At 40.7% G+C, this 144,179-nt stretch overlaps 3 protein-coding genes across 3 annotated transcripts; all 3 read right to left on the reverse strand.

The window, feature by feature from the left end:
- Positions 1-4,332: 4,332 nt before the first annotated feature.
- Positions 4,333-6,797, reverse strand: LOC135106214 (uncharacterized). The gene is made up of 5 exons (XM_064014986.1): positions 6,454-6,797; positions 5,802-6,246; positions 5,534-5,715; positions 4,780-5,398; positions 4,333-4,557 (listed from the first exon to the last, which is right to left on the reverse strand). The coding sequence occupies exons 1-5, from the start codon at positions 6,795-6,797 to the stop codon at positions 4,333-4,335; spliced, it is 1,815 nt and encodes a 604-aa protein (XP_063871056.1).
- Positions 6,798-6,890: 93 nt separating this feature from the next.
- Positions 6,891-8,253, reverse strand: LOC135106215 (uncharacterized). Its single transcript, XM_064014987.1, has 3 exons — positions 8,097-8,253; positions 7,494-7,735; positions 6,891-7,337 (listed from the first exon to the last, which is right to left on the reverse strand). The coding sequence occupies exons 1-3, from the start codon at positions 8,251-8,253 to the stop codon at positions 6,891-6,893; spliced, it is 846 nt and encodes a 281-aa protein (XP_063871057.1).
- A 54,423-nt stretch (positions 8,254-62,676) lies between these two features.
- Positions 62,677-112,899, reverse strand: LOC135106448 (zinc finger protein OZF-like). The gene is made up of 2 exons (XM_064015457.1): positions 112,756-112,899; positions 62,677-65,718 (listed from the first exon to the last, which is right to left on the reverse strand). Exon 2 carries the CDS (start codon positions 65,656-65,658, stop codon positions 64,480-64,482), a length of 1,179 nt encoding a protein of 392 aa, XP_063871527.1. The 5' UTR covers positions 65,659-65,718; positions 112,756-112,899; the 3' UTR covers positions 62,677-64,479.
- Positions 112,900-144,179: the final 31,280 nt, after the last annotated feature.

Genomic DNA, 144,179 nt, shown 5'->3' on the forward strand with positions numbered 1-144,179 from the left:
GCCCACAACGAGGAGCTTTTTAGGAAAAAGACGTGGGCCAGCAAAACAGCTCAGGGCATCAGATCCATCCAGGCCAAGGGTTCCTTTCTATCTAGAACCCCAGGTGTCCCGAAAATCATAAACGCTGAACTCAGTATCACTTTCAACGATATATATATATATATATATATATATATATATATATATATATATATATATATATATATATATATATATATATATATATATATATATATATATATATATATATATATATATATATATATATATATATATATATATATATATATATACGTACACTTAGGAAAAAAGCTGCACATCAACGGTACTCCAGTATTATCATTGTACGTACACTGTCCTCACGTGGCCAGTGACCTTTTCTCCCTATCGTCCTCTCATGGAGATACCATTCCTTCCCTACGTTCCTGCCAGTCCTTAGGGAAAACACCTGCATTATCTTTCTGTCTCCTTCCTGGCCATTAATAACCTCTACCATTGGTCCTTTCACCCCATTTAGAGACAGTTCATTGGTCATTTCTTCATCTCAGATACTGAATTCTGATCCACTTCTTTCACATAAAATAGAGCTAGATAGTCCATCAGAGAGTTCAGAGAGAGAGATCAGAGACAGTTCAGATCAAAGAGAGTCCCTGTCATATCAGAGACAGTCTTCAGAAAGAATCAAGCATCGTCACGTCCGTCTTAATCTGTGTCTCAGTATCACGCGTGTACATCACTGTCCATCATTAAATCAAGAAGAAATTTTATCAATCTTTGTGTTGCATTTACTCGCAATAATCAACCATAATCTAAATCACTACCCATGATCTTCACGCTACCAAGAATTCATCAGAGAAGTAGTCAGCCACCACCATCTATACTGCCACTGTCATCTCCAGCAATATCCAGTAAGTCAAGCAACCAGTGATCTCTAATACAAGTGGTAAGCAGCCTCAATCAGAACAGTGGTGAATCAGTCAACTAGTGGTGTCACGCGCGCCTCCTTAATCAACGACTGGCCTCCAGGCCATGAAGTCATAGGGCCCAATTTTTTAAACGCGGTGTTAGTAGTTACTTTTACCAATGTAGCTGATACTTAGTACGTCTCGTTTTTTTTTTAACTGCGGTGTTAGTGTCAGCTTGTTGGAGACACCACAGGTTCATATAATAATCGTTGGTATGTCCTACCCCTCCCCAACAAGAAACAACAATGATATTCAAGATTCATATCATATAACGCGGTGTTAGTAGTTACTATTACCAATGTAGCTTACCAATGTACCAATGTAGTCTCGTTTCTTAAACCGTGGTGTTAGTGTCAACTTGTTGGAAACACCATAGGTTCATATAATAATTGTTGGTGTGTCCTGCCCCTCCCCAACAAGAAACACCAATGATATTCAAGATTCATATGCAATTGAAAGTTATGTTGAAAATAATATCAATATATTTCTGTGCTAAAGGAAAATAGTATCCATCATCGCAAGGAAAAGATCAAAGTGTTTATAAACGCGTGCGTTCGGGCGCCTTTCCCCATGTGAGATATGGGTTAGTTTACATGTGGGTATCCCGCCAAACTGAAAGAGCTACTCAGTGTCACTGCTCACCTGCATCGCCTGCATGTCTCCTGACCTTTACAGTGTCCCTGGTGTAGAAAAACACAGGAAACGATAGAACACTTCCTGTTGCTGTGCTTACGCTTCCACTCACACTGCATGCCTTGCTACACAGCCAGCTGAGCTCAGCCTTGGGGTCGCCCGCTTTTACCTGCCTTGGCTGCACACCCTGCTGCCACGCGTTCCTGTAATCGCATCATAGGATGTCACCAGCTCATAGATTATCATCTTATGGCCCAGAACAAAGAAGGAGAGGGAAGAGCTCCTATTTCTGGCGGTCGCCAGCTTTGACATGCTCACACTGTTGCCAAGCTTGTGATCACATCATAGGATGTCACCAGGGGTCAGATCATTTTAAGGCCCTGAACAAAGGAGAAAGAGCTGTCGACTTCCATCATTACAGCATTTTCACATTTTTAATGGATAAAAACACTAAGTTTTAGGGTTAAGCTAGCTATCATGTCCGTGTTACATACAAACACGAAACTCACATGTCATGGAGAAGGGTTCGGTGACCTTGCCGTAAACATAAAAATATTGGGGGCATGTGTCTAGTATGGCTGTAATAGCACTCGAGAGTGGAGAAATTCGATATTTTTAAAGTCCAGTGAGCTCTGCACCAGTCAAGAGTAAACACTGAAAAGGTTTTCTTTTGTTTATAACTTGGATTTGTGGGTAGCGGCATATTAGGTTTTCATGGTATCTATACAGCTGATCCCTCCAATCACGCGCTACCACTCGTGAGGCTATTCCTGTGGCCGCCAATTACAACTTTCCACGTAGGTTCAGTTACACTTTTCATTTGTTTTAGAAATGTGTTAGACATTCTTATAGAGGCTCACTGTCAATTGTTAATATTGTTATAAAGTTAAGGGAGGTGAAGTGAATAGTGCCAGTGTTCAACAAGAAAAAAAGTCACTGTGTGAAGTATTTAGCAATACCAATGGTTAAGATGCGACACACAAACGTAAAGAAGAGGTTCCATATGTTTATTAACACCTTCCTTACCGCAAATCTGTTTTGTGGTACATGCGTACCACACGCGGAAGCGACCTCGTGGTACTGCGCATTATGGCCGTGGTACGTGCGTACCACACCAATACATTGATGTGTATCACCAAACTCCGAGTGTGGATTTTGCTTTATTCAGGTCCCACGTGGTGGCAACATCCTGACCAAACATAAACAAACTGCTTGAGGCGTTATTTTTAGCCACCCATACGTGACAAGACCACCCCCCTTTGGCCAATCACTATAGGGGTTTCATATTTCATGTAGACAATAAAGCCAATCATATTCTTTTGTTTGAAAATACACATAAATTACTCCCACAGTCCACCCGAGAACATCAGTTTTGTCTGCCTTGGAGAGAGATATTGCTCCTAGCTAGAGATCATGGCGTCTGCTTCATCGTCTATCAGTGATGATGATTATCATAATTATGAGATAGATAGTGATGACATAGTGGAATACTCTCCAGATGAGTATGATTCAGATTATGATCCTGAAAAAGACATAGAAGACAGTGAAACTGATAGCATTAGTAGTGCAGAAACACTCAGCAAGCGAGGGAGAGCAGCAGTCTGGTGATGATTCTGCCTCAGGGCTCAGGCTTAGTGGGCTCGAAAGTATTGTCCTGTTTGCAAGGAACAGCCTGGATTATGTTCAAATGAACACTTCCAGGCTTACCACTGCTAATAGCATAGTGCATCATGATTCATAGGGTAAGTAAAACTGGCATTATTCTGCTTATACTATAATTTTCAAGTACACAGTATCGTTAGTAGTCTTAGATATTTCAGTATATCTGTATGCAAAGCACACATTATGATGATTATTACATTTTCTTCCATTACTATAGTAACGTGTTTTTTTTTTCTCTCTCTCTCTTGCTATAAAAATATATTTCAAATTAAGTGAATATCATTGAGTTAGAAATAAACTTTAGGTAAAACAACGGGCGTGAGGTGCGCGGATGTACAGGCAAGGGCGTTACGGTGTGAGGGGGGGGGAACGTTTTGTTTACATCGGCGGGTGGGTGCGGAAGCCGCCAAACTGTACTCACCTCCATCGTCATGAGAATCTCCACACCACACTGGTAAGGCATAACGGTATAATTTTTGAGGTCCCTCGTTAGGTTATGCTAGTGTTACGTGCCCCCCCCCCCCCCTCGTCAGGTATGCCTTCAGAAACACACCTCCAGGCTTCGTCTCTTGAGGCGAAGATACAGGTGTCGGGGCGGGGCGACAGTACTTACGAGTATTACAGGGGTTCGGGCTGGAATGAGGACTTCCGTTTACTACAGCCAGTGTCTCTCAGCACAGATGTACACAGGGATCACACCAGCAGAGCACAAAAGCGAAAGCAGAAGGCGAAGCAAGGTGCCTGAGGCAGCTAGACGTCACGGAGTTCCCTCTGTCTTTGCTTCTACACAACTCACCGTTCCCTGACATGCCCGCCCAACCCGCAAGATATAAACAGCGAAAACAAAGATTTCCTTGCCCTCGTAACAGTACCTCTCCCTGCAAAAAGGGTTGGACGTCATCCCATGACACAGTATAAATAAATACAAAAGTAACAAAAATTGAACTCTTTACATGGTACAAAAGCAAATGACTAAACAAAATGTTTTCTTCTCATTACAACTCTTCCTTAGAGGACATCACATAGTCCTCAAACCTCTGAGACCTCTTAACTCTCCCTCTTGGGCGTGACATTAGGATGGGGAGCGACAGTACAGATTGCTCCTCTGCCCCAGCTGCGTCTGTCTCCTCATCTCGTCTTTCTCATCATCGCCTCCAGTACCAGCTGCAGCATCCTCTTCATCTTCCTGCAGTTCTTCATGACTAGACTCCTCTTCGTCTTCGTCGTCACCATCACCAGAGCCCCACATATACTGTTCTGGTCCGTAGTATCTCCACAGAAGGTCGATGTGCACAATCTTGGGTTGACAACGACTTTCTCTGGTAATTCTGTAAGTCACCTCGGAGATTGGCGCCACCACTGTATAAGGACCTTCCCAGGGGCTTTAGCTTGGGTGAGAGAGTCCTCTTTCTCCGGGATTGTGTAGCCACACCAAGTCACCCTCAGCGAAGCCTACGGACTTGGTGCCTTTTCATAGACTCCCGGCAAACTTCAGGTTGTGCCTCATTTAGTGATGTACCTCGGCCAGACGCTCCTGCAGAGCAGCATAGTCTGTGCTCACTGTAGGTAGCTCCTCATCTGGCAGGCGACCTGTGATCAGATCTACCAGCAGGCGAATCTCTTGGAACAGCATCAGATTGGCTGGCTTGTACCCTGTGGCTTCATGCTCAGCAGAACGGTAGGCCATGAGCAACTTCTGGTCCCACTCGGTCTGTCCTTCACCACAGTACTTGGCCAGCTCCTGTGTCGGCATCCAGTTGAACTTCTCTACCATGTATTCTGATTGGGGCTGCAAGTTTGTTGTCCTCATCTTCCTTAACCCCAGCAGTTGACAGCACTCCTGGAACACAGCTGACTCAAACTCACGTCCTTGATCAGAGTAAAGATCACCCGGCACACCAAACTGTGTGAAAAACTTCTCCACCAGGACTCCAGCAACATTTGTGGCTTCATAATTAGGCAGCACGTAGGCTTCAGGCCACTTTGTAAAGTAACCCATGGCCACACAGATGTAACGGTTCCCTGCTGTAGTGGCAGTGGTCCAGCTATGTCCACTGCAATATGCTCCATGGGCGCCCCAACCTGGTACAGCTGCATGGTGGGAGGCCCATGTCTTGCATCTGGGGCCTTTCTTGGTGCTGCAGGTATCACAAGCCAAGCACCACTCTTCTACATCACGTGGCAGTCCCACCCAGTAGAAACACTGCTGTTATTGACTCAGCGTTTTCTTCAATCTCAAGTGGCCACTCGTGACTCCTTCATGTGCTTCCCACAACACTCTTGCCCTTAACTTCTTAGAAACCACCGTCAGCCAGAAGAGTATACAGCCATCGGCTGTCATCCACTTCTTCAGAAGCACTTCTCCACCATGCCGCGGACTCTCCCACTGAGCCCAGTAGTGCTTGGTAGCTGGACTTAACGCTGTAACCTCCTCCCAGGCTGGCTTGTTGGTGTCCTGCCCATTAACTTGAAGATGGGGCCAATGTCTGGGTCTTCGCTCTGAGCCTCCTCCAGATACTAATAGCTGCCTGTCGCATCTACCTGCACCACAGTCAGGTGACACTTCTCTACACGTTCTTCCTTAGGGCTACAGTGCTGACAGTCAGGCTTACAGGGTCGATGGCTAAGACTGTCTGCATTGCTGTGCACCCTGCCAGGTCGGTGCTCCATTCTGTAGTTGTGTTGCTTCAGCTTTCCACTCCATCTTGCTAGCTGCCCTTCAGGATTTTTCAATATCTTGAGCCAGCTCAACGCTGCATGGTCAGTTCTCACCGTGAACTGAGCGCCATACAGGTACGGGTGGAAGTTGTCTAGACTCTTCACCACAGCTAACAACTTCCTGGTGACGCAGTAGTTTCTCTCTGGTGGATTGAACTGGCTGTAATATGCCACCACATGCTCTCCCATCCTTCTCATGGCAGAGCATTGCTCCAATTCCCTCAGCTCTTGTATTACAATCCAGGATGTATGGCAACCTGGAGTCTGGCTAGGGCAACATGGGTGCATCTACTAGAGCTCTTTTTAGCTGCTCTTTATCCCACCGGAACAGCATGCCTTTCCTAGTCAGCCAATTCAGAGGTGCTACAACAGTGGCAAAGTCCTTCACAAATCTCCTGTAGTAGGAGCAGAATCCCAAGAAACTCTGCACCTCCTTCGCATTTGTCGGAACAGGCCACTCCTTCACTGCAGCCACCTTCTGAGGTTCAGCTCCACTCCATCTTGACCTACGATGTGTCCGAGGAATGGTACCTCCCTCTGGAACAGAAGGCACTTCTTAGGACTGAGCTTGAGGTTTGCTGCCCCAAACCGGCGAAAGACTTCCTCCAGCCTTCCTATCTCTTGCTCAAAGGTATGGCCGAAGACCACACCATCATTGAGGTAGACGAGTGCAGTCTCCCTACGCAGTCCTTCCAGCACTCGTTCCATGAAATGCTCAAATGTGGCAAGCGCATTGCAGAGGCCAAAACTCATAACACGGAACTGCCAGAGGCCTCTACCAAACGTAAAGGCTGTTTTCTCCTTGTCCTGTTCAGCCATCTCGACTTGGTGGTAACCAGGCTTCAGGTCCAGCGTGGAAAATTACTTCACTTCTGCAAGTGCATCCAGGTTGTCATCGACACGAAGTAAAGGTTATGAGTCCTTCACCATCACCTCATTCAGGGCCCTGTAGTTCACAGAGCACCTTGTCATGCCATCCTTCTTCTTTACTAGGACTACTGCTGACAACCAAGGGCTGCTTGACTTTTCCACCAGTCGCTGGTTGATAAGCTCACCCACTGCCTTTTCCATTTCCTGACGTCGAACAGGGGCAACTCTCCTGGGTGGTTGCCAATGTTGATGTGATGCCTGACCAGATTCGTGCGCCCAGAAGACATCAGTGTACTTCTGCAGCAACTTTCCCACTTGAACTGCCTGCTCCTTGTCTAAGCACACTATACTCCTGTTCCACAGGTCCTCCAGGTGTGCTGACAAGCCATGGATAACTGCTATCTCCTTAAGGCCTGAACCTTGCGCCTTATGTGCCAGCTCCACAGTCTCGCAACTCTCCACTCCAGCTCTAGCTGGTATCTGCCACTCCTCATCGTCCAGATTAGTGACCGGCACACGTACTTACTCATCATCAGGCTGCACCAGTGTCTTCCTGACCAGCAGTCCACTCTGCAATTGGGAGAGGGGTGAGGACTCCACCAAACAGATTTAATTTTCTATATCATGACTCAATCTGTAACTCACCCAAGTCTCCATCCTCGGTGGCACACTGGTAGTCTTGGCAGCTACCACCTGGGCGCTGGCGTTCGCCTTCAGCAGCAGCACCTCCTTCCCCTGGACCTCCATGTGCATCTTTCCAAAGTCCAGACAGGCACAGTTCTCCAGAAGGTAGTCCAGACCCAGCAGGCACAGGTCATCAGTATTTGCCACATACACAGACAGCTCTTGCTCCACTGGACCAACCTGTAAACTGGCCTCCACTGATCCTCATAGTGTCATGCAGTGTCCAGTAACATGACACAGTTGCTACGCCGCCACAGGAAGGCTCCTCGTCGATGTCACGTCTGGCCTCACAAACGTTCTCTCTTATGCTGTATCCACAGTGAGCCGGTACGCCTTCCTGTTGACCGCACCCTCCACCTGCATGCTGTGGGCGGCAGCCTGATGACATCTTAATTACCAGGAGACAGGCCTGCATGGCATCAGCTGGTTGCAGCCCCCCTTTCCCTGGCCAGCTACTGTTTCCCGCATCCACTGTCACTTTATCCCCCCTGCACTTTATCAGGACAAGAATGGGAGAAGTGGCCTAGCTTGCCACATTCCCAGTAACAGAGCTGGTGCACATACTGCCCTCCTTGCTCTCCAGGTTGGGACTGTGGGGAGGTGGGCGTCTCTGGGCAGTCTTGCTGCTTGTGACCCGTTTCGGTGCACGACCAGCACTGTCTGCAGAACTGCCTTGCACAGGTCTTCTTGGGTCTGCTTTTAATTTGACTGCGCCTAGCATGCAGCCCCAGCTTTATGTCCCCCCCCCCGGCCTGTCAGAGCTAGTCTTGATGAATAACTCAAACTCCAGGACGCGTGCCAAGGCCTCCTGCAGGTCACCCACGTAGATCTTCAGCTGCATGGGGGTTCTCCAGTGCGTCCACGAACTGATCCCTCAGCAGCACTACCGTCAGCTCCTTGGAAGCCCCTGGATACACCTTACTCACCAGATGCTCAAATTCCTGAGCTAGCTGCTGCAGAGTCTCTCCCCAAGCTCTGACTCTGGCCCAGAACCGAGCCCGGAACACTTCAGCTTGGTGGTGGTGGCCGTACCGCCTCTTCAGCACGCTCAGCAAGCTGGGGTAGAAGATTCGCTGAGCGGTGTCCAGCTGACTCAGCACCTCTATGGCTGGTCCCTTCAGGCTTGAAGCCAGCTGCACGGCCTTCTTCTGCTCGTCCCAACCCTGAGCTTGGGCCAGCATCTCGAAGTGGGCGAGGTAAGCCTCCAGCGACACTCGTCTAGCAACTCCTGAGGCTTACTGTGCTGCTCCTGTAGCCATGAGAAGAGGAAGGATGAGTGTACGGTGAAGACACGGGAAACACAGAAGATGAGGTGGGTTGAGGAGGGGGCCATGGCAGTGAGGGATGGCAGCATGACGGCCCGCCTGGCTGGCCCACCTGCCCCGCCGTCGCAAGCTCAGCTCCCAGCCCCGTAGTGATACTCCTACCATCCCATTCACTCCCTTCTGCTTCTTCCTCGCCTCCATAGTCGGCCTTGACGTTAACCAGGTCCCTCAGGGCTTGCGTGGCCATCACTGAGCTCCACAGCACTCACTCGGTCCTCCAAGCGTTTCACAGTCTCATTGAGCCCAGCCACCACAATGACACTGTGGCGCCACTTGCAATGCCCCCATGCCACTCGAAAGCCGGGTTATTATTATTTTTTTTTCTAACTAGTTGGTAAGGAAATGTCTTCACTCGTTGATTTATGGTCTTTATATTTTTCTTCACTTGTGGTAGCGTTAATATTGATTCACACGTCATTCATATTACATCAGGTAGCATAAAGTATCCTTTTAGTAGTGCTGAAGATTTCATTACAGTAGTGTAAATACTGGCCGAAATAATCACACATTCACCAATAACAATAATGGGCATTAGTGTTTGGGTATTACATGAGTATAGTCTCATTCACCTGGCGAGGGTGGTATTATTCACGCACGTGACTCGAAAAATAATTCACTGGTGTTTAAATAAGAATAAACAATCTCCTTACTACATTTTCCTATAACCCTGGTATAACACAGCCTAATCAGCATTTTGAGGACCGAACCAGGTGATTACGTCCCCGTATGATAGAGAAATATTGCACAACCTTAATAATCCGTGAATTAAATACCCCGTTCTCACACTATTAAGTATACCTAACCAAACACACACATGAGGGACGCACAGACAGACTTTTCCTTTACCTCTATTGGCTTCCCTGTAGTGTAAGCAAGCCAAAACCTCTCTGTAGTGTAAGCAAGCCAAGACCTCTGAGCGGGAGTCAGGCCGGCGTCTTCCGACGCCACGAACCATCCCCCCTCCGTAGTTTTCAGATTCTTCCTCAAGGTAATTCGCAAATGATTGGTTTCAACCGTATAATAAACGTTTACATTACTTTATTCATATCATGACCTGGTGGATTTGTTCCTCTGAGTAACAAGGTGAAAAATTCTAGCCACAAGCTAATACCTTGTATGAAAATAATGTTTTTATTCATAAAGAAAATCGATCACCCATTTCCCGCGGGCGCCAACATGTCTGTCTGTCTGTATGTCTCGGGAATGTATGCATGATGTAACAACGACTAAATCTTACCAATAATTCTTATGCTAACTTAATTCTACTTATATTAACCTAATATTACTTACATTAGGTTAATATTACGTCCCGGCACTACACACTCGCCTCCAGAGCAATCAGTCTGTCACCCAGCTGACCCACTACGCCACTCAAAGTGCGTGCAACAACCTCTCTGTGCTGCAGTTCTGCCTTCACCTGGTTTATTTCACTCTGTATTTCAGTTTTCACTTCAGCGCGCTTAGTGTCTCTCGCTGCATTGCCTTAGTATAATGAACAGAGAGAAATACAGTAGTTATAACAAACTTATTAGAGTAACCGCCAGAGTATTCGCGGTGTTCAGAGAAAAATCCTTCAAAGCCATATTTACCAATCCATCTGCTGAGATGATAAATCTCGCTGAAACATCATGGGTTAAGGAAGTGCAGAGGGATATTCCCTCTTACTGGAATACCAGATACCAAAGATTAGGTCCTAGCATAAATAATGAAGGTATTATTGTAGTTGGGGAGAGAATATCGAACTGGAACTGTAATAGCTTTACCCTTCTTACTTGTAAGCATCCATTTTCCAAGTTATATATCAAGCATTTATATAACATTGATCATGCTGGAATTGATGTGACTTAGGCCAAACTGCATAGTAATGTTACGAAAGCACAAACCTCAGCACTCCCGTAGACGCCCACAATTCCCCGACAGTCAGGACAGCACTCGGGAACACCAGCAGGCTAGACAAGAGATGCTAAGGGTACCACGTCCCACGTGATTCACGCACAGCCAGACAGAGCGGGTAGACAAACAGTGGGCAACACTTTCTTCCTTTACTAGTTCCGTTAGTTACAGGCAGTTACAGACACAGGCAGGGACAGTCAAACTCTTCAGGCTCACGCAACAGGCACTCGGCACGGAGGACACGCAAAGACAAGTTATCCAGAGCGGGGCCAACAACACACTGCCCAGTCACTGCAGTCACGCGACTTCTCTCTCGCCATCCATGCACCACTCAGTGTTGCCAGATTGGGCTACTAATCGCAAATTGGGCTACTTTCTGATGTGCTGCGCTACTAAATTTTGACGTCTGCGACTTGCGACTTTTTGGGCTACTTTGGAATGTGGTTGGGTTAATATATATGCTTTCGTCATAAAGTAGGTACACGTATTTTCTCTCAAAGATATCACTTAGATATTTTTGTCATCTAATTAAAGAATAAGTTTCCGATCTTTGTATATACCTCTGGGCAAAGTCATCGAAATTAACGAATATTTATAATGCCTATAAACTCTTTAGTCTTTTGATCCACATACATTAGCATTACTGATTAAAAAAATGAGTAATGAATGGTTGGCAACTTGGCTGCCGCAGTCCGCCAGGCGCGAGGTATTATACGTGTCTAGTACTGTCTACTTCACGTCTCCACGACAGTATACGGTAGCTTCCTTCGAATTCCGCTGCGAACACATCACACTCACTCCTTTGTATACCACACGTGTCTTTATTCTTTCTTCTACACCCATACCAAGATTGTGTGTTTGTGTCTTGTCTTCAGTTAAAAAAAGTTCTCGCTAGCTACTGCAGAAAAAGGAGGAGGAAGAGATAGTGTCTGTGTGTGAATAACTGAGGGATAGCAAGTGGGAGAATAAGAACAGTGAAGAATAAAAAGACACGTAAACCAGCACAACACAGAGGACAAACAAATGAGGAAGAGGTAGTGAGTCTGTGTGTGAATGAATAACTGGGGCATACCAAGTGAAGAAGACGAAGGAGGAGGAGGAGCAAGAAAAATAATTAAAGAGTTTGTGTGTGTGGGTAACTGTGACATAAGATGTGAACAAGAACTGTGCATAAGGCAAACCAGTGGAACATAACAAAACTAAAGACTCATAAGAAGACGATGAAGTAGAAGGAGTTTGAGTGTGTGTGGGTAACAGTGACATAAGACGTGAACAAGAACAGTAAATGAGGCAAACCATTGGAACATTACAAAACTAAAGACTCATAAGAAGTAGGAGGAGAAAGGAAAATTAATTATTGAGTGTGTGTGGATAACTGTGGCATTAATAAAATAATAAGAACATTAAAATATAACAATAGTGAAATAATACAACAAACAAACAAAAGACAAAAAATAACAATAAGAAACAGAAAGAAAAAGAAGAAGGTAGTGAGAATCTGTGTGAATAACCGTACACAGAAGAAGAAAGAAAACGAAGAAAGAAAGAAAAGAGAAAACAACAGAAAGAAAAACGAAGAAAACAAGATAAAAAAGAAAAAAAAAGATAAAGGAGAAGAAAGTACAACAAGATAAAGAAAGAACAAAAATAAAACGAAGGAGAAGGAAGGACGGAAGGAAGGACAAAAAGACGAAGGAAAGAAGAAAGGACACAAACCAATTCTCAACACCCACCACCACCACTAAAATTTCCGCACCCTCAGTCACTGACCAACAGTTGTGAGACGTACTGCTCATAGTTGCTGTCCATTATTAGCGTGGTACATAGACTGTGGCCGCTGAGACTTGCAGAAATGGGGAAGTGGGCCAGATATTCTAAGTGGTTCCAGTGTAGTTGGTTGAAAGAACCACAGTTTGAAAAGTGGCTTGTAGAAGTGAAACATGATGATAAAAAAGCTTACTGTAAAGTGTGCAAAGCCGAACTCAGGGCACATAAAAGTGATCTGAAAAAACACAGTGAAACTGAGAAGCACATTCAAAACATGAAGAAAATTCCTAGTGCTAAGCAAATGAGTGTGAAAAGTCTCTTTCAGAAAGTTGACACAAATAAGAAATCTGAGATTAAATTGTCAGTTTACGTTGCTTGCCACTCTTCCATTCAGTCAGTTGACCATTTAAGTGAGTTATGGAATGATCTGCCGTGTACTTCAAGTACTGAAAAGTTGCGGTTGCACAGAACAAAATGTAGTGCACTTATCAAAAAAGTAATTTCACCAGCTTTACTTGCAGAGCAAGTTAGTGATCTGAAAAATTCTCCATTTTCACTTATATTGGATGAGTCTACTGATATCGCATGCGCAAAACATTTGTGCGTATGTGTCAGGTACTACAATGTAAGGCTTAACAAAGTTGTGTCGCAATTCCTAGGGCTTATACCAGTCACAAGTGCAACAGCTGAAGCAATATATCAGCATGTGAAAGACTACTTTAATGAAATTGGAGTCAATTTAAATCACTGCTTTGCCATAGGAACTGATGGAGCTTCCAGCTTGTGTGGACAACACCACTCATTCTACACACTTTTGAAAAAGGATATTCCAGATTTAGTGTTAGTGAAGTGTGTCTGCCATTCTCTGCATCTGGTATGCAGCCATGCTTCAGAGAAAATGCCATCAAATATAGATTATATGCTAAGAGAAACATACAACTGGTTTCATAGATCAGCAATCAGACGTGAAGCATACCTTGACATATACAAACTGCTTAATGATGGTAATGAGCCCCTACAGTTAGTACCTCTTTCTGGGACTAGATGGCTAGCCAGAAGCAACAGTGTGAAAAGAGTTCTGGATCAGTGGGATGTTTTGAAGACACATTTTGAAATAGCTTCTTCATCTTGTGATAAATATCTAGCAAGGGAACTTCATTCAATGTATGCTGATCATTCAAATGAGTTGTATTTCACTTTCTTGAAACCTGTTCTAAGTCAGTTTGAAAAGATCAACCTTCTCTTTCAAAAAGAAGCAGCAGACCTTTGCAGTCTCTTGAATGAATTGGAAAATCTAACATTTTCAGTGCTCAGAAGAATAATTTATCCAACGAGTGTAAAACTTGATGTGGATATGAATTTTAAGTCCATTTTTCTTCCACTTGAAAAAGTAGACTTTGGGTACGAGTTTACTGTGCTTTTGGAAAACAAGAGGAAGATGAACTTGATTTCAGAGGAAAACAAGCATGCCATACAAGCTAGATGTCACGCGTTTCTCGTAAAAGCATCTGAAGAACTTCTTGCTCGTGTCCCACGTAACATTGCAACCTTGAAACAGATAAAAAATCTATCACCAGCAATATGTTTGAGCCACACAAGACCTCCATTTTCTGAGCTTCCATTATCTCTGGCTGAACAAGCAAAACTCCCTGAGATTGAAAACCAGTGGCGAACAGCCTTACATACTGATTGGCATCAAATATTTGAAGGTGACATACCTCAGGATGGTTCAGTGTTCTGGTCCAAATCTGCTACATTAAAAAATGCAGGTGGAGAACTCATTATGAAAGACCTGGCAGAATTTGCTCTGAAAGTGTATAGCCTTCCTATTAGTAATGCCTTAGTAGAGCGCGTATTTTCAAAAGTAACTGCAGTTAAAACTAAAGTGAGAAATCGTATGGGTTTAGGACTCTTAACTTCCATTCTACGAATCAAAACCTCCCTGAAAGAAAAAGGCATGTGCTGCAATACATTTGAGCCTCCAGTGTCCATGCTGCATTATGATTCATCTATATATAAGGATGAAAAAATAGAGGAGGACGAGGAAAACCTGCTACAATCATTGCAGCTGATCTAAGAAAATCTCTGGCCTCCTGCTTTTGGTAAGTATAATAATTTATACTTGAAATCTTAAAATCATTAATCTGTAACCTTTGAGCTAGCGGGCCGTGTGTGTGTGTGTGTGTGTGTGTGTGTGTGTGTGTGTGTGTGAACAGGATTTGGGCTACTTTGTCTGTGAATTTGCTACTTTTAGGGAACCTTTCTGCTACTTTTGATGAGTCTCATCTGGCAACACTGGCACCACTGCCAGACACCAGGCACAGCTGACACACACACACGCACGTCACACACTCAATCCCACAGAAAGAAATAAAGGCAACTTAGACTAAACAACAATAATACCCGGGCGTTACATCACCCCCTCCTTTACAAAAAGGTCGACCCGACCTTGCCTCTCCTTATATCTCTCCCTCAGAGTCAATCAACACAAAATCATCATAACGCCGTGGGCGGCGTCTGTCCCTGCGCGGCCGAGTGGGCTGAGGTTCCTCTGCTGGCTCTGAGTCGCGGCCGTCGCCCACCCCTGACTCCTCAGCCTCGGCACGCTGCACCTCCACGCACTCGCCCACCGCTGTTCCGGCGGGTATGTTGCGAGCCTCGTCGGAGAAGTTAGCCAGTAAGACAGTGACTACCTTCTCCCCCGCTTGCACGAGGCTCCTTCCGACTGCCACTCCGTCAGCCAGTCGACAGTCGCTGGCTGGTTCCACTAGGCCCTCCGTGCTCTGCATCGGCCGTGCGAGTCGACACTGTACTCGACACTCAGAGCGCGGGGCCAACTGCATCCGCCGTGTCGTCACTACCTCCGACCGGCCGACCTCCGGAAGGAAAGGCACATCGTATCCACATACCTTTATCACCTTCCGTCCAAAGTCTACGCAGGCCCTGGTCTTCTTCAGGTAGTCGTAACCCAGCAGACACTCTTCCTCCAGCTCGGCAACATACACGGGCAGGTTCACCTCCGCGCTGCCGACACTTATTCGAACGTCTACTGGGCCTTGCAACGGCATGCAGTCCCCCGTTACTCCACACAGCCTGTCCACGGTGCACGGGAGCCACTCAGCACTTACCAGCCTCCGCTGCACGATGGTGCGCTCAGCCCCGCTGTCAATGGTCATGCAGCAAGGCCTTCCATCAACCGCACCTCGTACCTGCACTGCGCTGACGGTGAGGTGGCACTTTACACAGCACGGGGCATTGGCACCTTGGCAGGCTGTGAGGTCGCCCCCTCCTCCAGCCCGCTGCTGTTTCCCGCCTCAGCAACCTCCTTGGGCTTGGGGGAGGCGCTGGAGCGGTGGCCCGATTTGCCGCATGCGGCGCAGCACGTCTGGAAGGCTTTGGAGTTAGGCCGATCGAGGGAGCGCGTCCTTCGTCCCCTCGGACATTGGCTGCGTCTATGGCCTCTCTCACTGCAGCCCCAACAGCGGCCGGCGAACTCGGACGGGCTCGCCTCCCGTGACGCCGCCTTGTGCTCCACCTTCGCCTTCCGGCCCCGTACCTCACCGCGAGGCTGGGCAAGAGAAGAGAGGCTGGTCGTCGTCTGTAGGAAGGCCTCAAACTCCATAGCCCGTGCCAACGCCACCTGCACGTCAGCTGGGTGTGCCTGCTTCACATAGATTTGGAGCTGGTGGTCCTGGAGGGCGTCTACGAACGCGTCGCGCGCCAGAACAACGACCATGTCCTCGGCCGCGCTTGGATACGCCCTCCTCACCAGCCCTTCTACGTCCTGCGCCAGCTGGGAAAGGGTTTCGTCCTTCTCTCGCGTCCTCTTCTTAAGCTGGGCGCGGTATACCTCCGCCTGATGACGGTGTCCGAAACGTCGCCGCAAAGTTTCGGACACTGCTGCGTATGAGGTGCGCTGGCTGGCAGGGAGATGACCCAGCACTTCCAACGCCGGGCCTCGCAGCGCTGTCGCTAGTTGCAGGGCCTTCTCTGCCTCCCCCCAGCCCTGGGCCAAGGCCAGCATATCGAACTGGGCGACGTAAGACTCCCAGCTGACCTTACCATCGTACTCCGCTGGCTTGCGTCTCACGTGACGAGGTGACGAGCGGGCTGCCTTAGGGCTCGGGGGCGGGGAGGCGGCACGGGGAGGTGAGCCCGGCGGTGTAGGGGGCAGGCTAAGCCCTCCCCTCCTGTCCCGGGTGGGCGGCCAGCCCCCAACGGCCATCTCGGGTGCTTCCCAAGGACCTGCTTCCCCCACAGGGCCCCATCCAAGGCCCCCAACAGCAGGTGGGGCTGAGGCCACACTCCCTTCAGGTCCTGGGCTAGTCACGGGAGGCCAGGCGGGGGTTGCGGGCAGCTGTACACCTCCCGCCAAGACGCCACGTGGCGGCCACGCGCCCTGCCGCCAAACACTCGCGCCCTCACGCAGGTCTGCCACCTCTTCCCGCAAGGCTTGGAGTTCACTTTTTACCTCCTGTTTCACTGCCTCACACGAGCGATCAGTATACGCCTGCGTTTCAGCCCTCAGAGAACCTAGGCTGCTTTGCAGGGCTTCCATCAGTCGTTCAGTTTGGGCAGCTTGTGTTGCCACGGTTTGCTCGTGCCTTTCCTCCTGCTTCTGAGCCATACTCGCCAGTTGGGACATGAGGAGGTCCATCTGGGTGGGCTTCTCGTCACCAGCATCACTAGAGTCGTGACTAGACCCACTCAGTCCCTCACACTGGTCAGCAGCACCACTCTCGCCCGCCATTTTGTCTACCACCTTGTCTGCCATGGTTTCTCCACTCGAGTCACGTAGGTCTGTACGAGCACACACTTAGCATCCCACTCCTGACGCCATTGTTACGAAAGCACAAACCTCAGCACTCCCGTAGACGCCCACAATTCCCCGACAGTCAGGACAGCACTCGGGAACACCAGCAGGCTAGACAAGAGATGCTAAGGGTACCACGTCCCACGTGATTCACGCACAGCCAGACAGAGCGGGTAGACAAACAGTGGGCAACACTTTCTTCCTTTACTAGTTCCGTTAGTTACAGGCAGTTACAGACACAGGCAGGGACAGTCAAACTCTTCAGGCTCACGCAACAGGCACTCGGCACGGAGGACACGCAAAGACAAGTTATCCAGAGCGGGGCCAACAACACACTGCCCAGTCACTGCAGTCACGCGACTTCTCTCTCGCCATCCATGCACCACTGCCAGACACCAGGCACAGCTGACACACACACACGCACGTCACACACTCAATCCCACAGAAAGAAATAAAGGCAACTTAGACTAAACAACAATAATACCCGGGCGTTACAGTAAATACTGGATTCCTGGTTTTCGTAGAGAAATAAAATCTATCAAGAATAAATGTGTAAAGTGCAGAAAGTGGAACAAGATTTGTGAAGCTCAGAAAATGGGTCAATTGATACCAGAAAGACTGAAGCCTTCTCCATTTTACCGCACATCCCTTGATCTGTTTGTTCCCTTTTATGTTAGACACGTCAAGCGTAGAACAAAGCACAAAGTATATAGAGTAATATTCAACTGTCTTGTGTGCCAAGCAAGTTCACGTTGACTTGACTGAAGGTTACAGTACAGAGGATTTTCTAACCACTTTCAAAAGATTTGTAGCTCTGAGGGGATTTCCCAAAATGATATATTCTGATGGAGGAGGTCAACTGGTTGCAGCTAATAAGGAACTTAGACAAATGATAAGCACTTGGAATATATCAGATATTTTGCAGTTTGGATCAAATCAAGGTATGACTTGGTCCTTTAATAACAAAGCTGCTAATGCCCCTTGGCAAAATGGATGTAGCGAGGCTCTAATAAAGGTGATAAAAAGATCCATCACGATGGCGGTTAGGAGAACTACAGACTGCGTTGTTTGAAGTAGCTAACCTTACCAATGAGAGACCAATTGGTATTAAGCCCGGAACTGACTTGGACCTTGGAAGTTATTTGTGTCCCAATGATCTTATTCTTGGAAGGACAAGCATTAAAGTTCCCAGTGGAACGTGGACTAATACTATTGACCCAAAACTTAGATTAGAGTTTATTCAGAATATTGTGTCAAACTTTTGGAGGAGGTGGCAACGTGATTACTTTCCTACTCTTGTAGTCAGACATAAATGTCATGTATCTAAAAGAAATGTTGTACCTGGAGATATTGTTCTGTTACAAGATAGTAATGCAGTGGTGGGAAAATGGAAACTGTCTCATATAGCAGAGGCAACTCCGAGTCAGGATGGTAAAGTAAGGAACGTGACTGTAAGATACAAAAATCCTAAACCTGGCATGAAATATGAAGGTGAACCTGATATGAAGGTAAAGAGGTCCGTTCATAAATTAGTAGTTCTACTCCCTGTTGAGGAACAGTGTACATAGGCATTTTCTTTGCTTGTGGGGTGGAGTGTATCATCAGTCTGATGATAATTGGAATATCAATTATATTTTATTTATTTGTTTATTTGTAAATTAGTTCGTGTATCAGTGTATTTATGTAGACGAGGATTAAGCTCTGTACACGGTGCGCAAGCCGTACGTCTGTGTGACGTGGCAGTGGGGAGGTGAGGTGAGGTGAGGTGAGGTGGCAGCAGGGTGATGAGGTGGCTACGAACGGTCAGCCAGGGTTAGTTGCTGTCCGCCCTAACCTGAAGTGTGTTGTGATGGATCAAAGGATGTAATATTTATTCAAGACTTGGGATTATTCTATTATGCTGGTATGTATGGCTATGTTTGGTTATAATAGTACTGTGTGGTGGTTTATCAGCTAGTGTTCACGTAAAACATTTGTGATGTTCATCAACAAAATGTTTGTGTATTAGTGATGATCTTTTATGATTACAGTGTTAATGTGATTGTGCAGCCGGCTATTAAGATTGATAGTTACTCAGGGTATATTTCATGTATTACAGTTTGAATCCAACTACTGGTTCGGAAAGTTTATGGAGGCAATCATCCATAGGTGGCTGGAGCTACCGTTGTGAGTTATAATTCTAATTATTATTATAAATGAAAATCAATGTGGTTGATTGGTTATATGATTGATTTTTAATTGTACTTAGCATATGGTGAATTCTACATATATCCATTCTCAATTTTCATATTGATCTACTTGTTAATGTTTGAGTACTTAAGATGATACAAAAAAACAAAAAAAAATTTTGGTATATGTGTTTATTGTAATGATTTTGACAGGTCCAAACGCTTGTAATAAAGAAGTTATGGCAGTGTTCAAGCTGTGTTAACGGATGCCTCCATACATGTAGTATCCCAGTTAATATCTCATTACACAAAAAAGCTAACAAAATATGGGAAACTATTTGTCTCGTAGATCAAACCATCTACCAAATCTTTACAAATGATAACACCCCGGGTCACTACTGATTTTCACGATTCACAAAGATAATAGACACTCCTCAGCCTAACCCACTGTTCTAATGAATGTACTATATACCTGGATAAATTGTCGCTCATACTTGCACTGCTCCACACGGTGGGGATCGATATCGAGCTCCTGTCCGCCGCTTACCCGTGCCCTGAGTCGCCGGGGGCTGAGGAGAACAAATAACTCACTAGTGAGTTGATTCCTAACCTTACCTTATGCACTCCCTGACGTTGGGTATTTGCCCTTGGTAGGGACTGCATGTCCTCCAGCTGCGGAGGCGGCGGATGGCTTTACCAACCCCCTGAGTCGCAGCACCGGATCTCTTCGTAGAAGAGTAATCCTGAAGTGTCTGCGACGGGAAAGGGAGGTCGAGCACATGCGTAACTCGACCCATGGTGTGGCAAAGAGATTGTCGTCCATACCCGTGTCATTGCATGGAGCATAACTCACCACAATACACTACACTATACAAGAAGTACTGTTATATGCATTACTTTATTATATATTTGAACTGTGTGTTTCTTTTTATTCTTCCTTCCCACCACTCTTCTTTCTTAACCATAATAAAAAAAAAGGGGGGGGAAGGTCTCGTTCTTGTATTCCTTGCACCTAAAGCAAATTACTTAGCACTCACTGACTGAAACATTTAGTATGACTTACCTTATAATATATCTGTGTACTCACTTTCTGCTCTTCTTCTCTTCGCATCACTTTTCTTCCCTTTGTCTCAATCTGAAAAGAAAAAAAAAAATTCGTGCTCCTACGATGTTGTTTATTGTTGTTTACCTTATTATTATACTTACCAGGGTGTAGAATTACCCTGAAGATACCAGTATACTTACCTTGTGCGTTGTCCTTTTTGTCTTTGTTTTTACTAAGGTAATAAAACACAATAAAGAGTAATACTTCATTAAAATCATGAAAAATAAAATCATCGCCTGACACCTCCAATACCAGCTGAGTGACTCCAACCTGAAAAGAAGATAATAAAACATTAAAAAAATATAAGACATCTAGCTGGTGTGCTCGGCGGACACCTGAAAAAAAAAAAAAAACAGTTGAATTAAATTAATCTAGTAGTGTGGTAAAGCCCACACACTTTCTATTTATTGCTGTCTTTCATCCCATTCTTTTCACTCCATTTTTTCCTCTCTCTATATTGTTCTTCACTTCCCCCACTCTTTTCTTTCCATTCCGTTCCGACTCGCATTCCCCACTCCCTTTAGACACACGCACGAGACAACACCTCAGCCGCACAACCCCTGCCTGTGCACTTGGTCCCTGTACTGGGGTGTTTAAGGAATTAGTCTCGGCTGAAATTGTCAGTTCAGTTAATTTAGTGGACTCTGTTTCTGGCAGCCACTTTGTGGACTCTGGCTCTGGGGCATAGTAAGACGGTCCTCTGGACTTATCTCGTCAGTTGTTACTTTCACCCACTCTGTGGACTTGACTAATTATGGACGTTTCCAGGATTATTTTTTTCTGCCTGATTAGCAAGACTCTGAGTCGGTACGAAACCGAACCACATAAGGACTGGACTGTCTTTTAGGACAGCTCCCTGAGGGGAACCCGTAGTGGATTGGTTATAGGAAGACCTGAATCTGGCCCGTAGGGACGCTGATAGACAGGATGAAGGCCCGCAAGGGGCAGCTGGCTGATGCTCAGGTTTTCTTCCAGCTAGCTGTAGGTACTATCATTGAAACACCATGGCAAGAATAAAAATAAAATGCAGGCAAAATGGAAAGGACCATAAGTTAAAATTCATTGAAATTCTGAGTAGGAAGGACATAGAAGTATGCATGATAATAACTAATGATGGCTTTGTTATACTTAAATGAATGAGCACTTTGCTGACTGTATTTTCAAGGTAGAGACGAAACAAGAACTATCCTCTCATGATTTTACGCCTGTCATGCCACCAGAATTAAGAGCTAAAAAGAGTGTCATAATACCAAGAGCTGATGATATTGTCTATGGAAAGAACATAGTTGATATTGGAGGTGAGATTATTAAGCAAAACTGTTGGATTGTAGAGGAAGATATAGAAAGTGTGTACAAGTTCTCCATTTCCCTTACCATAAAGCTCACTTTCACTTAAACTATTCTAGCAAAGAAATGTATTGAAAAAAGACTTAAGGCATTTAACATGAGTATACCATCACATGAAATAAAATTAGAGACATATATACCAGTTGAATGTTGTATGAGGTGCTACATTCTTGAAGACCATTTTACTAATAATGCCTTGAAAACAGAATACAAAGTGTAGCACGGAGGGCCACGTATGGCATCAATGCAGAGAAAATTATAAGAAATACCTGAACTGTAATGAGAACCATAGCACACTTGCAATGAAGTGTATCAAAAGGAAAGAGATTCAGAAAGAAAAAAAAAAACAGCACAAGAAAACGAAAGACAAAAGATGACATACGCCAATATCACACAATCAACCACACCACCTACAATGCCCACATATTTTATGCCACAAATTACAAAAGAAGAACTGCTTAAAATTAACGTTTGTGTGGCACATGCTCAGACTAAAAACCAAGAGAAACCTTGGTCTTATGCTGCAGAACTTAACAAAATACTAAAAGCCAATAATTTATCAAACATCACAATACCTAATGAGACTGAAGAAAGTACAAAACAATTTGAGGATTGTGCCATCAGTTTAGGTTCAAACCATGAACAAACAACACCAGCGCAAAACCAAAGCCTTAGCCAACAGAGTAGTATGGGAGAGCTCAGTACCAGTAGGGAGACTGCATCTGCACAGACACTCGATTCTAGTGACCTAGATTTACAATTTTTCACAAAAGCAAGAGGTTCGCCCAAATTTTTTTTAATTGAAGAACTAATAAAAGGAATTAGAAATAATAAAGTAAAATGGAGATACACAAATAATAAATATAGTGAAGAACAAATTCTAAGAAAAACTCATAGTAATGAGTTTGCTGGTTCTCTGGGCGAGTTGCTGGTTCTCTGTGGATTCTGACGAATTTCGAAAGATCAGACTTGTTCAGGAACATTCTCCACTGGAAGCTAGAGATCCTCGCGTGAGAAAGACCTCTAGAAATTAATAGCAACTTTAAAATCATTCAACACAACATCCTGAACTGGAAAACAAATAAAGTATCATTGCTTCCATACTACTTTACTAATGACCCTAATATCATCTTATTAAATAGTCATGGATTAAAGAATAATGAAGAATTAAAAATCCCAGGCAATAGAACTTGTAAAATAAATTATATTGAAAACATATCAGATGGTTCTGCTATTGCAATAAAATATTACATTAACCATAAACTATTTGACGATTTCGACACTGATTTTCTAGCAGTTGAGATAGAGACTAACTTAGGATCGATATTAATTGCTACAACGTATCTACCTCCCACACGTCCCTTTCTACCATAAACTGATATGCATAGATTATTAAGTAATAACATTCCTACTTATATTTTGGGCGACTTTAATGGAAGACACACTGCATTTGGTAACAGAGACAACAACACTGTGGGAAAGTCTCATAAATCTTATAAATCAGGGTAAATTAATGTACCTCGGCTCTTACTTTTCAACATACTTTAGTCACAATTCATCTACAAATCCAGATCATTTTTTATAAGTAAACATCATTACTTAAACTGCATTTGTGAGTCAGGAGACATAACAAAATTTGATAATTTACCAGCAATTTTTAAGCTTTCCACAATACCATTCCTAATAGAGAAACCAAAAGTATATAAAACACACAAGGCTGATTGGGATCTATTTCAATTTAAACTAGATTCACAGATAAATATAATGAACTATGATGGAAGTAATGCAGAGCTACTTGAGAATGCAAAAATAAACTGGATAAAAGGAGTTAAAAGTGTAATGGATACAGCCATACCTAAGTCTACCACAATACACAGTACAAATATCAATACCATAATACACATATCAACTAAAAACAACACCGAAGATAAGAGACTTGGAGAAAGTTTATAAATTTAAAACAGTACGCTACACTCAATGGTTGGGATCTACAGACATACAGAGATTATCAAAGAATAAAAACCGAAGAGAAAGATGCAAAGAAGCTTACAATAAACACTGGGAGGACAGAATGAATTATATTTCAGAAAATAGCAAAAACAGCAAGCAATTCTGGAGTAAAATCAAAGTTTTAAAAGGAAAGAAGGCATCTTACACTAATGACATGAAAGATACTGATGGGAATAAGTATTTCTCAGACAAGGAAAATGTAACCTAATGGAGAAAACGTGGAAAAAATGTTTTTAAGATCACAGAGGAGGAAGAAAACAACTTCGATAAACCTCACTCTGACCATATTGATGAATACATTAATGTAAATAATGATAGAGTTAAGACATTTCCAACAGTTGACTTGAATAGACTAAATACTGAAAATTACCACACTTGGGAGATTACTTTAGAAGAAATAAAAATTAACATTAGGAGATAAAAAAAAAAAAAGAAAGGTCCTGGCTTACTTAAATAAACATACACATATAAGAAAATGCACATTTAAAACGCTAGAATACTTAAAAGGTATCTTTAATGCATGTCATAAGAAGAACATAAGAAATAAGGGAAGCTGCATGAAGCGGCCAGGCTTACACGTGGTAGTCCCTGTATGAAACACACCTACCTATTTCCATCTGCTATCCCCGTCCATAAACTTGTCTAATCTTCTCTTAAAGCTCTCTAGTGTCCTAGCACTAACTACATGATTACTGAGTCCGTTCCACTCATCTACTACTCTATTTGAGAACCAATTTTTTCCTATCTCCTTCCTAAACCTAAATTTTTCAAGCTTGAACCCGTTATTTCTTGTTCTACCCTGGTTGCTGATCCTAAGAATTTTGCTTACATCTCCCTTGTTATAACCCTTATACCACTTAAAGACTTCTATCAGGTCCCCTCTTAACCTACGTGTCTCTAAAGAATGTAAATTTAACAGCTTCAACCTCGCCTCGTAATAAGGAACACTCCTCATCCCCTGTATCCTTTTAGTCATTCTCCTCTGTACTGATTCTAATAGACCTATATCTTTCCTGTAATGTGGGGACCAGAACTGCACGGCGTAGTCTAGATGAGGTTTGACCAGCGCCAAGTATAACTTTAATATTACTCCCGGCCTTCTACTTTTAACACTCCTAAAAATGAATCCTAGTACCCTATTTGCTTTGTTTCTGGCTTCTATGCATTGTTTCCCTAGACGGAGTTCAGAGCTAACTATAACTCCTAAATCTTTCTCGTACCCTGTACCTACCAGAGTTTGGTTGTCTAATGTGTACCTATTGTGTGGGTTTCCTCTACCTACGCTAAGCACTTTGCATTTATTGATATTAAATTGCATTTGCCATCTATCCGTCCATTCATTCATTCTATCTAAGTCTGCCTGCAAGGCGATGGCATCCGATTCTGACCTAATTAATCTACCTACCTTTGTGTCATCCGCAAATTTACTAACATCACTACTAATTCCACTGTCTGTCTATTAGATACTTTCCAAGTGTTTTTAAAGAGCCTATTATAAAATTTATACCGAAAAAAGAAAAAAGTCCTATAAACCCTATTAATTACCGCCCTATCTCACTACTTGAAGTACCGGGAAAATTTGAAAGACAACATAGCTTTAGAATTTACAAGGGAACACGTACTGCAATAACAACAACTTACGAAACAATTGCCAATACTTTAGCAAACAAAAAACAAGTATACATTGTTTTAAGAGACGTTGCCAAGGCCTTCGACAAGGTATGGCATAATGGACTTAAATATAATATTCTGAGATTAGGATTACCAGACATTTTAGAAAAAAAAAATATGTAACTTTCTAGACAATAGGAAAGCAAAAATTAACATCGGTAATGAATACAGTAACTATATAACATTATTAAGTGGTGTCCCACAGGGAATTATTATTTACTAATGATTTACCTTCACCTGAATTCGGATGCTTAGAGACGCTGTATGCTGATGATATTACCCATATTACCCAGGTTATAACTTTTCCCAGTAAATCAAAGCTAATGATGAAAATTAAAGTTGAGCGAGAAATTTAAAGAATAAATAAATTTGAAATTAAATGTATGATCAAAACCAGCGAAGAAAAGTTTAAAATTATTTCAATGTCACAACTTATATCAAAGAAAATAACTGTTAACGGCAAAGAAATCGAAACCAGTAGTGTTGGTAAACATCTTGGGCTTAATATTTCTTCGAAAGGGTTTGTTAATCATATCACTAAAACAATAAATAAGGGTAATGTTGTATTAACGCAACTAAGACGATTTAGGAATTTAACCTAAAATAAAAATAATATTAGTAAAAACTTTATTAATTCCAATCATACCATACCAATATGTATGGCTTCACTAATTCAGAAAAGAAAAATGCAGTCCGTACTGAACAAAGCATTAAGATTTATACACTGTAATGAAGAAGAACAATTGAACACAGAAGAATTACATAAGAAATATAACATTGCACCTTTCGATATATCCAACTATTAAAAAGCGAACAAAACTTGGGAAATAATAAAAATTACGGAAAGTGAACAGTATGAACAGTTAATAACTCCATGTAACAACATACATAAGTGGTTCCCAAAAAGCAGTAGGATAATTAATATGGAACCACCGTCAGCAATTTTCACCAGGCAGTCATAATTTGTTTTCTAGTTTTTCAGACTCAAACAGGAAGTTGCACGAAGGATGACAATGATGACAGACTTCTTGATCAGCGAAGACGACGTCGCATCACATCCTTACACCCTTACATTCTACTCCTTACATCCTTCTCCTTTACTTTACTTAACTATACCTAAAGACCTAGTCCTTTACCTACTTGACCTTACCCATCCTTCCCTTTCCTACTTATCCTACTTACCTTGACTTACCTTACCCAGCACCTCAACTCTAGTATTTCTTGATTTTCAACCTACATGATTCAATACATTTTGAATGTATGACGACAAAATTAAAGTCTAAATCAGCTACCCTATTGTATTTACATATAATGCAATTTAATGGACTCGGTACACCCTGTACATACCATTTTTGGGGGGTCACAGCACCTAACAGTCAAATTTTTGTTAGGGGAATAGTTGTGTCTATTTTGGGAAAGGCTGACTTACTAAAGACAAAAAGCACATCGGAGAATAAAGCACAAACTCTCTCTCTCTCTCTCTCTCTCTCTCTCTCTCTCTCTCTCTCTCTCTCTCTCTCTCTCTCTCTCTCTCTCTCTCTCTCTCTCTCTCTCTCTCTCTAGTAAGTCAGATGAACCTTAACCAAGAGTCTGTGTTTTAGGAACAGCTATGGTCCTGCAAGAGCAGTTGAGACCTCCGAATGAGTATGTTTATGAGTGTTGTTGCTAAAAAATATATAAAAAAAAAATAATAATAATAATAAGTAATGTGGTCAAGCCCAAAACTTACCTCTTCTCTAACTTTCTTTCACCCGTTCCCTTTTCACCCACTTTCTCTTTAGCTAACTACCTATCTTTTCACCTAACTTAAAAAAAAAAAAAAACTTGCGCCAGTAGCTGCAGAGACATCATCGAGGGGGTAGTCTGTGACAGTTGGCCTAGTAGTTACCTCGACATGAAAATTTGATGAATAATCTAAAATAAATACATCTGTAATATACATTGATTCCGTCTACCAAACTGCAAATAAATATTCCGTTTAAGATCTGTCTTTCATGAAAACTTAAGAAAGTACCTTGTGTCACTTGAAGCAATAAATCGTCAGCATTATTGCCCAGAAATTCACTTTTCATTTAAAATAAACCTCTTATTTGCACAATGGCAGCCAAGCGGACCAAATATGCACTAATATGGAGCTACATGCAACAAACAAACGAGGATGTGGTTCTCTGTTTGACTAGTAAAGATAAATTAACGTACTGTGAAAGTACGACTTCCAATCTCATCAAACACCTCCGCACCAGACATCCCCTTGAATATGCCGAGCTGAAGGAGGAAAATGATACAGGACACGATTTGCCAAAATAGCCTGAGATGAGTGTACACCCATCTTTGATTGACACTGTTACCAAAGCAACACCATACAGAAGTGACTCGAATAAGAGGAAAGAATTAGATAAAATCTAGGTGTTAGAATGATTGTGGGAGATTTGCAGCCAGTCAGTCGTAGAAGACAAAGGTTTCAGACGTCTTATCCATGGCCTTATAATTCTTGATAGCCACACTTGTAGTAATATATATTTCGTCCTCTAGCAACATGAATAACGTGCATTGCATACTCTAAAACGAAGTGTACCTAGAATATCACCAACTATAGAACTTTTTTTTTTTTATGTAGGAAGGACACTGGCCAAGGGCAACAAAAAACCATTAAAAAAAATGCCCACTGAAATGCCAGTCCCATAAAAGGGTTAAAGCAGTAGTCAAAAATTGATAAGTGTCTTGAAACATTCCTCTTGAAGGAATTCAAGTCATAGGAAGGTGGAAATACAGAAGCAGGCAGGGAGTTCCAGAGTTTACCAGAGAAAGGGATGAATGATTGGGAATACTGGTTAACTCTTGCGTTAGAGAGGTGGACAGAATAGGGGTGAAAGAAGGAAGAAAGTCTTGTGCAGCTAGGCCGCGGGAGGAGGGGACGCATGCAGTTAGCAAGATCAGAAGAGCAGTTAGCATGAAAATAGCGGTAGAAGACAGCTAGAGATGCAACATTGCGGCGATGAGAGAGAGGCTGAAGACAGTCAGTTAGAGGAGAGGAGTTGATGAGACGAAAAGCTTTTGATTCCACCCTGTCTAGAAGACCAGTGTGAGTGAAACCCCCCCAGACATGTGAAGCATATTCCATACATGGACGGATAAGGCCCTTGTACAGAGCAGCTGGGGTGGTGAGAAAAACTGGCAGAGACGTCTCAGAACACCTATCTTCATAGAAGCTGTTTTAGCTAGAGATGAGATGTGAAGTTTCCAGTTAAGATTATAAGTAAAGGACAGACCGAGGATGTTCAGTGTAGAAGAAGGGGACAGTTGAGTGTCATTGAAGAAGAGGGGATAGTTGTCTGGAAGGTTGTGTTGAGTTGACAGATGGAGGAATTGAGATTTTGAGGTATTGAACAATACCAAGTTTGCTCTGCCCCAATCAGAAATTTTAGAAAGATCAGAGGTCAAGCGTTCTTTCGCTTCCCTGCATGAACTGTTTACCTCCTGAAGGGTTGGACGTCTATGAAAAGACGTGGAAAAGTCCAAGGTGGTATCATCAGGGTAGGAGTGAATAGGACAAGAAGTTTGGTTTAGAAGATCATTAATGAATAATAAGAAGAGAGTGGGTGACAGGACAGAACCCTGAGGAAAACCACTGTTAATAGATTTAGGAGAAGAACAGGGACCGTCTACCACAGCAGCAATAGAACGGTCAGAAAGGAAACTTGAGATGAAGTTACAGAGAGAAGGATGGAAGCTGTAGGAGGGTAGTTTGGAAATCAAAGCTTTGTGCCAGACTTTATCAAAAGCTTTTGATATGTCCAAGGCAACAGCAAAAGTTTCACCAAAATCTCTAAAAGAGGATGACCAAGACTCAGTAAGGAAAGCCAGAAGATCACCAGTAGAGCGGCCTTGACGGAACCCATACTGGCGATCAGATAGAAGGTTGTGAAGTGATAGATGTTTAAGAATCTTCCTGTTGAGGATAGATTCAAGAACTTTAGATAAGCAGGAAATTAAAGCAATAGGACGGTAGTTTGAGGGATTAGAGCGGTCACCCTTTTTAGGAACAGGTTGAATGTAGGCAAACTTCCAGCAAGAAGGAAAAGTAGATGTTGACAGACAGAGCTGAAAGAGTTTGACTAGGCAAGGTGCAAGCACGGAGGCACAGTTTCGGAGAACAATAGGAGGGACCCCATCAGGTCCATAAGCCTTCCGAGGGTTTAGGCCAGCGAGGGCATGGAAAACATCATTGCGAAGAATTTTAATAGGTGGCATGAAGTAGTCAGAGGGTGGAGGAGAGGGAGGAACAAGCCCAGAATCGTCCAAGGTAGCGTTTTTAGCAAAGGTTTGAGCAAAGAGTTCAGCTTTAGAACTAGATGTGATAGCAGTGGTGCCATCTGGTTGAAGTAGAGGAGGGAAAGAAGAAGAAGCAAAGTTATTGGAGAAATTTTTGGCTAGATGCCAGAAATCACGAGGGGAGTTAGATCTTGAAAGGTTTTGACATTTTCTGTTAATGAAGGAGTTTTTGGCTAGTTGGAGAACAGACTTGGCATGGTTCCGGGCAGAAATATAAAGTGCATGAGATTCTGGTGATGGAAGGCTTAAGTACCTTTTGTGGGCCACCTCTCTATCATGTATAGCACGAGAACAAGCTGTGTTAAACCAAGGTTTAGAAGGTTTAGGACGAGAAAAAGAGTGAGGAATGTACGCCTCCATGCCAGACACTATCACCTCTGTTATGCGCTCAGCACACAAAGACGGGTCTCTGACACGGAAGCAGTAGTCATTCCAAGGAAAATCAGCGAAATACCTCCTCAGGTCCCCCCAACTAGCACTGGCAAAACGCCAGAGGCACCTTCGCTTAGGGGGATCCTGAGGAGGGATTGGAGTGATAGGACAAGATAAAGATATGAGATTGTGATCGGAGGAGCCCAACGGAGAAGAAAGGGTGACAGCATAAGCAGAAGGATTAGAGGTCAGGAAAAGGTCAAGAATGTTGGGCGTATCTCCAAGACGGTCAGGAATACGAGTAGGGTGTTGCACCAATTGCTCTAGGTTATGGAGGATAGCAAAGTTGTAGGCTAGTTCACCAGGATGCTCAGTGAAGGGAGAGAAAAGCCAAAGCTGGTGGTGAACATTGAAGTCTCTAAGAATGGAGATCTCTGCAAAAGGGAAGAGGGTCAGAATGTGCTCCACTTTGGAAGTTAAGTAGTCAAAGAATTTCTTATAGTCAGAGGAGTTAGGAGAGAGGTATACAGCACAGATAAATTTAGTATGAGAATGACTCTGTAGTCGTAGCCAGATGGTGGAAAACTCGGAAGATTCAAGAGCGTGGGCACGAGAGCAGGTTAAGTCATTGCGCACATAAACGCAGCATCCAGCTTTGGATCGAAAATGAGGATAGAGAAAGTAGGAGGGAACAGAAAAGGGGCTACTGTCAGTTGCCTCAGACACCTGAGTTTCAGTGAGGAAAAGAAGATGAAGTTTAGAAGAGGAGAGGTGGTGTTCTACAGATTGAAAATTAGATCTTAGACCGCGAATGTTGCAGAAGTTAATGAAGAAAAAGTTGAGGGGGGTGTCAAGACACTTAGGGTCGTCGACAGAAAGGCAGTCCGACCTGGGGACATTTATGGTCCCCTCCCCAGATGGGGACTCCGAGGCTGGTGTAGGAGTCGCCATGATTTTTAAATTTTTGAGTGAAGGGTGTGTGTGTTAATAGGTGCTTGTAGTTTTGTGTGGAGGAAGAGAGTTGTCTTTAGAGGGCAGGCTGTGACTGCCCCCTTGTATTGTGAGACACAAAGGGAAACGTTCAGTGAGGTCACAGCTGGGTTTAATGATAAGTTCACAGCACCCCCTGAACAGTGCTTTAGACCTCACTGGGAGTAATTATCGTTTCGGCAGGTGTCTACTGCCTCCTCCTGTTGGACAGTCAAAACATGCCTCGTAAAATGATTGGCATAAACCTGTGTCTGGCTGTGAGACGCACCAAATATTTCATGAAACTAGTTAAAAGAGTGAGTTTCGAAAATCTGTTCCAATTTTTTTTATGGTTTGGCCTACCTGCTTAGAGAGAAAAAAAAAACAGCATTAATAAAAGTAAATTTAAATATCTTAAAAGTGAAATCAATTCCTGATAAGTGGCTTGTTTTCACGACAAAACATGAGGAAGTATGATGACAATTTAGTGCTTTTCTGCTTCTGTATGCGCATACTATAGGCTGTTTCTTCTATGAAATTGTCCCAATCGTTACCCGCTGCATTGGTGAATTTAACAATTCTCGCCTTGAAGGTTTTGTCGGTCCTCTCTGTAAGGCCATTGTTCTACAGGTGGTATGCAGAGGTCATGCTCCTCTTGATGCAATATGTTCTGCATAATTCGGTGTTGATCATTATAAACAGAAATTAAGTCATTACTAATAGTTATTGCTTCTAGTCACATAAATAGAAAAAAAAAATCTTTACCTTAGTCATTTCAAGGAAAACACAACGTGAAAATGCTCAAGAAGGAAAAGTGAGCAAGAAAATGGGAAATACTCCAAAGCACTAACGTAACAACACGCTGCAAAATATACCAAGTTACAGAATTCATGTCCTTAGTCAGTTAGTATCGTAATCGGTACATCCCATCTGTGAAAACATTAACTAGCAATTAACTAACTAGCAATTTAACTAGCAATTTTGTGCAAGAATACTCGAGACATATATTTCAACGAAATATATCACAACTTATTATAATGCTCTTCACATTACCTATGGATAAATGACTTTGTACGCTTAGCAATCTCACATGCATTCTTAGTTCTGAGTGGGGGAAAAAAAAGTTAACGAATTTTGTGAAGAAGTCCACAAAGGTGCATATATACTTGTGGGGATCTGGGTGAAAATTTAAGATGAGAAAAACTATTTATTAGTAAGGCTGCAACTATCATGAAATACAAGCATGACAGCCGTTCGCACTGAATGTGAGAACATGCGTACCTTATATGAGCACCATAACCATTCCCGCTGAATGTAACATGTCATTTACAAGCACCATAACTATTCCTACCGAATGCAATACATGCCATTTACAAGCACCATAAACAATAATCATTCCTATTGAATATAGTACGTACCATCTACATGCACCATAGCCTTTCACCGAATGCAATACATGCCATTTACAAATACCATAGCCATTCCCACCGAATACAATACATGCCATTTACAAGCACCGTAGCCATTCCCATAGCCATTAAACACAAGTCAGTGCATGTAAGCTTATAGATCATGGTGGCCTATTTTCTTGATATGAAATAAGAGGACATTGGCAAGCAGAGAGAAAACGAGAGGAAGGAAAGGGAAGACGCAAATGCCCTGCCCTCATACAGGACACTTGTGCTCGCAAGAGAGCCAGGTTAGGTACTTAGTGTGTTTTGTGCCTTTGATAGAAAGTGTAAGTTGAGGGGTGTGCTTGCCAGAGGCAGAGATAAGGAAGGTAGCAGATAGACTGTACACGTGCTGGGATAATGACGAGACCTAGCTCATTGTATTCTAAGCAGGGAAAGAAATGGCAGAGATACCTTGTATGTTTGTATGCACTTATTACGCCAAGGTGCGGTTATTACTGATTGTTTTAGTTCCATTCTTTCACAGACACATTTGAAGAGTGTTTGGGAGTTGCAGGGGAGGTGGCATTTCCTCCCCCCTACTGTTTCGTTTTACAACTATTCAAATGTGTCTGCGAAAGAATGGAACAATAACAACCAATAATAATGGTTGAAATGGACTCTAGAATATTACCATCATTTTTTCCAGATTGATTTTTATACTTTTGTCAATTATATATATATATATATATATATATATATATATATATATATATATATATATATATATATATATATATATATATATATATATATATATATATATATATATATATATATATATATATATATATATATATATATATATATATATATATATATATATATATATATATATATATATATATATATATATATATATATATATATATATATATATATATATATATATATATATATATATATATATATATATATATATATATATATATATATATATATATATATATATATATATATATATATATATATATATATATATATATATATATATATATATATATATATATATATATATATATATATATATATATATATATATATATATATATATATATATATATATATATATATATATATATATATATATATATATATATATATATATATATATATATATATATATATATATATATATATATATATATATATATATATATATATATATATATATATATATATATATATATATATATATATATATATATATATATATATATATATATATATATATATATATATATATATATATATATATATATATATATACATAATGCGAATGCACTGTTCAGTGTTGAGACCGTTTAGCCAGGAAAACTAAAGCATTGATCAGCTGATCGCTTTGGCGGGCACATGAGACACTTCAGAGCTGCCAGCCTGTGCTTAGTGTTGGTGTTGGGTTCTCTTAATACCACGTCGTGTCTCCTTCTCGAAGTTTGAAAAACGCATTTGCAAAGTTAGAAAAAGGAGATACGACGTGGGGCTTGGTGTTGGGATTTACTAACACCAGCGTTTAAAACATCAAGCCCTTGTCCTGTTGGATTGTGTCATAACTTTATTATTTATTTTTTGAGGCCGAGTTAGTCTAATTTTTTTTTTTTTTTTTACTGTTATTTTACCATTTTATCTTTTTGTACGCGCGCATGTGTGTGTGTGCCTTTGCAAATATTATAAGTTCATTTTGCATAGCAATCCAGTATTTGCTTAATTTTTGTCATATTTTGCCAGCAGTTGCTTAGATTTTCTTGTCACTCGCTTACATTTCACTATTGGGCACATTATTGTTCCGCTTATCACATTATAGCTATATAATCGTATGTTTCATTATAGCTGACATATTCCATTTATATTTTGTGTCTTTGTGTTTACTTTTTCTGTACTTTTTTTTTATTTATTTATTTTTTCTTTTTTTTTCTAATTTTGGCCGGGGGTGGGGTAAATGTGTTATGCCTCTAGACATTAATCACTGGAGTTGGCTTAGGGGTAGTCGGCACACAAAAACAGACATTAAAATTCCCCTAGATTTAATGTAAAAAAGCAAAGTGGTATAAGTAATAATATGGCACGATCTTATGACACTAGGTTCAAACACAAAACAATGTAAATAACATCCTAAAACAACATATGAACTGATGGTGCAATACGAGAACAATACTTAGGGTAAACTTCTGTCCACAGGAATCCAGCCCTTACCACTTACAGACCACAACTGCCTTTGTAGTGCAGTGACATGGCAGAGGTCAATTCTCATTCAGTGGTCGACTCTCATTTTGACACAGTGGTCAACACATATACTGAAACAGGAATCAACACTCATTCAGAAATCATAATTATGGTTATAGCCCCCTTAATATTCTAAACAACAGAACAACTTCTTAACACCTAATAATAATAAACACTTGTTGTTATAAAACCCGAAACGAACGAAATATTGACAGGGTACAGGGATAACTGAGGTGACAAATATTTTTAAGAAGTGGCAATTCTACAATGTCTAATAATCCTAGCACTGCTTCTACTCTACCTACTGCTGCTGCTGCTGTGACTATGGCTCCTCCTCCTCCCTCCACTATTAAACTCATGCACTAGGGCCCTATCACTAAAAGATTTGGGAGTGAGGACCCCAACAGCTCTGCATTGTCGTTTCACAGCAATGTGTGGACTTGACTAACCTCTGGGGCAGACAAGATGTCTTTTGTCTAATCACAACTAATCCCAGGCTCACTTGCCTTTATCATGTCGGTCTTGTATGCTTCAAGATGATTATGCTAAGTTTCATAGTAATTTCTTGCGTGCCTTTAGAGCTTCATGAATTCTTTTCTTTGGGCTTTCTGCTATGTTGAGTCGCTTACTATACAGCTTAGAAATGTAGGTCACATGGTCGGTCAAGTTCATGCTACTGAGAATGCACATGATAGCATTGAATTTTTGAAGTCTGGAAACTGGGTACAAAATGGTCAGATGAGTATAGATAAACTATAACTTCTTAGGGCTCACAGGTTATGTTAATTACCTTAGTCCTCGGGAACGACGTGTTGCCTCCACCATTGAGATTAAACTCACTGTCTCCCTTTTTCATTTTGCCATGAAAAACAGTAACAAACTGCAGGAATCGCCTCATTCTCATAACCTGTCACCTGCTGTTAGTGAAGCGTCTCCTCCACCTTCACTTCCATCTCAGATGTCTTCCATTGAGCGTGTTTCCTCTCAAGTGTTGCCTTCATCCCAGCATCCAGCTTTCTCACACACTTATTGTCACAAAGATGGTCACACCTACTCATATTGCTTCCTTCTTAAAAAATTTTGTCTGCTCACTCATCGCCTCCACTCATGCATGACACAACTTCTAGGAATGTGCCTTCTGGGCAGTTTTCAGGTCACTCTCATTCTAAACCTTCATCACCTGGTCATTGTGTCCATTTTCATTTCTCTTCCTACACAATATATGCGCTTACCGTCTCCAGCCCCAAGACCTCACATGCCTCTTGAGCATCCCGTCCGCTTTCACTCCTCTGCTCAGACATGGTATACTCGCTCACTGTCTCTATCCCCAAGACCTCGCATCTCTTAAGCATTCATCTAAATTCTGCCTTGTTCATGGTCCAAGTAACCACATAAAAGAGGAATGTTTCAGAATTCTAAAATGGCAGCAAGAGCAATTTGTAAAATTTTCAGAGCCATCAAACTCAGAGCTGGAAAGATTAGTCTGGAGCACTCTCTCGCTCTTCCCAATGTCATTGCTGCCTTTCAAGGTATGCAAGTTTACCTGTGCTTTTCTTATGACACTCTTGTTTCCTTGGGAGTTGACACTAGTGTTTTTTGTAATATTTTGAGTGTCCAGGCTATTTCCAAATTTAAGTACTTACTTAACCTTCCTTTTCAGCCTGCTGATAATAATCTTTTCAGTGTACAAAGTTCTTCCTTATATGTCCTTGGTACAGTTATTCTCCCCTTGTCTCTTGCCAATAATTCCCCACCTTTTGAAGCAAAAATTTTTTTGTAACTTCTGATTTTGTCTTCGACAGTGATGGTCTATTAGGATTTAACTCATTTGTGACTCATGGTAGTGATGTTTTTTCTCAACATCATGCTGTTTCATATCAGGATATTGTTGTCTCTGCAATGGACATTACAGCACCACTCTTAGCCTCTAAATTTCCTGTTCACACTTCAAAGCATTCGTGCACCACAGATCATGTTTTGGCATTGCCTGATTTTACGGAATCAAAATGTTCAGTCTCTGCTGTGGATGTCTGTTCTGCCATTGTGATTGGAGATTAGTGAATGGGCCCTATGAGTGCTGTTCACCTTCCCTTTCACGTCGCAAATGTGCCTGTTGACTCCTGCTTTTTATCTTTGCCAGAGTCTGTCCACATTCATAGACTGGCTCTTGAAAGTACTCTTTCCTACGTCCGAGAAGATCATGTAACTGATGCCTTGGTGAGTAACCTAACCAGTGCCCTGATTTCTCTCAAGAGCGGTGTACTTCTTAGTTCTTTTGAAATCTGTGACAGTAGGTCCTTTTATGACCTTCCCCGCACCTTATTGCTTCTGTTTCTTCTAAAACAAATATTTCTCATGATACTGTTGATCTCATTTCTCAGCTTTCAGCTCATGCTAAGGTGTTGGATTTCCCAACAGCAAAGTCTCGTCAACTTGACTTGCTAGTCAAACACAAACCAGTTGTTGCTTTGCCTAATGAGCCACTTAGTGTCACAGACCATATTGCGCATCACATTCAGTTAAAACCTTATACACGTCCTTCTTTTGTGCCTCCCTATTGTTTGTCTCACACTCAGCTTGCTGTTGTTCAGAATTTCATTGATGGAATGCTTAAGTGATCTTTTGCAGTCCATCGGGAAAGATAACACTGTATTCACTATTCTTGACCTCAAATCAGGTTTTCGGCAAAATCCTTTGAATTCTAATAGCTGTGAGATTATTTCCTTTTCTATGCCATCAGGTCATTATGAGTGGCTTTGTGCCCCACTGGGTTTACATAACTCGCACGTGACTTGCCAATGACTTGTTAATAGTCTTTTTCAAGGTCTTATTTGTGGTGGTTTGTTTGTATACCTAGATGACTTGATCTTAGTGTCTCATGATTTTGAGTCTCACTTTGAGAAACTTGAACTTGTTTTGCAAAAAAATCAAGAAGCAGGTCTTAAACTTAACCTGCCTAGGCGTAAATTCCTTTGCCCACACATTAAGTTTTTATGTCATGTAGTAGACAAGGATGGCATTCACACTACTGATGCCAAAGTTTGAGCAGTTAAAGATATTTCTATCCTGAAGTCAGTAAATCACGTCTTGTGGGTTATTACCATGCATTCATCAGAGACTTTGCATCCATTGTGTTGCCTCTCACACGTCTTCTCAAAAAGGATGTCTTTTTTGTTTGGCATGACGCCCAGCAAACTAGCTTTGACTGACTCAAACATGCACTCACTCATGCTCCAGTCCTTGCCTTTCCAGGTTATGGTCTGCCTTTTACACTCTTCACCGATGCAAGTGCTTTAGGAGTAGGTGTTGTTCTAATGCAGCAGACTGAGGGTTCACATCCTCAGGTCATTGCACGTGCCAGCTGTACCCTGAATGGTACTGAGTCTCCCTACTCAGTTACTCATCTAGAGGCTCTGGTACTAGTATGGGCTTTATGTCATTTTCATGACATCATCTATGGCTACCAACTGAATGTTTATAATGATTATGCTGCCTTCCTTCACCTCTTCAAGGATAAAAATTTATCAGGTCGTCTCGCTGGATGGTTTGTCATAGTTGATGAATTTAACCTGGTGATCAAGTATTTGCCCAATAAAGCAAATGTGACTGCAGACTTTCTCTCTTGAAATGTTGCTGTTGCTTTTGTATCAGTAATTACTAATTTCTAATGAGAGAAACTTTTTGCTGCCTAGCGTCAAGACCCTTTATGGTTTCCTGTGGTATATGATTTGGAATCGGGAGGTGAGTCTGTTTTACCCAAGTTGCATGTTCCTTTGTCTCAATTTTCCCTTGTTGATGGTATATTATGTCGTATTGTATCAGTTCATGAGCAAACGGTGACGTAGCTTGTCATCCCCACGTCTTTAGTTCTTTCTGTGCTTCAGCTCATTCATGACGATCCCCAATCCAGTCATCCAGGATGTGACAGATCTTTAACAATGGCTCGTATGCATTACTGTCCTACAATGAGCCTTGACATCACAAATCATGTAGTGCAATGTCTTTCTTGTGTACAAGCTAAAGGTATCACTCACAAAGCTCCTATGCTTGAATATCTGACTCCTGCTGGTCCTTTTGATACTGTTGCTATGGACCTTCTGCAATTACCTCGCAATCACCAGGATCTTCTTATGTTCTAGTCTGTTGATCATTTCAGTTACTCTTGCACATTTGCCTAACAAATCTCCTACAGTTGTGGCCCATGCTTTAGTGTCCCACTTCCTTTGTTCATTCACTACACCTTCAATTTTGCTTTCTGATAATGGGTCAGATTTTAAGAAAGAGGTACTTAATACCATTTGCTAGCAGTACAAAATTTTCCAATGCTTTATTACCGCTCATCATCCAGATTTTAATGTATCGATATGGTAATGCAGATACATTATTAATTGAAGAAGGTAAATCATCCAAGATTACAACTTTCTCAGAGTAAGGCAAGGCTTCTCCAAGTAGCACACCTGTTTTAAGCTTGACAGGCGTACATGTGACATTTTTCAGCCTGATTTTACAGAAACCATTCTCATCGATTGTGGTAAGAACAGATTCTAACTCAACACCTTTGCATGGAGAATGTTGTGCATAACAGAGGAAATCAGTGCCTGATACAGCATACTTAACCTCAGTGTTTACAACATATAAAGCACATTCAAATAGCGTTACCAATCTGCTAGCAGGAGTTACACCATGGTCTGACTGGGAAGATGACAGAGAATGAGGCTGTGAGACAGGCAAATTAGATGATGTAACACAAGAATCCCGTGTAGATAACATCTGAACGCTAGGAGAAGGAAGATTTACAACAGATGTTACTACACCAGCAAGAGAGGAAGCATCAGAGGAAACAGTAGCAATATAAGTATCCCCTCGAGTGATTTCATTGATGGCAGGGAAAAGACTAACGTCATATTTACACATGGTGTTGAAGCCTATGAGAAGTTCAGCATTGAAAGATACATTTGATACAATAAAGAAATAATCACCTATGTCTTTTTCCTGGGGTGATAAAGACAGTGATAAGAGTACTTTCTCTTGAGGTAAGATAATTTTCCCAGATATACCATTGAGATTAATATCAGGAGTTAAAGCAGTGATGTGATTGTGAGATGAAGAGAATCTCCTAAATACATCCATCTTGATAAAGTTAACCGCAGCACTTGTGTCATAGAAAGTTTTGTATGATGCAGAGTGACACATAACATTGATTAACCCAGTATATCTAATGTTAGTTGAAGGAAGTGCTGAGTTAGGAGGATGAGTGAAGCATACTTTGTGTTTTGTTCGATGTTTAGGTACATAAGAAGGTGAAGATTTGAGGATGGATGATGATGTTATGATGGACTGTCCAGAGAAGGGCATGAAGAGTTTCCTGACGATGTTTGTTGAGCCTGAGACTGTGCATGATAATGCCTACAGTCTTGCAAGAAATTACCAACCCTTTTGTGGAAGGAAGAGAATGCTTCAGGATTGAATGAGAGTCATCCTGAGCTATCGAGAACAACCCTACACTGCATGAGAACATGACCAGGCAGCTGGCAACGGTTGCAGGAGACATTTCTTGATCTCGATTTCGATCGAATGTACTGATTTAGAGGTGAAGGGGATGTGTGTCTAATGTAACGTCCACAAGAAGGAGAGGAAGAACGGGAAGGTGGGTGATGAGGAGAAGTGAAAGAGTCAGGTGAAGAGGCACCAAGGACCTGGACAGGGTCAGAGTTGGGAAGAGGATGCTTATCAGATATGACTTTGCAGACATCATATATGTACTCTGATTTGTGGAATTCGATGTCACATGCGACCTGGAAATTGGGAGCATCAAGGAAGGTGGTGAATAAGAGATAAGCTATGAACCTTTTTAACTCATCCTTTGACAGTGAGTCACCAGTAAACCCCTTTGAGTCTTGGAGCGAGCGATCACTTCTAAGCTCAGAGAGGAAGCAATGTTTTCTGCCTGGTAAGGATTAGTGTGTGAGTGGACGTGCTATGAAATAGATTTGGAGAGTTTGAAAAGAGAATGATTGGCTCCAAACTTTGAATGACTCTGGAAATTATCTCTGAGGTGAGTGGTGAAGTCATCAAAGGAAGTGGGAGAAGCAAATTTGTCTGATTTCACCAAAAGGCCAGCGAGACTCGAAGGCTCGTGACAGATACTTGATTTTTAAAATGGATATTTTTCCATATCAGATGTGGCTGGATGGCAAGTGCATTCCTCCGCAATTCTCTGAATAAACTGATGAACAGTCTCTCTGCCAACACAAGAAATATTAGGGAGTTAATGTGATTTGTGTACGAAGGTGATGTGCGGATGGTTTCAGTAGACACTGTGGCAGGTAGTGAAGTAGATAGTGCAGATTGTGACCATGTTTGCATAACCGATGTGAATCGCACAGATAATCAAGCAATAAAATGCACAGAAATATAAAACACACAGAATAGCACACAATATGAGAACACAGACAACAACAAATAATAATGAAAGAGAGAAGGGAATAATATAAACATTGATAGACAGATAGACAGACAGACAGACAGCAGGAGATGGATAGGCAGACAGACAGAGAGATAAATAGACAGATAGGCACCACTTAATAGCAGAAGAAGGAAGATTGGAAAGACAAGAATAATCTGAATCAGATTGGATACTTAAATTGTGGTGATGAAGGGACAGCAGATGACTGGAGGAACATGGTTGGTTGCAGACATGGGGAGATGACCTTGGACGAGTCCGGGCAGGGATAAGGTGGTGATGGTTGGCGAGTGTAGCGCCCCAAGAGGATTACCGATGAGGCTTGGCTATGAGCATTGGGGTGTAGAAGGTGGTGGGTGGGGGTGGCTCGGGGAAGGAGCCAAGGGACACCTACACCTCATGAAGAAGCAGGAATGGTGACCAGCGAAGAGGAGCAGCGGAGGAGCAGAAGCAGGCGGCGGTAGACAGGTGTGGCCACGAAGATGAGTCAGGTACAGCGGAGATGAGTAGGGCGCAGCCAGGGGAGAGAGAGCACGTGGGGTGTATGGTGACCAGACATGGGCATGATTATAAAAAGAAATTATGATTTGATTTTGATTATGGTCTGGAATCCTTTTTAGATTGTGATTAAATTATGATTACTTTAGTTTTGCTATTTTTTTATTGATTTTTTTTTTTTTTTTGTGCTTGATTAGGATTAAATTATGATTATGATCACTTATCGCTGTGGTTATCTATAAAAAAAAAGATTAATTAGGAATGATTAAATACAATGCCTAAATAGGTAGCAAACTACATCTGTTAGGTGCACAGTAATATAACCGTTTAAATCCCTTACTGATGGTATTAAAAACATACATTGTGAGTAAGGTTTTATTTGTTTTTGTTTTACAGTACATAATACATTACTTCTATTAATTTATTTCAAGACATGATTACAGACTTTCACAGCAATAATGAAAGTAAAGTATTTTTTCCGAAAATATAGAACTTGTTATACACATATTTTCTTAAAGGCTAGATTATTTTTCATGTAATGTCTAATTTACTGTGTTGGTTACACTTCAAAAACATCAACTCCTCAAAGCGAACATCGGTCATTCTGCATCATTTAAGAGGAAAGACTTTCCCAGTAACAGAGAAAAGTCTCTCAACTGGAGCTGATGGTGCTGAGATACACAGATATTGGAGAGCCAGTATATTTAGTTGAAGTAATGTTGAACGATTCTGTTCCCAGAAGAGAAGGTTATCACTGTCATTCTCTGTTCTTGGCTGACTCAGGTAGGATTCTACTTGTGATAAAGTTGATTTTAATGTACAGAGGGAAGAGCTCGTTCATGTTGATGGTGTCATGAATCTGAACAGCTTGCACTTCTTTGTAGGGGCCTCCTTATTTTCCTGAAGGGAACTCTTCTTCAGTGGTAGTAGGCATAATTTCATCTACTTTAGACTTCATTAGGGATTTCATGAACACGACTTCGTCTGGTGAGCACCAGTCCATCTTAAAGTGTGGATCTAGGAGTGAAGCCAGCTGAAACATCTCCATGTCTTCATAGATCTTTAGTCTTTTCTCAATTGAGCTTTTGAGAGTAGTAATAATTTTTTAATTGTATGTCTGTGACAATTGTTCAAGCTCAGCTTTCAGTCCACGAATGCATGGAATTATTTTGCTTGATGTTACAACATTCTCTTGCTGACACTAGAGTTGCTACTTCAAATGGTGTCAAGATGTCTGCTATTTCCCTGATGAAATTAAGTTCATATTTGGTTAGTTGTACTGGACAGTTTAACTGATCAAGCATGGCTGGATTAATATTCAGAAGGAAGCAAGGCATCTTGTTACTGCTGTTCCATCGAGTTGCATTTTTGGCCTGAGGTCTGCATTCACCTTCGAGAATGTGAGATGCCAGTGCAGAATGACGAATGTGTGATACTGGACGCGAGGCTTTTCCAATGAATCCTGATACAGGCCCTACTTCTTCGAGCCCATCTTTCACAGTAATTTGTAAAGTATGAACAAAACATCTGACATGCTCAGGCGATAGCTCCAAGAACCTCTCATTTTTATCATTTATGTCAAAGGTGTCATCCTCCTCTTTGCCTTCACTGTCTTGATTAGTATCCGCATCGTCCAGACCGGGAAGTGTCACAAATGCTTTAAGCATATTGCTGGCACTGTCGGTTACAATTATCAAAATCTTTGTTTCTAGATTAAAGATAGTGATGATTTCTATTAATGTGGCATGAATCTTTTCTGCAGTGTGGGGCCCTTTGAATTTTCTGCATGCCAACATTGTTTATTGGAGCTGGAAGTTATCAATGAAATGACATGTGATCCCAATATACGACCACATCGGTTTGTTTGTCCAAAGGTCAACTGTAACATAGACATAATAAACAGAACGAAATTTCTTAGTGAGATGTTCCTATAGTTGTTGAGTTTGCGAAGGAAGAAGCTTGCTGCTGAGCTCTTTGTGGCTTGGGATGCTGTATCTAGACTGGGCCTTGTTAAGAGGAGCTTGAAAGTTAGGATTTTCAACCCTTGAAAGAGGTTGGAGAGAGCTGGCAATGAAGCAAAGGAGTAACTTGTCCATTTCTTTTTGGCGGGGATCACAGTTGCTCCATTTTTCTTGGTAACAGATGTCCCAAAGTCAGTTAATGGAACAAGGGCTCCACCAGCTACTGCTGTTGCTGATTCCACGTTGCTATCCACCTTGACATTGGATGATGTCTCTGAAAGTAGAAAGAACAAAATACATAGCAGCAAATATTATATATATATATATATATATATATATATATATATATATATATATATATATATATATATATATATATATATATATATATATATATATATATATATACTCGTATATATATATATATATATATATATATATATATATATATATATATATATATATATATATATATATATATATATATTAAGGGTGTATATGGGCAGGAGTCTTTCTCTAATACATATCTCATTCTCTCCGACACCCTCAACACGGATAGACCTTCGCTACTGAAGAAGGGTCAAGGACCCGAAATCGCGATCTAGCGAAAATGACTAGCTTCGGCGAAGTCATACAGCCAATTAAAAAAGAATATAAGACAATCATAAGATATAAGGAAAATATCTTAAGAAAATAATAAATGCTCAACTAGCTATCATATATATATATATATATATATATATATATATATATATATATATATATATATATATATATATATATATATATATATATATATATATATATATATATATATATATATATATATATATATATATATATATATATATATATATATATATATATATATATATTAACAACGCCCACCCCTCACTCCGAGCGGGCATGTTATCCACACAGGCACGAGTCGAGAAACTAGAGCAGCCGGGCCTCAAACAAGTCACACTCTGAACGCTGGGACAAGGCACACATATAGGAGGCTGGGGCACAAGGGAAAACTCAGGCACTATTTCTTAGGTTTATTGACAAATCCTCCGCAAGTACACTGCTTTACAAGTTCACAGGGGCACCACAAGTCTCCCAGGGCACGACAGGCACCCAACAGGCAGGGAAACACTTCCAAAGCAGGCAGGCACACGATGGTTTCCTCTCGGGCCACTGGTCTCCGCTCTCTGTCTCTGCCTTCCTGCCTCTCCCAGTGCTGCCACCCCAACAGTGCTGCCATCCGCACCCATACCCCAGGATATTATATATATATAATATATATATATATATATATATATATATATATATATATATATATATATATATATATATATATATATATATATATATATATATATATATATATATATATATATATATATATATATATATATATATATATATATATATATATATATATATACCACCTTGACATTGGATGTCAAGGTGGTATATTGGATATACCACCTTGTCAAGATTGGATTGTGGTCAAGATTGGATGTGGATATATATATATATATATATATATATATATATATATATATATATATATATATATATATATATATATATATATATATATGGAGTGAGTTTTTATTGCTATTTTTTTTTGTGTGTGTGTGTGTGTATTATACACATATATATGGCATCGCATTAAGAAAGGAAAACACTTTTCATTATGAACCAACGGTCTGGTTAACAAATTAATGCTGGCGGCACACTAGGGCAATCTCAATAACTGTTGATCGTTTTTGCTACTCATTTTCTGTTTTACTATTCAATCAGTTGCAAGTTGTGGGATTTTGGTTGTTGAGGAGTACGGATAACAGTTTGCTCTAGCATGTTGCTGCTCACATGAGGATTCAAATATATTTTCTATTTGTATGTTTTACTATACAGATAAATTAAGATGCAGCATGATTTATTTGTAATTTTGTTCCTATTACATATTAAAATGCATTATTTGTAAATATTCGTAATTATGTCATTTCAGTAAATATTCCGACTATCTTGGTTTTTTTTTTTTTTTACGTCCCGTGCGTCTTTAGCTGCCAGTTAGCCGTTATATATGCAATGTAATGAGCGAAACATCTCTGTCTCTCTCACAGTCTCTCAAGACAGCGCAAATTTTTATTTCTGCCTTGTTAAGACTCTCTCTCTCTCTCTCTCTCTCTCTCTCTCTCTCTCTCTCTCTGGTATAGCTCCTAAACTAACCATGTAATATTTTCGAAAATGTTCTCTCTCATTGTGATTCCCACACAAAGTTTCTGTGATAATTTGGATAAAATCTAATCTAGTCCAACCTATAACTTAACCTAATCTAACATAACTAAACCTAACCTGGGAGGATCATCTGCATCAAATCAGCTGATTAACGAGGCATAAATCAAGGTTTGCTCTCTCTCTCTCTCTCTCTCTCTCTCTCTCTCTCTCTCACGGAGAGAGCTCCCGCTCCCCTGGTAACATTGTATATGTAGCAAATAACTGAGAGCTCAAGACATGCAACGGCGGAATGTAAACCACCATAGATAGCTAACATTTCTACCAGTCAGTCATGCCAGTTTGGTGGAAGACTGAAATTAGCAAAGCCTTGAATGAACAACATTCATAATATTACTACTACCAATATATTTACTGTTATAGTCATAAAAAAAACAAATTATATGGACAGATGTTGGGCATCTTGCTGTGTGAAGGTAAAACCAGTTTGTTTTCAAAACATCTCAAAATGAGTAGCAAAAACCAGCATCAGTTAGGGGAATTTTTCCCCATGTGCCGCCAAATCAACAAATCAAAATTAGAAAATTCTTATTTTTTTCCCAAAACCTGTGTCCTCCCCATGGGAATTGCTGTCACCTCCCTAGGGAGGAGCGCCCCCCCCACCCCCGACGTTATGAACCACTGGTTTAAATGGTCTAAACTTCACCAAAATTCTTCTGCCTAAATCTATGAAGCCAGTTATGCGAGTTGACTGCCATAGTTTTTTGACACCTTGCCTCACGAGTAATGACTAAATCTTAGTTATGAAAAGATTCAAGGAAATAATGTTTAAAAAAAAAATTAATTATATTTTCAGTAACTTTCCTTGAGTTTCTGTTTTAGAAGGTCTGAGTTTCTTTATGAATTTCTTTATCAGATGGTCGATGTATTTTATTTTGTTATTCTTAATGTACAGTGGTGCTTTAGCAATATGCTTAAGTCCTATGTAAACATTATAAACAAACAGTTGATAAAATGAATTTGGTAGTTTATTTATGAAGCTGACGATATGATACAATTACATGTTACCTTACCTTCATATGAGCATGGAAATTTGAACTCCGTCGAATGTTTTTTTTTTTTTTTCTTGTCACGGTGCTTACATTTCAGTTTCACTTGAGTAGTAGGATCTCTCTTGGAGCTGCCATGAAAACGGTCCAGTATTGGTTTCCCCATAATGATCTAGAGATTTACTTGTTGAGGAGGAGTGGAGTGGAGTGATGAGTCTACCAGCTGTCTGCCCCTAAATAAGCAGCAGTGTGTGCATGTACAAACAGGTTGTTTGCCTTACATAGCCAACAACATATGCATGTACAAACGTGTTGGGTGATATGTATATCTCCTGCCTCCTGCTCGGCCCTGCAGCCGAGCAGGAGCCGAGAGGACCTCTGTGTCACCACACGACCCCCCACACACCTGCTTGCTTTTTGAGTGTTACTTTTATCTTATAAGTTTAGGACCAATATAAGGGGGAGATTAATAACAATAAAGCCACAAGACAAGTGACAACATAGATGGCAGTGATGACCTGTGGCTGTCGCCTCCCTGTTTCCTTCCTTACATTGTACATACACACATCACTCATGTTTCTCATGTGCACTCATTACTGCTCACTCAATGTTTTCTACCTACATAACGTTAAAATACCTCAAAGCAGAGCAAAAACTGATGATATAAGACAGCCCCTAGCCACTCACACTGAGCTATTGATCAAAGTCCTTTACACGGTCTTCTGCCTTTGTTTTGATTATTGTTATATATGTCCAGAGATCATCATAAATTAGTATTCACCTTCAGGACTCACCCATTTTAGCAACTAAGGGATGAAATATTCTCCGCACTCCTTCATCCTTAGTTTGTGATGTTACCAGCGTCAGAAAGTAGTCATAATTTACCAGGCAAGTTACCAGTTTGTAAGTACTTTCTGAACAGCAACTTACAAAGTTAGCAGATTTATGAGAAGTTTTGTCTGGTAAATGCTCTGATGAATCTGGAAGCAGATCAAATAACAATAGACTATTACCTGATTCAGTTTACATTTCTTCACAACCTCTGTGGGCAGTGGCTATCATTTTCCTCACCACTTCCATTAGCTGAGGCTTCAAATTCTTCATCACTTCTAAGTACAGTGACATCAACTTCTTTACCAACTTTATTGTATACATCCACATCTTCACCTGGCACTACTTCTGTTCTGCTGTCCAAACTGTTTCGCTTCCACCTTCAACACCGCTTACGGAAAATCTTTATAACACATCCATATCACTTAAAACAGTGAAACTTACATAATCATGTAGGACAAACTAAGACCATGTTGTAGAGGTAAAAAAATTTTGAGGGGACATGGTTAATATGGGTATTGCATCTCTTAAAATTTATTTTTAAGACCAGCGATTTTTATTGTGTCTATACAGCCTTTACCAATCACGTGCCACGACTTCTAAACATCACCAATCACGAATTTCCATGGCTGAGTAACTTATAATCTTCATCTGTTTCGAGACACTAAGAGGGTAGACATAGAGATTCACTGCCATTGTTAACATGGCGAGCATGGAAAGAGAACGTGGTGATGATCTGATTAGATTAGGTTTGGTTCGCTTCGGTCTGGTTAGAAGTGTTCCAGGGGGAATGCAGGTCCCCTTCCCCTGGTTAGGATAGTGTTTTATAGAGTCTGCAGGTTAGGTTAGAATTGTGACCTTGGGAGAAGGGTCCAGGGGGCACAGTGTCTTTGCGAGGAGGCAGTCCAGGTTAGGTTTGACTAGTGTCCTTTGGGGTTAGATTAGAATAGGTTAGTAAGTGGTACTTCCTAAACCTAAGGATTTTTCAGAAAAAAATCAATATCTAGAGATATTTTCTTGTCTCTAGGGAAATATCCCTAGATTTTTGGGAATTTTCTTAATTTCTAAGAACATTTTCCAAGATTTTTCGAAGCCCATATATCACTCATACACAGGGTGTCCCACAAGTTAAGGTACATACCTCATGATATGGTAATTCAAGTAATTTTAAGACGAAAATACTCAATACACGTATGCTGTATTTTGCATTATTCTGTGAGAAATTAACATATAAGTTGTGTGCTGCTTGAGCCGCTTGCCTTGGACCAGTTTGCTGATAGGTTACTAGGTCGTGGAGCTCCACAGGATTTTTTTTATTTTTTTATGTAGGATGGACACTGGCCAAGGGCAACAAAAATCCAATAAAAAAATGCCCACTGAAATGCCAGTCCCATAAAAGGTAGTCAAAAATTGATTAGTAAGTGTCTTGAAACCTCCCTCTTGAAGAAATTCAAGTCATAGGAAGGTGGAAATACAGAAGCAGGCAGGGAGTTCCAGAGTTTACCACAGAAAGCGATGAATGATTGAGAATACTGGTTAACTCTTGCGTTAGAGAGGTGGACAGAATACGGGTGAGAGAAAGAAGAAAGTCTTGTGCAGCGAGGCTGCGGGAGGAGGGGAGGCATGTAGTTAGCAAGATTAGAAGAGCTGTTAGCATGAAAATAGCGGTAGAAGACAGCTAAAGATGCAACATTGCGGCAGTGAGAGAAAGGCTGAAGACAGTCAGTTTTTTTTTTTTTTTTATGTAGGAAGGGCACTGGCCAAGGGCAACAAAAATCTAATAAAAAAAGATGCCCACTGAAATGCCAGTCCCATAAAAGGGTCAAAGCAGTGGTCAAAAATTGATGAATAAGTGTCTTGAAACCTCCCTCTTGAAGGAATTCAAGTCATAGGAAGGTGGCAATACAGAAGCAGGCAGGGAGTTCCAGAGTTTACCAGAGAAAGCGATGAGTGATTGAGAATACTGGTTAACTCTTGCGTTAGAGAGGTGGACAGAATAGGGGTGAGAGAAAGAAGAAAGTCTTGTGCAGCGAGGCCGTGGAAGGAAGGGAGGCATGCAGTTAGCAAGATCAGAAGAGCAGTTAGCATGAAAATAGCGGTAGAAGACAGCTAGATATGCAGCATTGCGGCGGTGGGAGAGAGGCTGAAGACAGTCAGTTAGAGGAGAGGAGTTGATGAGACGAAAAGCTTTTGATTCCACCCTATCTAGGAGAGCAGTATGAGTGGAACCCCACCAGACATGTGAAGCATACTCCATACATGGACGGATAAGGCCCATGTACAGAATTAGCAGCTACGGGGGTGAGAAAAGCTGGCGGAGACGTCTCAGAACACCTAACTTCATAGATGCTGTTTTAGCTAGAGATGAGATGTGAAGTTTCCAGTTCAGATTATAAGTAAAAGGTAAACCGAGGATGTTCAGTGTAGAAGAGGGGGAGAGTTGAGTGTCATTGAAGAAGAGGGGATGGTTGTCTGGAAGGTTGTGTCGAGTTGATAGATGGAGGAATTGAGTTTTTGAGGTATTGAACAATACCAAGTTTGCTCTGCCCCAATCAGAAATTTTAGAAAGATCAGAAGTCAGGCGTTCTGTGGCTTCCCTGCATGATATGTTTACCTCCTGAAGGGTTGGATGTCTGTGAAAAGACGTGGAAAAGTGCAGGGTGGTATCATCAGCGTAGGAGTGGATAGGACAAGAAGTTTGGTTTAGAAGATCATTAATGAATAATAAGAAGAGAGTGGGTGACAGGACAGAACCCTGAGGAACACCACTGTTAATAGATTTAGGAGAAGAACAGTGACCGTCTACCACAGCAGCAATAGAACGGTCAAAAAAGGAAACTTGAGATGAAGTTACAGAGAGAAGGATAGAAACCGTAGGAGGGTAGTTTGGAAATCAAAGCTTTGTGCCAGACTCTATCAAAAGCTTTTCATATGTCCAAGGCAACAGCAAAAGTTTCACCAAAATCTCTAAAAGAGGATGACCAAGACTCAGTAAGGAAAGCCAGAAGATCACCAGTAGAGCAGCCTTGACAGAACCCATACTGGCGATCAGATAGAAGGTTGTGAAGTGATAGATGTTTAAGAATCTTCCTGTTGAGGATAGATTCAAAAACTTTAGATAGGCAGGAAATTAAAGCAATAGGACGGTAGTTTGAGGGATTAGAACGGTCACCCTTTTTAGGAACAGGTTGAATGTAGGCAAACTTCCAGCAAGAAGGAAAGGTAGATGTTGACAGACAGAGCTGAAAGAGTTTGACTAGGCAAGGTGCAAGCACAGAGGCAGAGTTTCAGAGAACAATAGGAGGGACCCCATCAGGTCCATAAGCCTTCCGAGGGTTTAGGCTAGTGAGGGCATGGAAAACATCATTGCGAAGAATTTTAATACGTGGCATGAAGTAGTCAGAGGGTGGAGGAGAGGGAGGAACAACCCCAGAATTGTCCAAGGTAGAGTGTTTAGCAAAGGTCTGAGCAAAGAGTTCAGCTTTAGAAATAGATGTGATAGCAGTGGTGCCATCTGGTTGAAATAGAGGAGGGAAAGAAGAAGCAAAGTTATTGGAGATGTTTTTGGCTAGATGCCAGAAATCACGAGGGGAGTTAGATCTTGAAAGGTTTTGACATTTTCTGTTAATGAAGGAGTTTTTGGCTAGTTGGAGAACAGACTTGGCATGGTTCCAGGCAGAAATATAAAGTGCATGAGATTCTGGTGATGGAAGGCTTAAGTACCTTTTGTGGGCCACCTCTCTATCATGTATAGCCCGAGAACAAGCTGTGTTAAACCAAGGTTTAAAAGGTTTAGGACGAGAGAAAGAGTGAGGAATGTATGCCTCCATGCCGGACACTATCACCTCTGTTATGTGCTCAGCACACAAAGACAGTTCTCTGACACAGAAGCAGTAGTCATTCCAAGGAAAATCAGCAAAATACCTCCTCAGGTCCCCCCAACTAGCAGAGGCAAAACACCAGAGGCACCTTCGCTTAGGGGGATCCTGAGGAGGGATTGGAGTGATAGGACAAGATAAAGATATGAGATTGTGATCGGAGGAGCCCAACGGAGAAGAAAGGGTGACAGCATAAGCAGAAGGATTAGAGGTCAGGAAAAGGTCAAGAATGTTGGGCGTATCTCCAAGACGGTCAGGAATACGAGTAGGGTGTTGCACCAATTGCTCTAGGTCATGGAGGATAGCAAAGTTGTAGGCTAGTTCACCAGGATGGTCAGTGAAGGGAGAGGAAAGCCAAACCTGGTGGTGAACATTGAAGTCTCCAAGAATGGAGATCTCTGCAAAAGGGAAGAGGGTCAGTTAGAGGAGAGGAGTTGATGAGACGAAAAGCTTTTGATTCCACCCTGTCTAGAAGAGCAGTATGAGTGGAACCTCCCGAGACACGTGAAGCATACTCCATACATGGACGGATAAAGCCCTTGTACAGAGTTAGCAGCTGGGGTGGTGAGAAAAACTGGCGGAGACGTCTCAGAACACCTAACTTCATAGAAGCTGTTTTAGCTAGAGATGAGATGTGAAGTTTCCAGTTCAGATTAAAAATAAAAGACAGACCGAGGATGTTCGGTGTAGAAGAGGGGGACAGTTGAGTGTCATTGAAGACATATTTCAATATTTCATATTGAGTTCCACCCAATATTTAATCTAATAGGTCCCCTTGCTTATAAAGTGATCAGTATGTAGCCAGCCCCTATAATATGTTCACAATAATTTTTAGAAAACACCAGTTTCTGTAGCCTACCGCTCACAGTGAGTCTGTGGTGGGGAGGTGTGTGTCTGTGTGTGTGTGTGTGTGTGTGTGTGTGTGTGTGTGTGTGTGTGTGTGTGTGTGTGTGTGTGTGTGTGTGTGTGTGTGTGTGTGTGTCACACCACCCTACCCCTTCCCCTGTAACCCCCTCTTCCTTTTTATGTGACTTCCCTCCACCCTGTGAGAAGCACATAGCTGGAGTGGCATCCCTTAGTCATTGTCTGATTTCCGGGAGGTGAGGATGTGCATATTGAGGCGGGGAGAAGTTTGGAGAATTAGTGTACTTTATCTTTTTGGAGGGCAATTAGGTTCATATGATATTATTTGCCTAGTATAGCAGTAAGCCCTTGTTGATGTTAGGTGAGATAAGAGTCTCCCAGAATTTGCCTGTGATTGTAGTGCCTCATAAGTAAAGAGATATCTCCCACAGTGACTCCGCGGCTGTACTGTACCTTCAAAAATTTGGTGTTTCTGTGAGCGGTCATTAGAGCCTCATCTGTTAATGTGGGCAGCTTGTTTGTGTATTTGTTGTTGCATTAAATGCTATGTGATCCAAGGTTCTTTTAAAGGATCTGGATGCAGAGGATTATACTCGTAGATACTTTGCTGTATAGTGAAACTTTACTCCCTCCTCAGGCCCTGTTGATGCCTACTGTCCAGGAGGATGCAAACAACACTAATCCGCAGGAGGATATAATACTTTGTTGGACAGTGGGTGATCCATTATTGAGGGTGGTTTGTCCAACAAGGTATTAAACCTCAACTTTTAAGTGTGTGTCCTTTATCGTAATTGTCCCTTCCAAGAACATAGCTATCAATTCTTTCCCAGCTGTTGGAGTGATTTGGCAGTTGTGGTGCTTCCTTGCCTGTGGAAGGAAAAACAGGCTGGCAACTTCCATTGTGTAACTCACTGCAGGAGACCAGAAAGCCCCTGTAAATACTTGTTTAAGCCTTGCACTGAACTACATAGGAGGTAGCTCAATGAAGCTAGCTGAAATAAAGGCAGCTGTGAGAGGGGCAGAACCTGGTGTTGTTGTTTCCTGATGTTGTTGTTTCCTGTTAAGATTCTTGCCACTCCGTTGCCAGTACTGTCTTGGTTAGATTGTTTGCCACCACTGTAACAGATGAGATTCTTGGTATGGTGGTGATTACTCTGGAGGACCTGGTAGTAAATGGATATTGCTGGTAGTGTGGAGGTCGTGGGTAGTGGGTTGGATTATAGTAGATTGTGCGAGTAAAAGACACAAGTTCTTAATTTAATTAAGTTCTTAATTTAATGATGGACAGGATGTACACACAGGATACCAAGACACAATTGGTGACAGGTGTGACAGTACTTGATTCTCTCTCTGATGACTGATATGAACTCTCAACTGATACAAGAGAATCAGTCTCTGAACAGACTGATTCTCTAGCTGTGTACAGCTCTATTTATGTGAGATGAAGTGGATCAGACTTCAGAATCTGAGATGAAGAAATGAGCAATGAGGTGCTTGGAAATGGGGTGAAGGGACCAATGGTAGAGGTCATTATTTTGATCTATGATCAGGGAGGATGACAGGAAGGCGATGCAGGTGTTTTCCCTAAGGACTGACATGAATATAGGGAAGGTAGGTGTGATATTCCTTTGAGAGCATCATAGGGAGGAGACAGGTTTTAATAGACTAAGGCTGGCCATGTGGGCACGTGGTTTGAAATACATGAATGATGAATGTGTATAATAATAATTGTTATGACTGGTGCGACTGATACATTGTGACTGTCTGTGTATAGGATGCAAGAATCTAGAAGGAACTTGTAACCCACAGCTGAGCCCTACACCAAATTGCATAGTTGGTGACTCGGGGAAGTGAGCCATGATAAAGGCTGCGGTGAGAAGGGCAGGATTTGTGGTCACACACACACACACACATATATATATATATATATATATATATATATATATATATATATACGAACCTCGGTTCTCGAACTTACTTCATTCCTGAATGCTGTTTGAAATTCAAAATGTTCGAAAACCGAAACTATTTTTCCCATAGGAATCAATGTAAAATGGATTAATCCGTTCTCAGACGCCAGTCTACACTTTCTTAGGGGCTTATGAGATGCTCCCACAGACAAATTAGCTGCTTCACAACATCTCCAGTTCACAAATTATTTATCCAAAAAGGATGTATTGAATGGTCCTATTGACACAGTACTCATCAGAAGATACTGTTTAGACCGATCCTGTGAGGGAAGCCTTACAGAGGGACACAGAGAGGAGCAAAACACACTGCCAAAATGAAGGTGATCATAACACTTAGACATCTTGCTGCTGGAAAAAAAAAAAAAACACAGGAAAATGCAGTTGTGTAGTAGTGATGGAATTGGGGGTCATCAAGAGAGCCATAGGTGGCTTGGGATTACTCCTGAGTGTCAAAATCTGTTTGTTTATATCGAAGTTTTTCAGTGGGATCACATTTATCTGACTCTGCAGATGAAAGTTGAGAGCTCTTCCATGAATCCAGCAGTGGCGAGTTCTTGGGATTTGAGGATGAATGTTTTTTTTTTTTTTTTTTACTTTCATATTTTTTTTTACTTTTAATTTTTTTTTTTTTTTTAATAAAACCACTCTTGGACAATATTATGTTTACTAATCACCAACTAATGTCACCACCATACGAACAAAATCGAAGAAGTGATTAATGTAAACGATAAGCACCACCAGTATGTGGGGGACGCACTGCTTCACAGTACTTTTTTATTTACATAGTTGTAAAGTTGTAAATTTGTATTGATTGCTCCAGCAAATTTGTGATGAGTGCTGAGACAATAGATAGTTTTGTGAAAAGGTGAGATAAATTCATGGATAATGATGATAGATGGTCAAATGTAAGTTTACAGGAGCTGCCTTGTGTAGATCAACCAGCCTCTTGCAGACTCCTTGCTTCTTGTGTTTTTATATTCAGTGGTTGAGTATATGGTGAATGTGTTCTTGTATGAGAATGACTAAAAAAAAAAAAATAAATTCTTTCCAATATTAGGTGTATCTTCCAAAATGCAGCATCCTGTAAGCCATAAAATACGGTGTGTATATATATATATATATATATATATATATATATATATATATATATATATATATATATATATATATATATATATATATATATATATATATATATATATATATATATATATATTACCGCCCTCGTGCCTGCCTCACCAACCACTAATCTCTCCAACTAGCCATCGGTTTCGAATACCATCTCAACACTGTGGCGGTATCATAGAGACGAAGCTTTAGAAGCAAATCTTGACTCGTGTCTCAATCAAGTTGACCAAGCTGACGAATGACTTCCACTTCCAAACCTCGTCAGTCTCACTCGCTTCTCACAGTTGGAACCATCCTCCCTCCTGCTGCCTGGATTTGGTTGCATCGTCACGAGTTGGAAGAAGTCGTGATTAACAACACAAACATAAACACCCACACACGTACCCTCACACTCTTCATTACGTACAGGCCTGAGCTATGTATATTTGTGTTGTACAGTAAAATCCCTCTCATCCGGCATTCGAGTATCTGGCAGCTTCAAGTATCCGGCACATTTTTCCCCGAGCCTTAAAATCAATAAAAAATCAATGTGTACTCATAAAATCGATTAAAATTCTCGCGCGAGGCATACTTTGTCCCCTCGCCACCAGAGCGCACTGTTTCGCGCCACCCACGGCCCACTGCACTGGGTGGTTACTCAGTGACTCAGTCCCACGTGTGCACTGTTTATCGCCTGACACCTTCATCATGCCTAAAGTTGTAGAAAAGAGGAAGCGTGTTGTGCTTACACTTAAGCAGCTGATCAGATCAGCTGCTGATTAAGATCAGTTGATCTTTGTTATGGTAAGATGCGTGAGTGTAGGGTGGTGATTGTGGACATAATTTCACTTCTATTCAAGTATCCGGCAATATTCAAATATCCAGCATGTCGGCGGTCCCGTTGATGCCGGACAAGAGGGATTTTACTGTATTTTGGCTATATATTTATTTTCCTTTATCGCTTATTATTTGGTACATGTTACATTCACTTTGTTGCTTATTAACTTGTATATGTTTTCTCACCTTTGGTTTTTTTTTATTGCTTATTAGCTTATATATGTTATGTTAACTGTACATACTGACTTGAACCCAAGTGGGATCACTGTGTCCTATATAAGTTGCATGCGCTATATCCGCTTCAAGTAGTGGATATTTAGTTTAATAATGATTAAGTTTTATTTCATATTTGTTTCACTACCTTATGCTACAAGAAAGAGTACAGCACACCCCTAGTCAACCAACTTTTACCCATGCTTGTAACATATATTGGTGGCCTGTCTGGGATTGTATCTTATGAACTGGTATGTCATTTGTATGTTATCGTAACTGCTAGTTAGATAATTACTGTTTCTGACTTAAGCTTTATTTTCAGGCTTACATACATACATGACCACATTATTCACACTCATTTTCGTCACTTCTTCGTTTATCTCACAAGTATCTGCTGGTGGGTGCACGGTCACCTTACCTTTAAATATTTCACGATAGGTGTGCTGAAATAGGTAAAGGGCGTATTCACATAGGTAGTTGTATCGGTTTCAGGTAGGGATTATTCCGTGGAATATAGTTCCACTTCCTCACATACTGCTCTGAGACTCACTCATTTGGGGTCATTGAAGCTCGAAATCATTTCTTAATTTCCTCACAAGTATCTAGACCAGCCTAAACTCAAAAGAGTACTTTAGGCCAGCTCCTGTTTGTTGGAAGTGAGATACATCATTCACTGACCTATGGCTAGTTAAATCTGTGAAGGAAAGGCTGATCAGGGGTCGCACCTCTCTCTCTTAAAGGTTAACTCATGTCCAAGGGTGCAAATCCCGTCTTTGCTGTTAATGGCCCTCTTGAATCTTATGTCAAGGCTTTAACTCAAGTGAAACTTAGGAGATAACATGGTAGAGTTTTGACATCGTCTTTCCACTTTTCTACTCGAGTAAATCAAAATGGCAAAATTCCTATTTCATAGAAAATTTAAGAAATCCTTATGTAGAACTTAAAGCCTCTAAAGTAACCAAGGATCAACTAAAATATATTGCTAGTGGTTTTGAGATTCCATTCCAACATGACATTCAAAAAGATGACCTTATGACACCCATTTTAACTCGTCTTGGAGAAGAACCTAGCCCTAGTAAAGGACTTGAGATATAGAGTCAGACTAAAGATCCTAATATCCTTTTTAAAAATAGAGAAAGTTAAAATGAAAGCCTTGCAAATGCAGATAGAATATGCGGAGGAGGAGAAGGAGAGACAGAAAACATGAGAAACAAACAAAGAAGGAAAGAGCTCACCAGTTACTCCTGTTGCAAAAACAACCTCCAACAAGGCTAAGATCACTAAATATTTGTCCCTCTTACCACAATTCTCAGATCAAGATCCTGAAAGTTTCGTCAGGGAGTTCGAATCCTCTGCTGAACACTTTGAATTGCCTCATGAGGATTGGACATTGCTCCCAAAGCCCAAGCTCACTGAGAAAATTTTAACTATCTTGGGAGGTCTAGAAAATAACACTGATTATGCCTTGGTTAAGAAAGGTATTCTAGCAGCATATTCCATTGCAACAGAGGATTACAGAAAAAAATTTAGGAATCTTAAACTCCAACTTCAGACATACTTGGAGTTCACATCAGAAGTACAGAGCACTGTAAAAGTGGCTTAAGTCAGCTTTAGTCACCACATATGACCAGCTAGTAAACTTGATCGCCTTAGAGGAATTTTAAACGCAAGGTGCCTCATTTAGTTGTAATGCACATCACCAGCAGAGACAAGACAGACTTACTTAAAGTTGATGAAATTGCAGACATGTTTTCACTGATTCACCGTCCAGGTCCCATGGGAGAGAGGAAGGCTGAGTCAATTGTAAAGTCCAGTGCAGGTGCTGTAAACAATGGCAAGTCAGTTGTTAGTAATTTTCTCCAGTGTGTTCACTTTGCAAAAAAGCCTGGCCACCTCATAAGTGCAAAGTAGCCAAAAGATGCTTTTACCAAACCATTGGCCTCATTTAATACCATGAAAACAGTTCACTCTAACAAGTTATTTACCCTATTAATGTCAAAAGGATCAGTCTCCTTTAGTGATAACTTAAAATACTCAGTAAATATCATAAGGGATACTGCTGGAGACCAGTCACTTGTACTAAAATCAGCAGTCCCTGGGATTGAAAAAAGTTACACTGGTGAAAAGGTGTATTTAAAGGATATTCACGGTCCATTTCCACTCCTTTTAGCCTGAGTACACCTTGACAGTCCTATAGTGAAGGAAGAAGTGATTGTTGGGGTCAGTAATGATCAATCTTTCCCCATACCTAATGCTGAGTTTTTACTGGCTAATAACTTAGCTTGTGGTGCAGTCTTTCCATCCCTTGTTACTAAAGACTCACCACTCCCATATAATCCTACAGGGGAACTTGAGTGAGAACAACCTAATTTGTTTCTGGTTTGTGCTGTGAACCAAGCACAAGCCGCCCAGAACAATCCTGTTGCTGCTCAGTCTTTGCCCAAACTTCCAAATCCTCCAGCTCAAGTGAACCTAAATCAACTGTTCACTACTGAAGTTCTCTCAGTGGCCCAAAAAGAGGATGAATCATTAACCAAATTTCATTCACAAGTCATTCCTAAGGATCAGATCATTCACTACCCATCATTTTACTACCAGGGCGACATCCTTATGAGCGTGTATAAACAACTTAAACTTAATGACGATTCAGCATGGGCTGAGGTCCATCAGATAGTCTTGCCAGGAGTCTTGAGAATACTGTGATAGAGATCACTCATGAAAACAATGCTGGACACTTAGGTATCATGAAAACCTGTGATAAAACATAGAGTCATTTTTATGTCAAGTTGCAGACAAACCTAACCAAACCATCCCATTACTAATTTATAGTTTCCACGAATATTTCCTTAATTTCTATATATTTGGAGGGCTCAGTTACTGCCATTTATTACTAATTTATAGTTTCTACAAATATTTCCTTCATTTTTATATATTTGGAGGAGAGACACAGAGGGTAAGACAGTAGTTCAATCTTTGAAATAAGTTAAATGTGATCTCATTTAAGAACCTTAATGTAAACAAACATGGTTTGGCTTTCAGGAGTAATCCTGAGCCTCCTATTCATAGAAACTAATTTATAGTTTGTGAATATTTCCTTCGTTTTTATATATTTAGAGGAGAGACACCATTACTGCCATTTATTACTAATTTATAGTTTCTATAAATATTTCCTTCATTTTTATATATTTGGAGGAGAGACACAGAGGGTAAAACAATAGTTCAATCCTTGAAATAAGTTAATTGTGATCCCATTGAAGAATCTTGACGTAAACAAACAAGGTTTGGCATTCAGGAGTAATCCCAAGGCTCCTGTGGCTCTTTCTATGACCCACAATGCCATCACTACTGCACAACTGCATTTTCCCAGTAGCTTTTCTCAGCAGCAAGATGTCTAAGTGTTATGATCACCTTTATCTTGACAGTGAGTGGGTTGCTCCTCTCTGTGTCACTCTGTAAGGTTTCCCTCACTTGATCAGCGACAAAGAGAATGCCTGCATGGCATAAACAATATCTTTTGATGGGTTGTGTCACTAAATTAATTCAATAAATTCTTTCTGGATAAAAATTTTTGAAGCTGGACATCTTGTGGAGCAGCCATCTTAGCAGTGGGAGCATCAGTCATGGTGGACATGGTGGAAGGGTGCCTGAGAATGGATTAATCTATTTTACATTGATTCCTATGGGGAAAACAGTTTCAGTTTTTTTAACATTTCGGATTTTGAATGGCATTCAGGAACGAATTAAATTAAAAAACCAAGGTTCCACTGTGTATATATATATATATATATATATATATATATATATATATATATATATATATATATATATATATATATATATATATATATATATTTATTTATTTATTTACTTATTTATATATATACTAAAAAAGACAAATAAAAAAATTATATCTAATTTATACCACATTGCATCAACATAAACACAATTGATTACTGCTTGGTGCTGGTAAGTGGACCACATCACATGGAAGATAAAGCAAAGGATGGCTCTTGATGCTGCCCCAACAACTTTAAGCTAGTCAGTCCCTACAGGACACAAATGTCCTTTTTACAACTAAGAGATGATGGACAAACTGGGTGGGATACTTAAAATAGCCTTAAACTCCTGGCACATCAGGTGCCTTAACTGTCATATGTTGCTACAAGTTGTGGGGCAGGTAAGGTGTTGCAACTCTGCCTGAACTTTGAAAACACATTTTTTTTTCAGCACTGGGTCCTTGGCAGCTTATCATATAACTCTGGTTAATCATAATTCATAAATCCTGATCAGATGAACTATTTAGTAAACACAGGTGTCATGTGCCTTACATCCCTCACAAATTTCTAAAAGCTTACACATGAAAAAATAAAAATTAAAGGGTAATCTGAATACTTTGAAAATCACTCCTAACTGAATTCTGTAGCTGTTATAATGATGTCAACAGTACTTACAGTTGACATCCTCATTTCCATATTTAGCTCTTTTCTTCATAAAAGACACTACTGGAAATAACAGGATATTATATAGCAGAATTCTGACAAAGCACTGAAAGTAGTAGATCCTGACTGTCATGGACCAAACTTCACAATGCAAAGGCATCTTCACTCTGCCTTGACTTGCAGCACCACAACTTGCACCAAAATGACTACTCCCATGTTTTGTGTGTGGGCAGCATACACTACCATAAGCACACACAGCACCATAAGATGCAGCATCACATTTTGGTTGGAATACAGCTACCAGACATTCAAAACAATAAGTGGCAACATAGATTCTAGGTGCAGTCCTACAGAATGTTGTACATCAGTGTTTGACATTAGTTTGTTTCATTTGGCCTGTGAGCCTCTGAGCACCTTTCTGAAACTTGCCATCATTACAGTGAAATCAGGCAGGCTTGAGAAAGACTTGCCAAATTTAAAGCCCACTGCTCTATAGAACAAGAAGAAGAAGATGATGAAAAGTCTGTGTTAAAACAAGCACCCATTACAAAAAACCTAGCAGTTACCTTTATCACTATGTATGAACTTTAGTGTCAGAATGAGGGTAATAAATGTAAGAGTATCAGTATCAATAAACCCTTTAACTGGCAACGGAAGTATATATATAGTAGCTCCAGAATTTAGCAAAAAAAATGTGACTATATATAGACGATCCTTCAGAAATCATTCCTTGTATTTCACAGGAGAGACCAAACACATAGGTGGTTGTATTCGAGTCCTGCAGAGCCTATAAAACTCTCTTACTGGCAATTTTTGAATGGCTGTGGCTATGTTCATTTACTCTGCTCCCACGTTTCAGTAAAGTAGGCTCAATAATCTAACTTTCTTTTGATATCTGGATATTGTAGACATAACCAGGTTCCCTGGTAGAATTGGAATTAGATTATATTCTAAACCACAACTCAGATTATGAATTCATGGATGATATTGTATCAGATGATACATCAGATGATGATGATAATGGTGATGTTGGAAGTGATGATGATATATAGCTTGTTATTGTCGAGAAACCAGATGAATGTCTGCCTGATACATAAGGGGATATCAATGATAACAATGCTCCAGTTGGCTGGATGAGTCATTCCACTGTTAGTAGAGAACAATTTCCATTTACTGGAGAGACAGGGGGTCAAAGTAGTTTTAGAATCAAGACCTAATGGAAATATTTATCTTTCGTAGAGAGGAATATGATTGAACATATAGTGAGAGAAACAAATAAATATGCTGCCTAAGTCTATGCAGAAAAGATAAATGGAAAAATGATGAGGAAGAGTAGAGATCTCATGTGGAAAGAAACTAATATTGTAAAGATGTATATCTTTATAGGTTTGGTCATTTTACAAGACATAGTAAGGAATACTACTATCTACTCATACCACTCTGCTAACCAGATTATTATACCACCATTTTTTTGGGGAAAATACATAAGCAGGGACAGGTTTGCCCTTCTTAAGTATTTGCATCTTACTGACAATGAAAATAATGCAGACCCATCTTACAAATTTAAGGAAATATCTGATAAATTTAGGAATAAATACAAGTCTAATTACATCCAAAGGAAAATATTAGCATTTATTGAGTCCCTCTTACTCTGGAAAGAAAGACTGAAATGGAAAAGGTATATCCTAAACAAGGCAAGGTTCGGCATGGACATGTATATCCTAGCAGAGACTGAAACAGGCTATGCATGGGATGTTTTGACATATACAGGGAAGGGCACTGAATATAAGTGCTAAAATACCAGGGTTGTCAGATCAAACTATAAGCTGTCCAACCCAACTGAGATTGTTCTTGCCTTCATAAAACCCTTACTGAATAAAGGATATGTGCTTGGAATGGATAACTTCTATGCATCATTCAAGCTCTATGACATTCTCTTAGCTTGTGGAACTAAAGCTATATAAGCACTGAGATTTAACAGGGAGGCATTTTCTAAGGATATAAAAGATATGAAACTGAATATATATATATATATATATATATATATATATATATATATATATATATATATATATATATATATATATATATATATATATATATATATATATATATATATATATATATATATATATATATATATATATATATATATATATATCATATAAAATAATGATGCAAATGTAAGGCAAATACTTAGTTAGGGAGGGAAATCACATCCAGGTCACAAGTCCTGGACACAGCTTTGGCTGTGGGCATGAATGACTCTATTCACCATACTTATACAAATAATAAATAATGGTCACTTAATTAAGTTTTGTGCAATGAACATATAGCAGCTGTTCCATATTGAAGTAATCTAAATATAGATCATGTTAAAACCCTGCATAATGGAACAACTGCTATATGTTCATTGCACAAAACTTAATTAAGTGACCATTATTTATTATTTGTATAAGTATGGCTATAATTATGCTACAGGCTTGTGGTCTGCATTAACTATAAACAGACATTTTTTTTTTATTTGGGGCTTCACAGCAATTCCTGTTACTGGCTAAGAGTTACTGGTACATTTTATTGTTTCCAACATTTAATGGTCCAGTTTGTTTTCTCAACACCTGAAGACACAGTTTGTTCTTTCTTAATAATCAAAAGCACTTTCCTTTCTCAACAAATAGGATTATGTTCTTTTCAACAAAGTTAATAAGAAGGATGGTTTGTTCTTTCTCAGAAGAATTAAAGGTCCAATTAGTTCTTAACAGTTTAAGGTACAGTTTGTTCTTTTTCAACAGATCTTAAAATAGTCTGCTTTTTTCCAAAAGATTCAAAGGTGTGGTGTATATATTTTGCTTTTAAAATTAAGGGTGCATTTATTCTTTCTCTATCTCATAAAAAAATTACCAAGTTTGTATTTTGTTTGTGTCCAAACAAAAAACACCAAAAACAAAGTGGATTACAGTGTGAAATATATCATAAGACAAAAACATTCACTCCCAGCTTTATTTTCCAGAAAAAAAGTGTCACACCTATACTGTCAACAATATAATTCCCAAATCCATTACTCCTTCATGTAACACAATGGCATGGCTGCCAGCAGACTGCTTAATACCATGATCATTTACACCATCTATTCTCACAGTCACTAGTACAACCACAAAAACCACCTCAAACATGGGTGCGTTTGTGTTGGTTAACATCACCCTTGGTCTTGAAACACCTCCCACAAATCTCACACCTGCACTCCCTTGAGGCATTGTGTCTAAGGATGTGTTTACTGAGACAAGAACTGGAAAGAAATCTTTTACCACACTCTTGACACCCATAATTTCTAATGCCAGTGTGTGTCAAATTATGTTTGGTGAGGGTAGATTTTTGGGCAAATTTTTTTCCACACTGTTGACATTCATAATTTTTAACACCACTGTGCGTCAAGGCATGTCCAGTGAGAGTAGACTTTTGAGCAAATCTCTTCCCACACAGATTACATTCATAATTTCTTACTCCTGTGTGTAACAAGGTGTGCTGGGTGAGGTTTGACTTATCAGCAAATTTTTTCCCACATTCCTGGCACTTGTAGTTTTTAACTCCAGTGTGTGTCAGACTGTGTTGGGTAAGCTTATACTTCTGGGTAAATCTTTTCCCACACTCTTGGCATTCATGGTTTCTTACACCAGTGTGTGTCAGGGTGTGTCTGGTGAGGTGGGTCTTGTGAATAAATCTCTTCCCACATTCTTGGCATTCATGATTTCTTACACCACTGTGTGCCATAACGTGTTGAGTGAGGTTACCTTTATGAGTAAATTTTTTCCCACACACTTCACATTCATAATCTTTAACATCACTGTGTATTGGGGTATGCTGGTTGAGGTCAGATTCTCGAGCAAATCTTTTCCCACACTCTACACATTCATACTTCCTATCATCAGAGTGCATGATCAGGGTGTGTCGAGTGAGGTAATACTTTTGAATAAATCTTTTTCCACACTCCTGACATTCATAATTTTTAACACCACTGTGTCTTAGGGTGTGTTTCTTAAGATCACTCTTAAATTTAAATGTTTTAAAACACTCTTGACACTCAAATTTGCTTTCTTCCTTGTGTAAAGAGCTGTCTGCTGCAGAAAAATACACACTGTCACTCCTGCTGCTCTCCACATCTGAGGCAGATTGATCCTCCTCCTTCAGTCTCTCTTCTCTTTGAACAGAGGTGCCTGCCTCCTGGTAATTCTTATCATCACATCTATTATCCACATCTGAAGCAGACTGATCCTCCTGCTCCCAGCTGCTCATGTTGCTGGCCAGCCTCACAGCTTCTATAGCAGCACTGCTCTTGACAGCAAACATGACAGCCAATCCAGCAAGAATGCTCAGGGAAGTCAGACTGAAACTGTTAAGTGCCAGCACCTGCAATAATGGCAACAGTCAGAACACATAGCAATGCACTGCCTTACCAATATGCTCCTGCCTGTAGAGAAAATACTTTACCATCCTATCTCACTCATACCACATTTTTATGTATGTGCAAAGAAGAACAAAAAGTAAAATAAAATAAACTCAATTAAAAGCTTCCAAAGAATGGCCAATTTATTTCTGGAGATACATTGGCATTCCTCTCTTGCAATGATTCAAATCATCGGAAGGAAAAATACAGAAAGAGTTTGACAGTGAAAGGCTGAATTAATAAAGATATTGGTTAACATTTGCATTAATGAGATGGACAGAATAAGGGTCAGAGGAAGTACAAAAACTTGCCCAGTTAAGTCAAAGGGCATGTGGAGGCATGCTAAGAAATTGCACAATAACCTAAAAGCCCCTTCAACACAAATTCTAAAGAGAGATCAGTGGAATCAGACAATGTAATTAAAATATGAACCCAGTACATCAATTCTCCTGGAGCCAACTCCATGAATCACAAAATCAGCTCTTAATCAAAACTATCCTTGATGATCAGGCAATTACTCAACGTAATGTGCTGAATAAGAGCAAAGATTCAACAGAAATAATACATACTTAAAAGGTCCAACTCCAATCTATCATTGTCCATACCAGGCAAAATGGTTGTTTGAAAAACTAATAAATAACATGTTAGAGAATTCTGTAACTAAACCCTTAATACCAGTTCAGTTAAGTCTGATAATACTATTAGTCAAACAGATAGTGCAAAGTATATCTAACACTAAGAACAAACACCTAGATACTAATATACACTAATTTTACCATACTCATGGTTTTGCTATTAGTGAATTCACACATTAGAAGATTTTCCTCCAGTGGTGTAAAGGTGCTCACAAAGGAGTTTTCAGGGAGTTTTCAGCATACATATGCAGCCACCTGTGGACCACCATGCTTTCAGGTTACCAAAAATACTTACTTGGTACAGATTATGTGTAGAATTTCTCTCTCTCTCTCTCTCTCTCTCTCTCTCTCTCTCTCTCTCTCTCTCTCTCTCTCAACACATGCAATGGTTCACACTACAATCAATGGAACACACACACACACACACACACACACACACACACACACACACACACACACACACACACACACACACACACACACACACACACACACAGTCAGTTACAAGAAAATACTTAAGATGATGGAAGAACTTGATGTAAATAAAGCAACTGGTCCAGATGGAGTATCAAATTGGATAATGAAAGAATGTAGAGAACAACTGGCTGATAAAATTCACAGTCTAGTGGTGATATCACTATCACAGGGAAGAGTACCAAAAGATTGGAAGGGAGCAAATATTACACCAATATTCAAAGGAGGAAATAAGGAAAACCCAGTAAATTATAGACCAGTGTCCTTGACTAGTATTGTAGGAAAACTATGCGAAAAAACAATAAAGGAAAGATGGATAGAACACATGGAAAGAGAGAAAGTTTTGGTAAATTGTCAATTTGGTTTTAGGAGGGGAAGATTATGCTCCATGAACTTATTGTTCTTTTATTCAAGGGTTATCGACGTTGTGCAGGAGAGAGATGGATGGGTAGATGATGTCTATTTAGACCTAAAGAAACCATTTTGACAAAGTACCACACTGAAGATTGCTATGGAAGATAAAAAATTATGGAAAAATTGAAGGAAGACTGCTGGAGTGGATGGAGGATTATCTGGATGATGGAGAGCTGAGAACAGTAATACAAGACCAGAATTCATCTTGGCCGAAAGTAACTAGTGATGTTCCACAGGGGTCAGTGTTGTGAACGATAATGTTTGGAATATATGTGAATGACATAAATGAAGAAATAGACATTTATATGAACTTATTTGCAGATGATGATAAGCTGATGAGAAGGGTAGAAAACATAAAGGACTGTATGGTACTGCAAGATGATTTAAAAAAGATAAATAGATGGAGTAAATCTTGGCAAATGGAATTCAATTAAAGTAAATGTAAAGTAATGGAGTTTTTTTTTTTTTTATGTAGGAAGGATACTGGCCAAGGGCAACAAAAATCTAATAAAAAAAATGCCCACTGAAATGCCAGTCCCATAAAAGGGTCAAAGCAGTGGTCAAAAATTGGTGGATAAGTGTCTTGAAACCTCCCTCTTGAAGGAATTCAAGTCATAGGAAGGTGGAAATACAAAAGCAGGCAGGGAGCTCCAGAGTTTACCAGAGAAAGGGATGAATGATTGAGAATACTGGTTAACTCTTGCATTAGAGAGGTGGACAGAATAGGGGTGAGAGAAAGAAGAAAGTCTTGTGCAGTGAGGCCGCGGAAGGAGGGGAGGCATGCAGTTAGCAAGATCAGAAGAGCAGTTAGCATGAAAATAGCGGTAGAAGACAGCTAGATATGCAACATTGCGGCAGTGAGAGAGAGGCTGAAGACAGTCAGTTAGAGGAGAGGAGTTGATGAGACGAAAAGCTTTTGATTCCACCCTGTCTAGAAGAGCAGTATGAGTGGAACCCCCCCAGACATGTGAAGCATACTCCATACATGGACAGATAAGGCCCTTGTACAGAGTTAGCAGTTGGGGGGGGTGAGAAAAACTGGCGGAGACGTCTCAGAACACCTAACTTCATGGAAGCTGTTTAAGCCAGAGATGAGATGTGAAGTTTCCAGTTCAGATTATAAGTAAAGGACAGACCGAGGATGTTCAGTGTAGAAGAGGGGGACAGTTGAGTGTCATTGAAGAAGAGGGGATAGTTGTCTGGAAGGTTGTGTTGAGTTGATAGATGGAGGAATTGAGTCTTTGAGGCACTGAACAATACCAAGTTTGCTCTGCCCCAATCAGAAATTTTAGAAAGATCAGAAGTCAGGCATTCTGTGGCTTCCCTGCGTGATATGTTTACCTCCTGAAGGGTTGGACGTCTACGAAAAGACGTGGAAAAGTGCAGGGTGGTATCATCAGCGTAGGAATGGATAGGACAAGAAGTTTGGTTTAGAAGATCATTAATGAATAATAAGAAGAGAGTGGGTGACAGGACAGAACCCTGAGGAACACCACTGTTAATAGATTTAGGAGAAGAACAGTGACCGTCTACCACAGCAGTAATAGAACGGTCAGAAAGGAAACTTGAGATGAAGTTACAGAGAGAAGGATAGAAACCGTAGGAGGGTAGTTTGGAAATCAAAGCTTTGTGCCAGACCCTATCAAAGGCTTTTGATATGTCCAAGGCAACAGCAAAAGTTTCACCAAAATCTCTAAAAGAGGATGACCAAGACTCAGTAAGGAAAGCCAGAAGATTACCAGTAGAGTGGCCTTGACGGAAGCCATACTGGCGATCAGATAGAAGGTTGTGAAGTGATAGATGTTTAAGAATCTTCCTGTTGAGGATAGATTAAAAAACTTTAGATAAGCAGGAAATTAAAGCAATAGGACGGTAGTTTGAGAGATTAGAGTGGTCACCCTTTTTAGGAACAGGTTGAATGTAGGCAAACTTCCAGCAAGAAGGAAAGGTAGATGTTGACAGACAGAGCTGAAAGAGTTTGACTAGGCAAGGTGCAAGCACAGAGGCACAGTTTCGGAGAACAATAGGAGGGACCCCATCAGGTCCATAAGCATTCCGAGGGTTTAGGCCAGCGAGGGCGTGGAAAACATCATTGCAAAGAATTTTAATAGGTGGCATGAAGTAGTCAGAGGGTGGAGGAGAGGGAGGAACAAGCCCAGAATCGTTCGAGGTAGAGTTTTTAGCAAAGGTTTGAGCAAAGAGTTCAGCTTTAGAAATAGATGTGATAGCAGTGGTGCCATCTGGTTGAAGTAGAGGAGGGAAAGAAGAAGAAGCAAAGTTATTGGAGATATTTTTGGCTAGATGCCAGAAATCATGAGGGGAGTTAGATCTTGAAAGGTTTTGACATTTTCTGTTAATGAAGGAGTTTTTGGCTAGTTGGAGAACAGACTTGGCATGGTTCCGGGCAGAAATATAAAATGCATGAGATTCTGGTGATGGAAGGCTTAAGTACCTTTTGTGGGCCACCTCTCTATCATGTATAGCACGAGAATAAGCTGTGTTAAAGCAAGGTTTAGAAGGTTTAGGACGAGAAAAAGAGTGAGGAATGTACAGCTCCATGCCAGACACTATCACCTCTGTTATGCGCTCAGCACACAAAGACGGGTCTCTGACACGGAAGCAGTAGTCATTCCAAGGAAAATCAGCAAAATACCTCCTCAGGTCCCCCCAACTAGCAGAGGCAAAACGCCAGAGGCACCTTCGCTTAGGGGGATCCTGAGGAGGGATTGGAGTGATAGGACAAGATAAAGATATGAGATTGTGATCGGAGGAGCCCAACGGAGAAGAAAGGGTGACAGCATAAGCAGAAGGATTAGATCAGGAAAAGGTCAAGAATGTTGGGCGTACCTCCAAGACGGTCAGGAATACGAGTAGGGTGTTGAACCAATTGCTCTAGGTCATGGAGGATAGCAAAGTTGTTGGCTAGTTCACCAGGATGGTCAGTGAAGGGAGAGGAAAGCCAAAGCTGGTGGTGAACACTGAAGTCTCCAAGAATGGAGATCTCTGCAAAAGGGAAGAGGGTCAGAATGTGCTCCACTTTGGAAGTTAAGTAGTCAAAGAATTTCTTATAGTCAGAGGAGTTAGGAGAGAGGTATACAGCACAGATAAATTTAGTATGAGAGTGACTCTGTAGTCGTAGCCAGATGGTGGAAAACTCAGAAGATTCAAGAGCGTGGGCACGAGAGCAGGTTAAGTCATTGCACACATAAACGCAGCATCCAGCTTTGGATCGAAAATGAGGATAGAGAAAGTAGGAGGGAACAGAAAAGGGGCTACTGTCAGTTCCCTCAGACACCTGAGTTTCAGTGAGGAAAAGAAGATGAGGTTTAGAAGAGGAGAGGTGGTGTTCTACAGATTGAAAATTAGATCTTAGACCATGAATGTTGGAGAAGTTAATGAAGAAAAAGTTGAGGGAGGTGTCAAGACACTTCGGGTCGTCAACAGAAAGGCAGTCCGACCTGGGGACATTTATGGTCCCCTCCCCAGATGGGGACTCCGAGGCTGGTGTAGGAGTCACCATGATGATTTTAAAATTTTTGGGTGAAGGGTGTGTGTGTTATTAGGTGCTTGTAGTTTTGTGTGGAGGAAGAGAGTTGTCTTTAGAGGGCAGGCTGTGACTGCCCCTTGTGTTGTGAGACACAAAGGGAAATGTTCAGTGAGGTCACAGCTGGGTTTAATGATAAGTTCACAGCACCCCCTGAACAGTGCTTTAGACCTCACTGGGAGTAATTATCGTTTCGGCAGGTGTCTACTGCCTCCTCCTGTAGGTAAAGGTAAGAAAAAAATACAATATCATTATGAGATGGATGGTGTGAAGTTACAGAAATCAAAAGAGGAAGTGGATCTGGGAGTATCAGTTACTGAAAATTTGACTCCAGACAAACGCAATGATAAAATTACTGGAGACGATGAATTTGTTTAAAAGAACAAGAATGGCATTTAAAAGTACTGTATGGTACTGCAAGATTATTTAAATGAGATAAATAGATGGAGTAAATCTTGGCAAATGGAATTCAATTAAAGTAAATGTAAAGTAATGGAGTTTGGTAAGGGTAAGAAAAAAATACAATATCATTATGAGATGGATGGTGTGAAGTTACAGAAATCAAAAGAGGAAGTGGATCTGGGAGTATCAGTTACTGAAAATTTGACTCCAGACAAACGTAATGATAAAATTATTGGAGATGATGAATTTGTTTAAAAGAACAAGAATGGCATTCTCATATTTAGATGAAAAAATGATAAAAAAGTTGTTGATTTCCATGATAAGACCAAGATTGGAATATGCGGCAGTGGTGTGGTCTCCTCATATAAAGAGGAATATTATAAAATTGGAAAGAGTACAAAAAGCAGTCACTAAGATGGTTCAGGAGTTGAATAAGTCAACCTACGAAGAGAGATTAAGAATGTTGGAAATTCCTACCCTTGAAAATGGGGGGGAGAGAGAGAGAGAGAGAGAGAGAGAGAGAGAGAGAGAGAGAGAGAGAGAGAGAGAGAGAGATAGAGATAGAGATAGAGAGAGAGAGAGAGAGAGAGAGAGAGAGAGAGAGAGAGAGAGAGAGAGAGAGAGAGAGAGAGAGAGGGGATTTAATAAACATCTACAGAATGATAAATGGTATGGAAAATGTGGACAAAGAAAGTTTTATGAATTTAGACACACAGAATACAAGGAGACACAGTAAGAAGCTGAAGAAAGTTAACTGTAGAAGGGACATCAAAAAGTATAGTTTTCCTCACAGAAGTGTGAACAAATGGAATGAACTCAGTGAAGACGTTGTCAATACTAACTATCCATGCTTTTAAGACCAAACTGGATAGATATAGAGATGGGATACTATGATTACTCCCCTCCCATAAACCACAACTAGGCAAATACAACTAGGTAAATGAATACACACACACACACACACACACACACACACACACACACACACACACACACACACACACACACAAGCAGCCAAGCTGGGAGGACATATAGGTAGCAGCTTCATGACTACAATAAGCCAGTTGTGGTATGAAAAAATGGAGTAGTACTGTTTCCATCTCCATAATGAAATAGAAAACAGAAATGATATTAAAAGTAGAGGTGGAAGAGAAAAACAGAAGGAATAAAATGGAGCCAAACTGAAGTAAACTGTTTACACCAGTGACAAGTCGGCGGCAGGAGAAAACAAAAGTGAAACCTTTTCAGGGTTTAAAGCAGGGAACAGAGATAAACACAAAACTTAGGCAAAGAAGGGTGTTGGTGGCAGAAAGTGACACTGAAAGATTGGAGAGAATTAAAGTTATGGAGGAGACCCAGGTAAGCCAGTGTAAAGAAATAAAGGGATTGAGAGCTGAATGTAGATCTAAGAAATCAGTACAGCACTCTGGAAATTGAAATTAAGGAATGCAGTAAGAAAGTGGAAAGAAGTGTCAAAACTGTATGTAGTTCATCTAAGTGAAAGGCAAGATGCATGGAAAAAGCTCCAAGGAGAAAAGGTAAAGTTTGGGGAAAGTAGGTAAGTTGGAAAAACAAATGAATGAGAAAGAGGCCATGCAAGCAGAGTGTAAACTGAGAAAATAATAAAGGAACAATTAAATAATGCCAAAATAACACAAAAGGTGATAAAAGTTATCAAGAGTAACAGGTCCCTTGTAAGGCAAACAGTTGATAAGAAGAAATGCATTATTATCTTTGCGATTAAGGAAAATAAGATAAAAAAAAGCAGTAAGATAGAAAGGGGTAGTAAACAAAATGGTGAGAAAGGTACAAGAGGAGGGAGGATAATAACTAGAAGATCTAAACATGGTGTGTGAGTGGAGCAACAGATGGCCAATGGAATTTAACCCTGAGAAGTGTAAAAAGATAGAAGAGTTTGGAAAAAAGTAACAGAAGGTGTACTTATAACTATATGATGGGAATGAAACAATTAATAAGACAACAGAGGTAAAAGATCTGGGAGTAATATTCTCAGAGGAATCATCACTGGAAAAACATATTAATAAAATGACAGGTGAAACTCTCAACTTGCTAAGAAATATCAGAGTTGCCTTTGCTTATCTAGATGAGGGAATTATGAGGAAAATAATCACCACAATGACAAGTCCAAGATTAGAATATGCAGTGGTAGTTTGGTCACCACATGAAAGAAAGCACATAAGAAAGTTGGAAGGCATACAAAGAGCAAAAACCAAGATGATACCAGAATTGCAAGATCTGCCATACAAGGAGACTAGCTAGGATGCAACTCCCAACCTTGGAAAGGAGACGAGAGAGGTGACATGATTGCATTTTACAAATTAATGAGTGGGATGGAAAAACTAGATAAGGAAGATCTATTTGCAATGAAAGAAAGAGAAACATGGGGACATGGAAGAAAACTAAAAGCAACCACCAACAGAAGGGTCATTAAGAAGTTTAGCTTCGTTTATGGAAGCCCTGAGGCATGGAATGGAATGGAGGGGGAAGTGGTGTATATTAGAAATATTCATGATTTTAAAGAAAAGTTAGATAAAAACAGTTATGGAGACGAGACAGTATGAGCTTAGTTCCTCCCGTACGCCACAACTAGGTAATTACAATTAGGTAAATACACACACATGTCTGAAGAATAAAAACAAAGGAAGTGAAGAAGAGGGGGAAAAGAAAACGGCTGATGAAATTTAAATTTGCATCTTTCTTTATGTTCTTTGAATTTTTACAGGATTAAGTTTATAATGTTGTATACTAAAGACAAGAAAGAATTTTAGAATTTCAGAATTATCATTTTCCATCACTGACAGTTCTTGATCTGTACAGTAATGGCACAAGACATACAGAATTCAGAGTGAAATCAAGATAACTAAAATAACAGTACCATTAAACATTACATTAAATTACAATAAAATTAATAAAATATAATGCATGAATAAAATAAGATAAAATAATACATGACAAAAACAATTGTATAATAATATTACTTCTTAAAAATTCTGGCAAATATGAATAATAAAATACAGAAGAAGATTGTGATGTAGCAGAAAACCATTAAAAATTCTCTAACAAGTTAAAATTCATATATATATATATATATATATATATATATATATATATATATATATATATATATATATATATATATATATATATATATATATATATATATATATATAGACCTTCAAATGACAAACTCAGGCAAGTATGTATTGGTTCAAGGAATGTAAGGACTGAGTCAAGTTCATATTGCTTCATTTTTAAGAGAGAGAGAGAGAGAGAGAGAGAGAGAGAGAGAGAGAGAGAGAGAGAGAGAGAGAGAGAGAGAGAGAGAGAGAGAGAGAGAGAGAGAGAGAGAGAGAGAGAGAGAGGCATCTCATTTTAACCTGGGTCATATGCCTGGCAAATCTGAGTCTTGCATTTGGCAGAAGCCTCAAGCCTATCACTACTCAGTAGTACCCCATCACCCATAAGGCAAGGTGGTCTCTCTCTCTCTCTCTCTCTCTCTCTCTCTCTCTCTCTCTCTCTCTCTCTCTCTCTCTCTCTCTCTCTCATGGTATCAAGTAAGTAAGCATTACATTGTTTACAGAATGTATGACACCTTTTTGTGTACCGAAAAATCACAATGATTTACGAGCAAATGGACTTGCAAGCTGTCTTCTGGAACATATCTCGCTCGTAACTTGAACGTCTTCTGTGCTTCTTGATCTCGAGGAATGAAGAAAAGTGATCACTATCTTTTGGCTATAAACATGAGATGCCTCCTCTAACATTCTCTTTTATAAACTCCAGCAACATTTACACTCTTGGCTCTAATTTCCAATTTACAGAACATCACTCACTTAATAGCCTAAACTTCTATCACAATGAAACTCAGGTGTCTGAGGGCACTAACAGCAGGATCCTATCTAGTTAATATATGGTGAAAATGAGCCAAAGTTTAAGATCTATACAATTTCAGAATTATCAAGAATCTCAGCAGCCTCCACATCCGGTTGGCGTACATGGATGGGGACTGCATCCAAACTTTCCCACCTGCCAGGTCATTCCCTAGAAGAAAATGAACACCCAATGCTGGCAGGTCTTCTACTAAAGCAGTGGTTCCCAATCTTTTTCATTATATTACCCTTTTACTGACTTCAAGTTTGTTCTACCTACATCATGTGTGAGTACAGTGGTATCATCGACTATAAAGAAATAGTGGAAACTATTGAAAGTGATCACCCAGTTGAGAGTCAGCCACCCATATCTGCTTTGAGCATCTCAGGCAAAGATGCCAACTCATTTTTTTTTTCAAAATTTTAAGATATTCTAATATAAATCCCAAAGTCCCAATTTTCTATAATCTACAGTTGGGTTAGTCCTTAATATATATCTGCCCCATGCCCTCAGGATGCCCAGAGCCAGAAACACCTGTTTGTGGCTCCAATGTGGCTGTGCCGAACAGGGTGGTGGATAATGCTGTGTAGTCAAGTCCAAGACAGATGAACAGATGGTGAAACCAAAGACTGCACTTTGCAAAACCAGTTATTTTAATAAACACTTAAGCGGTACCAACCAGTTTTGCAGCTCCAATGATGTACTACTGGTTTTAGGTTGTGCTAGTGGTACAGATGTATCACTACTACATGAGCAATGTGAGTTAGAGGCTTGTAGTTTGTTAAGTGACAGTGAGGGTGGACAGGGTGGTACCACTAGTGCATCAAGTGATTGTGGAGTCTGTACTGGTTTGAAAAAGCTGTGCAATTTGAATTGCTTGCCACTTTGAAATTATTCTTTAAATATGGCTTCTTGAAGAATTTTGAGATTTCTATAACGAACACTTATATCTCTATTCTTGGTGCATTTCACAAATTGTAGCACAGTATTTATACAGCTATGCACCTCCAATACTTTTGGCAATGTCACCAGCATCTCATCTTCCTCGTCACTTGCTGTTACTCTCCTGGGTACCAACCATGGATACCATGGGATGGCATGGTCTGCTTGATTAAAAGTACAGTACAGTACTGTAATCATTCCTCTGTTTTTCACAATGTAATTGTTGATATCAGCTACTCCTAACATAACCTAATGCTTAGTGTCAGTAGTGGCTTCATCACACCGATGTTCCGCCTTTTCAGTCTGTAGTATCAAGACTATGTAATACTGTAATTTACAGGTGTGAAGTATTATAATGCATTTGTTTTGAATTGTAGATGATTTTAAGCCATATTTGCAAGCATTAGATTCATAGATGACTTGTTTTGTTGGTATCTGGAATCTCTTAGATGGAACACTGCACACTTCATTTTTACAATGAGGACATGCTATACTGATGCATGTGGCCCAGTTATTGGTGGTAAGCATCAAGCCAGGGACATTTTTATATTTTGTTTTGGGACAATGCATGTTGTCCAAGAGTGGCTGAAGCTGCTCCACTAAAACTAAAACATTACTTCCAGTGGATGAGATTTCTTCATTGCTGTTGAAAATTTTCAGTCTCTTCACTAAGATTCTCTTGTCAATGGAGACAATGATGTTGAAGGCAGTAGCTGTAATTGTACAGCAGCAGCCATAGCAGTAGTAGCGAAGGCAGCAGAGGCAGAAACATAACTTGTATTTGGAGTAGGTGTGGCAGGTGAGGTTGTGGGAAGGACAGACGTGCTGACATGCTTTGACACACACCCTCACATTGTTCTCTGCTCTCAGCTAATATCTGGCACGCTTTTGCCTCACTCCTTTGGGTAAGGTAAGACTTCCTCTTACCCATTATGGTGAAAGAGAGCAAAAAGTGGGGAATGAGTGAACACTAAGTGGGTATAGAAGTTAGTGAAAGAGAGAGCATCAGTAACTCCCACCCTCTCTCTAAGTGTGCACGAATACGTGTACTGAGGCTCTTCTTTGCCAGGCTGTGAGAGGAAATTTCCACACCCCACCATGAAAAAAAAAAAAAATATCCCTCATAAACTTTCTTTTTTTATGAATATTTTTCTACAACAATTACCTGCCTACAATGACCCTGACTAATTTTTTAATGAATATTTTTTGACAACCATCTCCTGCCTACAATGATCTTGACTGAGCAACTGAGTATGAGGGGTGGGGGTGTCATTTAAATGAGTATTTAAGTGGTATTTAAACATGGATGACAAATTATCATGCATGCATTATGAAGTACTATAGCACACTTCAAGGACACAAAACTTGAGTCACTCTGGCAATCACACTGCAGGCAGGTACAGAATCTCCCATCAGTCACAGCCTCAGGCAGTCTTCTCATGACGCAGCACTTGATACATGGCACTGTCTATGCATGGCACTGTCTGTATGTGGCTGCAGTGGCACAGGAAAGGCACAACAAATCACAAAGGTGATGGAAAGCAGGGCACAACAGGGAACCACACTCTGACCAAGCAATGTGTTTCTCTCCTCTGTCCACTGTCTTGGTGACTCACTGCTGCATCCACCACTGGCTGCTTGTCCCATATGAGGCACATCTATTCTCCTCTCCATTTTCTCTCACACCCATACTGTACAATTACTTTTTTGCACACATACACACATTTGTAACAATATGAATGCCTTTATTCTCAGCCTTCCACTACCCACTCAAATATATCCAAATTATCCACATGTAATTAATTACCCATAGGCTGGGAACCACTGTGCTAGTCGCTCTGCAGTCACTAGTGGGCATACAAGCCTCATTTCTGCCATAGAAAAGTTCTCCACAGCCCCAATTCCCCAGCACCACACAGGCTTGTCAGAGGTAACTCACCTCCCAGTAACATTCACGGCAACTGCTGTGCAGCTATGTCTCTCAAAATGGTAACTGGGTACTCAATCCCAAGTGTCTTTACACATAAATAGCCAGCACAAGTCCAAACCAAACCTCAAGGGGGATGGTGAGGTACCAACAGATGAGGGGGCAATACTTCCTGCCTTCATACCCCAACAACCAAACAAGTATCGAATCTCCTCATTCTCAACACCTCATTCGTGTGATACAATCAAAGCCACCAGCTTCTGAGGGTCTTGGAAGCCGAGGCTATCACTAATTTAGGACAGTTAAATTTAAAGTGCCCAGTATATTTTTACAATAATGGCATGTTGGCTGGATGCTGTACCTGGGAGTGCTGTGTTCCATGCTCACAGTCTGTCTCTGTCATGGGTTGGATGGAGATTTGTTACCTATAGGGCTGATTCACACAGACTTTTTTTTTTTATGTAGGAGGGACACCAGCCAAGGGCAACAAAACTCCAATAAAAAAAATTTTAAAAAGCCCACTGAGATGCCAGTCCCTGAATCGAGTCCAAAACAGTAGTCAAAAATTGAAGTATAAGTGTCTTGAAACCCCCCTCTTGAAGGGATTTAAGTCATCGGAAGGCAGAAATACAAAAACAGACAGGGAGTTCCAGAGTTTACCAGAGAAAGGGATGAATGATTGAGAATACTAATTAACTCTTGCATTAGAGATGGAAAGAATAGGGATAAGAGAAAAAAGAAATTCTAATGAAGCAAGACCACGGGAAAAGGGGAGGCAAGCAGTTAGCAAAATCAGAAGAGAAGGTAAATAGTGGTAGATAGCTAGAAATGCAACATTGCGGTGATGAGAAAGAGGCTGAAGACAGTTAGAGGAGAGGAGTTGATGAGATGAAAAGCTTTTGATTCCACCCTGTCTAAAAGAGCAGTATGAGTAGGACCCACCTAGACATGTGAAGCATACTTCATACATGGATGGATAAAGCCCTTGCACAGAGTTAGCAGCTGAGGGGGTTAGAAAAACTGGCAGAGATATCTTAGAATGCCTAACCTCATAGAAGCTGTTTTAGCTAGAGATGAGATGTGAAGTTTCCGGTTTAGATTATAAGAAAAGGACAGACCAAGGATGTTCAGTGCAGAAGAGGAGGGATAGTTGAGTATCTTTGAAGGAGAGGGGATAGTTGTATGGAAGGTTATGTAGAGTTGATAGATGAGGAGTTGATTTTTTTAGGCAATGAACAATACCAAGTTTGCTCTGCCTACTGCCTCCTCCTTATTACTGAAGCCACTGCTATAGCATGTACTTACTGATGGACTAGTGCCTGCCACACCTCCAGGCAAACAGGCAAACTGTCACTGGCCTCACCAGATGCCCCACCAATTCAACAAGGCAAAGGCTGGTGCACCAATAAATGGTCACCTGCCCACATAGCTAACTCTTTTAAGCTCTTAAACCTTTTTTCCCTCAGCAGCTGTACCAGTTTTTTCTTGGCCATATTTACAAACTGTTGCATTAACATGAGCCCCTTTAAGTAACAGTTTTAAGTGGCCTGCTCACTAGCAATCTCTTTTTCAAATGTTTCCTCAAAATAGCAAGCATACTCAAGGTGTGAGTCCCCAGGCCTCTTCTTTCCTCTTCAAAACTGTAACTATACCCCTCCGGCCACAGCTCGCAGCTTCTTAAGATGTTAGCCTTGATCTCTAAATCCTCCACTGACATCCTATCATAGACTTACAAGAGCCTTGCCCTTCAACTTACTGGCAAGAAGGCCAACCAACCTCTCCTGAAGCCTTCTCAAATCTTCTGAATCATTCTGTCACCTTTTCATCAAACTTAGGTATTAACTTCAGATTTCTCACTTGCTGGCTTTCTACTGTATCCTCCTTCACTCCTTCTCCTCTCCTCAAGCCATGAGATGAATTAACTTATATTCGAGTCTTCTCCAACTCAAAAATTCTGTTCTTTTCACTCTCCTCCCTGTTGACCTCAAGACCCTTGGCTTCCCTCTCAGCCTCAAGCCTCCTGGTTTCCCTAGCCTCCTCAGTCTTCAGTCTCCTTTTCTCTGCTTTTAATTCAAGACTTCTCAACTCTCTCTCCTTCTCAACCTTCAATTCAAGCCTCTTAACTTCCAATCTCTTAGCTTCTCTAGCCTCCTCCAGCTCATCTCCAAATTTAAATCTCATCTCCTCATATATGCCTTTTGTCTGGAAAAATCCAGCAAGACTGTGCAAGACTTACACATCCTTCAATACTATTTATGAATCTGTGTGTCCTCACACCAAACTATGTCAGATCTACACTGCCACTTTCAGCAGAGGTAGGAGACTCAGGTTGTGAGCCACTCCTGCTACCAGCATTTCCCTCCATGGTGTAAGCCAAGTGCAGGCACACAAAAGACAACGAAACAAATAACAAGTAACTGTCTCCCCCACATGCCTATGAAGCTTCCAGTGATCCTGGTGCAGATTCCACCCCTTTCACAGTTGCTACAACTCAGCTAGCTTCCCTGAGCTACCTTCTACATAGCTTAGTGCAGGGCTTAAATAGGCACTTACAGGAGCTTTCTGGCCTCCTGTAGTGAGTAACAACTATGAGATTGCCACCCTGTTTCACCCACTAACAGGGAAGGGAATATTACCATTGCCAAGCAACTCTCAACTCACTGAGAATCGCCAGCCATGTTCTAAGAACAGACAGTTATGACAAAGGACTCACACTTAAGAGGTCAAGGTATAATACCTCATTGGACAACTTCCCACTGTAATGGACCAACCATGTCCAACAAAATATTATATCCTTCTGTGGATCAGTGTCATTTACAGCCTCCTGGAAGACAGACCTGTGCCACTCATGAACTGGCAGGCCCTAGGGAGGGAGTAAACTTCACTGCACAGCAGTATATACATAATCCTCGGTGTCTAGCCTCTATAAAAGACCACAGGAATACAATAACATTTAACAAAACAACAAATACACAAATAGAAGGGGAGGGTCCACTGACTGCTCCAAAACACCAGCATATGACTAGCTGTCAAGGAGTCAGTGCACTAACCCTGGGACACCAAGCAGGGACCAGCATACTAATCTGGCTTAGCACAATACACCAAGTCAGTCTTATACTGATGTGTTACTTATCCATAATGGCAGTGGCATTACTTTCACTAACTCATATACAGCTCTATCTGATTCTCACCCTCTAAACTATATGTAAATTATCTTATCACATACCAGCTTTTCTCCTCACGTAACTATGTCCTCTCTGCTCGGTAGCATCCATCCAACTAAAGCATGAGAACAAAAGCTAACGCCTTGTCACAGGAAAATGACCTCACCTGCTTGTCTTGCCTCACGCTGCCAACTTGGTACAACAAAACAGTCACCTTTCAAAAATAACAGTGGGCTAACTATAGGGGCTAGATGCAATTAAACTGCTCTGTAGGCAGGAGCAACTCTTTCAGCTAAATAATTTGAATATAAAAAAAAAAAAAAAAAACAGGAAATATGGAAAATTAAGTGGGGAAGAGGGATGACTACATGTGGAGAATTTTTACAGTAATTCAGGGAGCTGGCAGCCAGGCAGTTATAGTGCATCTGGTGACTGTGTCTTCATTCCCACTGACCTTCCTTCTCCTCCTAGCCCCTTCTTTTCTTCCTTCTCACTTCCTACTTACACAGCACATAACAATGTAAACTGCTTCTCAGCATGGAAGGCTGAAATTCTGCTTCATACTGCCTAACTTAAATATAATTGTATTTCTACCATATTATCCTTTAAGGGGGTAGGTAACCAAATTGTGTGGAAATTTAAAAAAATAAAAATTCTAGTGTTAATACAGTTTTATTTAGAAACTTTTATCATTGCTAGATGGCATTGTCTGGAGGTGAAGTTGATGTCTGCAACAAGGGAAATATTTTTTTTAATATATATATATATATATATATATATATATATATATATATATATATATATATATATATATATATATATATATATATATATATATATATATATATATATTTTTTTTTTTTTTTTTTTTTTTTTTTTCAAAAAAAAAAAAAAAAAAAATGTGAATTTAAGATGATGCAAACATCAATAGCCAGATTCAGTCTCAAAAGGTTTACTTTAATTCTCAAATGGTTAGAGTAAAATGCACTTTTCCCATACAATTTTCTATATAATTTTATATATACAACAACCAACCCACTTCAGAAAAACTCATTTTCCGTTAATCAGAAAATTGTATTATATAATAATTTCAATAAAAATGTAAAAATTTACTCTGTGACATTTGTAATGCTTGAATTTCAATTACAGTCTACAACAAGAATCATTAAAATCAGTCAGAAAATAAGAGAGAAATCTTAACTTGAATGTTGATAACTTACCAAATGAGAAAACAGCAACTAAAGCTGAACACTGCCACATCAATGGCCTCCTGGTGTGTAGTCGAAGTCCATCTAAAGGTTCCTATTCCTCATTTTCTTCTTTAGTGGCATGTCCATTGTTGTATCCTTCTGTTCCAAGTGCTTCTGCACTATCTTTTACATGCTCCTGTGTTTTTTTCTTTTTTTTCTTTCTGATGAAAGTGGAATAACACATGTACATTTTGCAAACAAAGTGAATGATGCTGAAGAGGCCAAAAACCTTTTCTACACCATTGTATGCAAAGCTGCACATCACTGCAGCATAGGTTAGCATTAGAGTTACTTTACTAATGTTTTCTTCTCTGCATTCTACTTGGTTGTGGGGAGTACTATTTACCATAAAAAAATTATATTTGAGGCACTGTATTATTACAGAGGTGTCAATTTGGTGAGAAGTAAGTTTCCAGAGCATATTATCTTCTTTGCAGACCCTACACACAATGTTACGTGCAATATCCTCAAACACCTTCTTCTGGACTATAACGTGTTCATCAGAGGTAAATGTTCTTTCTGTAGGAGATGAAAGAAGCTTTTTTCTCTTTTGACTGGAACATGTTTGGAGTAGCGGCTGCAGCGTCAGATGCTGCAGGAGGTGCACTTGCTACATCTTACTGTCCATTTCTGTTTCCACCTGTCTCTTCAGTTTTCCGTTTTTTCGCTTCTCTCGCCTTCTATAGGTATTCCCTTTTCTTTCTAAGTCCTTTACTGGGCATCCCCATCCTATAGCAAGCCTGTAAGAGTCTGAGAACAAAGATTTCTTGGGGGAGTAATCCGTCATGACATGCAGACAACCTCTTCCTCGGGACACTATCGAGCCAGACCCAGCGACTGATGATATGACACATCCACACTCCTGGTGGTGGGACTGTCAAAGTTCACCATGCACTTCAATTAGAAAAAAATAATTCCTATACCTATAAACGTGCTGAAAACGTCAGTGCAGTGCGTGGGATTTAAATTCCACACAGGCCACACCCACGTGGTATTTAAACCTTGGAAAATTACTCGGAATGCAATGATTCCTTTGAAACTTCACCAGAGTGTTGCCAGATGATCAGGAAAGCTGATGATGCAACTAACCTCAAATACTCCCGATCTCGGATTTTGGACCAAATTTTGTTACCTACCCCCGTAAAATCTGCAGTTAGATATTCTGATGTATTGTCAGAACTCCCATTTTTGTGCCACTAAATAAATAAATATTTTTTTATTCCATACTCAATAAAAAGTTAATTTCTTTCTATATGAAACCTCAAAAGCTGGAAGTTATGTGTGTGGCAGACATGTTCATGGTACCCTACCAGGTGGAGAGATAAGGCATCAAAACCAACTCATGAGCCATATATGCTCAAACCGGCCTGAACTGGATGCTGGCCAAACAGAGCCAACCTGACAGCTACAGGTTCATGCAGTGGCCTCTCCAGCAGTCTGCATAGGTTGCCTCAATGTTCCATACATGCTCAGTTTTGTTTGAACAGTCCTTGTTTGTTTAGGAGGCCTGACAAGCCACCTGAGTGTGTATGGGGCCCTTAACCCTATTGTATGTAGCTTTCCTGGATTTTCACTCTTCCTGACCAGGGGGTTGTGTATTAAGTATGAGTAAACATCATCAGACAAACAATATTCTGTGGATCACCTTGTGGCAAAAAGCTTGAACATATCATATGGTGCCATTCTTTATGTCCGATTACCTATAGTGTAGTACATATTATGTTGGCCATGATTTTTCCTAACACCATTGCTCATATCTGCTTTCTCCACATCACTATTGGCATTTCACATCAGATGGATATATTCTGCACATATTTGTAGACACACATATGCACACACACTATGCGATAAGCTGTAGCAGCCACCCTTGAATGATATTATGAAAAGGAAGAGAGGAAGCTCAACATCACACGGTTATGTTTGGTTTCATCCAGCCATCAGGTGATGATTAGGGAAATTCAACCTACCATCAGGTTAAAAAAACATTGCGGCATCTCTAGAGTATAAATTGGTTACAGTTATGTGTAAAATATTAAAAATAAAATAAATAAATAAAAGTGAGTAAACATTTTCTTTCCATTTCATCTACTCCCTATTATTCCTGTAATGTTGCTGGCATTGAATTATTTGTCACTCTCTTGGAACCAGCACATTTCATTATTTTATTGATATATGTCACATAAAAATACAAAAATATGCAGGTGCTGATGAGTGACAGTAATGTAAAGTTTGCCTGTGTAACAAAGGAATGCAGGGAGACAAGGAAAGTAATGACTTCCTTTGAACTGGTAATTCAACCATATTCTTGATTAGCAACAATGTCTCATGAACACCACAGTAGGCTTAGTTTTCCTACATATCATTATGGAAGCTTGATAATATCTACTGATGTGAGTGGCTTCACTTTCCATCAAGGTGGAAGCCTGGGGGTTGCACACTGTATTTTTATAGTATGTAACAAACACACACACACATTATTACTATTACTATTATTACTATTATTATTATTATTATTATTATTATTATTATTATTATTATTATTATTATTATCATTTTTATTATTTTATTCTTCTTATTATTATTTAAATGTTACGAGAGAGAGAGAGAGAGAGAGAGAGAGAGAGAGAGAGAGAGAGAGAGAGAGAGAGAGAGAGAGAGAGAGAGAGAGAGAGAGAGAGAGAGAGAGAGAGAATTGTAAATTGATCCTCTAGATACAAAGTTCTGTACAAGCATAACAACACCTTATGTTGGCATTTGTCCTAAAAAAGCATAATCCTTTTCAATATTGAAGGCAGAATTTTCACTGACTGGATCTGCTATCATGGTATTTTACACAAATTTTCTTTGAATGTTGATCACACAAGTGTTTGTGACGAACTTGATACTGAGTAATAGTTTTCTTTACTTTTGGTTGATTTTTGCTGTAGTCTGGACCATAAGCCAAATTTCAACAAGCATGACACCTATTTCATATTTATTCTCATGTATTACTACTGTCACGGCTTCCTCTACCTGTCTTATATGTCCTCACATCAAGTCCATCTTACCCATTGTAATTCACATAAAACTACAAGCCTCAGGTATCCTCCTTTCAATATGGGGATTACATAATGGCTTCACATGTGAGTGATGTACATTTTCTAGGATCAACATTAATTTTAATTAAATAAACTCTGAATTTACTCTGGCAGTATTGAGCATGTATGCTAGGACATTCACTGTCCATATGCAATATTTTGTGTGCACTGTATAAAAAAAAATCATTCTCTGATCTATTATGTCAGTTCCTCCCTTAGTGAAATCATACAATTTATATTTGGCTGGCTTTCTTGCATCATCATCCTCAGTAATTCCTAATATTATAGGGGGATTGTACTGAGAAGCAATATTTTTTTTCTTTCCATTACTTTTGGTGAGTACTATACATAAGAATTCAGTCATTTCCTCATTATCTTTAGTAACTGCTTTATCTCTGGTGGTATGCCTTTTCTCATGCAGTCTACAGTACCAACACCAGCAATATATTGTGTTTCAACCCTTTCAAATAACTCTAGGCTGGTATAAAGTCTGTCTAGATTACCACTAAGGTCTACAAATTCTTGTATCTGACTTACAAGAACCTTCAATGCTGGAAGTGACCCACAGATGTAGTGGGGTCCAGGGTCTCTGGAACATTTATCTGAGTATACTATCATCCTGAAGGTGAATGGAATTCTTACCACATTCACAAATTCATACAGTAGGCTATATAATTTAAGTTTGTTCTTATTGTACTGCCCAAATCCTATTTGATTTCTACAAGAATATAAAGTTTCATCAATGGTCAAAAAATGACCTGGCTCCAACACTGAACAGGTGTGGTCATTAAAATTTTTAAAAAGATCACTGACTGCAGCAAATCAATCATGTAGCCATCTCTGATGTTTGGTATCAACATTCTCAAAAGTTAGGCTTGCATGTAAAACTCCAAATCTACTCAGACATTACTGCATCAAATACAGGATAACCAAAGTCTTCCCTGAAAGGTGCTTTATATTTGTTCTGGCCTAATAAACCACGTGCATACAACAAACCCCCCAAAAATTTTTAATGCAATCTGTTACCCTGATGTGTGCTGGGAGTTTATCATTATTTGAAGGCATCTGAGAAATTTCTGCAAATATACCTTCAATATTCTGATTAGTATGGTGCACAATATTGGAAATCATATCAGATGTTATGAACAAGTCCCATGCATTTCTTCTGAATTTATTGACTTCGTGTCTCCTACTGAACATTCTAAAACACTCGATATGTTCAAAGTTGGTCTACCTTCCATACAATTAGTCCATGTTATGGACTTTACATCTAAGTTTTTCAGTGGTTTCTCTACTGTGATTCTATATTTATGTAGCTCACCTTGTAATACATAATTATCATATTTACTTTCACCTAAACAAATGGTCAGTGAATTAACTAACCAGTTTCTTACTAATGTCTTGCTATTTCTCCATAGGAGCCACTCTTCATAATCTATGTCATTGTTCACTTCCTCATCACTCAAATTCTATGGCAAGACCAGCTTTGTCACCTATTACATCTTTTTTTTTTATCTATGTAGGAAGGACACTGGCCAAGGGCAACAAAAATCTAATAAAAAAAATGCCCACTGAAATGCCAGTCCCATAAAAGGGTCAAAGCAGTGGTCAAAAATTGAGGGATGAAACCTCCCTCTTGAAGGAATTCAAGTCATAGGAAGGTGGAAATACAAAAGCAGGCAGGGAGCTCCAGAGTTTACCAGAGAAAGGGATGAATGATTGAGAATACTGGTTAACTCTTGCGTTAGAGAGGTGGACAGAATAGGGGTGAGAGAAAAAAGAAAGTTTTGTGCAGCGAGGCCACGGAAGGAAGGGAGGCATGCAGTTAGCAAGATCAGAAGAGCAGTTAGCATGAAAATAGCAGTAGAAGACAGCTAGATATGCAACATTGCGGTGGTGAAAGAGAGGCTGAAGACAGTCAGTTAGAGGAGAGGAGTTGATGAGACGAAAAGCTTTTGATTCCACCCTGTCTAGAAGAGCAGTATGAGTGGAACCCCCCCAGACATATGAAGCATACTCCATACATGGACGGATAAGGCCCTTGTACAGAGTTAGCAGCTGGGGGGGTGAGAAAAACTGGCGGAGACATCTCAGAACACCTAACTTCATAGAAGCTGTTTTAGCTAGAGATGAGATGTGAAGTTTCCAGTTCAGATCATAAGTAAAAGGATGTTCAGTGTAGAAGAGGGGGACAGTTGAGTGTCATTGAAGAAGAGGGGATAGTTGTCTGGAAGGTTGTGTCGAGTTGATAGAAGGAGGAATTGAGTTTTTGAGGCATTGAACAATACCAAGTTTGCTCTGCCCCAATCAGAAATTTTAGAAAGATCAGAAGTCAGGCATTCTGTGGCTTCCCTGCGTGATATGTTTACCTCCTGAAGGGTTGGACGTCTATGAAAAGATGTGGAAAAGTGCAGGGTGGTATCATCAGCGTAGGAGTTGATAGGACAAGAGGTTTGGTTTAGAAGATCATTAATGAATAATAAGAAGAGAGTGGGTGACAGGACAGAACCCTGAGAAACACCACTGTTAATAGATTTAGGAGAAGAACAGTGACCGTCTACCACAGCAGCAATAGAACGGTCAGAAAGGAATCTTGAGATGAAGTTACAGAGAGAAGGATAGAAACTGTAGGAGGGTAGTTTGGAAATCAAAGCTTTGTGCCAGACTCTATCAAAAGCTTTTGATATGTCCAAGGCAACAGCAAAAGTTTCACCAAACTCTCTAAAAGAGGATGACCAAGACTCAGTAAGGAAAGCCAGAAGATCACCAGTAGAGCGGCTTTGACAGAACCCATACTGGCGATCAGATAGAAGGTTGTGAAGTGATAGATGTTTAAGAATCTTCCTGTTGAGGATAGATTAAAAAACTTTAGATAGGCAGGAAATTAAAGCAATAGGACGGTAGTTTGAGGGATTAGAATGGTCACCTTTTTTAGGAACAGGTTGAATGTAGGCAAACTTCCAGCAAGAAGGAAAGGTATATGTTGACAGACAGAGCTGAAAGAGTTTGACTGAAAGAGCTGAAAAGAGTTTGAGCTGAAAGAGTTAATGAAGGAGTTTTTGGCTAGTTGGAGAACAGACTTGGCATGGTTCCGGGCAGAAATATAAAGTGCATGAGATTCTGGTGATGGAAGGCTTAAGTACCTTTTGTGGGCCACCTCTCTATCATGTATAGCACAAGAACAAGCTGTGTTAAACCAAGGTTTAGAAGGTTTAGGACGAGAAAAAGAGTGAGGAATGTACACCTCCATGCCAGACACTATCACCTCTGTTATGCGCTCAGCACACAAAGATGGGTCTCTGACACGGAAGCAGTAGTCATTCCAAGGAAAATCAGCAAAATACCTCCTCAGGTCCTCCCAACTAGAAGAGGCAAAACGCCAGAGGCACCTTCGCTTTGGGGGATCCTGAGGAGGGATTGGAGTGATAGGACAAGATAAAGATATGAGATTGTGATCGGAGGAGCCCAACGGAGAAGAAAGGGTGACAGCATAAGCAGAAGGATTAGAGGTCAGGAAAAGGTCAAGAATGTTGGGCATATCTCCAAGACAGTCAGGAATACAAGTAGGGTGTTGCACCAATTGCTCTAGGTCATGGAGGATAGCAAAGTTGTAGGCTAGTTCACCAGGATGGTCAGTGAAGGGAGAGGAAAGCCAAAGCTGGTGGTGAACATTGAAGTCTCCAAGAATGGAGATCTCTGCAAAAGGAAAGAGGGTCAGAATGTACTCCACTTTGGAAGTTAAGTAGTCAAAGAATTTCTTATAGTCAGAGGAGTTAGGTGAGAGGTATACAGCACAGATAAATTTAGTATGAGAGTGACTCTGTAGTCGTAGCCAGATGGTGGAAAACTTGGAAGATTCATCAAGGTCATCTGTAAAGTCAGGGGCTGTGTCTATAGAGTCTATTGTAAGCGCTAAGCAATCATACACCCAGTAGGTGCACCCAGTCACGTAAGCTGATAAGCTCTTGCCTGCATGCTGCAGTGCATATTTACGAAAAGTTTAAAGGTTTTTATTTCGCAGAGGGTAGCTCTCTCTCTCTCTCTCTCTCTCTCTCTCTCTCTCTCTCTCTCTCTCTCTCTCTCTCTCTCTCTCTCTCTCTCCTTGTATACAGAGATTTGGAGATGAACTTGTCAATCATGGCCTTGAACTCAATGTCCAGTAAAAGAACTGATGTGGGTGGGGATGGCTGGGTTGTGGAGTGAAGAGTGGAAGTCTGTTGCCATGGGAACTTCCACCTGAAATAATTTCTAATGTAGCCACTCACTCACCCAACCTCTCAAATCAGAGTAACAGACAATAGTGGGATTACCATGTCTCAGAAAGAGAGAGAGAGAGAGAGAGAGAGAGAGAGAGAGAGAGAGAGAGAGAGAGAGAGAGAGAGAGAGAGAGAGAGAGAGAGAGAGAGAGAGAGAGAGAGAGAGAGAGAGAGAGAGAGAGAGAGAGAGAGAGAGAGAGAGAGAGAGAGAAAGTATTATGCCTCCTGTCTTTGAAATGCTTCATTTAACCAAATTTAAAGATACAAATTTAAAGATACAGAAGCTAATGTTTTAAAAATCCTACAACCAATACAAACTCCTGTCACAAATAGTTACTTATTTCTCATATAACTGGAAAGGATGATGCCTTCCTATTAATAACTTATCTAGTGAAATGCCCTTTACTGCAATGCATCATTTAAGAGATTACTGATTTGTTGGAAGACTGTTACATGGTGATCAGAATGTCACATAGCAGGTACAAGATTTCTGCTAGATTACTGAATGTGCTATGGCATCTAGGGATTTTTTTTGAAAAGCTACACATTTCTAAGAATTCTCCCTACACAGTATTCCGTTACTTCAATGATTCAATTGCCCTTGATATCTTGGTTTGGTATTAGCTGAGGCTTGATTATATTGTTTTCCTGTGGATTTTGTATTTGATTTTTTTTTTATCCTGATATTGACATATTTACTTGTATTTTGTGGTATATCTACTATTTTGGAAATACAGCACATACTATGACCATGATATTGCAGCACCAAAAGCTAAATCAATCAATTGATCAATTGTAAATACAGTATCAACTTCCCAAAGGAAACCATAGGGACCTTATGGGACAGATTCTCTTTGATGTGGAGACAAAGATGTAGTGATTTTGGCACTTGTAATTTTTACCTAGACCAATGTATTTCAGCTTCTCCACTGAAAACTCTGCATTATCACAAGTCCCTAGTTTTGTTGAATTGGATGAACATATCTTTGAATATAATGATTTGTGATGGAATGAATATCAAAATCATCAAGGCATTAAAAACTACAAGTATTATTCATATACAGGTGTATCACGGTGAAAAGTAAAAATCTACAGGGAGGAAAATCTAAGGATGCAAAATGGGACATTTCCAACTGTTTTTAACATCAACATTCTTAACACAAAATATGTGAAAAGTGTACTCTGACCATGGACCCCATCATTGGATGAAACTACCAAATCACTATTTTAAGATTAAGAAACTTTTCTATAATTACAAGCATCCTTCCTAGGCATTGTCCTACCACCCCCCCACATGATTCTCCAGTGGACATAATCCCCTGTACATAGATTTGGTAATATATGTTATGAGAACTAAACATGATCAAAACTACTTTTAGACAATTTTTTTTTTTTTTTATTTCCTGATGGACAACAAGGTCAGGGACCAGTGGAGAGAGTGGCCTAGTCATCTGAGCTTGGATATGGTGAGTGGCCTAAGAATATCCACATATTTCCTATCAACACTGACAGTGATTGCATTTAGAAGGTCTGGGGAACAACAAAAGTTTCTGCAAAGGCATCACTCTAAAAACCTACCTGTGCCACTTCAGGAATGGGATTAACCAATTGATTTCATGAAAAAAACGGCCATCATCAAAACAGCCCCAATAAAACCAAAATGGGAAAATTATCAAAAGCCCCACTCTGTGACAAATATGGCCCCACCCTATCCTTTTCTTAAATTCATGGAGTGGTGGATCCTACCCTTTGACATCAAGGTCCATTCATGTAAAATTTATTAGGATTAACAATGACTTTGAGGGATGGCATCAAAGAATCAATAGTAAAGTTGGAAAGAAACAATAACTCTGGGTTTTCATCAAAATTTTCCATGATGAAGTCACGCTAGTCACAATTAAGGCCAAGTTGTTAAGAGAAGAAAAACTGAAGAGGCACCAGAGAAAAACTATCAGAACAATGCTGAATCAAATTCACAAACTCAGGGAGGGATGCTTATGAATAAACTGTCATCTCAACTTCTCATTTCATGAATATCTGTAGTAGAAAAGTTGCACCACCCTAATTATAGTTTTTGCTCACAACATTGTACAGTATACTTGTGTTAAAAGTTTTGGTTGTAAAGTTAAAGCTTGGTTGTAAAATCCATTCACTGGCAAAATACTTTAAGCTAATTTTATTCCTTTTTTATATGAGAGCAATAACAATAAATTATCAGTTTTCTTGTTCAACAACTATATTTAAAATTTCTATTTCTATTATTAAATTTTATAATACTTTTTAGATTTTTTTGTGGCAACATTTCAGTATGCACAAAAAAATATGAATTAAAGGCTTCTGAGGATTGAATGGAACTGTTTTGATGAGAAGTGTTTTCAACTGGAGACATTTTCTCCTACTTACCAATTAGGCAACCACAAGTTTAACAAACTACAGCAGAATCCCTCTTATCCAGCATTTGAGTATCCGGCAGCTTCAAGTATCCGGCACATTTTTCCCCGAGCCTTAAAATCAATAAAAAATCAATGTGTACTCATAAAATTTATTAAAATTCCCGCGCGAGGCATACTTTGTCCCCTCGCCACCAGAGTGCACTGCTTCGCACCATCCACAGCCCATTGCACTGTGTTTACTCAGTGAATCAGTCCCGCATGTGCACTGTTTATCGCCTGACGACTTCATCATACCTAAAGTTGTAGAAAAGAGGAAGCGTGTTGTGCTTACACTTAAGCAGCTGATCAGATCAGCTGCTGATTAAGATCAGTTGATCTTTGTTATGGTAAGATGCGTGAGTGTAGGGTGGTGATTGTGGACATAATTTCACTTCTATTCAAGTATCCGGCATGTCGGCGGTCCCGTTGATGCTGGATAAGAGGGATTTACTGTACTCATCTCCACAGCTACGGAGGGATTACAGGTCACAAACATTAAAAGAAGAAGAAAAAATTACCTAGCATTAGCCTCCTGTATTATGATCTCAGGAATATATTAATCATACTTGGTGCCACTCACAAGACTGTTCCAGAAGCACCCCATTGGTGAACTCAAACAGTATCATTATGGAATTGGTTATACAATACATAATTACACCAAACTTCAGTTTCACCCAATAAATCCAAGTGATGAAGAGTCAGATTTTGAAAAAAAAAATATGTACCTAATATCGAAGTCGAGAGCAAAATGTTGCCATGTAAACGTGCATGCACAGCCTTTTGATGTGAAGATAGTGAACTTTAAGGAAGATTTTCTAGATGATTTAAAAGAAGTAGAAAAATATGATCGTTCATCTAAAGTTACAGTACATTAAGTCATTCCTTGTTATCCAGAGATAGTAAAAATATGCAGCTAGGATTGCAACATCTATGCCAACCACTCAGGTCAACATGGAAAGATTGTTCTCTGCACTGAAAATAATTAAATCAGATTTAAGGGCTTCAATGAAAGAAAATTTGGCAGAGGTAATTTTGTTCCTAAGGACAGGTTACTAATAAAGTTTAGGTTTTCACCCTAGGCTTTGGGGATATTTCTATATTCTATATTTATATCTTGTAATTGTATTTAATGATTTTTGCTTTGTCATAGTTTGAAATTCTCAGTATGTAGATATCAAGGCTTTCATCCTTGACTGAATCAAGTAAATGTTGTACTTTTGTAGCAAACTTAACATTCTCTGATTAATCTGTGCCACAGGTATATCATAAGAAGGAAGTTCTTTTTATTAAGAAATATATGAGCATATTACATGTTTTTCTTTAATTTATTCAGTTCAAAAGAATTTTCATTTTGTCATAGCCCTTTATGTAATTTTTAAGCAAATAAACAACAGAAAAACCACAATAGCATAGCTATAACCCTTTGACTCAAACCTTTATGGATATGGGGTTAAAAGGTTATCTGTAGTTATGAAATGCATTTTTAAAAACCATTATAACTAGGGGTCAGAGTCAGAGTTGGAGTCAGAGTCAGGTGTTTTGAGTACCAACTCTACAGCCCTGCAGATGATACCAAGTAAATACTTAAAAATTGTGAGACCTAAGACAAAGGAACAGCCATGCACATACTGTGTACTGCATGAAACTACAATAATACTCTATTACTGTTAATGATCTAGGTTTGGTTAGGTTGGTGATTAAATAATTAGGGAGCAGAGGTAGCAGAAAAGATGGGCAAAGGTGTAACACAAGCATTCCATTCACTTAACAATATCCACAGATGGGAACAGAAGTATCTCTAAGCACCCCCAGATTCTAGGATAGGTAGCATGATAAAATAGTTAAGTCATTAATTCTTCCTTCAAAACTGTAGTTTTACTACGTCAAATCACTCTCTGCTGAGTCAAGCTTTCCTATGAGATTCACCGCAGCCCACGCACCGTCAGTCGCTGGAAAGCTTTCGCGCCAATCAGACGTCAAGACCACACAGCTCCCGCCTTCACCGGCTCGTGCCACATCATCGCTACAGGTACACGGCTTTCTAAGGTGGATCTATGGTATGGGATGGGCCTACCATAGTGCCAATGGTATGGGATAGGCCTACCATTGAGGAATGGCATGGGTTTGGGCCTGCCATATAGCCATTTTAACCATACATATGGGGCTATACAACCTTACGGCTTATGTTCTTGGTCGGCAGGCATGTCTGGCTCTGCCCCGCCACCTGACGCGGCCTTCCAAGGAATTAGGAGAAGGAGCAGCAGTGTTTCTTCAAGGACGAGGTCTCTTTCCTGGGATTGTAGCGGCAGTTCCTCCGATTTTTCGCCTCGGCACAGTCGGGCGGCATAGGAGTCGCCGCCGTCAAGACCAAGAACACATGCCGCCCCACCATGTCAACAAATCGGCTCAACCACATGGAAGTGCACAAAATCTTCCTCTGCACCAGGCATCGGCTTCCGCGCCTACAGCTCCCGAACCTTCATGGCGTTTAGTGTTGGATGAGTTGGCAGTATTGAAAGGTGAGGTAGCGAAACTTCGTGCTAACACACATACTCACCCTCCTCCGTTACCTGAGGATCATCTTCCGGGTACTTCAGCAACACACCACACAGTTTCACCTCCATTCTCGGGCTTTAATGACTCCAGCAACGAGGATGGGGAGATTAGAGAGGTGTCACAAAGGGGCAGTGTTTTGCAACAGGCAGCCAAAGCTTTGGGGCCCACTGACAGTGTTTCTGCAGACATTGACCAACAGGTGGCAGTTATGGTTAATCAATTGTTTGACAACGGTATGCAAGAGGAAGACTACAGGGCCATCTTGGAGGAATCAGCCACCAGACGACCAAACAACTGTCCTGCATTGGCGCCTGTGGAATGTAACCCGCAGATTTTGGGTGCCTTAAAGACTGACGCGAAGAAAGATGATTTTCGTCTTAAGAACGTAAGTGGTGACATTCTCAAGGCAGGTACCATTTTAACTAGGTCACTTCTAGCCCTGGATGTAGTGGCACAGGAGAGTGACCACCCCGCTGTTGTGCAGGAAGTAGGTATGATTAACAGCGCCTTGGCGTTGTTGGGTCATGCCAATCACAGGTTGAATTTGGCTAGACGTTTTCTTATGAAAAGGGAAATTAACCAGAAATATTCCCACTTATGTGCTGATAAGGTCCCCATGTCGCATTTCCTGTTTGGGGATGATGTGTCTCAATCGGCCAAGCAGATCGAGGACACAGAAAAGTTAAAGAACAAGTTCTCCCTCAAGAAACCGGCATACCCTTGGAAAACCACCAGTGGCAGGTCACGTGGCTACTGGGGGCGAACGTGGCATAGAAACTCCGCAATGAGGTTCCAACCCTATGGCCTGCAGAGGTCAGGCGCCAGGAAAGGGACAACGTCAACTACCAGCGCGGCAGGACGCGGACTCAAAAAACGCCAGGAGCCGGGGTCCACAGAGACCCCGGCAGTAGTGGAGGTGAGTGACACCTTTGAAGCTGGTAGAATTCATAAATTCACAGCAGAATGGAAAAAACTGACACGTGACCCTGTAATTTTAGACATTGTGCAACATTGTCATTTAGATATAAATGTTGAGGAAATTGGACATTTATTCTCAAGGGAGACTACATACAAGTTCAGTGCAGTAGAAAACCTTATAATCAGAGATGAAATTGAGAAACTTTTGGACCTGAAAGTCATTGTGGCCACACAGAGGGAAATGGGACAAGTTATCTCTCCAATTTTCCTAAGGCCTAAAAAGGATGGTGGGTATAGGATGGTGCTGAACTTAAGAGAACTCAATTTCCACGTCCCTTACAAACATTTTAAAATGGAAAACTTTGAACAGGCTATTAGACTGATTCATGCAGGGGACTATTTAGCTTCGGTTGACCTTAGACATGCTTACTATTCTGTCAAGATTGCTGATGAACAACAAAAGTTTTTGTGTTTTAAGTGGAACAATACTGTTTATCAATTCACATGTCTTCCTAATGGTTTTTCAGAGGGGCCACGAATTTTCACAAAGCTATTGAAACCAGTTTTTGCAACACTGAGGGAAAGAGGGCATTCCATTACTAGCTTTATTGATGACACCCTCATCTGCAATAACACTTGGTCAGGATGCCTTGCAACCATTAAGGACACTATTGATCTCCTCCAGAAGTTGGGTTTTTGTATTAACGCAGAGAAGTCGGTGTTGACACCCACCAGGACCATTGAGTATTTGGGGAATGTGATTGATACTAATTCCATGACGATCACCTTACCGGAACAGAGGAGACACAAAATTATTCAGGCCTGTCGGAATCTCTTGGGTAAAAGCAAGGATAGAATTAGGGAAGTAGCCAGAGTTACAGGTCTTTTGGTCGCTGCCACTCCTGCTGTGGAATTAGGGAAACTGCACTACAGGAAGTTGGAGACGGAAAAGACGGCAGCTTTACAGCTTCAGTATGGTAATTTTGATAATTGGATGACTATTACTGCTGACATGAAAACAGACTTGAGTTGGTGGCTTGATAACATCTATACACAGGACAGGAAAATTTTTAGGGGTGGCACGGATATTGATTTATACACAGACGCTTCCAGTTTAGGCTGGGGGGGCCATCTCAACAATCGAGCCACGTCAGGTAGCTGGTCTTTGGAGGAAAAATTACTACATATTAATGCACTTGAATTGAAAGCCATTTTGTTTGTCCTTCAGACTTTTAGACGGGAGTTGAAAGGGCATTACATTAAGGTTTATTGTGACAATACCACAGCAATGACATATGTGAACGAGATGGGAGGTACTAGGTCTCAAGTGTGCAATGTAATTGCGGGACATATTTGGCAGTGGTGTGTGGATAATGGGGCTTGGATCACGTGTTCACACATCCCAGGCAAGGACAACACACTAGCTGATTTAGCCTCTCGTAAGGTGAATGACAGGCATGAATGGAAACTGGACATACACCTATTCCAACAATTGTGTGGCATCTTTGGTACTCCAGTGGTTGATTTGTTTGCATCTCGGCTCAATAGGCAGGTAGATTTATTTTGTTCTTGGAAGCCAGATCCAGAAGCAACTTATTTTGATGCCTTCTCTCTGAACTGGACACGGTTTGGACTATGTTATATTTTTCCTCCATTTTCACTAATTACTAGGTGTTTGCAAAAGATGCGTGCGGAAGGGGCGACAGGGTGGATAGTAGTGCCACTGTGGATGTCGCAGCCATGGCTGGGCACCCTGCTCAGGATGTTGGTGGAGCACCCAAGAGTAATCATGGAGAAACACGGGGTCCTTGTTCATCCATCCTCCGACGAAGAGCACCCGATCATGCGGCACACGCGATTGATGGCATGTTTGATATTGGGGAACACTTGCAGGAACAAGGAATATCTGCGGCAGGGGCAAAAATCATCATGGCCTCGTGGAAAACAGGTACACGCAAACAATATCACCCACATATCAGGAGATGGTTACTGTTTTGTAGTAGATGGCATATCAATCCCTATAATCCCACTGTACATGACATAATCAATTTTTTGTCTGAAAATTTCCACAGGAACGTGGGTTACGAATCAATTAACACAACAAGAAGTGCTCTTTCATCACTTGGTCTTGTGGTAGACGGATGCAGTGCTGGGAACCATCCCCTGGTTGTCAGGTTTATGAAAGGAGTTTTCAATTTGAGACCGCCTCTACCAAGGTACACTGAGACCTGGGATGTACAACCAGTTCTGCAAGAACTAAGAGCTATGTACCCACTACATACACTAACACTTAAGGACCTTACACTCAAACTTGTTATGTTGATGGCCCTCACACAAGCTGCCCGGGTTCAAACACTCCACTTATTAACTGTTAGGGGCATGCACATTGAGCAGGACTCCATTTCGGTTCAATTAAGTGATAACATTAAACAATGCAGACGAAGGTTTAACATTCGTACCATTACATTTCAAGCTTACTCAACGGACACTAATCTGTGTGTTTGCACAACTTTACGGCATTATCTTGCAAGGACGGAGGAAATTAGACAGGGCAATTCACAGGCGACACACGCCTTACTCATCAGCTTTATCAAACCCCACAAAGCCGTTACTAAAGACACTATTGCCCGTTGGATCAAAACGATGCTTGATAGGGCAGGGGTGGACACAACTAAGTTCACAGCTGGTAGTGTGAGGACGGCTGCAGCCTCGAAGGCCAAATCCATGGCAGTGCCAATTTCTTGCATCCTGGCTAAAGCAGGATGGTCTAGGGAAAGTACATTTGCAAAGTATTATGACAAGCATGTTATTAGGCCAGGTGACCCTTTCCAGGAGGCAGTACTGGGGTAAATGTTCAACCCTTATTTTGAGTAATAAGCATACATATTTGTGGTTTACAACTGAGGGTATGATAATCAGTGATGCACTATGTGTTTGGAGGCAGGGTAGCTGGTATGGCAAGGTTTATTGGTATAAATATATGTGGAGGGGCATGTATACATCCTTTCAGTAGACAAGGCAATAAATTGGTATTTCAACAATGTACCAATATGCAAAGTGACACTGTTCAGTTGGGGAATAAAAATTTTTGTGTTTACATCATACTTTACTGTTCCTTAGCTGGAAAATTTCTCAAGGCACGCCACCCACATGGCTTTGAAGCCTCATAGGAAAGCTCAACTCAGCAGAGAGTGATTTGACGTAGTAAAATTATAAAGTACACGAGACTTACCTTTGGTCAGTTGAAGTGTGCTTGTAATTTTACGAGGCAAATCACCTCTGCTTGAGGAGAGCTTTCATATGCCCTCCTCTCCCTCCCTATTGTTTCGTTATGAGTACGTTTCCATGTAGTACTCAACTTTTGCCTGGTATTTATCAGTTTCTCATGTGGGTGGTCGTTGCTTCAAAGTCTGACGGTGCGTGGGCTGCGGTGAATCTCATATGAAAGCTCTCCTCAAGCAGAGGTGATTTGCCTCGTAAAATTACAAGCACACTTCAACTGACCAAAGGTAAGTCTCGTGTACTTTATAATTATTGGAGGTTGATATGTGTTAGTGATGATATTCTTGTTTCTTTTTTCTCCATAAAAGTTTGGGCACTCGCAGAGTTGTATGGTCTGTGTGGTCCTGGGCTGGCTGGGCCCACATCCTGCAAGTGTGAGCTGCCAGTTATGCATTTCCTTGCAGTGTTACCACATTGGGCATGCAAGGATACTCTCTCTCTCTCTCTCTCTCTCTCTCTCTCTCTCTCTCTCTCTCTCTCTCTCTCTCTCTCTCTCTCTCTCTCTCTCTCCAAGTAAGAGATGTGATTACTTTTATGTCGCTATATGGGCATAGTGTGTGTGTGTGTGTGTGTGTGTGTGTGTGTGTGTGTGTGTGTGTGTGTGTGTGTGTGTGTGTGTGTGTGTGTGTGTGTATCTCTCTCTCTCTCTCTCTCTCTCTCTCTCTCTCTCTCTCTCGAGAGAGAGAGAGAGAGAGAGAGAGAGAGAGAGAGAGAGAGAGAGAGAGAGAGAGAGAGAGAGAGAGAGAGAGAGAGAGAGAGAGAGAGAGAGAGAGAGAGAGAGAGAGACACACACACACCCACACACACACGAGCAGCCAAGCTGGAAGGACGCATGGGTAGCAACTCTGCGGTCACCAAGATAAGCCAGTTTTGGTATAGGGAGTCTGGAGCAGTACTGTTTTCATCTCCGTAATGAAATAGGAAAAAGGTAGAGGTGATTCAAAAAATAGAGTTGAAAGGAAAGTAGAAGAGAAAAATGGAGCCAAACCGAAGTGTTTTGTTTACACTGAGCGATTAGTCGGCAGCGGGAGAACACAACTTCTTGGGGTTTTGCACCAGTGACAAGTGAGGTTAACACAAAACTATGGCAAAGAAGAGTGTTGGGCCTGGAGAGTGACATGGAAAAACTGATGGATATATTCAGAGCTATGGAAGAGACCCATGTAAGCCAAATTAAATAAATATAAATAAATTAAATAAATAAATTATTATTTTTTTTTTTTTTATGTAGGAGGGACACTGGCCAAGGGCAACAAAAATCCAATAAGAAAAATGCCCACTGAAATGCCAGTCCCATAAAAGGGTCAAAGCAGTAGTCAAAAATTGATGAATAAGTGTCTTGAAACCTCCCTCTTCAAGGAATTCAAGTCATAGGAAGATGGAAATTCAGAAGCAGGCAGGGAGTTCCAGAGTTTACCAGAGAAAGGGATGAATGATTGAGAATACTGGTTAACTCTTGCATTAGAGAGGTGGACAGAATAGGGGTGAGAGAAAGAAGAAAGTCTTGTGCTGCGAGGCCGCGGGAGGAGGGGAGGCATGCAGTTAGCAAGATCAGAAGAGCAATTAGCATGAAAATAGTGGTAGAAGACAGCTAGAGATGCAACATTGCAGCAGTGAAAGAGAGGCTGAAGACAGTCAGTTAGAGGAGAGGAGTTGATGAGACGAAAAGCTTTTGATTCCACCCTGTCTAGAAGAGCAGTATGATTGGAATGCCCACAGACATGTGAAGCATACTCCACACATGGACCCTTGTACAGAGTTAGCAGCTGGCGGGGTGAGAAAAACTGGCAGAGACGTCTCAGAACTCCTAACTTCATAGAAGCTGTTTTAGCTAGAGATGAGATGTGAAATTTCCAGTTCAGATTATAAGTAAAGGAAAGACCGAGGATGTTCAATGTAGAAGAGGGGGACAATTGAGTGTCATTGAAGAAGAGGGGATAGTTGTCTGGAAGGTTGTGTCGAGTTGATAGAAGGAGGAATTGAGTTTTTGAGGCATTGAACAATACCAAGTTTGCTCTGCCCCAATAAGAAATTTTAGGAAGATCAGAAGTCAAGCGTTCTTTTGGCTTCCCTGCGTGAAGTGTTTATCTCCTGAAGGGTTGGACGTCTATGAAAGACATGGAAAAGTGCAGGGTGGTATCATCAGCATAGGAGTGGATAGAACAGGAAGTTTGGTATAGAAGATCATTAATGAATAATAAGAAGAAAGTGGGTGACAAGACAGAACCCTGAGGAACACCACTGTTAATAGATTTAGAAGAACAGTGACCGTCTACCACAGCAGCAATAGAATGGTCAGAAAGGAAATGAGATGAAGTTACAGAGAGAAGGATAGAAACCATTGGAGGGTAGTTTGGAAATCAAAGCTTTGTGCCAGACTCTATCAAAAGCTTTTGATATGTCCAAGGCAACAGCAAAAGTTTCACCAAAATCTCTAAAAGAGGATGACCAAGACTCAGTAAGGAAAGCCAGAAGATCACCAGTAGAGCGGCCTTGACGGAACCCATACTGGCAATCAGATAGAAGGTTGTGAAGTGATAGATGTTTAAGAATCTTAAATTAATCAAATAAATAAATAGAGAGAGCCAAAAACATAGAGCTAAGAAATCAATGCAACACTCTGGAGATGGAAATTAAGGAATGCAGTAAGAAAGTGGAAGGAAGTGCCGAAACTGTAGTGCAATTAAGTGAAAGGCAAGATACATGGAAAAAGCTCCAAGAAGGAGATAAGGTAAAGTCTGAGAAGAAAGTAGATAAGTTGGAGAAACAAATGAGTGAGCAAGAGACCATACAGGGAAAGGCAGTAAACTTTGAGAAAATAATAGAAGAACAATTAAATGAGTCCAAAATAACACAAAAGGAGGTAAATATTATCAAGACAAATGAATCACTTGTAAGAGAGACAGCTGACAAAAAGAAAAGTATAATTGTCTTTGGGGTTAAGGTAATTAAGGAAATCAACAAAGCAGTAAGAGAGAAAGAGCTGAAAGAGACAGTAAACAAAGTGATGGGAAAGGTACAAGAGGAGGGAAGATGTCTGGTTAATGAAGAGGAAGAATACCACAGAGTAGGGAAATTCACAAGTGAATGGCACAGACCCACAAGAACAAAATTTAAATCACAGAAGGAAGCTGAGGAGCCTCTGGCAGGGGCCTGGAGATTAGCTAAAGATGAGGTAACAAAAAACATATGGCTGAGAAGAGACTTAGATGAAAAGAAAAGAGAAGAGCTAATTAAAATTAGGGAGGAAGTAAAGGCAAAAAATGAGGAGAGATCGGAAGAGCAGAAGGAGATATTCTATTAGAGGGTGTTGGACATGAAAGTGAGGAAGTGGTACTTGAACAGGAGGGAGAACAGGAAACAAGCTAAGCAGAAAAAAATGGCATTTTGAATGTAGTTTACACTATCATTAATGGACTCATCTCGGGATTGAGGGAATTAAATGCTTATTTAAATGAGAAAACTCCAAATATAATGGGCCTCACAGAAATAAAATTACATGATGAGTTAGAAGTAAAGAACATTGGGCAAAAACAGTACAATTTATGGAAAAGAAGTAAAACATATAAGAAAGGAGGAGGAGTGATGTTTCTAGTTAAGAAAAGCTTAAAGTGGTTGAATAAGAATATGGCAACAGATTAGCAGAGGCATTAAAAATTGGAGGTGAAAATACACAAGGCAAAAAGAGGCAATATAAAGTAATGTACGTAGCACCAAAAACCAATGCCTGGTCAAATGAAGAATATGAAATAATGATAAAAGACACAATGATCTGGATACAGAAAATGCTAAGTGGTGATAAATTGATCATGATGGGAGACTTTAACTGTAAGGAGGTGTGTTGGGAACAATGGTACATGGAGGGAACAGAATCATCTTGGGGAAATAAATTATTATAGCTGGCAATGTATAATATATTATTAACCCAGTGGATAAAAGGTGATACAAGATTTGGAAAAGATAGAGAAACATCAAGACTAGATCTGTTATTTAGTAAAGAACCAGAAGGAATTGAGAATATTCACATAGGGTGTCTGATAGCCAAAAGTGACCACGCTAACATAGAATTCAATATAAATGAGGAAATAGAGAATCAAAGGAATGAAGAATACCATGCTAGGAGATTAAACTACTGTAAGGCAGACTTTGATAACATGGGGAAGTTTTTTCAAGAGGAGAGATGTGATATGTTCCATAAGGCTTCAAGGTCCAAGAGAAGTGCGATTAATTTCTTAAAATATATAAAGAAGGTGAAAAAAAAAGTTTGTGCCTAAAAAGCAGACAGTAATAGCTGGTAAAAAAGAGTGGTTTAATAAAAGATGTGAAGCAGCAAGAAGGACAAATGAGGATACATGGAAAAAATGGAAGAAAAGTAAAAGAATCAACCTATGGAATAATTACAAACAAGCAAGAAATTATTACGTGAAGATCCTGAGGGATGAACAAAGACAGTTAGAAAAAGATATAACAGACAGGTATAAACATGAGCCCAAATTTTCTATTGATATGTGAATGGCAAACTGAAAAGCAAAGTGAATATAGGAAAAACTAATGGTTGATGGAGTGGTTTATGAAGACCCTAAAGAGATGGCAGAAGTGATGAATAAGAGCTTTAAGGAAGTTTTTACAAATGAAAAGTTATTTATAAGACCACTGTGCACACCTGAAAAAGGAAAAAAAGAGGAATTTCGAGTAACAAAAGAGAAAATTGATGAAATCATCAAAACGTTAGATGTGAGAAAGGCCACAGGATGGAGTGGTGGGATGGGTAATAAAAGAATGCAGCAACAAGCTTAATGATAAATTGCATACCATCATATGTACCTCTATTAATAAAGGAAGAGTTCCACAGGATTGGAAAAGGGCAAACATCGTACTCATATTTAAAGGAAGAGACACACAAGACCCACTAAATTATAGACTCATTTCGCTGATAAGTGTGATTGCAAAAATATGTGAAAGGATAATAAAGAGCAAATGGAGCAACTTTTTGGAAGATAAGGACATTCTCACAACTTGTCAATTTGGCTTTAGAAAAGGGAGATCTTGTGTCACTGATTTATTATATTATAATTCAAGAGTGATTGATATCATACAGGAAACAGATAGCTGGGCAGACTGTATTTATCTAGATTTAAGAAAAGCTTTTGATAAAGTGCCACATAATAGACTGTTGTGGAAGCTGGAAAAGATAGGTGGTGTAAATGGAAAAATGATAAAATGGATGGACAATTTCCTTAAAAACAGAGAGATGTGAACAGTAATAAGGGACCAGACATCAGTGTGGAGCCCAGAATTAAGTGGGGTCCCCCAAGGGTCAGTGCTGGCACCAGTAGTGTTTGCAGTGTATATAAATGATATGGTGGAGAATGTATCCAGCTATGTGAGTCTTTTTGCTGACAATGCAAAACTTATGAGAAGAGTGAAGGGAACTGAAGATTGTGAAGAATTACAGATATATAGACAAGGTGTGGGAGTGGTGCAACAGATGGCAAATGGAATTTAGCTCTGGTAAGTGTAAAAAGATGGAATTTGGAAAATGTAACAGAAGCTGTAACTATAACTATAAGATGGGGAATGAAACAATAAATAAGACAAGAGAAAAAGATCTGGGAGTGATTTTCTCAGAGAATTTATCACCAGGAAAACATATTAACAAGGTAACAGGTGAACTCTCAGCCTACTAAGAAATATAAGAGTTGCCTTTGCTTATCTGGATGTAGAAATGATGAAGAAAATAATCACCACAATGATACATCTAAGATTAGAATACACAGCGGTACTTTGGTTACCACATGAAAAAAAGCACCTAAGAAAGTTAGAAGGAATACAAAGAGCAGCAACAAAGATGATAACATAATTGCAAGATTTGTCATATGAGGAGCAACTAACCTTGGAAAAGAGACGAGAGAGAGGTGATGATTGCATTGTACAGATTGCTGAGTGGGATGGAAAAACTAGATAGAGAACATTTCTTTATAATGAACGAGAGAAACAAGAGGACATGGAAGAAAACTAAAAGTAACCACCTGTAGAAGGGACATAAAGAAGTTTAGCTTCCCTCATAGATGCATAGAGGCATGGAATGGACTGGAAGGGGAAGTGGTGTGTGCTACAAATATTCATGACCTTAAGGAAAAGTTGAATAAAAATAGTTATGGAGATGGGACAGTACAAACTTAGCTCCTCTCCTGTATGTCATAACTAGGTAAATAAACACACACACACACACACACACACACACACACACACACACACACACACACACACACACACACACACACACACACTATGCCTGTCTAGTGAGAAATCTATAAAGTAGCCCACCATAAGCAAACTGGGAGCTGCTCTGCACATTTTTTTCTCATCTAGTGCTTATCAGTAAGGTTATTGAGGCTTAAAGATGGGGGAAAGATGCACTAACTGACAAAAGAATAAGGCTCAGGAATATCTTGGAGAATGAATACCAGGAGTTCAGTGGGGCATGGAGGCTGGGGCCACAGGTCCACCTCAACTGCCACCACACCAACACGAACAGATGCCAACACACCAGAGCAAGTGAATGGCACAACCTAGCAATGCCACCCATCAAAAACTACACCTACAGTTGCATGAGTAACTAACAGTGAGAAGAACAGATGTGCAGGTGGGCTAAATAGAAAGTGTAATCAAAACCAAGAGTCCGAGCCAAGTGATTGGTTTGCAATAGCTGCACAAAACAGTTTAACTGTGAATGTGTGGATATGTCTAGGGAAGTCTTCAACTTCTTCAACAGGCAGGTCTTACATTTGTAATGGATGCTCAGGTGGTGTCACTGATCTTTTCAATGCCAAGAACTTTCTCAAAAGCATAGGGAACAAAAATAAGGAAACTGGAAAGGAAGTGACCACAATAAAAGGATAAAATAGAATTACTAGAAGCCAAAACAGACTACCAGGAAAATGAGTTCAGGAAATTAGTACAGAAACAGATACAGGAATTTGCCTAGGATGAGAAAAGAAAGAATACAGGTCTATCCTAATTATGTCAGGGGTGCCTGAGTCCAGAGCCACAGACAGACTCCAATGACAGAATGAATGATGATGCTACAACCTTGAAGGAAATCATTAAGGATTTTGGTATTGATAGAAAGTATCAAAATCTTTCAAGATCTAACTCCTCTCATGATTTCTTGCACCTAGCCAAAAACATCTCCAATAACTTTGCTTCTTCTTCTTTCCCTCCTTTATTTCAACCAGATGGCACATCTGGTTGAATTCTTCACAATGAGGTTTTCCATGCCCTTACTGGCCTAAACCCTTGGAAGGCTTATGGACCTGATGGGTTCCCTCCTATTGTTCTCCAAAACTGCAATTCCGTGCCTGCACCTTGCCTAGTCAAACTCTTTCATCTCTGTCTATCAACATCTACCTTTTCTTCTTGCTGGAAGTTTGCCTACATTCAGCCTGTTCCTAAAAATGGTGATTGTTCTAATCCTTCAAACTACCATCCTATTGCTTTAATTTTCTGCCTTACCTAAAGCTTTTAATCTATCTTCAACATGAAGATTCTTAAGCATCTATCACTTCACAACCTTCTATCTGATCACCAGTATGGGTTCCATCAAGGCCACTCTACTGGTGAACTGGCTTTCCTTAATGAGTCTTGGTCATACTCTTTTAGAGATTTTGGTGAAACTTTTACAGTTGCCTTAAGACATATCAAAAGCTTTTGATAGAGTCTGGCAAAAAGCTTTTATTTCCAAACTACCTTCCTTCGGCTTTTATCCTTCTTTCTGTAACTTCATCTCAAGTTTCCCTTCTGACTGTTCTATTGCTGCTTTGGCAGATGATAACAGTTCTTCTCCTAAATCTATTAACAAGGTTCTATTAACAGGGTTCTGTCCTGTCACCCACTCTCTCCCTATTATTCATCAATGATCTTCTAGACCAAACTTTTTGTTCTATCCACTCCTATGCCAACGATACCACCTCCCTCACACTTTTCCACGTCGTTTTGTAAACATGCATCCCTTCGGGAAATAAACAGTTCACACAGGGAAGCCACAGAATGCATGACTTCTGATCTCTCTAAAATTTCTGATTGGGGTAGAGCAAATTTAGTATTGTTCAATGCCTCAAAAACTCATTTCCTCCACCTATCAACTCGATACAACCTTCCAGATTACTATCCCCTCTTCTTCAGTGATACTCAACTATCCCCCTCTTCTACATTGAACATTCTCAGTCTGTCATTTACTTATAATCTGAACTGGAAACTTTATATCTCATCTCTAGATAAAACAGCTTTTATGAAGTCAGGTGTTCTGAGATGTGTCCACCAATTTTTCTCATCCTTCTAGCTGCTAACTCAGTACAGGGGCCTTGTATGTCCATGTATGGAGTATGCTCTACATGTGTTTGGGGGGGGGGGAGGGTTCCACTCACACCGCTCTTTTAGACAGAGTGGAACAAAAAGCTTTTCATCTCAACTCCTCTCTTCTAACTGACTGTCTTCAGCCTCTTTTTCATTGCAGCAATGTTGTACCTCTTGCTATCTTCTACTGCTATTTTCATGCCAACTGATCTGATCTTGCTAACTACATGCCTCCCTTCCTCCCATGGCCTCGCTGCACAAGACTTTCTTCTTTCTCTCACCTCTATTTTGTCCACCTCTCTAATGTAAGAATTAACCAGTATTCTCAATCATTCATCCCCTTAACTTAACTCTGGAACTCGCTGCCTGCTTCTGTATTTCCACCTTCCTATGACTTGAATTCTTTCAAGAGGGAGGTTTCAAGACAATTTTTTATTACTGTTTTGGACTCTATTTGGGGACTGATATCTCAGTGGGGCATTTTTTTTTTTATTGGCCTTGGCTGGTGTCCCTCCTACATAAAAAAAATAAAATAAATAAAAATAATATTAAAATAGAAAAATTGCTGGGGAGGTCAAGGTCAAGACAATGGTCAGAATAAGTGGCCATTCACAACAATCAAATGAGGCAGGAAACACCCAGGTGAGACCTAGACTTTTCAAAGTAATCCTGTGAAACAAGGAAACAAAGTGGAAAATACTAAAGGAGAGTTACAAGCTAAGACATATGACCAGACCAGACAGGAAGAACATCAAAATTATGCCAAACTGCACATTCAAGGAAAGGCAACTGCACAGTAAGTTAGCCAAAGAGAGATATGAAAAAAAATGAAGTACTGTTGCAACAGGACAACACAAGGAAGAACTGAATAGTCATGAGTGGGAAGTTAAAGCTGGTTACAGTGACAGAGTAGGAAATGGAACAAACAGTAGGACCTCTCAAGACACACAGTACCATCAGTCCCACCCCAGGGCCAGGACCCTGCATCCCTCATGCACACACAATAGAACCTGCCTGTATAAACACAAATATTGATGGTATTAAAACCACCAACAAGCATGATCTCTTAGGATTAGTTATCAATAAGGTACAATGTCAGATTATTCTCACTCTGCAGAAAAAGTTGAGCTTAAGAATAATCCATCTGGTATTTCAATTGTCACCTTAAACAGTCTACAGGAAGGACAGAGTAACAGGAACTGGTTGAGGTGTAGCCATTCTAGTGAGAAAAGATGTGCCATCATCAGAATGTTCATATATTGTAGAAGAAAATATTGAGGCTATACTGTGCATAGTAAATCTCAAGGGGTAGACAATACTTCTGGCTTGTATGTACAGACCCCCAAATTCCAAAGAGATGTACAGCACCAGTATCAGGCAGACCCTACTTGGTCAGTAATATTACAGCTAATCAAATGTTAGTGAATGTTTAGTGAACTGGCTAAATTTTATGACACTTGCCAGGATGCTTTCCTTGATCAGCTTATAAATGAGCCTACTAGAGCCCGAGGAAGTGATACCCCATCACTACTGGATCTCATTCTGACCAAAAATGAACTAGAAGTAAGCAATGTAGAGTACAAAGATCCAGTGATCACAACATGATCTTTCAGATGGCAATAGTGCAATAGTGTTACCAGTAAAAGACTTTAATACAAAGATGACTATATAAAGGCAAATGTGATGTTAAGGGATGTGAACTGGAATGAACTATGAGAAAAAGTGTTGAGATCTGGGAGACTTTCATGGAAGCATAAAACTGTGACAAATCTGCATGCTAGTGAAAAAAAAAACCCACCTTGTGAAATAAAAATTATACCAAAATGGATGATCCAGATAGTAAGAACAAAAAAAAAAAAAAACAGAAGAAAGCAGCCTGGATGAGTTACCATCAAAGGAGAACCCAATTAAGGTACAAATTAGGAATGAGTCAACTCAAGTAGTGAGGGAAACTGTTTTACCAGTTCAAAAATTCCCTTGCACAAGAAGTTTAAAGAAAATCCACAGGCCTTCTTTGCCTATGGTCGTAGTACAACAATTATTAAGGAATAAGTGTCTAGGTTCAAGCAACCAGATGAAATGCTAACAAATTCTACCCTATTAGCATGTGAACAGAGGAGTCAGGAACCACCATCCCAGAGACACAGAACCAATTTGAAAGGGAAAACTAAGGCATTGGAATTTCACTGTGACTGATGTGAGAAGTTCTAGAATGCCTCAAAGATGATTCAGCACCTGGGCCTGATGGTATTCACCCAAAAGTACAAAAAAATTGTGCATCCACACTGGCACCTCCACTCCAGTTACTATCTAGAACTCACTGTGAGAAAAGAATACCAGAAGACTGGAGGAAGGCCAATGTAACACCAATATTCAAGAAGGGGGATAAATCTAGTCCTCTCAACTACCAGTCAGTAAGTTTTACTTTGGTTCCTTGCAAGGTAATGGAGAAGGTACTAAAGCAGAAAATAGTTCACCATCTAGAAGGCAACAATCTCCTTAGTAATTCTCAACATGGATTTAGATTGGGAAAGTCATGTCTAACCCAACTGATAGAGCACTTTGAAGAACTTGAAAATGCATTAAACAATGGTGATAATGTTCATGTGGTTTGGCTTAATGTTAAAAACCTTCAACACTGTTCCACACTTCTGTCTGCTCAACAAACTAGGGGCTCTGGGAATCTCAGGGAACATCTTAACCTGGAATGAAAACTTTCTAACTGGGAGAGTCCAACATCCACATGATGCCAAAGTATACAGAAGAATAAGGATCCCAAGAAAACATCTCAAAATTACAAGAGTGGAGCAGAAAATGGCTTTTAGAATTCAACCAAGAAAAATATTGAGCCATGCACATAGAAAGACAAAATCCAGGTTACCAGTATCAAATGGACGACACTTCACTAACCACCACAGTGGAAGAGAAAGACATCAGAGTACATGTCATCCCTAGCCTGAGGTCAACAGTTCAAGATGCCAAGGCAGCAGGCAGTGCCAACTCCAAGGTGGGGATCATAAGGAAAACCTACATCTACTTTGTTGCAGAGATGCTCTTACCTGTGTACAAGTCTCTAGTTAGAACTTGGCTGGAATACAGCATCCAAGCATGGTCACCATACACATGAAGGGCCATCAACAAAATAGAATAAGTGCAATGGAAAGCTGCTAAGTTAGTCCCAGAGTTATTTGACCTATGAGGAGAGGTTTGTTTGCCTCAGCCTTACCACAATGGCAGAGAGGGGGATATGGGGTGACATGATACAAATGTACAAGGTATTCCATGGTTTAGACACAGTTAAGGAAGGCCACTACCTACAATTTGAATCAAGAGAAAATCAACGAAACACAGCTTTAAACTATCTACTCTCAGACACAGGACCACACAGAGAAACAAATTTTTAACACAAGAATTGTTAACTGCTGGAAGTCTCCTAGAAAATATAGTAATGAGCCAAAGTGTGAACTCATTTGAAAATTTATATGACAGGTAAACTGAGACTGGAAAACAGAGAAGAGGCATCCTTCATGAGTACCAACTCCTTTGCCTCTTAACTATCACTTATGGTAAGCAATCACTTGTTTTAAGTGATGTAAAAGTGATCATATCTCTTGTCTGGAGAGAGAGAGAGAGAGAGAGAGAGGGGGGGACAGTATCCTTACTCACCCAACATGGTAAAAATGCAAGAAAATGTGTAATGGCAACTTACACCTTCAAGATGCAGGCCCAGCCAACACAGGACCACACAACTGTATGAGAGCCAAAATTTCATTCCTACTGCAGTATAATCACTGAATAATAGCTTCCAACAAAATAGCAGGTTATGTTTAGTTTGGGCCAATTCATGAGGATACATCTAACCTAACCTAATCTAAGGTGCAATTTTACTGGGAGCTATTATTCAGTAATAATAATGTATAGAGGAATGAGAGAGCTTTTACAAAAAGAAATTAAAACATCAATATTAATGCATGTCCACCCTGAATAACTGTTTGTAGGGGAAATATCCATAAGTTACATCATATCAAATTTGTTTGTTATTGATTACTTACAAACTGAAATTACAGTTACTGAAATTTATGTTCACAGTATCCATCCTTGATAATGCACTGAGTATTTTTACAAAACACCAAGAAAGCAACTTTCTTAACTTTCATAATTGATTAGGTGTACCTAAAATGCACCAGATGCACTACTGAAGGCAAGAGTCTGGAAAATCCAATAAGATCAAATAGAAGTTAGTATTGTATAAGTGCACCTGTCTCATGGCAAAAAAAAAAAAAAAAACATTGTTCTCAGTTAAGTACGTGAATAACATATAACAGTGGCGTATATCTTTACCGCCCGAAATTGTTTGTTCCCGAGATATTATTTTTTTATCATATTTATCGTTAAGGTAGGTTAAGTTAGGTGTAATTAAGTTTGGTTAGGTTTAATTAGGTTTGGTTAGGTTTATCTAGGTTAGGTTTAGTTAGGTTTGGTTAGGGGCACTGGTGTTGACATGGGGTCCCCGGCTTGCTGGGCAGCGTCAGGTAGGACTGAGTTGCTAGTTATGTATTTTCCTTGCAGTGTTATCAGTCAAGCGAAGATACTATCTCTCTCTCTCTCTCTCTCTCTCTCTCTCTCTCTCTCTCTCACAGACCACACATCTGCACGACGGCTATAATGAGAGAGAGAGAGAGAGAGAGAGAGAGAGAGAGAGAGAGAGAATGCACATTTAGCTACGTAATAGTGATCATTTGGAGAGAGAGAGAGAGAGAGAGAGAGGGGGGGGGGGTATCCTTGCCTGGCCTGGTAACACTGCAAGGAAAATGCACTACTAGCAACTCAGACTTACCAGACGCGGTCCAGCCAACCGGGGACCCCGCATCGACACTAGTGCCAAGTTAGATTTTAGTTAGATTCGGTTAGGTTAGGTTTAGTTAAGCTCCGTTTTTCTGTGTCATGCGTGAGGAGGAAACTATATTCTTCTGGTAGATTTTGGTGTTTTTTTTGGTGAATCTGCTTGTTTTCGCCGCATATCATTTGTTTACGTGTGTGGGGTATAAATAATTATTTGCGGGGGATACGGTTACTTAATTCATTCAAAGCACATCAAAATCTGCGATAAAAATGTAGTTTCGTTCGAATATGTTAGACGGGCGCACTTACATTCACAAAAAAAAACAAAAAAAAAACATGGTTTCTTGGCCCTAATAAAGATGTCACTATTACTTTGGCTTAGCCCTTCAGTTTCACTTGCTTCTGCCGCAGAAGTAATTTTCGAGATTAATATGTTCACGGTACAGTCAAGGAGTGGAATAACTGTCAGATCAGCGCTGGTGGGACTTAAGGGAGAAATGTATCAATGAAAAAGGTTCCAATAGGATTGAATGAAGGACAGTTTATCTAGAGAAGGCAAGATTCACGGGGAAAATGTCTTATACTCTGCCTTTCCATTTGTAGGACAACCAAATTATCCCTCTATCTCTCCACCCTTACCTTCCACCTCCCCACCAGCGTCGTCAAACAACCACAGGATATAACAAAGCCGCAATCTCTACAGGCGGCACACACACACACACACACACACGCACACGAGCAGACGAGGGAATCGATGAAGGTGATCGCCAATGTTTGCAAATCCTTGAATTGCCAATTTCAGCAGCAGACAACCATCACATTAAGTTTATGTTGTCATTAAGTTGGACTGATCCAATTGGGACCTCTATTTTGATTATTTATAAAGTTGATTGATATTAAAGTTTGCTAATCTTTGAAATGTCAATTTAACCAGTAAAACTTCATGAACAAACTATCTTAACTATCAAAATGCATTATATATATATATATATGTATATATATATATATATATATATATATATATATATATATATATATATATATATATATATATATATATATATATATATATATATATATATATATATATATATATAGGAGGAGGCAGTAGACACCTGCCGAAACGATAATTACTCCCAGTGAGGTCTAAAGCACTGTTCAGGGGGTGCTGTGAACTTATCATTAAACCCAGCTGTGACCTCACTGAACGTTTCCCTTTGTGTCCCACAACACAAGAGGGCAGTCACAGCCTGCCCTCTAAAGACAACTCTCTTCCTCCACAAGAAACTACAAGCACCCAATAACACACACACACCCTTCACTCAAAAATTTTAAACTCATGGCGACTCCTATACCAGCCTCGGAGTCCCCATCTGGGGAGGGGACCATAAATGTCCCCAGGTCGGACTGCCTTTCCGTCGACGACCCTAAGTGTCTTGACACCCCCCTCAACTTTTTCTTCATTAACTTCTGCAACATTCGCGGTCTAAGATCTAATTTTCAATCTGTAGAACACCACCTCTCCTCTTCTAAACCTCATCTTCTTTTCCTCACTGAAACTCAGGTGTCTGAGGCAACTGATAGTAGCCCCTTTTCTGTTCCCTCCTACTTTCTCTATCCTCATTTTCGATCCAAAGCTGGACGCTGCGTTTATGTGCGCAATGACTTAACCTGCTCTCGTGCCCACGCTCTTGAATCTTCCGAGTTTTCCACCATCTGGCTACGACTACAGAGTCATTCTCATACTAAATTTATCTGTGCTGTATACCTCTCTCCTAACTCCTCTGACTATAAGAAATTCTTTGACTACTTAACTTCCAAAGTGGAGCACATTCTGACCCTCTTCCCTTTTGCAGAGATCTCCATTCTTGGAGACTTCAATGTTCACCACCAGCTTTAGCTTTCCTCTCCCTTCACTGACCATCCTGGTGAACTAGCCAACAACTTTGCTATCCTCCATGACCTAGAGCAATTGGTGCAACACTCTACTCGTATTCCTGACCGTCTTGGAGATACGCCCAACATTCTTGACCTTTTCCTGACCTCTAATCCTTCTGCTTATGCTGTCACCCTTTCTTCTCCGTTGGGCTCCTCCGATCACAATCTCATATCTTTATCTTGTCCTATCACTCCAATCCCTCCTCAGGATCCCCCTAAGCGAAGGTGCCTCTGGCGTTTTGCCTCTGCTAATTGGGGGGACCTGAGGAGGTATTTTGCTGATTTTCCTTGGAATGATTACTGCTTCCGTGTCAGAGACCCGTCTTTGTGTGCTGAGCGCATAACAGAGGTGATAGTGTCTGGCATGGAAGCGTACATTCCTCACTCTTTTTCTCGTCCTAAACCTTCTAAACCTTGGTTTAACACAGCTTGTTCTCGTGCTATACATGATAGACAGATGGCCCACAAAAGGTACTTAAGCCTTCCATCACCAGAATCTCATGCACTTTATATTTCTGCCCGGAAACATGCCAAGTCTGTTCTCCAACTAGCCAAAAACTCCTTCATTAAAAGAAAATGTCAAAACCTTTCAAGATCTAACTCCCCTCGTGATTTCTGGCATCTAGCCAAAAATATCTCCAATAACTTTGCTTCTTCTTCTTTCCCTCCTCTACTTCAACCAGATGGCACCACTGCTATCACATCTATTTCTAAAGCTGAACTCTTTGCTCAAACCTTTGCTAAAAACTCTACCTTGGACGATTCTGGGCTTGTTCCTCCCTCTCCTCCACCCTCTGAGTACTTCATGCAACGTATTAAAATTCTTCGCAATGATGTTTTCCATGCCCTCGCTGGCCTAAACCCTCGGAAGGCTTATGGACCTGATGGGGTCCCTCCTATTGTTCTCCAAAACTGTGCCTCCGTGCTTGCACCTTGCCTAGTCAAACTCTTTCAGCTCTGTCTGTCAACATCTACCTTTCCTTCTTGCTGGAAGTTTGCCTACATTCAACTTGTTCCTAAAAAGGGTGACCGCTCTAATCCCTCAAACTACCGTCCTATTGCTTTAATTTCCTGCTTCCGAGGCCTAAACCCTCGGAAGGCTTATGGACCTGATGGGGTCCCTCCTATTGTTCTCCGAAACTGTGCCTCCGTGCTTGCACCTTGCCTAGTCAAACTCTTTCAGCTCTGTCTGTCAACATCTACCTTTCCTTCTTGCTGGAAGTTTGCCTACATTCAACCTGTTCCTAAAAAGGGTGACCGCTCTAATCCCTCAAACTACCGTCCTATTGCTTTAATTTCCTGCTTATCTAAAGTTTTTGAATCTATCCTCAACAGGAAGATTCTTAAACATCTATCACTTCACAACCTTCTATCTGATCGCCAGTATGGGTTCCGTCAAGGGCGCTCTACTGGTGATCTTCTGGCTTTCCTTACTGAGTCTTGGTCATCCTCTTTTAGAGACTTTGGTGAAACTTTTGCTGTTGCCTTGGACATATCAAAAGCCTTTGATAGAGTCTGGCACAAAGCTTTGATTTCCAAACTACCCTCCTACGGTTTCTATCCTTCTCTCTGTAACTTCATCTCAACTTTCCTTTCTGACCGTTCTATTGCTGCTGTGGTAGACGGTCACTGTTCTCCTAAATCTATTAACAGTGGTGTTCCTCAGGGTTCTGTCCTGTCACCCACTCTCTTCTTATTATTCATTAATGATCTTCTAAACCAAACTTCTTGTCCTATCCACTCCTTTGCTGATGATACCACCCTGCACTTTTCCACGTCTTTTCATAGACGTCCAACCCTTCAGGAGGTAAACATATCACGCAGGGAAGCCACAGAACGCCTGACTTCTGATCTTTCTAAAATTTCTGATTGGGGCAGAGCAAACTTGGTATTGTTCAATGCCTCAAAAACTCAATTCCTCCATCTATCAACTCGACACAACCTTCCAGACAACTATCCCCTCTTCTTCAGTGACACTCAACTTTCCCCTTCTTCTACACTGAACATCCTCGGTCTGTCCTTTACTTATAATCTGAACTGGAAACTTCACATCTCATCTCTAGCTAAAACAGCTTCTATGAAGTTAGGTGTTCTGAGACGTCTCCGCCAGTTTTTCTCACCCCCACCAGCTGCTAACTCTGTACAAGGGCCTTATCCGTCCATGTATGGAGTATGCTTCACATGTCTGGGGGGGTTCCACTCATACTGCTCTTCTAGACAGGGTGGAATCAAAAGCTTTTCGTCTCATCAACTCCTCTCCTCTAACTGACTGTCTTCAGCCCCTCTCTCACCGCCGCAATGTTGCATATCTAGCTGTCTTCTACCGCTATTTTCATGCCAACTGCTCTTCTGATCTTGCTAACTGCATGCCTCCCCTCCTTCCACGGCCTCGCTGCACAAGACTTTCTTCTTTCTCTCACCCCTATTCTGTCCACCTCTCTAACGCAAGAGTTAACCAGTATTCTCAATCATTCATCCCTTTCTCTGGTAAACTCTGGAACTCCCTGCTTGCTTCTGTATTTCCACCTTCCTATGACTTGAATTCCTTCAAGAGGGAGGTTTCAAGACACTTATCCACCAATTTTTGACCACTGCTTTGACCCTTTTATGGGACTGGCATTTCAGTGGGCATTTTTTTTATTAAATTTTTGTTGCCCTTGGCCAGTATCCTTCCTACATATAAAAAAAAAAATATATGATTCTCTCTCTCTCTCTCTCTCTCTCTCTCTCTCAATATATATATATATATATATATATATATATATATATATATATATATATATATATATATATATAGAGAGAGAGAGAGAGAGAGAGAGAGAGAGAGAGAGAGAGAGAGAGAGAGAGAGAGAGAGAGAGAGAGAGAGAGAGAGAGAGAGAGAGAGAGAGAAAGAGAGAGACCTGTCCTACTTCATCACCTGTACAAATACAAGCCACTATGCAGAGTATTGTTACACCAATCAATATATATATATATATATATATATATATATATATATATATATATATATATAGAGAGAGAGAGAGAGAGAGAGAGAGAGAGAGAGAGAGAGAGAGAGAGAGAGAGAGAGAGAGAGAGAGAGAGAGAGAGAGAGAGAGAGAGAGAGAGACCTGTCCTACTTCATCACCTGTACAAATACAAGCCACTATGCAGAGTATTGTTACACCAGGGGTATGGGTGCGGGTGGCAGCACTGTTGGAGGTGGCAGCACTGGGAGAGGCAGGAAGGCAGAGAGCGGGGACCTGTGGCCCGAGAGGAAGCAAGCGTGTGCCTGCCAGCTTTGGAAGTGTTTCCCTGCCTGTTGAGTGCCCTGTTGAGTGCCTGTCGTGCCCTGGGTGACTTCTGGTGCCCCTGTGAAATTGTAAAGCAGTGTACTTGCGGAGGATTTGTCAATAAACCTAGGAAATAGTGCCCATGTTTTCCCCTGTTCCCTGGCCTAGTGTGTGTGTGTGCCTTGTCCCAGCGTTCAGAGTGTGACTTATTTGAGGCCCCGCTGCTCTAGTTTCTTGACCCGTGCCCTAGTTTCTTGACCCGTGCCCGTGTGGATAACACGCCCACCCGGGGGGTTGGGGGGCGCAACAAGTGGTGTCAGGAGTGGGATGAGAGACTTTTGTGATGTTCCTGAGGATTAATTTTCTTTGTGTATTTAATTTAATTATTTCCACTTATTTTATTGTGTGTATGTGTGTGTCAGGGCAGCCGGGTCGTCTGCCTTGTAGGGGGGGATAGTGTTGCACCAGGGGTATGGGTGCGGGTGGCAGCACTGTTGGAGGTGGCAGCACTGGGAGAGGCGGGAAGGCAGAGAGAGAGAGCGGGGACGCGTGGCCCAAGAGGAATCGAGTGTGTGCCTGCCTGCTTTGGAAGTGTTTCCCTGCCTGTTGAGTGCCCTGTTGAATGCCTGTCGTGCCCTGGGTGACTTGTGGTGCCCCTGTGAACTTGTATAGCAGTGTACTTGCGGAGGAACCCACGCCTGGTTTTCCGGGCGTGGGTTCGAATCCCACGCCCCCGGGTGGGCGTGTTATCCACACGGGCACGGGGCACGGGTCGAAAAACTAGAGCAGCGGGGCCTCAAATAAGTCACACTCTGAACGCCAGGACAAGGCACACACACACAAGGCCAGGGCACAAGGGAAAACATGGGCACTATTTCCTAGGTTTATTGACAAATCCTCCGCAAGTACACTGCTTTACAATTTCACAGGGGCACCAGAAGTCACCCAGGGCACGACAGGCACTCAACAGGGCACTCAACAGGCAGGGAAACACTTCCAAAGCAGGCAGGCACACGCTCGCTTCCTCTTGGGCCACGCGTTCCCGCTCTCTCTCTCTGCCTTCCCGCCTCTCCCAGTCTGCCACCTCCAACAGTGCTGCCACCCGCACCCATATCCCTGGTGTAACAATATTTTAGCATGAATTAGTTGTATCAGTCATGACCTCACACTGCATTATGGCACTGTACCAGAATACAATGATACGTTGGAAGTCGTGGCCCAGGACAGGAAGGCCATTCAGACACCTTTACCTGCCCTGCCAGAATGCCTCACGCCGCTGGAAGGCTTGATTGTTCCATGCTCATTGTAAGCAAATGTTACTATTCACTTAATTTGAAACAATTCACGCTACATAGTTTTAATAATGGTTTTCACTCATGACTGATTTTTATGCAGATAATTTTGTATGTTCGACATTTTATTGAAAACAGTACACGCACATCGGCTTGTTTTGACATAACGTTTTCGTCGCTGCCCATTAATAGCTGTGTCTTTCGCTCCGCCCTGCTATCTGCCCCACGATTCTCGCAAGCCCTTAAGCCCCTATTACACATATCAGGTTTCCTACGGCGCCGTCGGTCGCGACGCTAGCATATGTTCAAACCAGAGCGTGTGATAGCAAATCGGCCGTATGAACCGAACGCTCACCCACGGCCGGCAGGATGAACTTTCGCCAGTACTAAAGTTGGCCGTACGGCCGTCGTACATCAGGACTGAGGACGTAGCGTGTAATTGCTCACCGTATGGTATGACATCAGTCTGAGGCTGTACCTCACAGTGGAAGGTTGCTACCATGGCAAGCTCTTGCGCCGGTGATTTCTTGAGTGACTTCATAGAAATTTATCGAAATGAGCCATGTTTGTGGTTCATTAAATCTAAGGATTATTCAAACAGAGAAGTGAGAAATGCAGCATATGGTAAATTAGTAAATAAACTTCGAGAAATTTATCCCAGTGCTAATAAAGATACTGTTGTTAAGAAAATAAACAACTTGAGGAGCTCATACAATAAAGGGCTTAAAAAAGTGCAAGCGTTGTGTAAGGTTCCGAAGCTCCCAGGAGACCTGCGCGAAAGAATGCGTCGGAAATTGCTTGTTTCCGAGGCGCTTGCGAAGAATTGAAGAACGCGCTTTAATTTGCAGGATTTCCCTGTTATATATATATATATATATATATATATATATATATATATATATATATATATATATATATATATATATATATATATAAGGATTAGATTAGGAGGCAGAATATGAAAATAAAGCATTAAATAAAGCTAATTGTGGAATGTAATTGTAGCTCATGACACCGAAATCCATTTTAAGTTGTGATTTGGCAAGTTTGTGTTTGTGTGTGTGTGTGTGTGTGTGTGTGTGTCGTCTCCACCATTCTTTATTATATCAGGCATCACCAAATGTGACGGCAGCTTCCCTGATAGGATGTGTGTGTGTGTGTGTGTGTCAAACTAACTTAACCCTATTCTCTGCAGCATGGGTCGAAAACGACCCACCCATAGCAGATTTTTTTTTTTTTTTTCAAATTAAACAAAATTCAAAACAAGATATAGTTTTAGGAAATTATTCGAACTGTGTCATTAAAAATATGATAAGGAATGACCTTGTAAGAAAACTGCAACAAAATCGGTTTAATACTGTCTCCTTACCTAGTAAGGCGACGGAGGAGCATTGGTCGGTTGTGTGCAGGGGAGCCAAGAGGGTGAAGGTCCTCAGGGCACCTTGCGTGGAGACGAAGAATCCCTTCAATGTGCTGGAGGAAGGGAAGGAGAAGGAGGTGGACAGGGCGGGAGGAGGCAAGAAGGAGGGGGCAGATGCAGTTACCCTGCCCCAAGGTAGAGTGCTTGTGTTTGGTGATAGTCAGGTTAGGCACTTAGATAGTGCGTTCTGTGCTAGGGATAGGAAGCGTAGGTCGAGGGTGTGTTTGCCGGGGGCCGGGATAGGAAAGGTAGCTGATAGGCTAGACACGTGCTTGGAAAAAGGTGGGACCAAGCCCATTGTTTTTCTCAGTGCGGGAGGGAATGACCTTGGTAAGGTCAGGAGTGAGGAGCTTATCAGGAGGTTTCGACAGGCTTTGGACAGGATTAGGGACAAGGGTGGGATCCCCGTGGTATGTGGTGTCTTGCCGAGGAGGGGAGTTGGTGCTGAGTGGCTGTCCAGGGCTATTACAGTGAATCGCAGGCTCGCGAATCATTGTAGGAGTAATGGATGGACGTTCATCGACAACTGGGACCTTTTCTATGGCAGGGACACCTTGTACACCAGGGATGGAGTGCATTTGTCACGCCAGGGTGTTCGTGTTTTGGCCGAAACACTCGAGCGGGAGGTTACTGCACTCCAGCACTTTTTTCGTTAGTCGGGAGGGAAGAAGGGTTAGTGTGAAGGCGAGGGGCAAAATAGTTAAATCTAGAAAGGTAGCTAGCTCAGGGATGATGAGAAATAGCTTAAGTGTTTACTACACAAACTGTAGAAGTATTCTGAATAAAATAAACTTGCTGAGAGGAATAGCGAGCGTTGAGAAATTTGATATCATTGCTTTAACTGAAACTTGGTTTGATATGTCAGGAAAAGTATTTAATCCAGAGGTTAAGATAGATGGGTATACAATGTTCTATAAAGATAGGGAAAACAGGAGAGGAGGAGGCGTCGCATTATACGTTAGGGACACATTACAGTGTTGTATCAACAGTAGAATTAAAACAGATAACAAAGCAGAGTCGATATGGGTAGATATTAAAGAAGGATCGCAGTCAGTAGTACTGGGGGTAGTTTACAGACCACCGACCAGTACAGAGGAAATTAACACCTCACTGTGACAGGAATTAAATAGAGCAGGCAGGTACAGTCAGGTATGTGTGGTAGGAGATTTTAATTTTAGGAATATCGACTGGAGTCTGATGGTGGGTAACAAGGAAGCAGAGGAATTTCTTAAGGTAATTCAGGATAATTTTTTAAAACAGGTAGTCGTAGAACCCACAAGGGGGAATAATATTCTAGATTTAATTCTTACTAGCAGGGAGGAAGCAGTCACGCAGGTAGAGGTTGGAGGACAGCTAGGTAACAGTGACCATAGGGAAATTAGGTACAATTTAGAATGGGAAGAAACAGTTAGAAACAAAAACACTAGTGAAATACCTGACTTTAGGAGAGCAGATTTTGAAGAATTAAAAAGGTACCTCCAAGGAATGGACTGGCAAAGGATGCAGGGTGAGGTCAGGTCAGAGACGGAGTTCAGAGAGATAAGGCAGGATGAGAGAGGTGAAGTGAGGCGTGAGGGTGTAGGACAAGAGGAGGGAAGATGTGTCCGGAAGGGAGGAGGAAAGAGGAAGAGGGGAGCTAGGTGTGAGTATGTTGGAATGTCAGGTCATGCTGAAATGAGAGAGGTGAGGTCGAGGCGAGTAGATGGAGTGGAGAGGATGGTAGGGGACGAGATGAGGGGACTAGGTGAAGTAAATGTAGATGAATTGTATAAATATTTCGTAGATAAAGTTCATACAGGTCAGTTAGCAAATATCCCGTATAGAACAATAAGATCACAAAAAAATGACCCTAAATGGATGACTGCTAGGTTAAAGCATTATATAGGGCGTAAGAGAAGTATATATAGGAGATTAAGGGCAGGTGAAGAAGTTTTAAGGACACAATATAATGAATTAGTTAGAACAGTCAGGAAGTTAACGAGGAAAGCTAAGGACAATTATGAATCAAAGGTAGCCAGCCAGACGGACCCCAAGGGATTTTATCAGGTATACAGGACGAAGAATAAGGATACTGTAGGTCCATTAAAGGCAGCAGATGGGGAGCTGGTTAGTTCTGGGGAGGAGATTAGTAAACTTCTGAATTATTATTTTTTAACTGTCTACACCCAGGAAAACATGCAGGATATTCCAGATAGTGAACAGGTGTTTAGAGCAGATGAGAATGAGAAGCTGACAGATATTTCCATAACTAGGGAGATAGTGGAACAGGAGATAGATAGGCTAAAAAAATTCAAGTCACCAGGACCTGATGAAATATATCCCAGAGTACTTAAGGAATGTAAAGAGATAATTAGTGAGCCGTTAGTTTCTGTCTTTAGAAAATCACTGGGGTCGGGTGAGGTACCAGTAATGTGGAGGCAGGCTAATGTAGTACCCATCTTTAAGAAAGGAGATAAAACTTTAGCGTCTAATTATAGACCTGTCAGCTTAACTTCAGTTGTAGGCAAAATGTTCGAGTCAATAATAGCGAGGAACATTAGGGAACATTTAGACAAACATAACTTGATAAATCAGTCACAGCATGGCTTCACGAAGGGGAAGTCTTGCCTGACAAACTTGTTAAGTTTTTACAGTAAGGTGTACGAGGCAGTAGATAATGGTGATAGTTATGATATCTTATATCTGGACTTTAGTAAAGCATTTGACAAGGTACCCCATCAAAGGCTCCTGAGAAAGGTTAGGGCACACGGGATAGATGGGAAGGTGTTAGGCTGGATAGGGTCATGGCTTGGTAACAGGCGACAGAGAGTGGTAATAAACGGCTCGAAATCCGAGTGGGGTCATGTAATTAGTGGGGTGCCACAGGGATCAGTATTAGGGCCATTGTTATTTCTAATATATATCAATGACTTGGATAGTGGAATTAGTAGTGATGTTAGTAAATTTGCGGATGACACAAAGATAGGTAGATTAATTAGGTCAGAATCGGATGCCATCGCCTTGCAGGCAGACTTAGATAGAATAAATGAATGGACGGATAGATGGCAAATGCAATTTAATATCAATAAATGCAAAGTGCTGAGCGTAGGTAGAGGAAACCCACACAATAGGTACACATTAGACAACCAAACTCTGGTAGGTACAGGGTACGAGAAAGATTTAGGAGTTATAGTTAACTCTGAACTCCGTCTAGGGAAACAATGCATAGAAGCCAGAAACAAGGCAAATAGGGTACTAGGATTCATTTTTAGGAGTGTTAAAAGTAGAAGGCCGGGAGTAATATTAAAGTTATACTTGGCGCTGGTCAGACCTCATCTAGACTACGCGGTGCAGTTCTGGTCCCCACATTACAGGAAAGATATAGGTCTATTAGAATCAGTACAGAGGAGAATGACTAAAAGGATACAAGGGATGGGGAGTATTCCTTACGAGGCGAGGTTGAAGCTGTTAAATTTACATTCTTTAGAGAGACGTAGGTTAAGAGGGGACCTGATAGAAGTCTTTAAGTAGTATAAGGGTTATAACAAGGGAGATGTAAGCAAAATTCTTATGATCAGCAACCAGAGTAGAACAAGAAATGTCAAGCTTGAAAAATTTAGGTTTAGGAAGGAGATAGGAAAAAATTGGTTCTCAAATAGTGGTAGATGAGTGGAACGGACTCAGTAATCATGTAGTTAGTGCTAGGACACTAGAGAGCTTTAAGAGAAGATTGGACAAGTTTATGGATGGGGATAGCAGATGGAAATAGGTAGGTGTGTTTCATACAGGGACTGCCACGTGTAAGCCTGGTCGCTTCTTGCAGCTTCCCTTATTTCTTATGTTCTTATGTTCTTATGATATTTTATCATTTCTTTTGATCGCTCGCGAAACAATATGACAACGGACGAATACTAATGATCAATAAGTTCACTGCCGATGGCCACTTCTTTGCCAGACATATGATCAATTTCCCGTGTATATTTGTGTTTATCTGTGTGTTTATCTGTGTGTGTGTGTGTGTGTGTGTGTGTGTGTGTGTGTTATTTTTAGCGTAGTTATTATTTTCTCTACTACTGTATTTCACTTGAATATATAAGAATATATGATTCATAATTGAGGGTCGCTGAACGCCCGATTCTGTCTGATCAATCAAAATCAGGCAGTGTGATCAGTGTGTGTTTGTGTGTGTGGTCTACTTTCTCTCCTGCATTATCACACAATAAAATTATAAAGACATAATGTGAGTGCTTAGTAAATGCAGTAGCTGAGTTGAATCCTGTGTTGACACGATGCGTGAAATTAAAACTCTACCAAAAGTTATGCTAATTTCATCTGATTTGGATATCCAAGGCAGAGCATTTTAGAGACGGGAGGCATAATATTTTCTAAAGGTCTCTCTCTCTCTCTCTCTCTCTCTCTCTCTCTCTCTCTCTCTCTCTCTCTCTCTCTCAAGTCTACCGTACGGTAATCCAACTACTGTCGGTTTATATGATCTGAGAGGTCGGGTGAGTTTTGAGTGGCCAAATAGGAAGTGATTTCAAGCGAGAGTTGATATGGCAACGAACGCCTTCCGCCCGGTACTCCACAACCTTCACGCGAGGGCCTGCACGCAGGAAAGTACCTGCACACTTCGTATGTGCGAGCAGTCTCGCCACGTGATTGGCCGCCACCTTCTTATCAACTTGCCTAACCCTAACCTAACTAATCTAACCTAACCCTTAACCTTAACCACCATGTAACCTATCTATCATGTACCAAATTACTGGATATGGTCTCTTATTATAACACATTATTTCGGCTAGGTTAGGTTAGGTTTAGGTTAGTCAGGGGAGGTTTGGTTAGTTAGGTTAGATTTGGTCAAGTTAGATAAGGTTAAGTAGGTTAGGTTAAGTTACGTCAATCAACTCGATACTGTTCCGGAACCGGTTCCGCGGAGAATCGGTAGAGTGCGTTGGGTGAGTACCCGAGTCTCGGAACCGCCAGCACGCTGCTTGGCGGTTACCAGGATGTAGCGGTTCCGGGACTTATCTAGAGGATGATTACCATGTACTGACTCCCGGTCCCGAGAAACTGAGACTGGGATGGATAGTGAATGGGTGCACCGTTTAGTTGATGTTTACTCTTATCTCACATAATTTATTCAGTAATGTACATGCTTGGGTTCATATCACCTCCCATATTCAGTGGGGTGTCCAGTGAAGAGGTGTTTCATATTTGATGTGATTCCATTGCATTTCAGCTTGTCTTTACAGACTTCAGCATACGATATAACTTCATATAACATGTGCTCTATATAATTTCACACTGTAACTGATTTACTTCGCTTCGATGTCATTGTTTTGTTAAATTGACTAGATTTTAGCGTGATAAATGCTCCTCTAACACCACAAATTTATATATAATTTCGATATGTGCATCTTTAACACGCTGCTCTTGAAAAATCCTTGGTGCTTGAAAAAATGTTACATTATATTTCGAGACAGGAAGGATTACAGAACAATCAACATACAAAATATTTCATATATCGATGCAGATATCTACGCAGATAAAGGCTTTCATTTATTCATGAGTACAAAGGTCACATCCTCCCCTTCCTCCCTTCCTATGGTCTGACCATTTTGAATTGAGCGTTAGGACGTTGTCATTCTCGGGGATTCTCCGGCCTGCGACGCTGCCACACTTACACCAAGACACACCTCATGTGGTGTTTTAGTATTTATACATTGTGATGCTCTGAAAAAGGCAAGTTAATATAATATATGTTTTTTTTTATGATATTTCCATTGTTTTTTGCAAACACCACAATTCTTTGCAACGTTTCCTCCAAGCGTTGTCACTTTTCCATGAGATGACCGAGTGAGGTCACATGATCAGACTGACTGTGATAATCCATAGGTCACTTCCTCTCCCACCGCTAGCCAGGATGGAAGCTATCTCTACCGCTCGTTCTCGTCACTTTCACAGGCGAGAAAAGTGCTTATTTACTCTGTAAAAAAAGTGTTTTTTGGAAGAAAAGGCTAATAGGGGGCCATTACTTGACCCCTCAAGAGCTGTTGCCTGAACAGTGAAAGCCACCAACGTGAGTGAGGCAACAGTTAGAAGAATTTGTTTATCTGCAAATGAAGCTCACATGACATAGAGGCCACCAGCACATCCTGTGTTCTCCTTACCAACAGAGAACTGCCCTGCAACCATAACCAATATTGATGACTTTGACAAACGTATGGTGAGAAGGACAGTTTTGGGATTTTACGCAAGAAAGGAGATCCCAACACTACACAAAGTAAAGGAAGAACTGAAGGAAAATATTACCTTCAAAGGATTCATTGAATCTCTACAGAAGATTCTCAGAGACCGGATTCAGATATGAAAAAAAAAATTGTAATTAGAAAATAAAAGTATAACATCATAGTTCAAGGGAAATATCATATCCAAAAGGAAACCTATCACATTTAAACGAAATTCAGAATGGAGAGAGAGAGAGAGAGAGAGAGAGAGAGAGAGAGAGAGAGAGAGAGAGAGAGAGAGAGAGAGAGAGAGAGAGAGAGAGAGAGAGAGAGAGAGAGAGAGGTAGTTTGACAGGCGGGAGATTTTTTTCTCAAATTCTAATGATTCATAAGTAAGTATAGATCTCTGATGAAAATGAATTTGTATGAAATGAAGATTGTATTTGCAGAGAGAGAGAGAGAGAGAGAGAGAGAGAGAGAGAGAGAGAGAGAGAGAGAGAGAGAGAGAGAGAGAGAGAGAGAGAGAAAGGTGGTGTGTGGGGAGCGAGGTTATTAGTGACACATAGGCTCTAATCCGATAATTGGCCTAGTACAAGGTTTGGTAGCAACGCAGGTCGGGGATCCCGGTAAACGACAACGTCCGAACGTCCCTCAACTTCTAACTCTAGTAAAATTTTCACACTTCTAGCAATACTAACCATTCTTTTTTTTAAGTAGAGACGCTTCTGGACGATGGAAACATAATGTAAGTGTGTAATTAATATCTGATTAAGGAAGGTTAATAATACCACATTTATGGCTAAAGCTGAGAAGTTACCTGAAACTTATTAAAACTGGAGTGTCATTAACAAGCGGAAGATAGTGATATTAGTTCATCAGAAGATTTATCAACAGAACAAAAACCCACTACAATGATAAATACTGTGTCTCATGAGGACGAGAACGTGTTGATTACAAGATCAAGGAATAAATACCCATCATTATCAGCAGCAACCATGGCTAACGCTAATGGTTTTCCTTCTGCCTCTAGTAGCTCTCCTAATGCCTTGCATGCATCTACTACACTTAAGATATTTTCTGAATCAATATCAGAATTTCGCAGAAAAAGCCAGCAAGAACGGGCTCATGACTTCATTTGTTTGTGTGAGGATGTAATGAGGAGATCAAATACTATCACAGATGAAGATAAGATATCCTTCGTTAGGTCCAAATTGGCTGGAGAAGCATCACGCATGATGAATACCAACAATTCCAGTTCACTTGAAATAGGGACCAGTTATATTGAAAAATTTCTTGAACTTTTTTGGAGGTAAGAGCCAAACTGATCTTATGGCACTAGCATTCAAGGTGGATGTTAGGTTTACAGTTGAACCTAGTTCGTATTACCAAATGAAGTCCTTAATCTCGATGCACCAGTTTGTAACAGACAACATGTAAGTCTTACAGCTTAACAACTGGTTCCAGGAAGGCAACATCTGGAATTCATCTTTTGCATGACACTAATGAATGGGGAAGTGAGGAAAAACGCAAGTTACTTTAGTTTTAAGCTGGGAGACACAGTAACTGACCTTGCAGTGTTGGCTGGTACCTGCCCGGAAACTCAAACCTCACTGGTCGCTCCACTCATAGATGACGACCAATCCCAACTTTGTGCGGCAGCCATGGCAAAGCCTAGAAATGTCTGCACGTATTGCCATAAAATAGGTCAAGTTGAAAAAAGATGCTTTAAGAAACAAAAGGACTAAAAATTGGCATCAAATAAATCCGACTCGGAAAACAAAACAAAAGGGAGTAAGTAATCTCTCTGTTAGAGCAAAAACAGGTACGTTGCTACCCAATACTGCCTCATACACGGCCAGTGTAAACACTCGTTAGAGCAATGTAAGGATATAATCAATATGAGAATTGAAAAACAGGCCAGAGCTAGCATGAGCAGTACAAAATAGTCGGGGGAAAATCAGCGCAGTGCAGTAAACAAACCCAACTAAAACATTCAAATGCGCAAGACGCTGAGGCAGCAAATTATTCTGACATGTCAGTGTACTCAACTATAAAGGCTGCCAACAATCAAACAGACATAGTGGCATTGCCAACTAGGGTACGTAAGCATCGGTTATCTTTGGTTATAGACACTGGAGCCACAATAAACGTGATTTCTGAAGAATCTTGCAAGATTCTGAAACGGAATTCACGCGGTGGTAAATGGATGCTCCTTCCAATTGACTTGAATCTTTCTGGTGTCACCGGGTCAGCCCTGAAAATCTTAGGAATAATTTCTTTTATCAATAAGGCTATCTAAGAATACTCAGCCTATTCAAACTGATTTATATGTAGTCAGTAACCTTAAACTTCCTTCTGACGGCTTATTAGAGCTAAAAGCCATGAACTCTCATCAGATGGTAATCTGTCCCAAACAAAATACAGTCATGTACTGCGGAAAACACCTGGAAGGGATGAAACATTCTGCACCTTTCGTTTCCAGGCAACCCAGTAATGACTTTATCATAGAAAGGACAGAGATCCAATGGAGAGCCTCATATGATTCCATCTGTTCAGTCTCCTATGAGAGACAAGGATATAACGGAACGGAAGCATGGAGGGAAGCTAAAGCAATTGTCAATGCCAATTATGACATTCCTGCTTGTGTGGCAAAACGGATTAAAATTCGTGTTCCAGAAGTTCCTGTAGGCAGTGACATCTGTCTTGAAGGTATAGGTAATGTCAGGCGATTGACAGTTGAATCGACTCTTTCCACATTTAAAGAGAGTCATGTCACTGATGCATTGGGAGTGAACACTATTAGAGGCCCTATAAGGATCAAAAAAGGTCTTTTCCTTGGAAAATGCCTGGTATAGGACAAGAAAGTGGTACCGGAACCCAGTATTCTGCCTGAAGCCTGTGTCTTTTCGGTGAGTCAGCCTGCTATTGACACCGAGCTGGGGCAGGCTCCAACACTATGTTCTCTTGTCAGTGTTGTGGAATACCACGAAATGAGGCTCGTGCTCTTGGACTTATTGGGGAAGTATCACAATGTCCTTGCACTACCTGCAAGGTGTGACCAATCGAGCGGAACACCACATTGGGTTAAAACCAAACAGTAAACCAGTATATATACCAGCTTATCGTCTTCCTCATAGCCAGAGATCGACTGTAGATGACATGATTTATGACATGATTGACAAGGGAGTAATTCAAGAATCGTGCTTTCCTTTGAATTCACCAATCTTTTTGGTTCCCAAGAAAGATTAATCTTTCAGACCCGTAATAGATTTCCGGCGTGTCAATGATGTCACTGTGGATGATCACTCCACTAACTGTTCTGAGTAACCAACTAATGTCTTTGGGTCATGGAAATAAAATTTTCTCTAGTTTAGACCTGTTGTCAGGATACTGGCAGTTTCCCTTGGTATCCACATCACGGGAAATAATAGCGATCAGTACGCCTAACGGCCATTACGAATAGTTGCGCATGTCTTTTGGAGTAAAATCCGCTCTGTTGACATTCCAGAAAATGATTAACAGTATTTTCGCGGGTTTACTTGGCAAAACCGTGTTTGCATACCTTGATGATATAATCATCGCCAGTAAGGATCAATAATTTAATCTGGAGAGTTTAAAATTAGTCCTTCAAAAACTTGGGGAAGCTGGACTAAAAGTAAAACTTCCTAAGTGTGAATTTATGAAAGCCAAAATAAAATTTCTTGTCCATGTGTTAGATACTGGAAGAATCCACACGGTGGATGAAAAGGTCATGGCTGTATAGAAGTTTCTTCAACCTAAATCCAAAGAAAATGTCAGGTCTTTCCTAGGCCTTGCAGGATATTACCGTCAATTCATCAAAAGTTTTGCGGCAATTGCATCCCCGCTCAATGAACTCTTTAAAAAGGATGTTGCTTTCCACTGGGAGACTGTTCACGAGCGAAGTTTCAATGAATTAAAATCAGTACTAACAAATGCACCTGTACTTGCTTCCCCAGAGTATTCAGAACCGTTCATTATTTGCACGGATGTTTCTTCTCTAGGGTTAGGAGCAGTACTGATGCAGACAGATGCCAGAGGCAAAAACTATGTAACAGCATATGCAAGCGGTGTGCTTAATTCAGCAAAGTTTAATTACTCTCACTCATCAAGAAACACTTGCCATAGTTTTGGCTTTAAAATACTTTAAGGACAGTTAGTCTACACGGATCATGTACCCATAATTGAACTGTTCAAAGGGAAAAATTTGATCAGACGAGTGGCAAGATGATACTGTACCATGCAGGAATTTGCTCCAGTGGTCAAATACTTACTTATCGCGCTAATGTAGTAGCCAACGCACTTTCATGAAATGTGCCTGTGGGGGCAATCAGTGACTCGATTCCTGTAAACAACTTTACTCCGAGGGAACTCGGTAAGGCACAGCAAGAGCATAACATATGTTCTAAGGTAATATTTGTTCTGGGCGAAGAAGATGATCTTCCACATCTACATATACCATTCTTTCAATTTTTCAAATCACCAGACAGTGTTCTGTGTCGACGCAGTCCTCAAAAGGGAAGTTCTAGTAAGCAAAGATAACTCTCTTCCTCCACACAAAACTACAAGCACCTAATAACGCACACACCTTTCACTGAAAATTTCAAAAATTCATGTCGACTCCTACACCAGCCTCGGAGACCCGTCTGGGGAGGGGACAACAAATGTCTCCAGGTCGGACTGCCCTTCTGATGACGACCCTAACTGTCTTGACACCCCCCTCAACTTTTTCTTCATTAACTTGTGCAATATTCGTGGTCTAATATCTAATTTTCAATCTGAAGAACACCACCTCTCCTCTTCTAACACTCATCTTCTTTTTCTCACTGAAACTCAGGTGTCTGAGGCAACTGACAGTATCCCCTTTTCAGTTCCCTCCTGTTTTCTCTATCCCCATTTTCGATCCAAAGCTAGATGTTGTGTTTATGTGCGCAACGACTTAACCTGCTCTCGTGCCCACACTCTTGAATCTTCCGAATTTTCCACCATCTGGCTACGACTACAGAGTCACTCTCAAACTAAATTTATCTGTACTGTATACCTCTTACCTAACTCCTCTGACTATAAGAAATTCTTTGACTGCTTAACTTCCAAAGTGGAGCACATTCTGACTCTCTTCCTTTTTGCAGAGATCTCCATTTTTGGAGACTTCAACGTTCACCACCAGCTTTGGCTTTCCTCTCCCTTCACTGACCATCCTGGTAAACTAGCCTTCAACTTTGCTATCCTCCACGACCTAGAGCAATTGGTGTAACACCCTACTCATTCCTGACCGTCTTGGAGATATGCCCAACATTCTTGACCTTTTCCTGACTTCTAATCCTGCTTATGCTGTCACCCTCTCTTCTCCTTTAGGCTCCTCCAACCACAATTTCATATCTGTATCTTGTCCTATCGCTCCAATCCTTCCTCAGGATCCCTCTAAGCGAAGGTGCCTCTGGCGTTTTGCCTCTGCTAGTTGGGGAGACCTGAGGAGGTCAGCAAGAGGTATTTTGCTGATTTTCCTTGGAATGACTACTGCTTCCGTGTCAGAGACCCGTCTTTGTGTGCTGAGCGTATAACAGAGGTGATAGTGTCTGGCATGGAGGCGTACATTCCTCACTCTTTTTCTCAAACTAAACATTCCAAACCTTTGTTCAACACAGCTTGTTCTAGCGCTATACATGATAGAGAGGTGGCCCACAAAAGGTACTTAAGCCTTCCATCACAAGAATCTCATGTACTTTATATTTCTTCCCGGAACTATGCCAAGTCTGTTCTCCAACTAGCCAAAAACTCATTCATGAACAGAGAGTGCCAAAATCTTTCAAGATCTAACTCCCCTCTTGACTTCTGGCATCTAGCCAAAAATATCTCCAATAACTTTACTTCTTCTTCTTTCCCTCCTTTATTCCAACTAGATGGCAACACTGCTATCACATCTATTTCTAAAGCTGAAATCTTCGCTCAAACCTTTGCTAAAAACTCTACCTTGGACGATTCAGGGATTGTTCCTCCCTCTCTTCCACCCTCTGACTACTTCATGCTACCTATTAAAATTCTTCGCAATGATGTTTTTCATGCCCTCGCTGGCCTAAACCCTTGGAAGGCTTATGGACCTGATGGGGTCCCTCCTATTGTTCTCTGAAAATGTGCCTCTGTGCTTGCACCTTGCCTAGTCAAACTCTTTCAACTCTGTCTGTCAACATCTACCTTTCCTTCTTGCTGGAAGTTTGCGTACTTTCAGCCTGTTCCTAAAAGGGGTGACTTTTGCCCCCACAGTGCGACAAGTGGATAGGAACTAGACCCGTTTCGTTGACTCGTTAGTTTATTCAGTTACGGTCAAACCTGACAAGAACGATTTCGGGATCGTAAGTACATATATTGGTCAATACACAGATTAGAAATGTAGCAACAATTGCATTCCTTACGGCTCACAACGTATATAGTGTCTCGACATAGAAACCTATAGAACAATGTTGTGTCTTCACCTTACGTATTCGGAGTCTATTGAACAATCCTGGGTACTTTGCCGTTCGTTTTCCACACCGCTCTACCAGTGACGAGAGTACATGATTGTCTTCTCACAACAGCAGGCTTCCCTCTGCCTCCCGGCCTAACCAGAGGGATAAAGTGCCCCTCTACTCTGCCAGGCCATAGGGACAGAGGTCAACCTCGGAGGCCCCTTGAGTCAGCACAATTATTCATCTCCCCTATGTCTTATCTCTCCGTTAATGCTGTCTCGACACCTTCGAATATAAACATCGGACCTCAGTACCATCCTACACCATCGCTTCGCTCTACTTCCCATCTCCGCTACTACAATTAATTATTTCCTTCCTTTATATGTCTTTACTCCTTCATTGATTACACCTTCTGGCGGTAACAGTGACCGTTCGAATCCGTCATGCTACCGTCCTATTGCTTCAATTTCCTGCCTATCTAAAGTTTTTTTTTATTTATCATCAACAGGAAGATTCTTAAGCATCTATCACTTCACAACCTCCTATCTGACTGCCAGTATGGGTTCCATTAAGGCCACTCTACTGGTGATCTTCTGGCTTACCTTACTGAGTCTTGATCATCTTCTTTTACAGATTTTGGTTAAGCTTTTGCTGTTGTCTTAGGTATATTAAAAGCTTTTGATAGAACCTGGCACAAAGCTTTTTATTTCCAAACTACCCTCCTATAGCTTCTATCCTTTTCTCTGTAACTTCATCTCAAGTTTTCTTCCTGACTGTTCTATTGCTGCTGTGGTAGACGGTCACTGTTCTTTTCCTAAATCTATTAATAGTGATGTTCCTCAGGGTTCTGTCTTGATACCACCCTGCACTTTTTCACGTCTTTTCATAGACGTCCATCCCTATAGGAAGTAAACAGTTTACACGAGGAAGCCACAGAACGCCTGACTTCTGATCTCTGAAAAAAATTCTGATTTGGACTGAGCAAACTTATCGTTCAATGCCTCAAAAACTCAATTCCTCCATCTATCATCTCTACACAACCTTCCAGACAAGTATCACCGTCTTCTACACTGAACATCCTTAGTCTGTCCTTTACTTATGATCTAAAGTGGAAACTTCACATCCCATCTCTAGCTAAAACAACTTCTATTAAGTCAGGTGTTCTGTGACGTCTCCGCCAGTTTTCCTCACCCTTCCAGCTGCTAACTCTGTACAGGGACATCATCCGTCCATATATGAAGTATGCTTCATATATCTGGGGGAATTCCACTCATAGCACTCTTCTAGACAGGGTGGAATCAAAAGTTCTTCGTCTCATCAACTCCTCTTCTCTAAATGACTGTCTTCCATCCGTATTTCCACCTTCCTATGACTTGAATTCCTTCAAGAGGGAGGTTTGAAGACACTTATCCTTCAATTTTTGACTACCGCTTTGAACCCTTTACTGGGACTGGCATCTCAGTTGGCTTTTTTTTTGGGGGGAGGGGGATTTTTGTTGTCCTTGGCCAGTGTCCCTCCTACATAAAAAAAAATAAATAAATGTTATTGCGGTACTTAAATGATTTAACAACTGTGCTTGATAATACGTTTCATAGTTTAGATGTGATACATCACGTTGTGGTAATAAATCAAGTTTTGCATTTATTTGAAGCTTCCTTGAACTGAGTTCGCTCCACAAATGAAGCGATAATTCGCAACATGTTAGATGCTGTCGACTGGTCAGTCAACATATAAATTGACACCATTGTATCCAAAAGACATGATCCTATATTATTTCCTATTGGTAGAAACTACCTTGACCAGAGATGCAGTAATCGTAAACATACCTATTTAATTCCTGAATCATTTTGAAGCCTATGAGATTAAACCTTTTCCATTCTCCGTTAATAATTCGGTGATGACAGTGGACATAAATCCTTCCTTAGTGCTAATAGCCAAGGATTTTACATTATTTACAATTGGAGATTTAACTGAAATGAGACGTTGTAAATCATCATACTTACATTTGTACCATTGTTTAAGTGTCCAATTTGCTTTCTTACCTGTAGTAAATGGAATTTGTGAAGTCGCTTTGACACGTTCAGAAGGGTCTACAGCTATATCATTCTGTCCATACAAGCATGTGGTTTCAAAACCTATTTTCCATTGTAAATTTCATGGATATCATTACTTTTATCTCATAGAGATCTTTTATATCTCAGTGACTTGTCCATAGGGGACCACCTATGAGAAGGTTCTAGGACATTATGCATTACAAGATGCTTGCCATACACGTTCTATTAAACTAACCACTGAACCTTTTCGGTTTCGATTAGCTTTCACGGCAGAGCTTTCTCATAGGGTATTCACTTTAACTTCACTGAAGAATTTGACAAAGTTAAGGATTTCTTTTATAACAAACTCTCTCCTTCTCAAGAAAAAAAAAGAAGTTTTCAGAGGCTTTAGATATATCTTTACCAGTATATCTGAAACCTAGAATTCTCTACCTAAGTGTCCCTGCACCTTTCCTTATTTTAGTATTCTTGATAATAATCTTATATGTGTGTGTTAGGAAAGCCTTAAATTTGTATGTATATCTTGGTAGTAAACGTAAACATCTTCCTCCTGCAACTAATAGTGGTGGAGTTTCATATACATAACATGGTTAGGTACACCGTATTCGCGAGGATGCGTCAAGTAGGTGACCGAGTGATGTAACGGTGTCACATAATTGATAATAATATGCGTTGTATTTATAATTCTTTGCCTGGTTAGTAATACAAGTATATGTATACATGTATAGTAAAAGACAAGGTAATGGGTGTTGGTGGATAAGGGTGAGCCGGACATGATCACGCCATCCTACGTCACATACACACCATAAAACTTTCCATAGTCCACTTATTTCCATTGATAAATAATCGGTAGCATCTATATTACATTATCTAAGTATTCTTCATAGTTTTTTTTTTCTTTTTTGATTTGGGACACTGGCCAAGGGCAACAAAAAAAAAAAAAAAAAATTCAAGACTTAGGAAGGGGGAAATACAGAAGTAGGCAGGGAGTTCCAGAGTGTACAAGAAAAAGGGAAGAATGATTGAGAATACTAGTTGACTCATGCATTATAAAGGTGGACAAAACAGGGGTGAGAGAAAGAAGAGTCTTGTGCAGCGAGACCACGGGAGGAGGGGAGGCATGTAGTTAGCAAGATCAGAAGAGCAGTTAGCATAAAAATAGCGGTAGAAGACAGCTAGAGATGCAGCATTGTGGCGATGAGAGAGAGAGGCTGAAGACAATCAGTTAGAGGAGAGGAGTTGATGAGACGAAGAGCTTTTGATTCCACCCTGTCTAGAAGAGCGATATGAGTGGAACCTCCCCCGCAGAAATGTGAAGCATATCCCATACATGGACGGATAAGACCCTTGTACAGGATTAGCAGCTCGGGGGGGTGGGTAAGAAAAACTAGCGGAGACGTCTCAGAACACCTAACTTCATAGAAGTTGTTTTAGCTAGAGATAAGATGTGAAGTTTCCACTTCAGATTATAAGTAAAGGACAGACTGAGGATGTTCAGTGTAGAAGAGGGAGACAGTTGAGTGTCATTGAAGAAGAGGGGATAGTTGTCTGTAAGGTTGTGTCGAGTTCATAGATAGAGGAATTGAATTTTTGAGGCACTAAACAATGCCAAGTTTGCTCTGCCCAAATCAAAAATTTTAGAAAGGTCGGAAATCAGGCGTTCTGTGGCTTCCCTGCGTGAAATGTTTACTTCCTGAAGGGTTGGACGTCAATGAAAAGACGTGGAAAAGTGCAGGGTGGTATCATCACCATAGGAATGGATAGGACAAGAAGTTTGGTTTAGAAGGTCTAAAGCACTGTTCAGGGGGTGCTGTGAACTTATCATTAAACCCAGCTGTGACCTCACTGAACGTTTCCCTTTGTGTCTCACAACACAAGGGGGTAGTCACAGCCTGCCCTCTAAAGACAACTCTCTTCCTCCACACAAAACTACAAGCACCTAATAACACACACACCCTTCACTCAAAAATTTTAAAATCATGGCGACTCCTACACCAGCCTCGGAGTCCCCATCTGGGGAGGGGACCATAAATGTCCCCAGGTCGGACTGCCTTTCCGTCGACGACCCTAAGTATCTTGACACCCACCTCAACTTTTTCTTCATTAACTTCTGCAACATTCGCGGTCTAATATCAAATTTTCAATCTGTAGAACACCACCTCCCCTCTTCTGAACCTCATCTTCTTTTCCTCACTGAAACTCAGGTGTCTGAGGCAACTGACAGTAGCCCCTTTTCTGTTCCCTCCTACTTTCTCTATCCTCATTTTCGATCCAAAGCTGGATGCTGCGTTTATGTGCGCAAAGACTTAACCTGCTCTCGTGCCCACGCTCTTGAATCTTCCGAGTTTTCCACCATCTGGCTACGACTACAGAGTCATTCTCATACTAAATTTATCTGTGCTGTATACCTCTCTCCTAACTCCTCTGACTATAAGAAATTCTTTGACTACTTAACTTCCAAAGTGGAGCACATTCTGACCCTCTTCCCTTTTTCAGAGATCTCCATTCTTGGAGACTTCAATGTTCACCACCAGCTTTGGCTTTCCTCTCCCTTCACTGACCATCCTGCTGAACTAGCCTACAACTTAGCTATCCTCCATGACCTAGAGCAATTGGTGCAACACCCTACTCGTATTCCTGACCGTCTTGGAGATACGCCCAACATTCTTGACCTTTTCCTGACCTCTAATCCTTCTGCTTATGCTGTCACCCTTTCTTCTCCGTTGGGCTCCTCCGATCACAATCTCATATCTTTATCTTGTCCTATCACTCCAATCCCTCCTCAGGATCCCCCTAAGCGAAGGTGCCTCTGGCGTTTTGCCTCTGCTAGTTGGGGGGACCTGAGGAGGTATTTTGCTGATTTTCCTTGGAATGACTACTGCTTCCGTGTCAGAGACCCGTCTTTGTGTGCTGAGCGCATAACAGAGGTGATAGTGTCTGGCATGGAGGCGTACATTCCTCACTCTTTTTCTCGTCCTAAACCTTCTAAACCTTGGTTTAACACAGCTTGTTCTCGTGCTATACATGATAGAGAGGTGGCCCACAAAAGGTACTTAAGCCTTCCATCACCAGAATCTCATGCACTTTATATTTCTGCCCGGAACCATGCCAAGTCTGTTCTCCAACTAGCCAAATACTGCTTCATTAACAGAAAATGTCAAAACCTTTCAAGATCTAACTCCCCTCGTGATTACTGGCATCTAGCCAAAAATATCTCCAATAACTTTGCTTCTTCTTCTTTCCCTCCTCTACTTCAACCAGATGGCACCACTGCTATCACGTCTATTTCTAAAGCTGAATTCTTTGCTCAAACCTTTGCTAAAAACTCTACCTTGGACGATTCTGGGCTTGTTCCTCCCTCTCCTCCACCCTCTGACTACTTCATGCCACGTATTAAAATTCTTCGTAATGATGTTTTCCATGCCCTCGCTGGTCTAAACCCTCGGAAGGCTTATGGACCTGATGGGGTCCCTCCTATTGTTCTCCGAAACTGTGCCTCCGTGCTTGCACCTTGCCTAGTCAAACTCTTTCAGCTCTGTCTGTCAACATCTACCTTTCCTTCTTGCTGGAAGTTTGCCTACATTCAACCTGTTCCTAAAAAGGGTGACCGCTCTAATCCCTCAAACTACCGTCCTATTGCTTTAATTTCCTGCTTATCTAAAGTTTTTGAATCTATCCTCAACAGGAAGATTCTTAAACATCTATCACTTCACAACCTTCTATCTGATCGCCAGTATGGGTTCCGTCAAGGCCGCTCTACTGGTGATCTTCTGGCTTTCCTTACTGAGTCTTGGTCATCCTCTTTTAGAGACTTTGGTGAAACTTTTGCTGTTGCCTTGGACATATCAAAAGCCTTTGATAGAGTCTGGCACAAAGCTTTGATTTCCAAACTACCCTCCTACGGTTTCTATCCTTCTCTCTGTAACTTCATCTCAAGTTTGCATTCTGACCGTTCTATTGCTGCTGTGGTAGACGGTCACTGTTCTTCTCCTAAATCTATGACACTGCCTGCGTTCTTCTGGAGTTCTGCCTGAACTCCCTGCCTTCTTCTGTATTTCCACCTTCCTATGACTTGAATTCCTTCAAGAGGGAGGTTTCAAGACACTTATCCACCAATTTTTGACCACTGCTTTGACCCTTTTATGGGACTGGCATTTCAGTGGGCATTTTTTTTATTAGATTTTTGTTGCCCTTGGCCAGTATCCTTCCTACATAAAAAAAAAAAATGAAAAGACGTGGAAAAGTGCAGGGTGGTATCATCACCATAGGAATGGATAGGACAAGAAGTTTGGTTTAGAAGGTCATTGATGAATAATAAGAAGAGAGTGGGTAACAGGACAGAACCCTGAGGAACACCACTGTTAATAGATTTAGGAGAAGAGCAGTGACCGTCTACCACAACAGCAATAGAACAGTCAGAATGCAAACTTGAGATGAAGATACAGAGAGAAGGATAAAAGCAGTAAGAGGGTAGTTTGGAAATCAAAGCTTTGTGCCAAACTCTATCAAAAGATTTTGATATGTCCAAGGCAACAGCAAAAGTTTCACCAAAATCCCTAAAAGAGGATGACCAAGACTCAGTAAAGAAAGCCAGAAGATCACCAGTAAAGCAGCCTTGACGGAACCCATACTGGCGATCAGATAGAAGGTTGTGAAGTGATAGATGTTTAAGAATCTTCCTGTTGAGGATAGATTCAAAAACCTCAGATAAACAGGAAATTAAAGCAATAGGATTACAACGGTCATTCTTTTTAGGAACAGGCTTCCAGCAAGAATGAAAGGTGGATGTTGACAGACAAAGTTGAAAGAGTTTGACTAGGCAAGTTGCAAACACGGAAGCACAGTTTTGGAGAACAGTAGGAGGGACCCTATCAGGTCCATAAGCCTTCCAAGAGTTTAGGCCAGCAAGGGCATGGAAAACATCATTGCGAAGAATTTTAATAGGTAGCATGAAGTAGTCAGAGGGTGGAGGAGAGGGAGGAAGAAGTCCTGAATCGTCCAAGGTAGAGTTTTTAGCAAAGGTTTGAGCGAAGAGTTCAGGTTTAGAGATAGATGTGATAGTAGTAGTGCCATCTGCTTGAAATAAAGGAGGGAAAGAAGAAGAAGCAAAGTTATTGGAGATATTTTTGGCTAGATGCCAGAAGTCATGAGGGGAGTTAGATCTTGAAAGATTTTGACACCTTCTTTGGCTAGTTGGAGAACAGACTTGGCATGGTTCCGGGCAGAAATATAATATGCATGGGATTCGGGTGATGGAAGGCTCAAGTACCTTTTGTGTGCCACTTATCTATCATGTATAGGACGAGAACAAGCTGTGTTAAACCAAGGTTTGGAAGGTTTAGGTCGAGAAAAAGAGTGAGGAATGTACGCCTCCATGACACACTGTCACTTCTGTTATGCGCTCGGAACACAGAGACAGGTGTCTGACACGAAGCAGTAATCATTACAAGGAAATTCAGCAAAATACTTCCTCAGGTCCTCCCAACTAAAAGAGGCAAAATGCCAAAGGCACCTCCGCTTTGGGGATCCCGAGAAGGTATTGGAGCGATACCTAGGACAAGATACAGATATGAGATTGTGATTGGAGGAGCCTAACGGAGAAGAGAGGGTGACAGCATAAGCAGAAGGATTAGAGGTTAGGAAAAGGTCAAGAATGTTGGGTTTATCTCCAAGACGGTCAGGAATACGAATAGGGTGTTGCACCAATTGCTCTAGGTCGTGGAGGAGAGCAAAGTTGAAGGCTAGTTCACCAGGATGGTCAGTGAAGGGAGAGGAAAACCAAAGCTGGTGGTGAACATTGAAGTCTTGAACAATAGAAATATCTGCAAAAGGGAAGAGTCAGAATGTGCTCTACTGTGTAAGTTAAGTAGTCAAAGAATTTCTTATAGTCAGGGGAGTTAGGCGAGAGATATACACCACGGATAAATTTAGTTTGAGAGTGACTCTGTAGTCGTAGCCAGATGGTGGAAAACTCGGAAGATTCAAGAGTATGGGCACGAAAGCAGATTAAGCAGTTGGGCACATAAACGCAACATCCAGCTTTGGATTGAAAATTAGGATAAATAAAGTTCAAGGGAACAGAAAAGAGGCTACTGTCAGTTGCCTCAGACACCTGTGTTTCAGTGAGGAAAAGATGATGTTTAGAAGAGGAGAGGTGGTGTTCTACAGATTGAAAATTGGGTCTAAGACCGCAAATGTTGCAGAAGTTAATGAAGAAAAAGTTAAGGTGGGTGTCAAGACATTTATCAGAGGAGCAATCCGACCTGGGGAAATTTGTGGTCCCTTTACCATATGGGGACTTTGAGGTTGGTGTAGGAGTCACCATGATAATTCTGAGTTTTTGAGTGTCTGTAATTATGTGCTTGTAGTTTTGTGTGAAGGAAGAGAGTTGTCTTTAGAGGCCAGGCTGTGACTGCCCCCTTTTGTTGTGAGACACAAAGGGAAACGTTCAGTTTATGTGCTTGTAGTTTTGTGTGAAGGAAGAGAGTTGTCTTTAGAGGCCAGGCTGTGACTGCCCCCTTTTGTTGTGAGACACAAAGGGAAACGTTCAGTGAGGTCACAGTTGGGTTTAATGATAGGTTCACAGCATCCCCTGATCCAGTGCTTTAGACCTCGCTGGAAGTAATTATTGTTTCGGCAGGTGCTTACCTGCCTCCTCCTGAAAGTTAATGTCTCTCTAATGTATTTTGACATATATTATTCTTAGTTATAAGTAGTTTTCCTTTGCCTTATCTATGTAATTAGAAAGCTATAATCATGAATATATTCATGTATTGTGGGTGCTATTAACCAGCCCATATTTCTCCTGTCAACTTTTTTCGAAGGCGCTAAGAGTTCCTCTGGCCGGCTCCGGCAGTTACTTGGCAGGGAGTAACGCTGTACCACATAAAGCACATTCGTTGTCCCATACACGCCACATCCTTCCCCCAGAACTGTATAATAATTATATACATAAATATACATATTTTTATACGTTCACCTTTGACATTCACCTGAAAACCACAGACACTCACCACGAATGACTTTACCTACAATATAAAGATAAGAAACTGATTAATAGTGTCTAGGGATAATTGATAATTCAACCCCACTAATTCCAGGTGCCAAGTCTATGTGGGGAGAAGAAATTCCATATGTGAAATTATGCAACTCATACAACCCTCCCGAATAGTATGGAGTATAAAGACCTGTTCTCTACTAAACCTCATCTTTTCCTCACTAAAACACAGGTGTCTGAGGCAACTGTAGTAGCCTTTTTTCTGTTCCCTCCTACTTTCTCTATCCTCATTTTCAATCTAAAGGGGGATTGTAAACTCGAGAATCCCACGTTAAATTGTTTGCATTCAACTTCTATCTCCTCCGTTATTTATGAACCAATTTCTTTCATTCAAACGGATTTAAATCAGAAGGAATAGGAGAGTAAATCCTACTCTCTATTATATATATATATATATATATATATATATATATATATATATATATATATATATATATATATATATATATATATATATATATATATATATATATATGATAGTAAAATATGTTTAAAGTTCGGTGAAATAATGAGAAAATTTCGATTTTTTTATTATTTGCCAAAAATTTAAATGAACTTCAATCAACATTTCAGAGAGTAGGAATTCTTCCTCCCTCATACTTTCATAAACTGCAGCAGCCCATATTTGTGTAACAGGAAGAGCAACGGAGGAGATTATTTTTATATGGCAAAATCAGCCATTTTGAGATTTCAAGCGGTAAAGATTAAAAATTTAGTGTAACTTACCTAATGCAACTAGGGACTTGAAATTCACAGGATATATACTTCAGGATATATAGAAAAAAAGTAGACAAAGTCTTTTTTAGTTACTTTGATTGGTTTTGTACATAGGGCTAAAGTGATTCATGATGTCACGCTTAATTAGCGATCAGGGAAGGAACAATAATATTATTATATTTCTCCATATTTCTAAATAAAACCAGTGTTCCACTGTTTAAAATAAATAAAATATTAATGAAAAAGATATCTGATATATATATATATATATATATATATATATATATATATATATATATATATATATATATATATATATATATATATATATATATATATATATATATATATATATATATATATATATATATATATATATATATATATATATATATATATATATATATATATATATATACACTTCTGGTAAATAAATTCGGCAAATATTAGTTATAGCTAAAGATTTTCCATTCTCTACCTGCAGGTAGAGAGAGAGCCGTAGAGAGAGAGACTAAAGGAAACGCGATACCTCAGAAAATATGGGAAAATAAGAAAATAGTCATCATACCTGTATCGTGGCACGTAAAACCGCAGATATTCAGGACAGGACGCCTCATTGCATAAGACATTTTTTTTCTTATCACAATGTTGCATATACCAAAAAAAGCGGAAAAAATATAGAAAAAAAAAAAAAAAAAAAATAGGTAGCCATCGTACAATACCCCATGAAGTTGGATGCTACGTCTATGTGAGCAACAACTTAACCTGCTCTCGTGCCCACGCTCTTGAATCTTCCGAGTTTTCCACCATCTGGCCACAGAGTCACTCTCTAACTAAATTTTTCTGTTTTGTATACCTCTTACCTAACTTCTCTGACTATAAGGAATTCTTTGACTTTTTTTTTTATGTAGGAAGGATACTGGCCAAGGGCAACAAAAATCTAATAAAAAAAAAAAGGCCCACTGAAATGCCAGTCCCATAAAAGGGTCAAAGCAGTGGTCAAAAATTGGTGGATAAGTGTCTTGAAACCTCCCTCTTGAAGGAATTCAAGTCATAGGAAGGTGGAAATACAGAAGCAGGCAGGGAGTTCCAGAGTTTACCAGAGAAAGGGATGAATGATTGAGAATACTGGTTAACTCTTGCGTTAGAGAGGTGGACAGAATAGGGGTGAGAGAAAGAAGAAAGTCTTGTGCAGCGAGGCCGTGGGAGGAGGGGAGGCATGCAGTTAGCAAGATCAGAAGAGCAGTTGGCATGAAAATAGCGGTAGAAGACAGCTAGATGTGCAACATTGCGGCGGTGAGAGAGAGGCTGAAGACAGTCAGTTAGAGGAGAGGTGTTGATGAGACGAAAAGCTTTTGATTCCACCCTGTCTAGCAGAGCAGTATGAGTGGAACCCCCCCAGACATGTGAAGCATACTCCATACATGGACGGATAAGGCCCTTGTACAGAGTTAGCAGCTGGGGTGGTGAGAAAAACTGGCGGAGACGTCTCAGAACACCTAACTTCATAGAAGCTGTTTTAGCTAGAGATGAGATGTGAAGTTTCCAGTTCAGATTATAAGTAAAGGACAGACCGAGGATGTTCAGTGTAGAAGAGGGGGACAGTTGAGTGTCATTGAAGAAGAGGGGATAGTTGTCTGGAAGG

Source organism: Scylla paramamosain, chromosome 13, assembly GCF_035594125.1.
Source record: "Scylla paramamosain isolate STU-SP2022 chromosome 13, ASM3559412v1, whole genome shotgun sequence".
NCBI classification, from domain to species: domain Eukaryota; kingdom Metazoa; phylum Arthropoda; class Malacostraca; order Decapoda; family Portunidae; genus Scylla; species Scylla paramamosain.

Bases quoted from the DNA above. Each gene is read 5' to 3' on its own strand.
- LOC135106214 (XM_064014986.1), bottom strand. From the start codon at position 6,797: ATGGCTGAACAGGACAAGGAGAAAACAGCCTTTACGTTTGGTAGAGGC. The intron at 5,399-5,533 runs GTGGGAAGCACA...TGATACCTGCAG, and splicing joins AAGTTAAGGGCAAGAGTGTT to CACCAAGAAAGGCCCCAGAT. The intron at 4,558-4,779 runs GTACATCACTAA...TGTCAACCCAAG, and splicing joins TGCAGGAGCGTCTGGCCGAG to ATTGTGCACATCGACCTTCT.
- LOC135106215 (XM_064014987.1), bottom strand. From the start codon at position 8,253: ATGCTAGGCGCAGTCAAATTAAAAGCAGACCCAAGAAGACCTGTGCAA. The intron at 7,736-8,096 runs GTATGTGCACCA...TGACACTATGAG, and splicing joins CCTGGAGAGCAAGGAGGGCA to GATCAGTGGAGGCCAGTTTA. The intron at 7,338-7,493 runs GTGAGTTACAGA...CTGGACGATGAG, and splicing joins CACCGAGGATGGAGACTTGG to GAGTGGCAGATACCAGCTAG.
- LOC135106448 (XM_064015457.1), bottom strand. From the start codon at position 65,658: ATGTTTGCTGTCAAGAGCAGTGCTGCTATAGAAGCTGTGAGGCTGGCC.